Source organism: Myotis daubentonii, chromosome 19, assembly GCF_963259705.1.
Source record: "Myotis daubentonii chromosome 19, mMyoDau2.1, whole genome shotgun sequence".
Classification (NCBI taxonomy): Eukaryota; Metazoa; Chordata; class Mammalia; order Chiroptera; family Vespertilionidae; genus Myotis; species Myotis daubentonii.
This window is the reverse complement of record NC_081858.1, coordinates 15,903,725-16,042,952: the sequence shown is the minus strand read 5'-3', so window position 1 is coordinate 16,042,952 and position 139,228 is coordinate 15,903,725. Positions and strand designations below refer to the sequence as shown.

Below are 139,228 nucleotides of genomic sequence, written 5' to 3'. Positions count from 1 at the left end.
GTTTGAATATTATGTTATGTACCTGGCATTATGTTTTTTTGGGTGCTTTAAAAAAAATTCTAAGTGGGAAAAACCCTGAAGTCTAAAACAATGAAAGTGTGATTAAATCAGAATTCTATTCTATCTGGTTGGTTGAAATCAGAATTCTGTTTTTAATTTGTGCTGAGAATATTGGAATGTTAAATGCACTAGAACAGAGGTCAGACAGCAAGTTATGTGCTAAAGTGGTGAGTGGTGCAGTGGGCTGAGGTGCACTTACCATGCTGTTTCCTAGTCAGAAAAGAGGACAAGAGAAGGATGGGACAGCTTTTATGCAGGGGGGAATTCGGATTGTTGTTTTCCTTGCTAAGGTAAATTTTTATGGGTAAGAAAGGTGACATGCATGTTAAAGCCACAGATCTATGTGAAATGGCAGGGACCTTGCTCAGTTGTGGTAAACTGGCCAAACAAATTGTTCATTTAGTAGGGCAGTGCAAGACATATATACTTATGTATAAATTATAAATATATAAAACATAAATATGTACATTTTATGTAGTTATATATTACATATAAGTGATATATATATAAACTTGCTAGTCAAATAGCATTTATACTAATATCGAATTTCCTTTTTTGACAAAGAATACTTTTAAAAATGACATAGCATTGAGCAGTTTTCCAGTAGTGCAATAGAACTCAGGGCCTCCTCTCATTATCATAATTCTTTAACAAACTGAGCAAGGTTGCCATTCATAAACATAAACCAAGTTAACAAATATTTAGTAAGTGATTGTTATGGTCATAAGTTCTTTCCAACTTGCAAAATCAACACATAGTGTGTTGCAGTTCTGGTCAAGATGACGGATGGGTAAACGTGGTACTTGGAATCTATCCCAACCACATCAAAATTATAGAACAATCATCATTGAGAACCACCTGAAATCTGAAAGCTGAACAGAAACCCTGCAACTAAAGATATAAAGAAGAGGCCACATCAAAACTAGTTGGAGGGTCAGGGACGTGAACGGGCTGGTCCCAAACCCACGTGTGGTGGTTAAAAATGGGAAGGGATACACTGACTGTGGTGGTCCTCCTGCGGGCAGTGGTCCCAGCCCCACACCGGGGCCCCCGCCTAGGGTTCCAGTGTTGGGAAGGGAGGTCCCCCTAACTTCTGGCTTTGAAGACCAGCAGAGATTATGGCTGAGTGAGATAGAGGGCTTCTGGGGTCCCAAGTGTTCCTCTTAAAGAGCCCATGCATGGACTTACTCCGACTCACTTGCTCTGAGCTCCAGCGCTAAAATAGCAGCTCAGAAGGTGCATCAGGGACATATGGGGAAGAACTGAATTATCTGGCTTCTGGTGAGGGCTGAAGGGCTAGCTTCTTCTCCGACAAGTGCTGCCAGAGGCTGTTGTTACTTTGCCGAGCCCTCTCCCCAGAAAGCCGGCAGGCAGGCACCATATCTGAGTCTCTATCAACCTGGCAAACATTTTTCACGCTGCCCTGGTGATTCCTAGAGGCCTGAACCCACCCAACTTTTGGCTTTTCCATACAAACAGCCTGTCTTGGCTCATGGTTTCCTAGAATCTCTCAAAGGTTCAAAAACCGCAGATAAGCAGTGTCTGGCCTTGGTGAGTTTATACAGTGGAATATGACTCAGCCATAGAAAAGAATGAAATCTGCCTCTGCAACAACATGGATGTACACAGGTGGTTTATGCTGAGTGAAATAAGACAGAGAAAGACAAATGCCAGGTGATTTTTACTGATATGTGGAAGCTATGCAACAAAATAAACCAACAAGCAGAACAGAAACAGATTCAGAGATACAGAGAACATTTTGACAGTTGCCAGATGGCAGAGGGCTGGGGGAATAGGTGAAAAGGTGACGGGATTAAGAAGTACAAATTGATAGTTACAGCATAGTCCTGGGGATGTAAAAGTACAGCATAGAGAATATAATCAGTAATGTTGTGATAGCTATGTATGGTGTCAGATGGGTACTAGATTTATCAGGGTGATCACGTAGTAAGTTATATAATATCTAGTTACTATGTTGTAGACCTGAAACGAATACACATCAACTGTTATTGAAAAATTTAAAAAATTAATTAAAAACAGCATGTTATGAGTAACCTAATAGAAAGATAGAGTCAATAAAGGGTATTCCTGTGTGCTAATATTTAGGCAGCAATAATGAGCTGTGAAATTTTAAAGGACAGCTGTAAAACTCAGTAGATCATGTGCTGGGGTTAAAGTTGACTCAGGAATTTTTTTTACTACTTTTCAATAAATAAATAGTTGAGGAAAGATTTGGCAAAAGGAAGAAAACACTCCTCCTTGTCCTCATTCTCTCAGGAAAGTGGCTCCTGTTAACAAGTTATTTGAATGTTTACTTTGCCTTGACTGCTGAGCAGCGGTGTGTCAGTTCTTACCCTTGAACCAAGTGAGAATTCAAATAAACCAAAAATGTTTTCACACAGATGGCCCCTTCTTCCCATGAGTGGTACCAAAATATCCTCTCCCGTTTGTAAAAAGAGGTGGGCAAGAAAAAATTGGAAAGGCAGCCCATGAACTGATAGTCCTTGATTGGGATAAAGTTGAAATTGCTACTTGTAGATTTTAGAGTATCTGGCATAGAGAAGTAGGCATTTTTAGCTTTGCTGAATTGCTGTACCCTCTGTCTATTAGAGGACCCCCACAAAAACAAACCTTCCCTTGACTGCCATTCATCTCCATCAGTTCTCCCTGTTATTCTGCTGCTCGTTTATCGCAAAGCTCTTACGGAGTTTTCTGTGCCTGCTTTCTTCGTTTCCTCTCTTCCCATTCTGTTGTGAACCCACCATCAGTCTTTAGTTCCTTCTTTATTGAAACCACTCTTGTCAGTATCACCAGTATTTCCATGAAGGCTTTCTGGTGGTATCCCACTTACTCTATTTCTCAGAGTAATTGAGAGAGTTAATGACTCTTCTAGAAATAATTATTTTCCCCATTTTTTCCCCTGGATATAATATTCTCCTTGATTTCTCCCAGGCTCACTGGTGACTTCTCTTCAATCCCCATTGCTCCTTTCTTTCCCCTTGTCAGTCTAAGCGGTTGGAATCTCCCAAGGCTCCTACCTCGTCACCTCTTCTCTCATTTTCCTTTGAGAGCTCATGCAGTGCCATGGGTTTTACAGGTCTAACATCTACATTTCCAGCTCTGACTCTCTCCACAGCTCCAGACTCCTACGTGTGATTGTCGATTGACGGTAGGTAGTACTGAGATGCCTAATGGGCTACAACAGCACTGTTGACCGTACCCCTCTTTGTCATCTCCCTCTCTCCGGTCTTCTCCATTTCAGTAAACAGAGAGCTATTATTTATTCTGTTAAACCACAACTAAGTTATTCTTGGCACATCTCTTTATCTCACACTCTATATCCAGGCCTTCAGCAAATTCTGTTGGTTCTGTCTTAGGATATGTTCTGAATCCACGTACTTTTCACCACCTCCACAGCTGACTCACTGTTCTACCCACCATGTTCTTCCCTCTCTCCTGAGTGATTACATTACTCTACTTGGTCGCCCTCTTCCATGTCTGCCCACTTCAGCCTCGTCCCTACCAGCCAGTGATCTTTCTAAAGTTTAAATGAGAGCCCATCATTCCCCTTCTCTAAGTCCTCTAAGGGCTTGCCGTCACATTGGGAATAAATCCCAAAATCATTTTTAAATTCATTTTTTAATTACAGTTGACATGTCATATTATATTAGTTTTAGGTATACAGCATAGTGATTAGACACACACCTACAAACTGATGACCCTATTAAGTCTAGTACCCATCTGACAGCATAGAGTTATTTATACTATATTTATTACTGTATTTTCCTATAATATATGTAATGTATATTGCTGTTCATTACATCCTCAGAACTTTTTAGAACGAGCAGTTTATTCTTCTCACTCCCTTTCTCCTTTTGCACTCAATTCCAAAATCCATCCCATGGCTTTCAAAGCTGGATGGGATCTAGACCAGCTTCGCCCTGTGCTCTTCACCTGGCTCATCCACTCTCACCACAGTGGTCTTGGGATGTTCTGCACATTTGCTAAGTAAACTGCGTCCCCAAGGCCTGCACTTGGTGTTCAATTTGAACAATCCATGAGCCCGAGTCCCCTTGTGAAAGAAGGGAAGAAACCACTGGTTCCAATCTCATAGGGTGGTTGTGAAGATGAAGTTAATGTAGCAAAAAGCACTGAAATGGTGTCTGACACATACTAAGCACTATATCAATGTTTGCTATTATTTTGTTGGTTGTTATTTCTGCTTTTAAGGACAGTAGAGGAGGCATGCGTTTTGATTGTGTTGAGTTGTAGATGTGTGTGAGACATAAAACAAACTCACTACAGGCGGTGAATGTGTTCATTTGGAATGATGGATTCTGCATAATAAGAGGTATTCCCAATACTTTGGAAGAATGAGCAAACCTTCTAACTGTAATCTAGAACCCAGGGATTAGCTTGTCAGTTGTGAAGATATGAATCATGCTCACAACTCTATTGACGACTCGGATCAATGAGGCCAACTCTTTTTGTGGTTTAGATTTTCTTTTCTTTGAATGTGTTTCAGTGAGCCAAGGCCTGGATTTTGCTCTGGAAACCTGTCCTGCCGTGTCCATAACCTGGCGCTATGCATCCGGATCCTGGACCCCTACAGACACTGCTGTATGTCACTCTTTCCTTTCTGTGCTCCTCTGTGAGTTCAGGTAAGAATAGAAGAACCGTAGTGTTTTAACCGAAGCGTCTCCTCTTCTTAATCTTAAAACAACAACCTTGACTTCAGTATTTTGCTGGTGGTGATGGATTCTAAAGACATTTATAAAATTTGTTTGACCAAATTTTAAAACTTTGATTAACTTTGCAATTTAAGAATCTTTTAGTAGTGCTTCTTGGGCATTAGCAGGCCTTCCCATCATTGTCCTTGTAATTTATGCCTTTTATTGCCTTAAAAATAAATATTTTGCAATTGTGCCTTTTTCAGTAAAAAGATATGTTTCAAATTTCTGAATTTGGAAATTATAACAGGAATAAAATGCTGACTACATACCACCAAAAAGAAATTTTAGCATCAGCATGTAATAGTATTCAATTTGGAGTAAGAGAATTTGGTTAAAAACCCAGCTCTCATGACCTTGTCTAATTTGTTACCTAACTCTGTGTGTTACTGAAAAGCTTAAATGTGTTTGTTATTAAGTGTGTATAGTAAGCCTAAGCCTAACAATGGCCCACAGGCATTTCTTTTTACTTTAGATTTGTGTAAAGATGTATTATGATATACATTGATGTTTACTCATTAAATAATATTTCTTTTCCTCTGTTAAATACACTGTACAACTATATTAGATTTAGTAAGGGAAAATTGAATTAATGATTTTATTACCTTTTTTTTTTTTTTTTTTTTTTTGCTAAACAACAACTTCAGATTTAGCAGAGAGCCACTTAATCTTCATTTCTGATAAAATATCCTGTAAAAATAGATTCAATAATATATTGCTGTGGGTTTTTTTTAAAGTATTTTATTCTGCCAGAGTAATAGCATTCCTGCCCTCTGCCCTCTTTTTTTTTGGGGGGGGGGGAGGATAGAAGAGAGAGCTCTGTTTTGATACTTAAGTGTGTGAACACCTTCTCTCCCCCCAAGTTCTGGGAGAATAGACATAACAAGTGAAACTATTCCAAAACCAAATAAAAATAGTAAGGTTGATGCCCTATTGAGCCTTCTATCCAAAAAAAAAAAAAAAAAAAAGGATAGACTTTGTAGTCCATTGTGGTTTCCTAACTTTCTACTTGCGCTTCCTTAAAAGTTGAACATTATTTTATATTGAAGGGAAGTGGTAAGCAGTACTGTAGCCTTAGTTATAAAATAACTTGCTCTTAAAAGTCGAACCCTGTTGGTCACATGGTAGAGATTTCTTTTTAGTTTGAAAGTCATCGCCACTTTTTCAGACAGTCAACTTTCATTTCTTAAAAGCTACTTCCTTAAATGAGCAACTTGCCATTTCTCATTTATAGCTTAAGGATTCTTATCTATTGTACCCTGATTGTTAAGTTGTAGGTTAACATGTTGCCTTTACTTCTTCCAAAAATGGGCTGTTAAGACTTCCTGAAACGTTTACAAGCATTAAGAACCATAACATATATAGATAAAGCAAGGTGGACTGAGAGGAAACGTCTTTAATGTACTTTCTTTCCCATTCTCCCCTTCCTTTGCACACGGGGAATGTTCTTTTATAGACCTGGCACCTTATTTTATTTCTGAGCCACTGTCTGCTGTCCAGAAACCTGGTGGACCTGTAGTTCTACATTGCTCTGCTAAACCTGTGACCGCTCGTATCACGTGGTTGCATAATGGAAAAAGATTGGACAGAAACTTGGAGCAGATCAAGATTCATCAGGGCACTTTGACTATTCTCTCTCTCAACCCCTCCCTTTCGGGTTACTACCAATGCATTGCCAACAATAGCGTCGGTGCAGTTGTGAGCGGCCCTGCAACAGTATCCATTGCAGGTGAGTTTGATTTTGTCCCTGTTTTACATGGGTTTTGGAGGAGGACACACACGAGTTCTCATTCCTGTCTTGACGCTTGCTGTGTTTAACGTGGGGGAAATGCATTTGAACTTCTGTGAGCCTAGCCTAGTTGTCTTCATCTGTAACAAGGGTATGGAAGTGGATTTGTACATAGATAGGACAGTTTTCTAAAGTGGATTCTGAATTTCTTGATATTTAAAAGTCCTTAATCTGAGCAACAACAAAAAACCTATTGTCTACTTTGATACTCGGTTATTTTATGCAGTTCTTTATCATTCTTTCACATCTAATTGTTTTATTTTTGCCTGATCACTGAGTGATTTTAATTTATTTAATTGAAACCAGGCTAAAGAAACAGGAAAATAATAACTGACTGTAAAGAAAGGAATGTTGAGTGTTGAACTTAGGGAAAATCTGGACTTCGCAGTTTTCTTAGTAAGTTTGAGCCATCTGCCTTTCAAACGGCGATGGCTTCCAGCAAGGGAAACCATCTCTGCAAGGGCACCCCTATTTACAGAGCAAATGTGGATTCCCCAGGAGTAGTGAGTTTGTCATAACTGAGAAGAGCAAATGTTTGTGTAGAGCTGTGACCCGTGGATCGCTCCAGGACGCACAACTGAGAGCAGGCGAGTGGCAGGCTGCCGACTGCGCTCAGCACTGGAGGTGACAGGCTTCCCTGCAGGCTGGGTCAGTGGTAACTTACAAGGAGAGGGCCTGAGACCCAGCCGGCATATGCAGATAATCCACATGACATGCAGCGTTGTTTTTCCACGTCCTAGGTTCCTCATAAACCATTTCATTGAGTATGAGTAGCTGCAAACAGAATAGTGATGCATAGGGAAAGTCAGTTTTGTTTTCTTTTTAATATATTTTTATTGATTTCAGAGAGAAAGGGAAAGGGAGAGAGAGAGAGAGAGAAAACAAAACACATCAGTGATGAGGGAGAATCATTGATGGGCTGCCTCCTGCACGCCCCCTACTGGGGATCAAGCCCTCAACCCGGGTATGTGTCCTGACCAGGGATCGATACTCAATCAGTGAGCTACGCTGGCTGGGCAGGGGGCAGTCAGTTTTTGATGAGGGACTGGATTGAGAAGGGTCTACCTTGACAAAATGGGAACAGTTATGCTTTATAATCCTCCCTGATGTTTTAAGAGCGGTTTGCTTTTCTCGATGTCTTTGGAAAGGGTGCCATGGCTTAGCTCCCGCCTCAACCATGCACCTCTACCCCAACTGCTCTGTGGGGTAAAAAGAGCTTGCTACCCTGTGACCTGGGGTTCGCTGCCACCATCAGCCATGCTGCAGATGCTGTTTTTAGTTTTTAAGTTTCCTTTGGGAAAGAGAGTTCACATTTACATTTATTTATTCTGTGTATTTATTTATTTTAGTTCTTGGTGATTTTGACTCATCCACAAAGCATGTAATTACAGCAGAAGAAAAAAGTGCTGGTCTCATTGGCTGCAAGGTACCAGATAGCAACCCCAAAGCCGAGGTGCGCTATAAAATCCGCGGGAAGTGGCTGAGGCACTCTACAGGTGAGAGTTTTCATGAAAAGCCAGTGGCACCCAGAGGTCAAATGTTCATTAAAGAACCTGCTATTAAGCTCTGCGTGCTGGGGATCGTGGGCACAAAAAATGCATTGCATACGTGTTCTCAGAAGTCAAGGGAGGAAACTAGAAGAAATGGTTACCTGACAGAAATGATGACAGTCTGCTCTCCCTGTGCTCACCCTCTCCACTCCTTCAGGTCTCTGCCCAGACAGACCGCCCCTGGGCCCTTTCTCAAGTTGTACGCCCTGCTGCTCTGTCCTCTCTATTCAGCTTCATTTCCCCCAGAGCCTTGTGTCCTCCATGTTTTTGTTTGCTGGTTGGTTATCTGCCGCCTCCACTCAGCACTGGACTGTCAGCTGCATGAGTTTGGACCTTTGTCCTCTTTCTTCGTTGCTCTGTCACTTGTGCCTGGGCCATCGTTGGCAGGAAATAGGCACTCAATACCTGTTCGTTGAGAAAAACAAGGACTGAATAGCCATGACTGAACACCGGTGATCAGTGCTACAGGGGCAGGTTTGCCCAGGGTGGCGGTGTAGCTGGTCACTGAGTCTTTGTCTAACTGCTTCTCCTGCCTGTGTTCCCAACCAGTGATCTGTTGTCCAGTGTTTCCAATGGGCTTGATTCTGTTACCCTAGTACTCCTGACCTTTTCTTTTCTGCCTTTACTTTCCGTTCCTTCATTCATGAATTCTCCTCAGTTGTGTATTTGCTGTAGTCTTCTGTCTAAATTTAAAGCAGAACTATCAAAATTGATTCGTTTTCACTGGTATCCTTTGTAAAGAGAGAGGCCTAACTGCATTCCTTTCCTTCCTCAGAGAATTACTTAATCCTTCCATCAGGAAATCTTCAGATTTTGAACATATCCGTAGAGGACAAGGGATCATATAAATGTGCAGCTTTTAATCCTGTCACACATGAATTAAAAGTCGAACCCATTGGCCAAAAGCTCCTTGTGAGTCGTAAGTATTTGGGAGAATATCGGTAATGAGGAAGAGTCCTCGGGAGCATTCCTCATTGGGAAATGAGAGTTCATTTTTCTTTCAGATCGTGTTTGTTTACCATAAGGAAATCTTATAAAAAGTTAAATACATAAATGTATAATAGAATAGTATTGAACATGTTTTAATGATTATTAGAGGAGAATTTTGATTAAGATGACAGAGTGCAATACATGTAGAGAACTTTGCCCTTTGCTCAAATAAAAATGAATTATAGAGAAAATATAACTTGATATTAGTGGTGATCAAGTTTGTGGCTGTGAATTATGAAAAATAGGTATATGTCCTTTTTCCTGCCTGATTTTTAGCTTTCATGCCTAATTTTTACAATAAGGTGTTTCAGTTGAGGTAGCACCAATAGCCAAAGCTTAGTGAAGTAGTGGTTCCTGTCCTTCGTTTCTAAACTGATAATTCAGAAGTAGCCCGAGAGGATCACAAACTCTCTTCATTTTAATTCTCAACTACAAATGATTTAGCTACCAGATAGGACCTTGTGGTGTAAAGAAGAATAAATGGGAAGGTGGGAAAGCTCACAGAACTGCTAAGGAAGAGACGGACGTGATAATTTTTTGTTTTCTCTTTTTTCCAGGCTCTTCTTCAGATGATTTTCACATTCTTCACCCCCGCCTTTCACAGGCATTATCTGTGCTTTCTCATAGTCCTATAACCCTGGAGTGTGTGGTGAGTGGGGTCCCAACTCCTCAAGTGCACTGGCTGAAGGACGGTCAGGACGCGGTGGCGGGAAGCAATTGGAGGAGGTTGTATTCTCATCTTGCCACAGATAGCATTGACCCAGTGGATGCTGGAAACTATTCCTGTATGGTGGGAAGCAAGTCTGGAGACGTCAAGCACGTGACTTACATGGTTAATGTACTTGGTAAGACGCTACTTAGTGCACTTTTTTCAAGTCAAGCTATTTTCCTGATCTAACTGATGTTTGAATGGAAGATCTATTCATGAACTATAAATGAAACGAGGCCTATCAGGAAACAGCTACACCAGTAGACAGAACAAGCTTCATTTTCCTAATGGACTCCTGAATTAGGGAGTATTTCTGGGTGTCGCAGGACATTTCACCTGGACGTTCTTAGGAACCTCATCCCAGCCCGGTTACATAGCACAGAGCTTGTTTTTCTTAATGACATGGAGGAACGAGACTGGAATTCAGCAGGATGGAATATTCTGGGCTACTATCAGGTGTACTGTCCCGTAATAGTAAGTAAGGCAGAGAACTGACTGGAAAATATCATCTCAAAAAGGAATCTATTTCATTCATTTTCCCTTTTGCAATGCTTTCACTGTATCTGGCTCATAGAATTAGCATTAGTTTCATCTACATTTCTATATCTACTCTTTATCTCAAAGCTGTTCCTTTCTCTCAGCTACCTGTCTCTCTGTCATGTGTAGTAGCAGAAAGGTTTTCCTTTATAAAAGCAGGTTTTCATGAAAACCAGAAAAAATAGATGGTAAATGGTTTCATACTTAATACAGGTTTTGTAAATCTGTGCGAGTGTAATTGCAACAGTGGCCTGATGTAGGTTACACTGGAATTAATGTAAGTGTAGGCGAATGGGCTTTAAGATTTAATGATCGTTAGGACTAGATTAATATGCCTAATCATTTAATTTGGGCATATATTACAAATGTCAGCGCATGATTTACTTTGTTTAGGTAAAAACTCACTTGATGGATATTAAAGGAAGTTTTTTGGCCAGTATACACCTAAGAATTGGCTATAAAAATAATTTAACTTCTGAATAAGAGTTTTTCTGTTTTGGCTCTTGTTTGAAATCTAGGGAAACTATTACTTTATTTCAAACAAATCACCTGAAACTAATGCTAAGAGAAGCCCCAAATTAGAAACTTTATGTGTATATGTGTGTGTGTTGAGGGAGTTAAGTGGGTGGAGAGAGCTATAAAAAGAGATTATAACATATTAGTAACATATGGTTTACCCTATGAAAGGAAAGTTAAAATACATTTCTAATTTTTTTCTTGACCACAGCAGATGGGAGAATGTGAATAAACAATCCAGTTTGGTTTTAACTAGTTATTGGTAGGGAAGATTTTATCTGACTCGTGTGATAATTTATGTTTTGTTTTCAGAACATGCTTCCATTTCTAAAGGACTGCAGGATCAGACTGTGTCTCTGGGCGCCACAGTGCAATTTACCTGTGAGGTTCGTGGGAACCCATCCCCCAACCGTACCTGGTTTCATAATGCACAGCCCATTCCTCCTTCCCCACGACATCTAACTGCAGAAAATGGATTGAAAATCAGTGGTGTTACCATGGAAGACTCTGGCCTGTATCAGTGTGTCGCGGATAATGGGATTGGATTTATGCAGTCTACTGGGAGACTTGACATTCAAAAAGGTAGTGTTTAGTCATGTGATTAATTATAGGAAATTCTATTTTTCAGACGAGCTTTTATTATGGTTGAAATTTAACTAAAAGGAATGATCCCGTCACCATCACAGAGCTGCTCCATGTTCCCTGGTCCTTCCTAGTTGCAGATAGGCATGTCCATGAAGCAGCCTTATTTAATCAGCTCATTAACAATTTTTTAAAAAAATATTTTTCAACAGATCTTTCCAAGGTCTTTCGGTAGATTCTTGCGATTTCAATTAAAATTCTAACAGAATATTTTGAGGGCTTTGACAAGCTGATCCTAAAATTTATATGGATGATCAAAGGCCCAAGAATAGATAAGGCATTCTTAAAAAAGAAAAAAATGTGGGGTCCTTGCCTCACCAGATTTTAGAACATATTCCAAAATCTGGAGCAATTAAGACAGTTGTATTGATGCAGGAACAGAAAAATAGACTCTTGGAACGAGGCAGAGATCTTCAAAAAGACACTTGCACTAAGGACTTGACTTAGGTGGCTTTGCAGAGCACCCGGGGGCGGGGAGGACCTCCAGGTCAAGTTTTGATGTGAAATAATTGGCTGTCCAAGTGGAGAAAAAGAAGGAAGTAAATCTCTAACTCATCTTGTATCCAAAGAAATTCCCAGTGGGTTAAAGATCTATACACTAGTAGAAAGGCAAAATGGCAAAGTTTTTGAAGAAATCGTAGAAGAATATCTATATGATCTCAGTAAAACTTTTTAACAAGATATTTTAGGCTCATTTTAAAAAAGATTGATGACTATTGAAATTAAAATGTCCTAGTCATTAAAAGATACCATGAAAAATGAAAAGAAGCTGGGAGAAGATACTAGTAACATAGTAACTAACAAAAGAACAGTATGTGGTATATGCAGAGAAATCTGAACCATTGCAAAAAAGATAAATGATCCAGTAGAAGAATGGACAAAAGACATTTCACTAAGGAAAAATATGTGACACATAAACATGTGAAAAGATATTCAGCGTCATTAGTGCTCAGGAAAATGCAGGTTATGACTAGTGAGATGTAGCATTTAACACATACGAGATTCAGAGATCTGATAGTACCAGAGTCAGAGATCTGACAGTGGCAAATGTTGATTGGCTTCTCAGATGCAGGGAGTTGGACTAGAGAAAGAGAAAGATATGCTGGAGAAAATGTCATTTGTCACCAGTATTCCATTGTAGGCGTACTTAAAAATAGTCCCAAGGCCCTAACTGATTTGGCTCAGTGGATAGAGTGTTGGCCTGCGGACTGAAGGGTCCGGGTTCAATTCTGATCAAGGGCACATGCCCGGGTTGCTGGCTCGATCCCTAGTGGGGTTGTGCAGGAGGCAGCTGATCAATGATTCTCTCTCATCATTGATGTTTCTATCTCTCTCTCCCTTCCTCTCTGAAATCAATAAAAATATATTTTAAAAAAGAAAAAAAAATAGTCCTGAGAATACTGGGGACCAAAAGCAAAGAGTTGGTGCCACTTTTAGAAACAAAAATGTTCATGATATGGTAGAAAGTATGTTTATCAACTTGTATTCAGAACAGCGTTTTCTCCCAAGCTTTTGTTTTTAAAATCCTCATCCCAGGATATGTTTTCATTGATTTTTTTTTTTTTAGAGAGAAGAAGGGAGAGAGTAAAAGATAAAGGGAAAGATTGATGTGAGAAAGAAACATTAAGCAGTTGCCTCCCACACTTCCCTGACCAGGGATAGAACCTGCAACCTTTTGGTGTATAGGAGGATGCTCTAACCAACTGAGCCACCTGGTCAGGGTTCACAGGCTTTTTATAATCAGACTAGAAGCCCGACACAGGAAATTTGTGTAAGAGTAGTCCTGCCTTCCTCCGGCTGCCAGCACCGGCTTCCCTCTGGTACCCGGGACCCGGGCTTCCCTCACAGCCCTGGCTTTGTCCTGAAGGTTGTCTGGAAGGATGTCCAGTCTAATTAGCATATCACGCTTTTATTATTATAGATTGCTTAATCCTATCTCCCACCACCAGAAATTGACTATTTTCATGAAGGAATGGTGTGGTTTTTTTTTGTGTTTTTTTTTTTTACCACTTTACACCTTTTTCATGTTAAAGTCTGAGGTTTTGGCTTCACACAGTCTATATTTTTAGTGGTCACATGTGTACAGGATACCTATTGGAAAGCTCTCTGCAGATTATATACATTCCTTTCTTTCTGAAGGACAGGAAATCTGTGTAGGAAATGTGTGGGACCCGACAACTATGAAAAATCCTACTTTTTATTGATGCTTTATTTGGTGCAGGTTGAGAAGAGAACTAACCAGGGAATTGTCTTTGTTCCAATCATTACTATCCTGACTGTATCACTGCTTGTGTATGACATTGCAAACACTATTTCAGTGAATGATCGTGTTCTTCACACTGTTCTGCATATAAAACACTGTTTAGAAACATGTATAAAAAAGATGTTTCTGACTGCCATTTGCTCACGACATTGGGAACTTTTACACAATAGGATGGAATTATTTTGCACTGTGATACTATAATGTTCTTAATTTTTTGTATGTGAATGACTTTCTTAACAGACAGTGGACTCAAGCCAGTAATAATTACAGCCCCAGCAAGTACAAAGGTGGCAGCTGGAGACTTTGTGACTTTGTCCTGTAATGCCACCGGAGTGCCAGTTCCAGTCATGCGCTGGTATGACAGGCATGGATTGATAACCAGCCACCCGTCTCAAGTCCTTAGATCGAAATCCCGAAAGTCGCACTTGCTAAGACCTGGGGGCTTTGACGCAGAGCCTGTCTACTTCGTCATGTCCCGAGGTGGCTCCAGCTCACTGTACATCCAGGCCGTCGCTCAGGAGCATGCTGGGAAGTACACCTGCGAAGCCACGAATGAACATGGCTCCACGCAGTCGGAAGCTGTCCTCACAGTGGGTGAGTTGCCATTAGTGTTTTCTTTTCCAGGTGAATAGTTTTCTTTGATAATAGGAGATAACGTACTTTAAAGTGGTAGTTTAATGAATCCAGCAATCTCTAAAGATAGATTTTTCCCTGATGACAGTGATATGTAGAATGGTAGTTTTTGATATTTGGCCTTAACATGAACTGGCTGAACTTTGGTCTCCATCTCTGATGTGTTTGCTAAGCTTGTAGTTGTCATATGGAAGCTCCAGATATGACCTGTGGGGGAGGAACAAACTTCTCTCTATCCTCAAGGCTGGTCTAATCATCAAATAGATAGGAGACAGATTAGCAAGAGAAAAGAATCAAATTTAATACATACATGTGTATGGGAACCCCACATACATGAGAGAGCCAGAGACCCCGCATGCAGGAGAGGTTCCGAGATAGAAAGGGAACATAGGTACATAGGACATGGCAGGTGATAAGAAGAGCAGACCTTTAATAAGCAGAAGATTGTCCTGCCCTGTAGGTAGTCAGAAGAGGTTGTCTCTGCTCATCCCTCCTGGGCAAGGCCTCTGATAAAATTCTTCCAGGCAGTGAGGCAGGGGCAAGGTTTCTCGAGAGCCTGCAGCTACCGTTGCCTTTAGCTCAAAACAGTCTGCATGCCACTGAGGCACATTGTGGGGACTCATTCTAGACCCCACAGCCCTCTTTTCGTGATGAATGCGTCTGGTTTTCTAAGCTACGGAAAGTGCCGTTGCAGACATTCTCAAGGTGAGCCCTTGATCAGAGCAGCACCCACCGTCTGAAGGGTTGGCTTTCATAAAGCAAGTGCAGTCCTGGTACTCTCAAACGATGCCTGCCTGTGTGTTCCCCCATCTTACTCGTTCTTTTTCTAATGGGGTGTATAATATTAATTCTGTATATTTTACTGATTTTTGTTTTTTGGTGGTGACTTAACATCCAGTTTTTGAAGTACTGGTAATAGAATATCAATATTATTAAAATAAATTCAAATTTGACTAAATTCAAATTCAAACCTTACATCAGTAGGTATTTAAATTTTTAAAATTTCATTTATTGATTTGAGAGAGAGAGAGAGAGGAAGGGGGAGAGTGAGTGAGCGTTCATTGGTTGCTTGTATGTGGCTCTGAGGTTGATCCCACAACCTTGGTGTATTGGGACAACACTCTAACCAACTGAGCTACCCAGCCAGGGTCCTCAGTATATATTTAGAGCAGCACTCCCAGCAGGTAGTCAGTTGAGTGGAGATTGTCACCATATTTGTCATGTGAGAGTAAGACGATCACAGAGCAGTGCTGCCCTGACTCTTGGACCGGAGGTTCCTGCCCTGGGCCTCTGCTTTAGTGGTCTTTCTTCTGCCTGGGTCCTCGGGTCCTCAGGCCCCACAGGTCAGAGGCCATGGGGTCAAGGGGCTGCTTACCCAGAAATTGGTGCCCTGTTTCTCCTTCTGTACAACAGGCCTGGGCTTCAGAATTTCCTGCTTTAATTAGTGAACAGTCTGATTCCACGCAGGTCTTTCCCCTGGTCCATCCACCGGAGTGTAGGCCACACCACCAGTGTGCCGGTCCCGTACACCAGGGGAATGGCCCGGGGTGTGAGGTCCCTTGCACCAGGGGAATGGCCAGGGATGTGCAGGTCCTTGCACCAGGGGAGTGGCCTGGGGTGTGAGGTCCCTTACACCAGGGGAATGGCCAGGGATGTGCAGGCTCCTTGCACTAGGGGAGTGGCCAGGGGCTGGTCGTCTGCATAGGAGTGATAGTGAGGTAGATAGAGGGTGGATGCGCCCTGTCTTTCCATTTGCATGTACACAAGGTCCCTAGCTCTGGGTGAGGCTGGAGGTGGAAAGAGAGGGGAAGGCCAGGGACTCCATTGCCACTCTGTGCGCCTCAGTGCATGCATGCAGAGGCGGGGATGGTGTGAGTGTAAGCTCGCAGGCTGTGTGAGCCTGGCTCTGCCACACAGGAGCTTTGTACCTGGGGCAAGTTACTGAACTCGTCTCTGCTTGTTTCCTCGCCTGCGGAACAGGTATAGTGACATGCCCCATTCTTAGGGTCCATGTGAGCATTCAGGGAGTTAATAGGTGTAAAGTGCAAAGAATTGTGTCTAGCAACAGAAATCCTCCAATAGATACTGAGTGTTAGGGTATGGCTATTACCATCTACTTTTTACTAAATTATAATCACCCATGTGGTGATTAAGGAAGGAAGGAATAGTCACTGATTTTAGTACCTTTACAAATCCTCAAGTAAAGAAGGTATTGAGTGCTGTCTAAGTGTATAAATATATATAATATGCATATGTGTGTGTTTATGTATCGATTCTGCTAAGCAAAAGTAAGAGTGTCTCTTCACAGAATTGTTAGCTGTAAGACAGGTGTAATGCAGGTGCTGCTTGGGGAGCATTTAGCGGAAGTGGTGGCTTTATGTAAATGTAGGGTAGAGGGAGCTGTAGAGGTCATAGCCATAGCTGTGAAACTAGATATTTCCTCTAAATGCCTCACTTTACATATGACCTGAAGCCCTTAAAAGATACATAAGCTGCCTTGTTTAGACTAGATCTTCTTAGACCTTTAAGATGGCCCTCTGCACGATTTTAACGTCTTGATAAATACCATTTTTATGTATAGTAACGCCATCACCTACATCCTGCCTAAGTGGTCCTGCATTGCCTCTTTTACACGCTCTCTAGTAATTATTGAGATGCAGCTGAGTTCATTAATGCTCAGAACAGCACAGTCCGCCTCTTTCCACAGGAATCTGAGCCTTATTAAATTTCAGTGTTCTGACAGGCAAATTTACATTGTTTACTGTGAACAGGGGAGTAGGCCAGGTCAAAGAGAGAGAGGACGGTCTCCCCCACCCCCCTCCCCACACACACATCCCTGGTTTTTTTCTTTCCAGAGACCTTGAGTTTTGGGGTAGTGGATGTGCAGATATTTGTAGTGAGTTGTAGCTCTTCAAGACCCCTATGAGAGTTGGCCTGAGTTTCCTAGAGTGTTGGGTAGGGTTGCTGCTCTGAGTGGTCACAGTAGGAACAACTTTGACAGATATGGTTATAGTCCCTGTTTGATTAGTTTCAACTCAGTCATTAAATTCATTGCCATAGTTACAGTATTTAGAAAACCACAGTTTTATCCATCTGTTTTCCAGTGCAGAAAACCATTCCACCTTACAAAGTACTAGATATCTACTCTGGCATTTCACAGAGTTGCTCTGAAGATAAGTTGAAATAACATATATGAAAAAAATTTTGAAAGTACTGTTAAGGCCTTATAAATTGTATCTAGCATCTGGTGAGGGCTCAAGTTATATGACTGGGATTGTAAGTGAAGATTGGTTGAATCCTCTGGATAGAAGGGTATGGACAGTCGCATTGCATCCTGAGGAACAGAGTAGAACTTTGAGACACAGGCCGGATGGAGCACGCACTTTTTCTCACGCCTCTGTATAAACTGAGGCATGCGCTACTGAAACTCTCCTACAGCCCAACACCACTTCCCAGTGGTAACCTGCCCAGAGGATCCGTGAAACTGCTATTGCTAAGAAGGTTTCTCCATACCGTGAGCCACAGCTAATCACCCCACTTGCTTGCGTCTGAATCTGCACTAGCAGGCACCAGATCCCACCCTTCCCATCAGCCCACGTTCTGACTCACTAGGTAAACATGGCCGTTCCAGGAGCAATATTTTGCAGTCTCAGTGAGCTTAATTAGTTTTCTCCTCTATTATTTTCTCATTAGCTTCTTGTGTTCTTTGATGGAGGATGCTCCTGGGACACCTTTTCTCTCTTTTAAACAAACAGAGAACTGACCTTACACTGTTAGTCCTGTTTTTTTGTTGCTTCTCTACTAAACTGCAGGAGTTCTCCTAAAAACACACCCTCCTTTTACCAGAAATCTGACTTCACTGTGGAAAAGAAACTCCAGCGTTGTTTCCTGTGCTCCCTTCCTCCACAAAAGTAGTAAAGAAAAAAAAAAAAGGAGACTTTTTTGGATCAATATTAATAGCACTTTAGAGCAGCGGTCAGCAACCTGTGGTCCGCCGATCACTGGTGGTCTGTGAGGTCCGAAAGGTTGGCAACCACTGCTTTAGAGAATCTGGGCTGTCAGTCCTTAAGTTGTCTCGTGCTGGCAATATATTTGTTTTAATATATTGCCCTGTCGCTTCTTCCTAGCAGCTCTACTAACATTTGTCTGCCAGCTGTTGTCACTTAATCCCTCAGAACCCTGATTTCTTCATCTGTAAAGTGGGAGTATTACTTTCTAAGAATGTTGTTTTGAGAATTAAATAAGATTATGTTTATTAATATCTGGCACCATGCTTGGTGCATAAGATGTGCTCAGCATCCTCTAAACCACTGACCTACTGCACCATATCATTGATTTTTCAAACAATTAATTTGCTCCTTCACGAATAAGTGGTAGCTACTGGAGGTCAGAGGTTTCCATGAATTCTGCATTGCATGTTACCGGCTCTACCTTTTAGGGCTCACGTTGTATCAGTGTGGGCAGGCAGCGAAGCCACTGTGTAGAAGACTCTGAATCATGCATTTCTTCAAGCCGTCTCCCCTCTTCCTCCCTCTCTCCCTGCCCCCTTTCTCTGCAGTTCCTTTGGAAACAAATACAAAAGCAGGAGTCGTCACATCTGATGCCGCTCAGAGTGAGAAGAGAGAGGGTTCAGAAACTGGACTCGCGAGCTCGCTTCCAGTGAGGGAACATCTCAGCGCAGTGGAGTCACCGGCAGAGAAAAGTGCGAGCGGCACCTCAGTGCCCGAGGCCCCCATCATTCTGAGCCCCCCGCAGACCCCCACTGCAGACACATACAACCTGCTCTGGAGGGCGGGGAAGGACGGCGGGCTGCCCATCAATGCCTACTTTGTGAAGTATCGGAAGGTACTGTCTCCTCGGGTATCACCGTTTCTCACACCCGCACACTGTGTGTAGCATGTGCTATGACCTTTTCCTTTGGGGGAGCGGCAGGAAAGATGCTCCAGGAGACACATCCCAGCTGCACTTACCAGCTGATAAAGGAGTGAGAACGAAGTATGAACAGTTTCCCCAAAAATGGGTATTCTCAGGACCCCGTGACTTCTCAGCAGTTTTTATCAAACATTTTAACCTCTTGGGGATAAAGCGCTATAAACCACTTTTAGAAGTCATTCCCCCTTGTCTAACATAGTAGTATACAGTTTATTTATCAAATAAAGCATTTTCTTATTGAAAACAACTTTTTGAACAAAGTCCTCGGGCATAATCTCTGATGAGCATTTGCATCTCAAGTTGTCTTCTTCATTGTATTGGAATCTCGTGTTGTTTGGTTATTTATCACAGTAAACTGTTGATTTTCTAGATGTTTTCCCTCTAGAGGCTTATATTAAAGCAAAATTAAAAAGTCTCTTCTGTTTAGAGAGACTAGCAGATGAATGAAATGGGAAGAGAGACCCTCATACTTAAAAATCATTTTCTTTGTTCAAGATATTTGGTATCCATCTTTTAATAGTAATATTTTTAATATCTGGAAAAATTAGCATCATGAGATTTGAACATTTCTTTACTTTCCTAACTGGATGATTCTAGATGCAGGAAGTATCCTTAGCCACATGGAAACTCCCATATGAGATTGTCTCTTGTTTCCATTAATGAAGACATAATGGATTGGATCTCTTACGTTTATTTCATCCAGCACACATTGAACAGTGTCAAGAATGAAGCAAGAATGCTAGAAATATATGACCCATAATTATATAATCCATATATATACACAAGCATACATATTCTACTTTATCATATTTATTATGTATAGTGTATGTTATCATTAATACACATTATTAGATACTTACTTTATTCTCCCATTAGCGCAGTAAGAAACGAGTATTGTTTCCATTACAAGTAAAAGGAACCGACTTTGGGAGGTAAATCACTTGCTTGAGGCTGTCGTTGGTGGGAGGTAGCAGAGCCAGGAGTCTTTATAGTGAGAATTCCTGGGTTCTTGCTGCAGGCCTCCTTATAGTCCTAATATTTCTTAATATGAAGACATATTGTGTCTCTTTTATTTAACGTGGTACACCACTTCCCAAAATTCACCTGGAACTGAATAACTTGTAGTTTTTATCAAATTTGAATGGAAACTTTGTCTACCCTTTATCTCCTGTTCCTAATGGCCCATTTTCTCTTGAGTAGCTGGACGATGGCGTTGGCGTGGTGGGCAGCTGGCACACAGTGCGAGTCCCAGGCAGTGAAAATGAGCTCCGTTTAACGGAACTGGAGCCATCCAGTCTCTATGAAGTTCTGATGGTAGCAAGAAGCGCAGCAGGCGAAGGACAGCCTGCCATGCTGACCTTCCGAACCAGCAAAGGTGAGCAAGTCTGCTGTAAGAGGAATGGCCGGCTGTCTTGTGTCGCTTTATTAGTAAGCATCCTTTTGGCTAGTAGAGAGTCTTATGTATAAATTCATTAAATACGCCTATTATGGTACCTCTTTTTGGCCACATTGGATGGCTATATTATTCCATTCCACCCAATGTTCCACAGATATTTTTGAGAGCTTATGATAGGTAAGGCCGTAGCGTAGGTAACACAGGGAGAACAGAGGTGATCAAGACAACACCCATCCTGTTGGAGCTTCCACTTTGCTAAGAAAGGTGAGACAGAAGCATAAATACCAACTACAAGGTAACAGCTCAGGACAGCTAATAGTTACTGAATGCTTCTGTGTGCCCGGCAATAAACAAAATAGACAAAACTCCTGTTCTCATGGAGCTTGCATTCTAGTTGGGAGAGATTTATACCTAGGTCACAAGTATATTAGAAGCGGTGACTGTTAGCAAGAAAAATAAATTAGGGTATGGATGTGGGAAGTGTATGGAGTAGCAGTTATCACAGTTTTGGGAGGTGGCCAGAGAAGTCTTCAGTCAATAGCAGAGCAGAATGTTAAGGAGGTGAAGTGGAAAGCCATGTGACTATCTGGGGAAAGAACATCCCAGCAGTGAGAATAGCAAGTGCAAAGGTCCTGGGGTGAGGTGTGCTTGGTGTATCCTTGGAACACTGAGGGAGCCTCTGATGGGAACAGAGTAAATGAGGAGAACACTCAGGGAGGTGACCGAGTGGCCACATCACACAGCACCTTGTCGACACTGACTTTGAGTGAGTTGGGAGCTTTGTAGGGATCTGAGCAGAGTTGTGACACAACCTGATGTATGTTTCAACGGACAGTTCTAGCTGTAGGATCAGGAGGAAGGCAAGGGTGTCGGCAGAGACCAGACTTGGTAAGTGCTAAGAAAGTCTGGCAGAGAAAATGCCAGGATGTGCAGAGAAAGAGTATTCTTTCTGCGGGGAGCTTGTGAGGAGAGGCTTGATGGAAAAGATGCTGTCATAGCTCAGCCACAGATGATCACGAAGAAGACTTCAAGGAGCGGAGATGGGGTTTGGGTGGGACAGAGTTTATTGGGGCACAATAAGGAAAGGAGGTATGATGATTGAGAAGAAATTATCAATTGGCTTTTGAAAAAGACCTTTTCATCTAACTACTGAGATGGCCAGAAAAATAATGAGTGTTTCTTACTTGAAATGTATTTTGAGTTAGTTTTTATACTTAGTCCTCAGTTGTTTACAGAGTCTGACCTATAAATATTGAATAAGCATGTTTTTCAGTTTTAAAATAATCACCCCGTTTCACCTTTTGCCTCTTGAAATTTTAAAACTTAGTACAACAGTTATTCTGTGAAGAAACTTAACAGAATCTCTTTAATAATGAATTTTATGTTTTAGAGTTAAGAAATATGTATAGTAAAAAGAAAAACGGACAGTTTGAAAACCTTTACCCTAGTCATTTGACGTTTTTGTGTGTGTTTTTTTTCTGTGTGTAAATTAAAGTTAGCTTGTACAGAAAGACTCATTTTAGTTTTCCCTTTAAGGTACTAGAAAAAATAATTTTAAAAGTCAGTGCCTCTGAGAGGTAGGTATTTACAATGTAGGGCTTAAATTTAGACCTGTGACAGGTTAGTCCATATGTTTGCATCTGTGTGCCAGTTGAATGTCATGGTATCTTTTCTTACTTTGCTTATATAAGCTCATGTTACAGCATGTTTTCTAATATTTCTAGAGAAAACACCCTCATCGAAAAATGCCCAGGCCCCCTCCCCTCCAGCGGGCATTCCGAAGCGCCCTGTGGTTTCGGAGGCTGCAGACCACTTTGGAGTGGTCCTGACAGACTCCTCCAGGCACAGCGGAGGTAAGGAGACCAATATTCATACTCTGTTCGTTTATAAATGTAGCTGACCTGTTTCAGATTGTTGGGGAGCAGAATGGGACAGGGTATTTGTTTATTATTCAGGTTATAGCCACCATGTACTCTTCTAGGTCCTATTTCAACCATCGTCTTAAATTCCCTGTAGCACTCAAGTCTTGGAACCTAGTGCCATGATTGGTGCTTAAGGTAATACACTCAGAGTCAGAACATCTGGTAGTAAGATTATATAACTCACAAAAAGGATTTTTCTGTCTCCTTTCTGGCAGGGAAACCACATTTATATTTTGAACTCTAAAAGTCTTACTTATTTTTGAGGAGTTATCAAAATATATGGTGGTACCTGTAGTAAGATTTAGATCTTTTTTGAATTGAATGATTACAAGTTGCACTCAGGTTCATTGCTATATCTTGTCAATCTTATGGTGTTTAGATAATTTATTTAATCATCACAGGAACCTGATGAAGAAGGTAGCATATCTGTTGTACAAAATAGGAAACTGAGATTCAGGCAGCTATGCAGCTTGCTTGAGATCATCTAAAAACCAGAAGAATTGCTATTCAAATTCAGGTTTTTTACCTCCAAGTGCAGCGTTCTTTCCTTTATCCTTTAATTGTCACATGCTGTTTCTTTTAGATATTGAAGATATTCTTCTCTGTGGAGATTTTTTCCCCTAATAGCTTTCTTTTTCTATTCAAACTGTGGTGTTCTTTGATAAACCTTTAATAACTCTATATCTACCGGTAACTATGATGAGTTTTAACCCCAAATGAATCGACAGAAGGAAATTGTTTGGTTATGTAGTATTTAAAGAGATTAACTAACAGTTCTGTTCATTCTGTTTCCATTGCTTTCTTACTTGAAAGGAATGCAGTAAGTATCCCTCAAAGTTGCCTGCTTTGAGTAGATTCCTTTTTACCCATGCATCAATTTGTTTTATAAAATGCCATGCTTTCTCCATACAAGTACCGTATGCTGCAGTGTTTTGTCCTCCTGTACCTGTGTCTGGGTTGAGGGGTGTTGAGACCGAGGGTGTTGCTTGAGCGGTGTGCCACTAGACAGAGGCCGACTCCCTTGGTGACTTCACCTGAGCAATGTCACCCTGGCCGGAGGGGGTCCTCCTTGTTCCGCTCAGAACTAGCTCACTTTCCAGAACTCACAGTGGAATGGCAGTGGGCTAATTGGTGAGGTAGCTGTCATACCTACCAGGCTGTTTCTAGCAGCATTCTTTCCTTGTAGGAGCGAAGTGGGGAGCCATTAGGGTTACACAATGGCTTGGTCAGTAAGAAGAGTTAGGTACACAGTTTCAATGGCTGATGTCTCCATAGACTCTAGACTGTCTCACCTGTGAGTTAGGTCATCCCCTCCCCTTCCTACTTTCATCCTAAGCAAATTCTCTCTTTCCGTTTTTATCAGTATTGATTTTATTAGTCAAATTTTATCTCTATTCATGCCTAGCAGTCCGTGTTTTGGAGTAGCAGTCCTATAGCCTTGAGGTGTGTAAGATAGGATAGTAACACCTAATTTAATAATCTGTAGATTGTTTGCTGAATGTGTTTTATGTAGCTTGGATGGATAAAGAAAACATCTAAATTCAGTAACACATAATTTTATTGTAAATTTACTATCTTACCTAATAATAGACAAACATGTACATTGACCCTCCCTCCGCTATGCTTACCAGCCAATCAGGAGAGTATGCAAATTAACCCAACAAAGATGGCAGTTAATTTGCATACGTAGGTGTGAGGCAGCTGAGCGAAGACTGAAGGCTCCAGCCGGAGCAGCAAAGGCCTGGGTCCCAGGTGCTGGAGGAAAACTGGTGCCGGCAGCCAGGGGAAGGGAAGGCCTATTGCACGAATCTCTTCGTACAACGGGCTTCTAGTAAATTATAGGCACAATCAGACTTGAAGCAGCCAATGATAAAATTGCTCATACACTGTTTTAGCCATGAATCCAAATGAGCCTGGTCACAATGATCACACTAACGTTCAGTTTTTCAGAGACAGTTGTCAAGTTAGTAGGTTAATTTTGCTTCCTTCTTTTATTTCCTGTATTTGGCTATTTCATTGCCTTTTAACAGGAAGATATATTATTAACTCTGGCAAAGTTGGAAGAACCTTTCATTAAATATTTGGCAGTTATCCCTTTTAGTTGGTTTGAGTTATTCTTGTCTCTAACACTGAGGGTTACTGAAGCGAATGTTTCCGTTTTCAGTTCCAGAGGCCCCCGATCGGCCCACCATCTCCACTGCATCAGAGACATCCGTCTACGTCACTTGGATTCCTCGGGCCAATGGGGGTTCTCCAATCACTGCCTTCAAGGTCGAATATAAACGGATGAGGAGTAGTGATTGGCTGGTGGCAGCTGAAGATATCCCTCCTTCCAGACTCTCGGTGGAAGTTCGTAGTTTAGAGCCAGGTATTCATATTCCAACATTTCCTTTTTATGCCATCCATGCTGACCAACCATAGGTGCATAGTTTCATTAACCATATAGTTTTAATTAGAGTATTGCAAGCTTATTGCATGAAAATGTGAAAATAAAGAAGAGGCTACGACTGCAGTGAGAGAGCTGCCATGCAGGGGCCTTTCCCCGTGGAGCAGAGCGGACTTCAGAGGGGCTCCAGCGAGCGCCGAGTGAGCCCTCTGAGTGTATCGCTCCTGGAAGTGGTGGAGTGGTGCTCCGGCATGGTCTGCAGCTGGCCATCAGGTGCGTCGGCTCGGAGGCTTCCTGAGAGGTGCAGGCCAAGGTTAGCCACTGCCTGTGCCCTGTCTGGGCCACCTGGCATGAGCTGCAGGGTGATGGGCTTAGAGGTGCCCAGGAGAGGTCAAGCTGTGTACTGAGTCCAGCTGCCTCCGGCGCCAGGCCTGGGGCCACTTAGCAAGCGGTACAGGGCGCACCAAGGCCAGATGCTGTTTGTTTGGGTTTGTGAACCTTTGAGGGATTTTAGGAAAGTTCGCTGCATGAGCCAAGACGGGCCTTTGGATGGAAAAGTCACTGAAAGCGGCTTGGGAGGGCCTACAAGTTGGCTGGGTGGGGTCTTGAGGGATCACCATGGTAGCCGGGTTGATGGAGACTCAGATATGGTGCCTGTGCCTGCAAGGGGAGGGCTCAGCAAAGGAAAGTGGCTTCTGCCAGCACTTCCGTTCGAAAGAAAGCTGCCCCTCTAGCCTTCTCCCCAGAGCCAGACAATGGAGCTCCTCCTCCTATGTCCCTGGTTCCTTTCATGCTGGAGCTAAGAGTGAGTGAGTCTGAGTAATCTGTGCACCGGCCCTTTAAGAGGAACTCCTGGGACTACAGCAGCCCTTTGTGTCAGTCAGCCACCATTCACCATTCCTGCTAGTTTTTACAGCCAGGAGCTCTGGGGACTTCTCTTCCCTGCACTGGAAACCTGGGCTGGGGGCCTGGGAGGGGACCCCTCCCTCCTCCCTCCTCAGGGGGACCTCAGCAGCTGAGATAGCCATCCTGATTTTTAACTGCCACACCCATTCTGTGCCTGCCCCTCCTATGGGTCTCAGTGTGGCTTCTGCGCATCCTTCATTGTGTTCAGCTAGATTTCAGTCGGCTCTCAGGGATTGTTTTTCTGTCATTTCGATGTGGTCGTGGGAGGATACCAGGACCACACTTACCCACTCCGCCATTTGACTGGAAGCCCACTGAGAAGGCGGCAGTTGTAAATGTGTGTAAAGCTCCGTGACATTTTTCAGATGGAAAACACTGTCTGCGGAAGCCCCCGGGCACTTTTGAGCTAGTAGGAACCTTGCTTTAGGGGTCTAATTTATTCTTTAGATTGCAGATTTTCAGAAACTCACACCCTTCGTGTTGTTGTTTTTTAAGTTCTTAAATCTAATACAAATGACTATCTTCCGTTGTAGTCTAAATCTGCTCCCTCTTACCCCGTTACAGGTGGAATCAGAGTGACATAACCCACAGCGCCTCTTCATAAATGCATTCACCATACTAACTCTTCAGTTGTTCTTTCCAAGGGAGAAGAACCTGGTCTTGAGCACAGACCCCCCCCCCCCCCACACACACACACACACACTAATACTGTCTGTGATGGGTGTGACTTTGGAACTGGATGGTGCAAGGAGCACATGTGCTCTTCCCTTTCTCTGTCCGCCCCCTTCGGGGACAGATCATTCCTCTCTCGGGGTGTTTACATCTTGGGATTGTGAACACACTGCACTGAGCAGCTACTACCAGTTGCTAGAAATTGTCACGTGGGCAGAAATCTATTTACCACACAGGCTTCAGAGTATGTTCTTGTTATAGCACAGTTGTCATAGTTTGAGTATTGTACCTTCAGTTGTCGTATTACAGCTTTTTAAAAATTCTGGTTTTGTTTTTATTCTCTCCTCAAAAGGTTCAACATACAAATTTAGGGTCATTGCTATCAACCATCATGGTGAGAGTTTTCGGAGTTCAGCGTCTCGTCCTTATCAGGTGGCTGGGTTCCCCAATCGTTATTCTAACCGTCCAGTAGCCGGGCCTCACATTGTGTACACAGAAGCCGTCAGTGATACACAGATCATGCTAAAGTGGACGGTAAGTAACACGTCTTCTCTAATGAGAGGTTGTCTGGTTTGGCCATGTTAATAGTTTAATGTCCTCATGACGTAATACAGTGAATAGCAAATGTTTGAACTTTTTAAAAAAATATGTTTTTATTGATTTCAGAGAGGAAGGGAGAGGGAGAGAGAGATAGAAACATCAATGGTGAGAGAGAATCATTGATTGGCTGCCTCCTGCACGCCCGACACTGGGATCAAGCCTGCAACCCAAGCCCTTCCTTGCCTCAGGACCATGGTACATCCCAGTTCCTGTGCCCTAACCGGGAATCGAACCTTTTCTTAGGTCAATGCTCAACCACTGAGCCATGCCAGCCAGGCAGATTTCTGAACTTTTAAGTGAGGAAATTGAAGGGCACAGATATTTCTAAAAGCACATATTATAAGTGGGGTAGGGTTAAAAATAAAATTATTGTTGCCTCAGCTCTAATCCAAGTGTTGACTTAATTGCCATTTCGTGATTTATTCATTTTGAACCAAATGTACTTTTATGCCTTTGAACCTTGTGAAATACATTGCTTTAATTTTGGTTAGCCCTGCAGTAAGCTAAGCGCTCTTAATACCTTTGAATACCTTTGAATTAAACTTAAAATGGTCGTCAAGGATGTTTGCAAAATGAATCCAGAGAAATACTGCTATGCAGATAAATAAATATTAATGGATTTGGAAGTTAAATTTACTTTTGTTTTTGACAAGTTTTCTGCTTCTGTTTTTTAGTACATCCCGTCAATTAACAATAATACTCCCATTCAAGGATTTTATATCTATTACCGGCCAACTGACAGTGACAATGACAGCGATTACAAGAGGGACATCGTAGAAGGTAAGATCCGTTGGCAAGCGGGGGTCCCAGTAAAGAGTTTTGGAAGGAATGTTATAAAAAACATAATCCCAGGTTAAGAGAGTGTAAAAAATTGAAATGGTATATGTGCTATTACTCTGAATTTTTCCCAGAGAAGGATAATTTTTTTAACTTAATATATATAGTAGCTTACATTTTGGTTGTAAAAACTGTCAGTTACAAAAGTATGGGGGAGGTCTGATTTATCAGTAGTTCATCTGAAAATAATTTTTGTTTCCTGTTTTGTTTAAATGAATAGTAACCTGTGTATAAAAAACTGCAACTTCTAGCTATATTTAAAAAAATAATGTCTCAGTCAGCAGCTGCATTGACGTTTGCACTAGAGAGATCACATCTTGAGCATGTTATCCACTTTTATTTATTTTTTTATTGCTTAAAGTATTACAAAGGGTATTACATATGTGTCCTTTTTTCCCCCCCGCATGTTATCCACTTTTAGAGATGCTGAAAAATTGGAATATACGTAGAGAGAAACAACAACAACAAATAGCCAAGATGGTGAAGGGTGCCCTAACCGGTTTGGCTCAGTGGATAGAGCGTAGGCCTGCGGACTGAAAGGTCCCAGGTTCGATTTTGGCCAAGGGCGCATGCCTAGGTTGCAGGCTCCATCCCCGATAGGGGGCGTGCAGGAGACAGCCAATCAATGATTATCTCTCATCATTGATGTTTCTATCTCTCTCCCTCTCCCCTCCTCTCTGAAATCAATAATATATATATTTATGGTAAAGGGTGTTGAAACTGCCTTTCTCCTGCATTTATAATACAACTCAGAACTTTGCATCTGGTCTGGAGGCACCACAGGATCAGCCGGCCCTGCCTGCACCTGCAGCCATGTCTCAGGCACCTCTTGCTGTCTCACTGTGTCCTCTGTCGCACCCGGGCCTTCCTTCAGCTTCCTTGTGTGCAGCAAGACCTTCCTTGCCTCAGGACCTTGGCACGGCCCAGTTCCTGCCGAATTGTGTGCGCCCTCCCAAAGGCTTTGTCTAGGTGCTCTTCTCTGTTGTGGGCTTAAGTATGTCTTCCTCAGATAAACTCCTCCCACTTAATTTCTAATCACACCCTTTATGTATATTTCATAGAAATTCATCATAGGTGTATGTGTGTGTGCACATACATGAAATTATTTGCTTTAAGTTTGTCCCCTCGCTAAATGTTAACCTGTGGAGAAGGGACCTTTTTCCAGTACGGTTTCCCCAATCCATCCATCCAATGGTGAAGTGTCTAGTATTTACTTATTCAGTGAATGAAGTCCAGAAAGAATAGTAGACTGTCTAGGGTGGTCACAGAATTGTCTCACAACTAACAGGAGGAAAAGATGCCTGGCAAGCAACGTGATAGTTGTCTTCAGATAGTAAAGACGGTTGTGTGGAAGAGAGCGCAGTCATTTGGGGGAGGGGCAGCTAAAAGGAAGTAGCATAAAGGAAGCATTCTCTACCATGGCATTCCTAACACAGGTGCTGTCAGCACTATCATAGCATTCCTAACAGGTGCTCTCAGCACTATCATAGCATTTCTAACATAGGTGCTGTCAGCACTATCATAGCATTTCTAGCATAGGTGCTCTCAGCACTATCGTAGCATTTCTAACATAGGTGTTGTCAGCACTATCATAGCATTCCTAACATAGGTGCTCTCAGCACTATCGTAGCATTCCTAACACAGGTGCTTTCAGCACTATCGTAGCATTTCTAACATAGGTGCTCTCAGCACTATCGTAGCATTTCTAACATAGGTGCTCTCAGTAATATCTTGTAAGGGATTCTTGCTTTGAGAGCAAGGCTTCTTTCGGGTCTTTTTTCACTCCAAGATTCTGACTCTTTGAAATATTAATGTCCTAACGGACCATGTCAGAAAATTGCCCTATGCCAAGGTTATTTTCATATGACTTCTTGACATCTAATACTGCGTATAGTTTTTGTTATATGTAGTCTCACAATAAAATACTTTAAATATGCTATGAAATCACATTTCTTTAAATATTGTAACATTTCTCTTAATGGTTGTCCAATGGAATTACTTTTATAATATAATGAAAAATTTATCATCTGAGTTTTAAAACCTGGCACATAGTAGATACTCAGTAAATATTTGTTGAATGAAATTGTTTCTCTTTTCTTAATCCGGAAAGAAATTAGTTCCTAAAATTTGCTTTAAGCATAGAGAATTGGGGAAATGTCGAAAAATAATTGTTAGTAGCGAAACAGTTCTGTGAAGTCCAGGTAGTAGCAGCTTTGAGGGAGAAATGACTGGGAAAAGCAAGAGGAGGGCCTTCGCATGTCAGTAATATTCTCTCTTGACCTTGTTCAGGGTGTGAACATAGTGAGCTGCACAGTTATGGGCACTTTTCCTTACACATTAAAAGACTACTAAAAAAGAAATGGAAAGAATTATTAGTGCCTGTTCTACATTTCAGTCCTAGCTAGGTTTTCATTTTACGTTAGCTGGGTTAGGAGAGTGGGGCTGTCAGATATTTATTTTTAAAATCTTTTGACAGAGGTTAAACATTTGTTATAAAGTAGTTTTAAACAAGGCAAATGTAAATAAAATGAACATCCCACCCTGTCTGTCTCTTTGTCTCTGCCCCTCTTCTCTCTCTCTCTGTCTCCCCCACCCTTCCTAGTTCTCCTCTCTAGAAATATCCACTGGAAAACAGTTTTAAACTATATTCTGTAGTTACATCTTTGAACTCTTACCAGTTTGTGTGATGTGAATATTGAGTGTGGAACTGGGAAATCGCTTTAAAGGAGCTTTCGTATCCAGTAGTAGAGTCTGTGAGTGTGCGTTTTGCCTCACGGTTCACAGAGAGTGTGTTTATAAACGTGGTAGACGAAGCAGCTAGATGTTTAAGTGGGCTGCACTGTGCTGTGTAATTTGCTTATTTCTTATTTTCAAGTTTATGCATTTGAAATTCCTTTTGTGGCAGTTAACTAGTGGCCAGCTCTGCCAAGCCGAGGAGCACAAGTGTTTACCCGCTGTGCGTAAAGCGGTCTTTAAAGTGAAGTTTTAGGTTACTTATGCATAGCGACTCAGGTCATTCCGGCTTTTGGGGGAAAAATGGAAACTCGCATTGTTAAAGAGTACAGTACGAGGACAGTTATATTAAGTGATCCTATTTCTGAATTAGTTCCACGTTTAGATAAACCATGAACGTTTCTAGCATACCACTGCCTTTTTGCTGGATATTTTTATCTTACCAGGTTAAGTTGCATTCCAAGTAAATCAGAGTAATTGGTCATTTGATCTTTAAGTCTGTGCTTTTGGTTTCTCATCTTTTGTAAAATATCTTTTCAGGGGGAAAAAAAAATTGCACGTTGACTTTAAACCTAATAATGCACTTGGTTGTCTTACTCATCAGCGATCAGTAAAAGCTCATTCTCTCTGCTGATGTTTCCTGTAATTTTAGCCATTGGGATAATTACCGTAACAATGGGATATGAATCCGTTATTTTAATGGTTTTCTCTTATTAGTAACATATCAGGAGCTTAATTTAATTCCATTTTTGCTACTGCTTTGAAAGGAAAACTTCAGATCTAGTGTAGTAAACAGTCATGAGAATGTGTATAGTGAGGTGAGTGCAGGGCTGGGCTAGGAAAGGCCTAAGGGTAGAGAGAAAAAATAGACATTTTTTTAGAAAGATTTTGGAATTTTACCCTGGCTGGTGTGATTGGAGCATCTTCCCATGCACTGAAAGGTTGTGGGTTTGATTCCTGGTCAGGGCCCTTGTCTGGGTTTCGGGTTCGATCCCAGATTGGGGTGTATGGGAGGCAACTGATCTCGCATTGATGTTTCTCTCTCCCTCTCCCTCGCCTTTTCCCTCTCCATGTCGTCGTCATCCCCCCCCCTCCCCCCCGTCCTTCTCCTCTCTCTAAAATCATTAAAACATATCCTTGGGCGAGGATTTTAAAACGAGAAAGATTTTGGAAATTAGAAATAGGTCTGAACTAATCTCAACCAGATTTTGAGTTTGGTTTCTTTTAAGGTTCTCTTTACATTTATAATCAGGTCACAGATTTCCTCACTTATTGAGCCCTTCAGGGTCCCTTGATCCTAGAACAAACAGGTTCTTCATCTTATAAAACAGGGGTCTTTATAAATGAGGGGTTTTGTATTAGTGTCCTGGGGGAGGGGTTGTGCTTTCAGATTGAAATATTTTTGCCTGTGTTGAATTAGAGAGGAACCTGGCGCTATCGGTCTGTCAGCCAAATCGCTCTGACTTGTACGGGTTGTTTGGTTTTTTCCTCCACCTTCGATTAAGTCTTAAATCAGTTGGTGGTATAGTTGAGTTTCTCAGAAACAGTGGCACCAGTTTGAAGAGGGATTAAAGGTGCTTGAAGAGTTAATTAACTTTGGTAGAAGTGTCCTGTTCATTAAAGTTTGTCACAGGTCCATGGAAGTAAAAATGGAGAGTGATTTACGCTGGAATGTTCAGTTCAGGAGTGTTCCTGAGGGAAGTGCTGGCTGTGTGCCTCAGGTAACAGAAGCAGTCTATTAGAGATACTTATGTGGTTTGGAGACCCTGCCCCAAAAGAGGAGAAACAGTGGAGCAGTAGGCAAGGGTTTCCCGTGGTGGGTTTGCTTTCGGGTTATCCTCAGCCTTTTATTCAGGCGTTTGTTTATATGTCAGTGTATGTTGAGTTCCTTGCAGTGGAGTTGAGAGCTTTGCTAACTAAGCCTGTCTTGTAAATGGTCACTTGTTCTGGGAAAGGCACCACTTGTGATCTCACATGCAGTGTTGCTCCCTGACGGGTGGGCAGAGTGGATTGACTTGCTGGGCTGAACAGGTGGATCAAAGGGCTGAGGGTGTTTTCCACCTGTGTGTGAAATTCACATGTATTTTACAAAGACTCTCCAGTAATTATTTGTGATGAAACGAAGTATTGCCACCAACACACAGGTATAGCTTTAATTCAGTTTATCTCTTTATCATTTTTCTCCATGCATGGAATAGAAATACAATTTATTTGTGGTATATTACCAAAATACTTATATCATGTACACTTTTATCGTACAGACTGACTATATGGTAATGGATGCTGCTCCCACCTCATTTTGAAATTATTAAGTAATTATGTTGACAGTATCACTGAGGTTGTATGACATGTAAAGCTTATCTCTTATCTTTCTTTCTAGGTTCAAAGCAATGGCACACGATTGGGCATCTGCAGCCAGAAACCTCCTATGATATTAAAATGCAGTGCTTCAACGAAGGAGGAGAAAGCGAGTTTAGCAATGTGATGATCTGTGAGACTAAAGGTAAGGGAGGGGTGAGGATTTGTGCTTTTTCCAAACTCTGGATTATTCCTTCTGACTATTGGTATGTTTACCGAAGGAAGCTTCTGCTTTGGGCCTTTTTCTCGGTGCATTCTGTTAGACTGTCCAAACAGAAGGTATACTATGTTGGCTAGAGCACTTGTCTAAAAAACAATTCACGTAAGTATCCATCACATTTATTAATTTCTCTGTCACTCTAAGCCACTTCTTTTCTCTTCTCCATCAAGAGAACAGAAATATTTGCTGACTATTACTGACTGCTGTGAGAACTAGAATACTAAACAGAACGTATAAGAATTTAAAGGTTAAGTGCAACATATGTTTAAAGTAGTTTCTGGAATGACAGATGTTCATAACAGTACTTGTTTAATTAAGTATAGTAGTTAAGTTCAGAATTAGCAGTCACTAATTCTAAATTGAAATCCTCAATATGCCTACATATCTAGATTAACTGAAATATTACCATCTTTTAAAAAGGAAGATATAATAGAAACAGTTAATGTGGATATTTATAGGTCAAAAACACTTGTGTTCAGTCTCAATCTGACAGAAAAAGAAACATGTTTCCTTGTATATTTTTTTTTCCAATCCTCACCCAAGGATATTTTCCATTGATTTTAGAAAGAGAGGAAAGGGCGGGGGGGAGGGGGGGAGAGAAACATCAATGGGTTGCCTCCCAGACATGCCCCAACTGAATATCAAACCCACAACCTAGGTATGGGCCCTGACCAGAATCAAACCCGAGACCTTTTTGGTGTGCCAGATGACGCTCAACCAACTGAACAGGCATCTTTGTGCAATTTTTATTTTTTTAAATATATTTTTATTGATTTCAGTGAGTTAGGGAGAGAGAGATAGAAACATCAATGAGAGAGAATCACTGATCAGTTGCCTCCTGCACGCCCCCTACTGGGGATTGAGCCCAAAACCTGGGCATGTGCCCTTGATCAGAATCGAACCCAGGACCCTTTAGTCTGCAGGCCAACACTCTATCCACTGAGCCAAACCAGCTAGGACTTTGTGCTATTTTTAAGAACCAGGGGAAACTTCCCAGAATCCTCTAGTTCAGTGGTTCTCAACCTTGGCTGCACATTAGAATCACCTGGGAATCTTTTTAAAATCCTGATTTCTGGGCCTCATCCTCCGGAAATTCTGTTTCTTGGTTATGGGGTGGGGCCACAACATTAGTAACAAAGAAACAGAATTTCCGGAGGATGAGGCCCAGAAATCAGGATTTTAAAAAGATTCCCAGGTGATTCTAATGTGCAGCCAAGGTTGAGAACCACTGAACTAGTTGATTCTTCCCCCTCACGTCTCATTGGCCAGAACTCAGTCACATGCCCCTATCATTCCTGGGGTGGTTGATGGATCAGGACCTACTCCAGAGTTCCGGGGTGTTCAGCAGACACCTAGACAGAGCTGGGGGCCTGCCGGCATGGGAGAAGGAGGCTAGGCAGCCTTTAGCATCTGTACAGGTGATGTTATTACCCCAGTTTAAACGAAGATAATAAAAGGGGTCAAAAAGACTGACTCAGTTCCATCTTTTAATTCTAAATCACATCTTCCTGCTGCAAAACGCATATATTGAATCAACGTTTAAACATATATATATGCATAGGCCTTTAGATTTACCTTGAATTTTATTTGGTGAGCACAGATTTAAGTGCCTTCTTGTATGAGGCACTCTGATATGTTATTGGGCACTTCTTATCCCCCTCTAAAATGCTGTAATGCTCAGAGGGAAGTTACCTAAAAATGAAATTTATCATTTCAGTCCCCCAGACATTTAGGAATCTAGCCACACAAAACATAATACATAGCCAGCAATGTAATAACTGTTGTTTAAATAGGATGATAGTATAGCTGTGTCTGCAATAGCATCTCGCAGTCATTGACTTCACTGGGGAGTAAAAGGTCCTCCCTGCAGACTTTCAGATCAGTGCAAAATGAAAGAATTCTTTTTTAAGGGAAGTTGCTGTTTTTTAATCCTCACCTAAGGACATGCTGAGACAGAGAGAGAGAGAGAGAGAGAGAGAGAGAGAGAGAGAGAGAGAGAGAGAGAGAGAGACATTGGTTGCCTTCTGCATACGCCTTGACTGGGAATCAAACCCGCAACCCATTTATGTGCCCTGACTGGACAGCCTTTTGGTGCACAGGATGACACTTTAACCAACCGAGTCACTCTGGCTGGGCTGAAAAAACATCTTTAAAATGTTAACTGTTCGTGTTGAATGACTTTCTACAATGTATTGCAGTTCCTAGCCTGTTTAAATAGAACATGTTCTATACAAATGCACCTTTTAAAGAAATGACTCAAAGTTCTGAACACTGATCATCTTATCCTCAGTAATTCAGGAAGGTTTTCAGGAATGACAGGTGCTTGAAGGCCCCCCTTCCCCACCCTCAGAGATCATCGGCTGGCAGGATTCGTCCATGGTTCTTTGCTTCTCTCTGTTTTTGGTGTGTGACTGTGTCCCAGGATCTTCATGTGTTTCATGCCACCTTTCTTATTTCACATTCTGAGCTGCCTCTTAGTGATGTCCATGGGTCTGTCTGACTCACCCTCTGCCGCCAAAGTTTTTAACTTTAACAAGAGGTTGGCAACCAGATCATCAAGCTTGGTAGAATTATGAATAAATTAAGGGCAAATAAAGAGTGAATAAACCGGAAGGACTTCCCTATGAGTAATCCTCATCTTTATTGTAGAGTCTGTAACATCCATTCTGCCTCAGAAACTTGTTTGTTTTCTTTAGAATCGGCAGGGACCTGAGAATTGTTTGATCCAACATACCATTTTCCTTTCAAGTCTCTGCCAATCATTCAGCTAGCTCTCGATGGAGAGCTCTCCCCTTCGCAAGGTGGCCTCTCCTTTACCATCCCCCGCTCTGTTCTGTCTGTTAATGTTGCTAGAATATTGAACTCCGATATAAGGTGGAAGTTAATTTTTTAAAAGACCACTCTGCTCATATGGGCCATTAGGTGGCATAACATGACATGTGGTGTCGTAGGTAATACTCATACGGAAGTGAGCACCATGTGCCACCTGGACGGCTCTGTGCTAAGTGCTTTACGTGGGCTGACGCGCTCACTCTCCATTACAGCCTGTGATGGAGCTGCTCTTCGTACCCCCTTTCCCACGTGCAGGTTAAAGCCAGACAGCTGAGGGCAAGTGGTGGGCGGGATCTAGACCTAGCCAGTCGACTGCCAGCCCCTCAACCCCCTGCCTTTCCACGACCTTTAAGGCATTAAGAGCATGTTGTTTGAGGACAGAAAAATGGGGTTTGAGTCCCACCTGTGGTTAGCTTTCGTTCTCACGGTTATACCAGTGAACTAGGTAAAGGTACTGTACTGACGTGGACTCCAAACGGTTTTGGTGTGGAATGCGTTATATTTATGTGTGAGGTTGTTGGGATTGTATGTAATTGTTCTTATAGTCCAAAGTCATATCTTCTAATATTCATCACATGGCAGAGGCATAAAATATGTAATTCAGCCCAAAGTATACCTAATAGAAAGGAGTTTTTATCCCATCCATAGTTGAAATACTTTTATTTCAACTCTTCGGGAGTCTTCTGAAAGTGTAAATTGGGCAGATAACCAGGAGTTTGGGTTAGACCAAGCGCTTATGTGTTTCTGATGTCTGTTTTCTCTAGAATGTGTGGACTAAATCTTTGGCACACCAGATTTTTGTAACTTTTAAGTCCTCTTTATAACTCATTGGTGGTCAGATCATCTCAGTAACAAGTATAAACAGACTGGCTAAGTTCCTAGCCAGACCTCCTGCAGAGAGTAAACCGTCATAGTCTGTATTCGCCCTGACATCATGTTTTCCTTCTATCTCACCCAGTGAAACGCATTCCCGGAGCTTCGGAGGATCCTGGCAGAGACCTGAGCACCCCTCCCAGCTCCTTAGGAGGCGGAGGCAACGTGGGGCCTGCAGCCAGCCCCGCCAGGAGCAGCGACATGCTGTACCTGGTGGTGGGCTGTGTGCTGGGCGTCATGGTCCTCATCCTCATGGTCTTCATCGCCATGTGCCTGTGGAAGAACCGCCAGCAGAACACCACGCAGAGTAAGGCATCCCAGTAGTTTCTTCTCTTTGTTTGAAGAAGATGGGGGGCGGGGGGGGAATACAGTCAGAATGAATACTGACTTCTCACAGTTCTGTGTAGTAGTGTCGTGGCCTAAAATCCACTAGCTCCTCTTCAGTCAGAGGTGACTTTAAAACTGTTAGTTGTCAGCATCAGATTAAATGGCCTGGTAGGTACAACAGCAAAGCCAAAGCTAAGCTGGGCTCTGAGCAAAGAGCTGACTCCGCGCTGGGAGACACTGGCTTTGTCAGACCAGCAGAGGGGACGAGCGCTTGAAGCAGGAGCTCTGTGGTGGCTGCAGGAGCGCCTCCAGGCTGTACACACCTGTCAACAGGGAAGGGAGGAGACATGATGCGAAGGAAGGGAGTGAAGACTTCTCTAAGTTACTGTCCCTGAATGACACAGTTTAAGATAACATGGTCCTGTTTTGGTACCTGTTGTACCAAAACTACTCAAGTGCATCCCTCCCCTAAATGCATCTAATAAGAGGAGGGCTTAAGCTAGGTCAGGGATGGCACTGTATTTAAACACATAATCCAGAACTCTTTTCCCTTTTCTTCCCCCAGTTCTCTTCCTATCTGTCCTGTTCCCCCAGCTGTTCAAGGTCATCAGAGACTTCATCTTTGGTGGGAGGAAGTTTTTTGGTTTCCCCTTTGGCCCAAGAGTAAGAGAATGACAGAAAAGCAAAGGAGGACACCAGCGTGACAGGCACTTCTGGCTTCTGTCAGCCACCTCCCACATACTGTCCCTTTGTCGTTGACAGCTCAGGGGGAAAAGGGATTTAATTGGCGTGGTGCCTTCCAGGAGATAGGCAGGGAGGGAGGTGGTGGTGATGATGGAACCAGACTGAAAGGCTTGGAGAGCGTTTCATTGGGTCTTTTTCTAAATGGTTTTAATGTCATTGACCTTAATTGCTGAGGTTGTGCTGAATTATTAAATGGAAAGTTGTGATTGGGTTGCCTGGACAAGACTAATCTGGTTAAAGTCATTTTTGTGTGACTTGATAATGTTTAAAGATGGACATTTAAAGTAGTAATGTTGATGCAGTCATTCATTCAAAAGGTCGTCATGGACTGTCTTCTGTGCACCTGGCACTGGTAGACATGGTGATAGAGGTAAATTGCTGAAGCGTGGTCTCTGCCCCCTCAGCTTAGCGTTTCCTGGGGAAGAGAAGCAGGCAGACTCTCACCACACACCTCTTCGAGCTCAGCGAGATGAGGGGGGACCTCACCCAGCCGGCACTCTCACAGGGCTGCAGCATTAGCAGAACTCAGACAGCAAACCTGTGCAGTTTTGGTGCTGTGCTTTCCAAGGGATATTGTACTTTTTCTAAAGGAACCTGGCAGGTGTGCCTCTGGAAATCAGAATTGTGAGGCCGTTGTTACATGGTTTTAATATAAGAAAATGGGATACTTAGCCTTTTGCCTTTAATGCCCCACAATTTCCAAAGTGCTAACATAACCAAGGAACTGTGTGGATAGTTAGTAAATACATACACAACTCCATACTTCTTCTTAAAAATGTTATTTATTGCTATGTGAAATATCCTGCCTATAGTTAACCTTCTGTTGTTTTATACACTTTCTGTACTTTGAAGTATAAGGCACTTGAAACACTTCCCGTTGCCATTACTGGGATAGTTTCAGCCCGCTCAGTTCAGAAATTGTCTTTTTTGTCTTTTCCTTCCCTTCCTTCCTCCCTGCCTCCCTGCCTCCCTCCCTCCTCCCTCCCTTCCTTCCTTCTTTCCTTCCTTATTTTATTCTTTTGTGTAACTGCTCCCTGGTTAATTCCTCTTCTCATTAACAGAGTCATAATTAACTCAGTTCCTAGATACTTGCACAGGTAAAGGGGCCGGCAGCAGTGACTTCACTGGAGCACAGCTCACAAGCAGGCTCTCGCTGAGCACTTGCAGAGTGTCTGCTTTTCGTGTGTTTGCAGTTTCTTAATGGTTTTGTTAATACACCTTCCTAAGCAAGAAGGTCATCCTTTTCAGTATCTTTCTTCTTTTTTGTTCTTTCTTGACAGAATACGACCCACCAGGATATCTGTACCAAGGCTCGGACATCAATGGGCAGATGGTGGAATACGCCCCCCTGCCCAGCACCACCCGGATAAATGGAAATGTGCACGGGAGCTTCCTGAGCAGCGGGGGTCTCAGCAACGGCTGCTCCCACCTTCACCACAAGGTCCCTAACGGGGTCCGTGGGCTCGTGAACGGGAGCTTAAACGGAGGGCATTACCCTGGGCACACGAGCTCTCTAGCCAGGACACGTGTGGACTTTGAACATCCTCGTCATCTAGTGAATGTAAGAGACCCAATTAGAAACAACTCTGTCCCTGTCCCCGCCACCCTGGTGCCCAGGTACAAGAGCAGGTGGGCATGCTGGCTCTTTTCACTGTGGGAACCTCACTGGTTCCCTGGAATGGAACTAGTATGTATCCAGGCAACCCCTCGATCCAGCGTAATTGTTGTAAGATTTCTATTATCAGGTCATAGATATATTCGCCAATTTGGTTTATATTTTTAAATGATTTCACACTGAAAGTGGAACATGTAGCAAATAAATGGAAGTTATTCTTGAGATGAAATGGAAAATCATTGGGTGAAGGCTGGTCCAGACCCTTTAAATTTGACTCAAAGCAAAGCCTGAGAACTCCTATCCCTGGAGGAGTCTGGCCGATCATGACACTGAGTGAAGCACGTTCAGGGCGGGGCAGGCATTGGGGGCACCAGCAAAGGCACAGCACACGCGCTGTCTTAGAGGCACGGCAGCTCCCCTCCTGTTGTTGGCGTGCAGGACCCAGTGTGGCCAGATTTCCTGCTTTTGCAAAGCACCTGTACGTACAGGTGAAATTGCCAGGTGTTTTTTAAATGTTTTTATTGATTTCTGAGAGAGGAGGGAAGAGGGAGAGAGAGACAGAAACATCGGTGACTAAAGAGAATCATTGATCAGTGCCTCCTGCACGCCCCTTATAGGGGATTGAGCTGCAACCCTGATGGGGAAGCGAACTGCGAACTCTTGGTTCATGAGTTGATGCTCAGCCACTGAGCCACGTCAGTTGGGCATAATTGCCAGACTTTTTACATGTTGGAAATTCATTCCAGTTTTTAAAGTCATTGCATGGCCACGCGGAACATGTCTAAGGGCCACCAGACCGACTGCTAACACATTGCGATTCCTTAGTTTCTTTTGCCCAATGTGTGGTCGTCTTGATGCCTGCATTTCACAGTGTTAATATTCTGAGCCACAAGAGGGGATAAAGCTTTAAAACCACTGTAATTCAGGAATAGCTAGCTGATACAGTTCACCTTTTGAAATGGGAACAGAATGAGTAGAATACCTTAGATGTATTTTGGTTACAGAGGGCCTCTGCACCAGGGCGGTTGACTTACTACATGGTGTGGATACGCATCCATGTTATTTTTCAACCAAATAGATAATTTTAGTTTATCAGATTTAAGCTTTTGTCACTGTTCTGATTACAGATAAGTTTGCCATGACCCACAATGTGCTAAAATTTGAAGAATTTTTTTTATCATCGACTTTTATAAAGATTTATTAAATATTTGGAGGATAAAGCAATGACATATATTTTTATCTGAAAGCTAGAAATCTCATGGCTGTCATGTGACCTAGCTTTAGTATGTTGTAGAAAAAATACTTTATTTGCTTTACTGCATCTCATTACCAAAAGAGAACAATGATCTCATTATTTCGTGTGGAAAGACATGGCCTATATTCAGACTCCCTAAACTTTTTTTGTCACCATTCCTAATCCAAACTATGAACATTGTCCAAGAAACCGAAGGAGAGAACATTGAAGTCTGAACAGCACATGCTATTTCCATAGGAGGAAAAAATAAGTCTGATGTTTTCTTAGTATTTGAACATAGTCCTTTGGTTTTTTGAACAATGAATTGCTATTTAAATAATAGTCACCCCACTAGGTGTAAAATTGTAGAGGTTATCACTGGTGATTTTAACTCATTTGTTTTCTTGTTCTGCTCTTCTGGGTGGGAGGCAGTCTGGAAATTTAAAAAATGATGGTCATCATAAAATCATTAATTCACTTTAATATGGTTAGTGATTCAACTAAGTACCTTCCCCTGTAGATTGCTGACTTGATTGTCTGAAGCTTTTAAGTTTAAGCCCAGGGGCTGAATATGGCCTTGGAATATTCTTTCTCTCAATGTTTTCTTAAAAGTTCCTGTTGCTAGTTGGATCAAGAATATTGAGAGAAATTTTCAGTGTTTTTGGTTTGCTCAGATTCTGGCTGTTGGTATGAGCTGAGTGGAAATGGAAAGTATTCTGGGAAAAACAATTGCCTGAACTTTTCCTAACCTTGAAGGCCTGCTCCGAGCCCTGGTGCCGCAACAGCCTCGCCCACCCTTATCAAGTTCCCTCCTGCTGTTGCTCCTCTGCGAGCAGAATTATGACTCTGACCATGAGGCTGCTTCAGTTCTTAACTCAGTGTTTAGGAACTCTTGCCATTGTACATGTCAAGTGAACATTTGACAATGAGGTATGTGTTAATCTGGGCATTTTTCTTAATTGCTGGGCAGTTTTGGCCAAAAGCAACATCAAAATATTAATAGTCCCCTCCAAGTCATTGCTGGCTGAGAATCTGCTCCATCTGGAAAAACATAACATGTTCTAAGCCGTAGTGTAGTCAAGTGAACAGACCCACTCAGAATAATTACAGGAAAATGAGGATGGGTTATCTTATGACATCACCCAGGCGTTTCCCCTGTTTCTCCAGCTCGCGTCACGTGCAGCTCTTCCGCGGCTGCTGGAGGTGAAAATGACTCGAAGGTTAGAATGTACAGTGCATTGTGGGCTCATTAGGTTTGAAACACTGAGGGGAAGTGACTAACCTCCATTTATTTGCCTCCTTCCAGTACAAAAATACATGGGAAACATGGCAGCTAAGTTTTTGGAGTGGCTTTAATATTGTGCAGAACTCCTTTGTGAATATAGGCGAGCAGTGGTAAGCGTAGCATTGCTTAGGGAGTCGGTTAAAATAGGCCCTGCATCCATGGACTGCTGGCCTGGCTTTGCATTTGTGAGTGCTGAGGTCATGGTTGATGGCCCCTTCAGCCCTGTTTCTTCTTTTCTTTTCCCTGTACTTGGTCCTGACCAGGGTGGTGGAATGTACACAGCAGTTCCTCAGACTGAGCCGGTGGAGTGCGTCACCTGTCGAAATTGCTGGAATAACAATAGGTATGTTGATATGTATTTGCACAGGATGTTGTGAGTGGGCGTATGACTCCTTTTATTTTTTCCCTTTAGCAAACAAGTTCTTCAAATTTTACCTAAGATATAAAACTCTGCATAAGGGAGGCTGTTACAATTTTTTTTACCCCTGTTTTACAGTTTTTATCTTTCTGTGCTTTGGTTTCTTTAGCAATACTGACAATATTAAAGACTTTGTTTCTAAGGTATTAAAAGGTTTGAGGTTTTTGAAATCTTTAAATTAGAGTCATTCTCTTTGTACAGACTTTATCTTTTCTCACCTGTTATTTTCAACTCTGTGTTATGGGGTGTTTCTATTCTGTGTTATGATGAGAGTATGCTTGATTATTAGGGAAAACCGCTTGTGTATAGTAATGCTTTTTCATAGTTATATTACTGAAATTGATGTTTCTCTTTATCTCTCTCCCTCCTTGTCTCTAAAAAAAAAAAATCAATAAAAAAGCATATCCCTGGGTGAGGATTAGAAAAAACTAGGACATGAGTAATTGGTTGATGAGGCAGTCTGAGAAGGAGGTGTCAGGGATGGTGTCCAGGTGGCGGTGCCGTCACTGAGCTGGGAATCGCTATAGGAGATGGAGAGAGACTGCTTGCCCCTCGGCATAACTTGGGAATCATCCTGTCAGACGCCTGTCAGGCCTCATCACACTCATGTTAGCCGGGCAGCTCTCTTAAGACCTGGAGGGGTCTCGCTGCGGGCCTTTTCCATGCGGAGTCTTTCCTGTTCTGTACCGGCCCCTCTATGCTCTCATCTCTGCCTTCTTAGGGTGACACTTAAATGCATTCTTGGAGCGGACTTGTAAGAAAAAGTCATTGTCACCCACAGACCCTTGATCATCCCTCTGTTTGAATAATAAACTTAGGAAATGTTGCCCATACTGTCTAAACTGTAGTGTTGACTTGAAATTTCCAGAACAGGTAGGAGGGGGTGTGCGGAGCCATCTGTGGAGTTTAATTTGATTCTAGGGCTTGGGGCACATTGTGAATGACTACCTCACTGTGTCCAGTTCATTTGAACCCTTTTCAGTGTTCAGAGTCATATATAATAAGCAGTTTACTATGTTACCTAATAGCATACCCAATAAGCTTTTCCAGGCTCCAGTCCCCTACACTAAAGACTTAGTTTGAAACCCTGTGCAAAATGGGCATTTCAAGAGTTAAACAGATTTCAGTCAAATAAGAACTTTCTACCCTTCTTCTCTCCTCTCCTCTCCTCAGTTCAAATGGCATCAGTGCAGTTCTGGATATGTAATCAAATGGGGTTTGTCAGCTGCTTGGCGAGTTTAATGGGAAGGAATTGGCATTAAATCTGGTCTGTTTATCATCAGTCTTGAAAATTGGTAGAGAGAGGACACTGATGAAATTCACAGATGAATGAACTGAGAGGTCCCATCAGGAAGGAACAAGAAATTAAGGGTCCTAGAGAGATTAGAAATGGACAGGAAGTAGCCAAGTAAAGATCAGCTTGGAAAAATGTATATATCCCATCTGGGAAAAAAGTACAAGCTCTACATGGCCAAGTCTTCATTATCTTATGTCAACAGAAACAGACCCTGAGGTAACTCAGATGTCACAGTAAGCAGACAGTGACTTTAAAGCAGCTATCAAAAATGCATCCAAGGATTTAAAGGAAGATGTACACACATGAATTCACATATGGGGAATTTTTGTCTGTGAAATAGAAACTGTAAAAAAGAAGGCCAAATGGAAATTCCAAAGCAGAAAACTACAATAACTGGAATGGGCTTGTCATCAGATTAGAAACAACAGAAGAAAGAGTCATGAACTAGAAGATCAATAGAAACTAGGCGGTCTGAAGAATGGAAAGAAAAACAAAACATGTGTCTTAGATGAAGACCAGAAATAAAAGTGTGGCAGAATTGAAGTGAATTCTGCAAATAAAAAAAATTGAAAAAGAAACAAAATCTAGATTTTGAATATCTAATCCTTATAGGCTTTGATTCAGTAGTGTTTCTTCCAAGGGTGAGAGGGAACCTGTTATCAGACTTTAAAGAAGTATATTTTCCTTGGTTTGCATAAGGTCATTTCTCTTATGGGGACATCAGTTGCTTAGTTTAAGTCCCCTCCCCCCATTCTTCCAGTGGCTCCTGGCCTTTTCCTGCTGTGCCCTGTGTTCAGGAGCCAGTTATGAATTAGGAAACAACTTCTGACAGTGGACCGAGGCCAAGGAGGCATCAGATGAGGTTCCATTCCTAAGTGGTTTCTCTGCCTCTTGATTTATTCTCCTGTTGTATTCCACTTTCACTGTTATTTCTGAGTTTTTGATGTATCAGATCATAGTAAAGACTTTAGTTATTTTTAAGCACCATCCTCTTAAGAATCTGGGATACACATGATATTTCAAAATCCATGTATTTTAATTGTCGATTCCTCCAGACAAAATTTTTCCTTTTGGTTTATACCTTGTAGGTGTTTCACCAAAACGAACGGCACTTTCAGCAGCAGCCCCCTTTCTGTGGTCCCAGTGGCAGCGCCTTGTGCTCAGGACGGTTTGGAAATGAAGCCCCTCGGTCACACGAAGATGCCTGCCTGTCAGGCTTCCACACCCCCCGACGGCCCGTTACCTGGAGGGAGCATCGGGGACGAGGTGGCAGCAAGACCAGCTCCACAGACGTGCTGTCTGGACAGCAGCAGCGAGGTCGCCTCTGAGTCCACGGAGGAGGCAGCGGGATGCCACAGAGGTACAGGGAGGCATCATACAGCCTAAGCTTCTGATGGTCTTCATGTAGCTATGGATACGGGAAGGTGACGCAGATGTGTTCTCTCTGTGATCCCTCACATCTTCCTTAAAAGACTGGGTGGGGGTGTTGGGTACTTCCAGAAAAGCTGACTAGGTAGATTTGAAGTTTTGTTATTATTCACCTCCTTCAGCTCAGGCTGTCAGTCCCATTACATCTTGGAAAAGGAACCCAAATAGGCTTTGCTCCCGTTTGCACCTGGACCAAAGGATGCCTTTTGTGGCCATGCACCTCTGGTTCATTTGAGTTGATCCTGGAGTTGTAGCTTTTATGAACGGTGGTTATTTTGGGGCTTTTAAGGGTTTTTGCTTTAACCCTGAGGTGAGCTGTATGACTGCTCGTCAGAGCTCAACTTAATTTTGAACCTTTTATACCTTTTGTCTCCCTCACATTCAAACTAAACATACCTGGGCTCTGCTTTTGCTCATTATTCTTTCTTTATTGCTCAAAGTAACATGTTGAGACTGCTTTGTGAAAACCAGCCTTTATGATTTCACGGTGCTCCCAAATCTTTGTGTTTTTCAGGAGACAGCTGTGTCCATTCAGAAACAGAGAACACAATTTTAAGTTGGAATCCTCTTATCTTGCCACCTGCTTCAAAGGACTGTACTGAAAAGACAACATGGTCTCCTCCTGGCATTCCTTTAGACAGCCCCGCTGGGGTCCTTCAGCAGCCCCAGGAGACCTGAGGATGTGCCCGGGACGCGTCCGGCTCCCACTCCAGCCAGTCACTGCACAGAACGGGCCTGGGAATGGACTGTGTGAAGGACATTAATTCAAATCAGAGAAAAAGCATTATTTATTTTTGTAGCAGTAATGTCATATGAATGTATCTTAAAATGTGTGCCCTTTTATATTATTTATGCCTGAAAATTTTCCCTCCCCCCTCAGTAGGAAACAACCCAGTTTTGCATAGTGTTCGATCATCTCAGCATTCCATGTTTTCCAAGCACCTCAGTGCCCGTCAGAGCGCCTCCTGCAAGGCCCAGCCTATGGGCTGCCTCAGCTGAGAGGGCGTTGCAGGCCGCCTGAAGCTTTCAGGTGGGAAGCTGTCCTTCGATATTGTCTACTCAGACATTCGGAGAACATTCTGAAGCAACCACAGCTGTAACCTGCTGTTTACAATAGCACATCTCATGATCGCCATGAGTGCCTTCCACGAAGTGACAGCTGAGCCGTTGACTCTCTGCATGTGGGCACAGTTACGTCCGTCTTCCGGGCACTGACATGCAGTGTCGTGGGGAGGACTGAGGCGTGGCTGGGCTGTCGCAGGGCTGTCGCCCACAGAAGGCAGCCAGGGCAGAGAAGGCCTCCGAGCCCTACGGCTTTAAACTTGCATGTGTCTATAAAACGGTCACGGGGCCTCTTGTTGAGTGTTCTAAGAGTAGGAACCAAATGAGACTTTAATGGATGACTTTAGGAGAAAGATTTACATTTTAAGGAGAAAGGGGCGGGTTTCAGGGAGCCTTCTTGGCAGCAGCTCCCATTAGTGTAGGATTGTGCTCACGGTGCCGCTCCACCCGAAATCGTCCTCACTCCCAGCATGGGCGACACCTGGGCAGGGTGGCTGTTAGAAAAGGCTTCACATGGAGGTGAGGAGGGTATGGTTTGAAATCCCCTGACTTTTTTCAGAATCGTGTCAGAGTAAACTGGCACCTAAGCTTTGGGTAGCAGAGCTGCCCATCAGTTATGCTGCCCGAGTGGCAGGGCGTCCTCAGCTGCCGGTGGAGGCTTTCCTTCTCCACCCCTGAAAACACACACAGAGCCCAGCTTTAATGGGCCATCGCTCCTTTTGGGAATGTGCGTCCCTTTGGAGAAAGAAACAGAATAATTCTCTTTCGAGTCCAGCAGTGTCAGCATTCAGTGAAAAAAGGTAGTTTCCCAGAAATTACGGTGACACAGACTAGAATACTATGTTAAGCTACTGTCTATACGAGTGCATCATAGTCCCTCACACGTTTATATGTTTTATAAATAGAACTTTGGTGAAATTCCTCGAGGAAGTGTAAGGCACGGCACTTCGCGGCCCGGTGTCGGGGGCGCCCCAGCAGCGAGCTCCCTGCCCCGGAGTCCACGGCCGCGCCGTCCAGGGTTCCTTCACGTTGCACAGATGCAGTTAGCTTTGGAGGGAGGCCTGCGTCCGACGTCTGTGGACCACATCACGGGACACGATGAAGCCTGCGCCGTGGCTGCCAGTCCAGCTGCAGCAGCGAGTGGAGGAGACCGGGGCACAGCTCTTAGAAGGTGGTCGTTTCACGCCAGGAAGCAGGTGTTGGCCCAGGCCCAGGTCCTGAACGGCTTTGAGAGATGGAGTTTGGACATGGGACCTGCCCGCCAGGAAGGAAGACAACTTTACCTTCAGGGCAGCCTCATTGCGGACGCCTTATTTATATGATTAGTGACGCTGTTTTAAGTGTTATCCCTTTATTGTATTTTATTTATAAAAATGCCTTTATATATGGAGATATATAAATATAAATATAACTATATATATAACTGCCTGTATGTTTAGGAGTTCTGAGTCCTCCCTGACCAGGAGCTGTTCTGAACCGCCGTGCCCCGCGCAGTCCCCAAAGCTGGTTCTGCCTGGTGTCACTTCTCCAGGAAGCCCTGGGACACGGCCCACAGCGGGAGGTGGCATCCCCATCTGCGGGCACTGGGCACCGGGCTGGAGCTCATTACCGCTGTCTCGCCACCCTCACAGCAAACCCACAAAGTAGGTGCTGAAGCCCACAGGCCTCGCAGCGAACCGCAGCGCCCACACGTGAGCCCGGTGAGGTGGCGCCGTAACCCGAGCCCCTTCCACTTTTCCACGCCGCGTTCCAAAGCACTGTGGTTCCCTCATCAATGGAACCCGTCCAATCCACGTGCGCCCGTCCGCCTGCTGCGGCTCTCACAGCCAGGGAAGCTGCCTCTGCCCACGTGGGACGTGGGGCCCAGCTCCCAGAGTCCACTCTCTCACTCTGGTCCCCCCACCCCCCACCTCCCCTGTCCCCACCTCCCCTGTCCCCACCTCCCCTGTCCCCACCTCCCCTGTCCCCCACCTCCCCTGTCCCCACCTCCCCTGTCCCCACCTCCCCTGTCCCCCACCTCCCCTGCCCCCCACCTCCCCTGTCCCCACCTCCCCTGTCCCCACCTCCCCTGTCCCCACCTCCCCTGTCCCCACCTCCCCTGTCCCCCACCTCCCCTGCCCCCCACCTCCCCTGTCCCCACCTCCCCTGTCCCCACCTCCCCTGTCCCCCACCTCCCCTGCCCCCCACCTCCCCTGTCCCCACCTCCCCTGTCCCCACCTCCCCTGTCCCCCACCAGAATCTGATCTTCGCTTGGCTTAGTGACACTAGTGGCTCAGACTTCTTCCTGTTCCTTCGCCTTAGAATTCTCTGTGATTCTTCGTTTTAGCATTAAACGTCCCCATTTCTGTCACATCATTTCACTCTCTCCCCCCCTTTTCTCGATCAGGCACTGGTAGTCTGGTGTCAGGTGACAGGCTGGTGGTGTACGGGGTATAAGTTAAACTGCAAGGTTTTGAACCTTGTGACGTGGTCTTTTCAAACATTTCTCCCCGCCTATTGTTTCTGCTGAACGAGTCTGGAGGCCGGAGCGTCTGGGACAGCGAGCGGACCGTGTCTGTGCCGGACCTCCTTCCAGCTGCGGAGCAGCTAAGAGGCTCCCGTTCTGGTGGGACCCCCCTGCGTTGCTGTCCGCTAGAGCATTGACTTGGAGGTGCCTGTGTTTGTATCCTGTTGGAAAGTATGTTGTTTCCCGGAAAAGCTGTAACAGCCTGTCTGAGATTGTACATATTTTTTGGACAGGTTCTATTGGTGGATATGATTTTATATTAAAAGAGAATGCTGCTTCCATGGAGACCGCGGTGCAGGGGCCTCAGCTGCTCCCTGTGCGTATAAAGCTGCTGTAGCTCTGATGGGGGCGGGGAGGGCTCTTACTCTGAAATTCTTTGCAACCTCCACCCTGCCCTCCCTGGAACCACCACCCACCCCCTGCACATGTCCAAGAGCCCAGTGAGTTCATCCCTTCTGTTCTGAAGGAACAGGATCTAGGACAAATGGGGCGGGGGAAGCTGGGAAAATACCTGAGCCTCGCAGCTGTGTGGAGGCCGGCAGGCCCCCTTAGGGGAGGCAGTGTTCCTTCCCAAGGCAGGGTGGAGAGTGGGAGGGGAGCATGAGGAGGGGGAGGCAGGGCAGAGAGTGGGAGGGGAGCATGAGGAGGGGGAGGCAGGGTGGAGAGTGGGAGGGGAGCATAAGGAGGGGGAGGCAGGGCGGAGAGTGGGAGAGGAGCATGAGGAGGGGGAGGCAGGGCGGAGAGTGGGAGGGGAGCATGAGGAGGGGGAGGCAGGGCAGAAGGTGGGAGAGGAGCATGAGGAGGGGGAGGCAGGGTGGAGAGTGGGAGGGGAGCATGAGGAGGGGGAGGCAGGGTGGAGAGTGGGAGAGGAGCATGAGGAGGGGGAGGCAGGGTGGAGAGTGGGAGGGGAGCATGAGGAGGGGGAGGCAGGGTGGAGAGTGGGAGGGGAGCATGAGGAGGGGGAGGCAGGGCGGAGAGTGGGAGGGGAGCATGAGGAGGGGGAGGCAGGGCAGAAGGTGGGAGAGGAGCATGAGGAGGGGGAGGCAGGGTGGAGAGTGGGAGGGGAGCATGAGGAGGGGGAGGCAGGGCAGAAGGTGGGAGAGGAGCATGAGGAGGGGGAGGCAGGGTGGAGAGTGGGAGAGGAGCATGAGGAGGGGGAGGCAGGGTGGAGAGTGGGAGGGGAGCATGAGGAGGGGGAGGCAGGGCGGAGAGTGGGAGGGGAGCATGAGGAGGGGGAGGCAGGGCGGAGAGTGGGAGGGGAGCATGAGGAGGGGGAGGCAGGGCGGAGAGTGGGAGGGGAGCATGAGGAGGGGGAGGCAGGGCAGAAGGTGGGAGAGGAGCATGAGGAGGGGGAGGCAGGGTGGAGAGTGGGAGGGGAGCATGAGGAGGGGGAGGCAGGGCAGAAGGTGGGAGAGGAGCATGAGGAGGGGGAGGCAGGGTGGAGAGTGGGAGGGGAGCATGAGGAGGGGGAGGCAGGGTGGAGAGTGGGAGGGGAGCATGAGGAGGGGGAGGCAGGGCAGAAGGTGGGAGAGGAGCATGAGGAGGGGGAGGCAGGGTGGAGAGTGGGAGGGGAGCATAAGGAGGGGGAGGCAGGGTGGAGAGTGGGAGGGGAGCATGAGGAGGGGGAGGCAGGGCAGAAGGTGGGAGAGGAGCATGAGGAGGGGGAGGCAGGGTGGAGAGTGGGAGGGGAGCATGAGGAGGGGGAGGCAGGGCAGAAGGTGGGAGAGGAGCATGAGGAGGGGGAGGCAGGGTGGAGAGTGGGAGGGGAGCATGAGGAGGGGGAGGCAGGGTGGAGAGTGGGAGGGGAGCATGAGGAGGGGGAGGCAGGGCAGAGAGTGGGAGGGGAGCATGAGAAGGGGAAGGTAGGGTGGAGAGTGGGAGGGGAGCATGAGGAGGGGAAGGTAGGGTGGAGAGTGGGAGAGGAGCATGAGGAGGGGGAGGCAGGGTGGAGAGTGGCAGGGGAGCATGAGGAGGGGGAGGCAGGGTGGAGAGTGGGAGAGGAGCATGAGGAGGGGGAGGCAGGGTGGAGAGTGGGAGGGGAGCATGAGGAGGGGGAGGCAGGGTGGAGAGTGGGAGAGGAGCATGAGGAGGGGGAGGCAGGGTGGAGAGTGGGAGGGGAGCATGAGTAGGGGGAGGCAGGGTGGAGAGTGGGAGGGGAGCATGAGGAGGGGGAGGCAGGGCGGAGAGTGGGAGGGGAGCATGAGGAGGGGGAGGCAGGGCGGAGAGTGGGAGGGGAGCATGAGGAGGGGGAGGCAGGGCAGAAGGTGGGAGAGGAGCATGAGGAGGGGGAGGCAGGGTGGAGAGTGGGAGGGGAGCATGAGGAGGGGGAGGCAGGGCAGAAGGTGGGAGAGGAGCATGAGGAGGAGGAGGCAGGGTGGAGAGTGGGAGGGGAGCATGAGGAGGGGGAGGCAGGGCAGAAGGTGGAAGAGGAGCATGAGGAGGGGGAGGCAGGGTGGAGAGTGGGAGGGGAGCATGAGGAGGGGGAGGCAGGGTGGAGAGTGGGAGGGGAGCATGAGGAGGGGGAGGCAGGGTGGAGAGTGGGAGGGGAGCATGAGGAGGGGGAGGCAGGGTGGAGAGTGGGAGGGGAGCATGAGGAGGGGGAGGCAGGGCGGAGAGTGGGAGGGAAGCATGAGGAAGGGAGGCAGGGCAGAGAGTGGGAGGGGAGCATGAGAAGGGGAAGGTAGGGTGGAGAGTGGGAGGGGAGCATGAGGAGGGGGAGGCAGGGTGGAGAGTGGCAGGGGAGCATGAGGAGGGGGAGGTAGGGTGGAGGGTGGGAGAGGGGCATGAAGAGGGGGGTGGATGGTCCCTCCTCATGGTGCTGTGAGCTCTGGGCTAGAAGCAGCTGGTTCCTGCCCTACAAAATCAGGGTCTGTGCTGCTGACCCAAAAGCCAACAGGGTCCTTTGCATGGAGTGGGTCCCTGTCCTATCTATTCCTTGTGGTGAGCCGGCAGGGCCATGGCATACTCAGCCCCACATTGGGCGCCTTATGTGCCGAGTCAGCGCAGCCAGGTTCGGTGAGCCCGAGTGGGGGCGGTGAAGGACTGAGAAAAGACAGACAAGAGAATGAGCCAGGTCTGGGTGGGACGCTGTCCTCTCTGATGGAGAGAGACAGCTCCACAGACTACAAGCCGTGTCTTTCTTTTATAGCCAAATTCCACGAGGCAAAGTAAGGGCGTGGTCAAGATGTTTACCACATTCTCCTGGGTTTCGATCCTACTCAACTACATGCACCTGAACTCTGTCAAGCCCACATCACTCAGGCATGTGGGGCCACGTGTTCAGACCACAGGCTCAAGCTCACAACTCTAGCTGTTGGCTATCATTGTGCTGGGAGGGCCCTGCCCTCCAAGCTGGGACTTGCACGTGGCCATGAGAGGACTGTGCCCTCTCATTAGTCCGTGGCTTGAACCTGTCCAAACACTGTACCCGCTCTCCCCAATCCCCCACATTTAAATAAGGCTTCCCTAAACCGGAGCCCCGTCTTGAGGGCTCGGAGGGGACCTGACACCCCTTTTCTAATAAAGCCTGAATCTGTGAGAACCCCCGAGGCAGCTTCAGTTCCTGTCCCTTTCCCACTCCTCTGGGCGCCACTTGCCCTCCTCCTGGCAGCCAGCTCGGCCCTGGCTGCTCCTCCGCGTCCCCTGCAGGGCCAGCCCCGAACAAGCATCGGTTTGTGTTTCTCAGTGTTTCGGACACACACACACTTGGAGCCAGTGAGTCACGCTGGCGGCTGGCGGAGAGGGACTTTGGAACAGCCTGGGTCCCCTCTCAGCCAGCGCCCCGCCTGGGGCAGGAGTGGCCTCTGCTCCCCTTGTGGGCACAGACCCGGGGGCCTGGCACCTGCATCCTGTCCCTCTTCACCACCTGCAGGCCTGGGGCCACTCCTCCCCCACAGGGAGGAGACGGCGCCCTGGCCCTGCTGGCCCTGCTCCGCCACCAGCGCTGACGGCTGGTCCTGTAACCGGGTGTGTCCTCGGGGAGGGATTTGAGGTGTGGAGAGTAAAGAGCCAGAAGACCGTGTCGCTGCAGGTGAATGAAGGGGACTCATGCCTCCACATCCTGCACCCCATCTCCCAGCCTCCTCCCGGCGGGAGAACCGGGGCCCACCTGAGCCTGGGGCGGCCTTTCCCTGTGGGAGTTGCAGTGGAACAACCCCCGCTGGTGAGAGTGTCAGCAGGTTTATGAGGGATTGCTCGGCGCCCGGCCTGCTCAGGGCACCGGCTGTGCCTCCAGCACCGCATCTCGCTGCCCACGGGCACCCGCTGACCCATGTCCCGTCTGTCTCACCGCGGGGCCAGGACTTCCCTTCTAGCCGAGTCCTTGGCGGCCATGGGCTGGCCTCGCACGGGGTGTAAGGCTGGGCGTGAAGCGGGGAGGGGGCGTTGGTGTCACCTTGCTTTTAGGACCAAGTGTGACAGTGGGGACCCCCCTCCCTGTCCCCCCACTTCCCCCTGGGCCTCAAGGTGTTGCGGTCACTGTGATGGTGACGTTCACTGGCGCATCCATGGACTCCTGCGCCGGATCCGAAGCCGGGGTGGCAGGTGGCGTTTCAGTGCCTGAGGAGCAGAATGAACAGGCAGAGAGGTGCCTGGGGGGGTGAGGGGTGGGGGGAAGAAGTCCCAGGTGGTCCTTAGAGGACAAGAGACATCGTGCATCACTCACGAGACCCGGGACCAGCCCCCTTTACATGAGTCACCGTTGGGATAAGATGCCGCGTACCTGCCTGCACCTCGGGGCCCTCCGCCGAGCCCCTGTGTGGGTGGCTCTGCTCCCTGAGGGCGAAGTGGGACAGCGAGGTTAGTGACAGCCACACCATCCCAGCCTCGTCCCAGCCTCGCTTCCTCCCGAGCCCCGAATGGGGTCCGCACTCAGCTGCCCGAGGCCTGCAGACAAGGGGGAGGGGCGCCTTAGTGAGCAACAGCCCAGGTCCCAGGAGAGCCCTCCTCCCCAGAGGCTCCCGCAGAGACCAGGAGCCCGAGGGGGTGCCCGAGGCCGGGGTTGGCCCCAGGAGCATCTCACATTGTCCTACGCCTGGGATGGGGGGCATGGGGGGTGGGGGGGACGGTCCTGCATCTCCCTGGGGTCATGGAGACCTGGCTGCCTTCTGGGGTCAAGCACCCACCCCCTTCAGTTTCCCACTCACAGGGGAGGGCCTCCGGGTGCCGGGCCGCGTACTGGAACACCAGCAGAGAGGCCACCGTCGCCACCACCATGCCTGTGCCCGCGGCGCCCAGCACAGCTGGGTAGGCGCTGAAGGGCGGGTCCGCTGGGAGGGAGAGCAGTGGATGCACAGGGTAGGTTAGAGCCGAGGCTGAACCTGGCAGCAGTGGCTCAGAGGGTGCCAGCTCCCCCTGCACCCCCGGTGGGTGATCAGGGGCGAGGCTGGACCCAGAGCGCCTGTGTGCCCCGTGCTCTTGAGTTGGATCCCCAGCCGAGTCCCTGTGCTTGGCACCGGGGGCAGCGGGCCAGTTATCTTGGCAGCTGCCGTGTCATGAGGAGTCCCCAGGACGGGGAGAGCATGGGAAGCCGGGGGCCCACCGTGTGCCCCCGGGATGAGACTGAGGCACAGAGGCGGCCCTCTCCTTCCTCCAGCTCCCCTTCCCTGCTTCTGATTCGATCTGAACTATGGCTCCTACCCCTCGGCTGACACATCGGGTCTCCCCGGGAGGGAAGGCGGGGGAGAGGACAGAGATGGGGCGGGAGGGATCCAGCAGGAGGGAGCAGAGGGATGGAGCCGGGGTGCCTTGTGAGGAGGAAGATGGGCAGGGCTCAGCTTTGGGGGGCAAGGCGAGCCTCGCAGGGCGCTAGCCCAGCACCTGGTATCTTCCCCTCAGAGGGATGTCCCGCTGTGCGGTGGTTCAGAGCCAGGATGCGGAAGGCGTAGAGCACCCCGGGGTCCAAGCCCCCCAGCCGCCGGGCTCTGCTCTCTGGCTCGATGTCGCCGGCCGCTGTCTCCCAGGCCGCAGCTCCTGGGCCCGGAGCGCCCGCCCTGCGCTGCACCAGGAAGCCGGTCAGGTTGCCGGGACCTGCGACCGCCCACTGCAGCTGCACGTCTCTGCGGTGCCTCCCGTAGGTCAGGCGGCTGATGGTGACGTTGGGGGGAGCTGGGTACCCTGGGGGCGAGGATGGGACACATGCAGGCATGTGCACCACCACGCGTGTGCATGTGTGTGTGCGTGTGTGTGTGTCCATGTGCGCCCAGGTGCGCATATGCTTCTGCGCCCCATTTGCTCCAGTTGCATCGGGAGCTGGCAAAGGTGCAGACGTGCTCAGTTCTGTCGTGGGGCCAGTGTTGCCCTGGCTTCCATTTCTAGGCCCGTTTCCTCGCCTATGAACTGAGGAAAAGGAGATGATTCTGCCCGCCTGGAGCTGTTGGCCTGTGTCCTAGTGTGCGTGTGCCTCGCGGCCAGTAGCCCTGGAGGGTCGTGTTTCTGAGGGGCTGTCTGCCTGCGGGAGCTAACGGCCCACATGCTAAAAGGAATTCCAGTGCCTCCCACCTGCAGGGCCACATGGGGCTGGAGGCTTCCCACCTCCCTGGACACACAAATGCACCCCCTACACACACACACACACACACACACACACACGCATGCACGTGCACACACGCACACACACTCACGGAGGACCTCCAGCAGGATGCTGCCACTGCTGTTGCCCACGGCGTTGCGAGCCACACACTGGTAGGTGCCCCCGTGGCGAGCTGGGTCTGCACCGCGGATGCTAAGGTGGAGCTGGGAGCCCTCGGGGTGCAGCATGAATCCGGAATCGCCCGGTTCCAAGAGCTGCCGCTGGGGTCCCAGCCAGAGGAGGTGGGCAGGTGGTGTGCCCCCCAGGAGGACACACCGCAGCCAGGCTTCTTGCCCCTCCAGCACCGACACCCGGGCTGTAGCCACTGCCAGCTGTGGGGCTTCTGCAGGGACAGAGAGCAAGGCTGGAGCTGTCCCCTGAGCCAGGGGTGTGGAAGGCCCGGGGGAAGGTGCTGGCCAGTGGTGGGGGGAGGGGAGAGAGAGGAGATGGGGGGGGGGCGGGGGGGGGGCGGTCCTGGGCCAGACAGTCTCCTCTGAAATTCTATGCAGGTTCCTATCGCCACCTGCTCCAAAGTTAGGTGATGATAGATAGCGGTGTTCCTCCTGCCAACCCCAGGCTCTGCGCCTGCCTCCCTCACCTGGGCATCCACCTCCTCCCTCTCCACACCTGGCGCAGGGCCTCCTTCCCCCAGGGGCCCGCCAGGGGCTGCCACCTCCCCCCCTGCCCAGGCAGGGCTCGTAGCAGGTGCTTGGTTTTTAGGGGAGGATGCCTACGACCCACAGGTCAGGTGTCAGGGAGCCCAGTCCCGAGACTGAGTAACAAGGGAGGGAAATATTCAGGTTGAGGAATTTCTCAGAGCCCCTGAGGCAGGCTGCTCACCGAGCCTTGGGGACTAAGATGTAACTCATTTTGTGAGAATGATTATCGATAACGGCTCCTCTGCCTGCTTTTCTCGCATTTTTTACTCTAATGTATAGCTTCTTTAAACAGTAAATGGGACTGCCAGGGCCAGGAGACAGAGAAAGGAAGCTGAGTGAGAGGGAGTGAGAGAGGTAAAGGCCTCTGGCACCTGAAACATGAATTCAAGTCGAGAATACAATCAGGCGCCTCTCATGCAAATTGATGCAAATGAGGCAGACAGTCAGAGCCCCTCATTGGCTAGATGGGAGCTGCCCAGCCACACATGACTGCTGCTGTAAATACATACACCAGATTTTGAAGACAGTCCAAAAAACAATGTAAAATACCTCCTTAGTAATTTACACATTGAAATAATCTTATATTGGATATATTGAGTTGAATAACATGTTCCACCTATTTCTTTTTGCTTCTTTTAATGTGGCTACTGGAAAATTCAAAATTCTCTATATGGCCCTGGCTGGTGTTGCTAAATGCTTAGAGCGTCGGCTCATGCACCGAAGGGTTGCAGGTTTGATTCCTGGTCAAGGGCACACACCTGGGTTGCAGGTTTGCTCCCCTCTCCCAGTTGGGGCAGGTGTAAAAGGCAACTAACTGATGTGTCTCTCTCACATCAATGGTTCTCTCTCTCTCTCTCTCTCTCTCTCTCTCTCTCTCTCTCTCACTCTCCCCCTCCCTCTAAAAATCAGTGGAAAAAAATATCCTCAGGTGAGGATGAACAACAAAAATAAATAAATAAAAGTATATATATGGCTCACATTATATTTTTATTGGTCAATACACACATAGACTAAACCCCCTGATTTTATGGATCAAAAATACTTGAGTCCCTGGGAGGTGAGTTGACCAGTCTCTGGACTCACTTTGCGCCCCAGCACAGCTGCCCCCAGCCCCTCGGCCCCATTCCGAAGGGCTGCTCCTCCCACCCCGTCCCAGCACCCAGTCCCTAGCACCCACTCACCCAGCTGGAGCCGGCAGTGGGGACCGGGGACCCTGAGTGGGTGAGTGCCCTGGCAGGTGAACGCCCTGCCAGCCAGGTCGCCCCGGGCCGGCAGGAGGTGGACCGCCAGCGAGGCGCTGCTGCTGCCCAGCGGCTGCTGCTGCCCATCCAGCCAGCTCAGCAGGGCGGGGGGCTCGCCGCCAGCCCACTCGCAGCTCAGCATGATGAACTGCTCCCCCGATGTGGCCATGGTCCAGCACGCAGGGTTCCGGCGGGGTTCCCCTGAGGAGGGAATACAGCTCAGCATGACCCTCCAGGGGGCAGGAGACCCAACAGGCCCCGCCCGTCCCTCCCTCCTTCATTATTGGTTCACTCGCCCCTTCTGCCCTTTCCTCAGTCAACTCATCTATTTTTTCATTTATGATTTGTTGAAGGCTGACCATGTGCCAGAGAAATAGTGGCAGCAAACGCTAGCAAAGAGTTAGAATACAGCCTGATGAATGCTGGGGTGCAGGTGGAGAGACAGCTACCTGCGGCCTCGGGGAGCAGGACTTGGTAAACAAGATGACATTGAACTTGGTCTTTGGTAGATGGACAGGAGTTTCCAAGTTGGAGAGAAAGTTCCAGGCACAGTTCAAGAACAACATGCAGTAGAGCCGTAGAGTTGTATGTGGGGTTTGGGGGGGCAGTCGGGGGGAGGGAGGCAGGAGGTGGGGGGTGAGAGCCTGCTGACCCTGGAGGCTGGGAGACAGTTAGGAGGGGGTCACAGGCTCCCAAGCCTGAGACGAGGAGGACAGGCCTCAGTGCAGGTGGAGACCAGTGGGGTGGAGAGAAGTTGGGAGGTGGGGTCTGGGCTGAGTACTGCCACCTCCCTGTTATGTGGAAAGTCTCAGAGTTTGTGGTCAGAGCCCCACCCAGACCCAGGGCCCCTCCATCCTCCCCCCTGGCCCTCCCCTCTCCTCTGCCTGGGGTGTCAGAGCCCGGCTATCTCTGTGTCCACTCACACAGCGCGGTCCTGCAGGGGGCGGGCAGCGCCAGGGCGGGGTGCTGGCCGGTGCAGGTGAAGACGCTGCCGTTGGGCAGCTGCGTGGCTGCGTGGCTCCAGGTGACATTGCTGAGGGCGGCAGGGCCTGTTCCCTGGGGCCCTTCCCACTGCAGCTGGGCAGCTGGAAGCCCCCCAGGCCAGGCGCAGACCAAAGTCACAGCCCCGGGGGCGGGGAGCACTGCACAGGAGGGCTGCCCCTCGGGGGGATCTGGGGACAAGTGGGCTCCGATGGGGCTGGACCAGGCCACACTGCCCATGCGCCAGCTCCCCTGGGGCCAGAGGCGTCCTGGTGGGTGACATGGGGAGAAGTGGGTGAGCAGGGAAGACCGACCCCTCTGAGGGGCTGGTGAGCAAAAGGCTGAGCTCTCAGGTCAAGGGGCATGGCTTGGGGGCTGGGCAGGAGGTCAGAATCCCTGGGCAACCCTGGGGGCTCCCATGGAAGCCCCAGCAGGAAGTGTTCCCATGCCCCACTGCCATCCTCACCTGGGCACCGAGTCTCACTGTCCTCACTCTGCCCCTCTCTGTGCCGCAGCTCAGTCCGGGGACCGTGGGGACAACCCCTCAGAAGGGCTATCTGCACAGGGCGGGGGGCTGTCCCTCTCCCTGCCCTCCCCAAGGTTTGTTAGCCTCTCCCCCTGCTCTGCAACTCCAGTTGGTCCCCCAGACCTGCCTCCCCCCAATATCTGCCCCATTCCCCAGGGTGTGTGCAGTTTGCAGGAGCACAGGGTGGCGGGGGTGGGGGGTGGGGTTGGCACACACTCACAGTAGATGCTGAGCTGGATGGCAGTCTGCGTGCGGGTGTCCAGGCGGCTGTTGTGGGCCAGGCAGGTGTACAGGCCAGTGTGGGCGCGGCTGGCGCTGGCGATGGTGTAGGTCGGCCCGGTGTGGACCTGCGTGTGGTCCCGGAGCCACACATAGTGACTAGGGGGGTTGGACGCAGCCAGGCAGCTCAGAGTCACTTCTTCCTTCTCGCTGGCCCAGAAACCCTCCTCAGTGAAGCCCGGCGGCTCCATGGTGACCACAGGCTTGTCCGGACCGTCTGGGGGGCAGGGGAGGCCGTCACACCTGTCCAGTCTGCATTCCTGCATCTGCTCATGTGACCACCGCCACACCTACTCACCATCCAGCCACCACATCTTACGCACCAGTGGCGTCAACCACTCTGCCAGGCCCCTGAGGATCCAGAGTCCAGGGGCCACAGGCACAGCGCAGTGTGGGAGACGGGGGTCTGTGGAGTGAGCCCCAGGCTGGGGCTGGGCTGGGCTGGGCTGGACTGAGGTAGGGGACAGGCCAGAGTTGGGTGGGCAGAAGAGGGCGCCCAGCCCTCTCACATTGCCTGGCGTTGAGGAACTGGCCCAGTTGGTCCCTCGAGACGAGAGGGAAGAGAACAGGGTGGGCAGTGCCTGGGCATGATCCCAGCAGCCGGCTCTCTCCAGTTCTTTGGGGTCTCCGCCTTCCCCTCTCTCCTGTGTCCTTTCTCCCTGACTCCTGGCAAGGACGGAATTATCTTCCTGCTTCTATTCTGCCTCTGCATCGTTCCCAGGAACTGTTCGGCTATCTCCTCCACAGTCCTCACCCTACAATTCCCACAAGCCCGTGGTTGGCAAACCACGGCTCGCGAGCCACATGCGGCTCTTTGGCCCCTTCGGTGTGGCTCTTCCACAAAATACCACGTGCGGGCCCGCACGTACAGTGCGATTGAAACTCCGTGGCCCGTGCGCAGAAGTCGGTATTTTGTGGAAGAGCCACACTGAAGGGACCAAAGAGCCGCATGTGGCTCGCGAGCCGCGGTTTGCCCAGCCGCAGTTTGCCGACCACTGCCACAAGCCACCTCAAACAAGACCAACGAGACCCCGTCAGTCCCTGCTCCTTAAAGCCTCCGGGCCGGCACTGGCCAGCAGCCACGTGAGCCACAGATGCTTACATCCCCAGTCGCCAGATCTTCAAAAGGAAAAGCACCCGAACTCAACTACGCAGAAAACATCCGCGGGTGTTAATAACTTTAAGGTTTTTTTTTTAATTTAACCAAATACATGCAGAATATTCTCGTCTTAGTGTATAATCAATATAAAAATTACTGACGAGCTATTTTATATTCTTTCTTTAGACTAGCAACACCATCCTGTGTGCACCTGACACTCCAAGCTCATCTGTTTGGTTCGGCCACGTGTGCGTGCTCAGGGCCACGCGTGGCCACCACGCTGGGCAGCGCTGCTCTGGACCGTCTGGTCCTCATCTTTCACAAAAACTTCCCATCCCTTTCAGAAGCTCATTCCTGTTCTGTGTTCTCCTCGTTCCTGAACCAACTCTCCTGGTCTTTCCTCCACTTTGTATAGCTGGCTACTTCCTCCTCGCTGGCTGCGTTGGAGTTCTTTGTTCTGCAATTAACCCCTCCTTTGCTCTCAGAAGTCCCTGTAGGGACCCACCTGTGCCCTCTTTACCCACAATGCCCCCTGCTTCCTTGGGTCCGGGTGGTCCCTGTGAGTCCTTCAGGCTTAACCCAAAGGCAGGCTTTCGGGGCCACCCCTGAACGGCGGGTAAACTTGTGACTGCGAATCTAGGCGCATTTTCCTGGGAAGAGGGGCCCGTGACCTTGACAAGGTTACAACCCAGTGTCCTGGAGCCGCATTTGGCACCAGTGGGTGCAGCACCCCGAGTCTGGGGCACTCCCGGTGGCCCGGAGTGTGTCAGGAGGCCGAGTGAAGTGGGTAGCTGGGTGCCGGCCCTGCCCACCTGCCCCCACACCCGTCGGACTCACAGATGACGTCCAGGAAGGCCCCGTCGCTGCTCAGCTGGTTGACGGCGTTGTGGGCGCTGCACACGTACCAGCCCAGGTGTGTCCGGTTGACTGGGTCCAGCAGGAGCACTCGCTCCCTGACCCCCAGCGGGGCCTCCCCGTGGCCTCTGGGTGCCTGATGCTTCCAGGCAAAGGTCACGGGCTCCGTGCCCTCCCGCACTGTGCACGTGGCCACCACCGATGTCCCCTCCACGGGGGACGGCTCGCTCAGCTGCACCTGAGGCTTCGACACAGGCACTGCCAGGAAAGAAGAGGCCCTGTGTTGGTCATCGCAGACCCAGGCCGTGCCCGCTGTGCCCGGTGGCCCAGCCCTTGCTGACTGGGGGCTGGCCGGCCCACAGTCTCCCAAACACCCCAGGCTTCCTCCTCCCCGGGCTCGGCCTTGCAGCGCCTGGGCCCCGCCCCACACAGCAGGCAGCGCATGCAAAGGGGCGCACGCAGCCTGCACAGTGCTCAAGCCCAGGCCCCTGCCGTGCCCTCACCCAGCACGGCCAGGCTGAAGTGGGAGTAGGCGGTGTGCAGCCGGCCTCCGGTGGCGTGCAGGGCCTGGCACAGGAAGTGGCCGCGGGCAGCCTCCCGCAGCTCCCCCAGCACCAGGCTGCTGTTCCGCAGGCTCACGGTCCCCAGAGCCGAGGCGCCGGCCTCCACCTTGAACTCGGCTCCGCTGGTGACAGCCACCGGCCGGGGGATCCGCGAGCCCAGGGGGGTGAAGCTCCAGAAGACCACCAGGGGGGCGGGCGGGGAGCCACAGGCCAGCTCCACAGAGCCGCCCCGCACTCCCTGGACGGACGCCACCTCCTCGTCGGGCTGCCCTGGGGACAGTGACACGCGGGACATTTGAGCTGCCGCGCTCTCCTGCCCCCTCCTTGCCCAGAGCCTGCTCTGCAGCCGGGACAGACGGGGCAGGTTGGATCCGACAGCACAAGCCCTTGGGGAGTTGGGGCAGAGACGGTCTCCGGGGGAGCCTGCAGCCTCCTGCCCGGCTGTGCTGGGGACCAGCCAGGTGACGACTCGAGAGTCAGGGGAGCTGTGTGGCCACTGGCCATCCGGGCTCCGGGGACCTCAGGGAAGGGTGCCAAGGGGTTTCAGACCCAGCGGCAAAGGGAAGGCACCGCCTGCCTGCCATTGGCTCATCCAGCATCTATTCACGTGTCAGCTGTTTACACCATCAAGTGCCTGCCTCGTGCCAGGCACCAGCGTGGCAGTGACAAGTGAGCCACCCCACGGGGACTCCCGTGGAGTCCATCAGGGAGTCAGACATCAGCTCATTGTCACGGGGCGAGGCTGCCCAGGCCTGGCACGGACCCCAGCATCCGCCCGGGGAACCAGGGTGTCCTGCCCCTGCGGCCAGGCTGCTCCAACATGCTGACAGCCCCAGCGCGCGGGACTGACATAAGGGCCGCAGGGAAACCGAGCCACAGGAGCAAGTCACGCCAGCTTGCCTTTGCTGAGTGCGAGGCTCTGTCCTGCACGCTCCCCTCGGGACCCGCTGCCCCTAATTGTTACAATAACTACATCCCCCAGACTCTGAAACACGAAATCACGTGTCCAAAGCCACACGGGAGGCGGTGGGGCTGCAGCGGAGCCCCGTCCGACACCCGGGCTGAGACTCTCCGCGGCTGTCGGCTCCTCCAGAGAGAGGAGAAGACAGGCCTGGAGTCGGAGCGGGGGATCGAAGGCAAAATTCTGAGGTTCGATCAACCAAGAAGGACAAGAACCCAGAAATGGATTCTCTCCTGTCCCACCAGCTGTCCGGGCCCTGACGACCACCAGGCTTGGAAGAAAGAATGAAACCAGGTCACTCGCATGTTCACAGCTGGGCAGTGGTCCTCGGGACGGCCCCCCCCTGGCCCCCCGCGCTTCTAGGGTGATGCAGAGCCCTGTTTGGGCCCCGCCTCCCCCACCTGACAGGCAGAAGCCGCTCAGAGCACACTGGCTGATGTCTAGCAGGTCAATGACACGCATGGACTTGATGGCTACGTGAGTGCGAAAGAAGGATCCCGAGGAAGAAAGGGGAGGAAACGCCCGGCCGGTGTGGCTCAGTGGTTGAGCATCGACCTATGAACCAGGAGGTCAATGGTTCGAATCCTAGTCAGGGCACTTGCCTGGGCTTTGGCTCAATTCCCCAGTGTGGGGTGTGCAGGAGGCAGGCAATCAATGATTCTCTCTCATCATTGACATTTCTTTCTCCCTCTCCCTTCCTCTCTGAAATCAATAAACATACATTTTTTTAAAAAAGATACGAAAGAAAGAAAGGGGAGGAAATAATGGGACGCGAGTGGGAATGGGCTCCTGTGGGGGCGGTTTGAGTATCGCTCACCTGAGGCCCCGAGACACAGCAGGCAGAGGGGTGGCAGCAGCAGGAGGCTGGGTGGTGTGCGCAGGGCCCGCCGGCTGTCCACGGCCCCCATCGCCTGCGTGGCCGCCCGTCTGGCGCGGAGCCTGCCCGACTCGCGGGCTCCGTCTCCCCAGGCAAAGCCCGCCGGAAAGATGGGGTCCTGGCTCGGGTTGCCAACCTCAGCCCTCGGCACCTTCACCCCTGCTCTCCTGTTACCTCCCTGCCCCGATTGTGGGTGAATTATTTACCAGGTGATTCACTCCATCCATAATGCAGGAGGCAAGGCCCCCCGTGCAGCGCTCCTGACCGGGGATCCGAGGTTCAGACTCCCCCTTCTGTGGCCTTCCCGCCCTCCGCTCGCCTCACGTCTTGTTAGGAGCACGTGGACCCTGGCGGCAGCTCTGGAGTCCGGTTTGGGGTTGACCGGTGAACTGTGGAACTTCGGGGTAGTTTTGAGCCTCTTCCAGCTTTCGTTTTTTTCACAGAGAAATGGAGGGGAAACTCTTTCTAGTAAAGATGATTGTGAATATTAAATGAAAAAACTTATATTAGCATAAGGGGGCTTCTTGGGTGCTAGTAACGTCCTATTTCTTGGCTTGAGCAGGGGTTACCGTTCATCAAGCTGTACGTTCATTTGTATATACTGTTACATATGCTTGATAAAACGCACACACACACACACACACACACACTCCACTCCACACCACACCACACCACACCACACCACAATACACCACACCACACCACACCACGCCTGAGCAATGCCAGTGTGTAGTTGGTGCACCATCAGGCCTGCTCTATCTGGATTTGACCTACGAAGTCTGGACCCTGAAGCTGGCATCCTCCTAACCAGGGCTCTGAATCCCAGCTCTCTCCTCCTCCTCCTCCTCCTCCTCTTCCTCCTCTTCCTCCTCCTCTTTCTCTCCTTTCTCCTCCTCCTCCTCCTCCTCCTCCTCCTCCTCCTCCTCCTCCTCCTCCTCCTCCTCTTCCTCCTCTTCGTCCTCCTCTTTCTCTTATTTCCCCTCCTCTTCCTCCTCCTCCTCTTGATATCCTGCTGCCTTAGCGCTCTTTGCATGACAACTTGAGATGAGGTCAGAGTTTTCCATCCTCTCGCGGCAGGTAGGGAGGTAGGGAGGTAGGAGGGTGAGAATCCTAGGCCCCACGGAGGCTGGGGATCTGGTGTCAGGTGTCAGGTTCATGGGGCTGAGCAGGGTCAGGACACTTCAGAGCTCAGTGCCAGGCAGGCCCCTCCCGCGCCCAGGGGTGCTCACGAGGGCACTCTGGCCTCTCACTTGCCCTAAGACTGTGGACAGACCTCTGTGCCACTCTCACTCAACCCACGGCCAAGGTCCCTCCATGCCATCCTTGGGGTCTTGAGCCCCCGTTCGGCTTTAAGCAGAAGGGCAGGTGGTCCCTGGGAGTCAGGCTCCGGTGACGTGGGGCTGACACATGTCTGACTGGCTCTGTTGTCCAGGCCGTGTGGCCCCCTTGTTTTGATGCCCCACCCTAAACTGGGACGATCTTCCGATGTTCCTCTGGGAGCAAGGAATGGGGTTTGACTGCCGTCTGCCTCAGGGTGGGTAGCAGCTCTGTCTCCAGATCAAACGTGAGGCTCAGGCTGGTGAATTGGGGGAAGGTTGACCTTTTCGTTCCCTCCGGGCCTTCCACTGATTGGATGCGGCCCACCCACACGGCGTGGGGGCCATCTGCTTGACTCGGTTCCCTGATTCAAACGTTACTCTCATCCGGAAGCACCTTCAAAGACACGCCTGGGATCAGGTTTGACCAAACCTCCGGGCCCTGAGGCCTCGTGAAGTGACACGTAACTTAACCATCATAGAGGCGAGTGAGTGGGTCCCTGATCCTGCAGCCCTGCTCTGCCAGGCTGGGCTGCGGTCCCGTCCGAAAGGAGAGGAAGCGGGACAGGAACGGGGAGAGCAGGCCCACGGCCAGGAGAGCCCAGGGGAGCGCCCTTCATGTATGAGAGGCAAGAGAGGACAGGGGTCAGGACACAACTACACCTCGTTATTGCTGTGTCACCCAGCCTGTTGCTTACCCCCTCTGAGCTTCAGTTTCTTCACTTATATGGCATTTTTCTTAGGAAGAGTGAGTGAGGTTATGCATCTCTGGCACCTGCCTATTAAAATCACTTATACCCCTTGACCTGCGGAATGTAAACCACGAGTTCAGCAATCATTCCTTGAGTGTCTACTAACTGCAAAGCACGGTGCTGTATGCGGTTGGGTGGCCCCCTTTCTCCCCTCCCCTCTTTCCCAAGGAGCATCGTCAGACAAGCTGGGCAACCCAGTACTGCCCTTTGCTCTGGGCATGCTCCGCACTTCTCATCCGCCCTCCTGCCCAGGCCCTGTGAGCGCCTGCATCCACAGCCTGCCTGGGTCCCACGGGCTCCCATCAGCACCTGCACTCATTGCTTTGCGAGAACCTGGGAAGAGGGAGAGGAGATGGTGAGGAATCAGGAGCCGTGGGGGGACTCCCAGGGGAACTCAGGAAAGTGAGGTTATAGGATGGACTTGGGGGCCCAGTTTCTGGAGTAGTTGGAGCTGACATTTGGAGAACCAGGCTGAGGGCTCTGAGTGGGTCCGAGGAACCTCCCTGGCGGCCCAGGAAGGCCCCCCTGCAGCCTGGAGAGATGGCCCTTCACCTTCCCCATGGACCTACGTGGCGGGCGCTGCACCAGCCACACCAGCCGGACAAGCAGCGTCCCTTCTCTATGCCTCACCGCCCTCGTCTTTAATGCCGACCTCGTCACACTATTGGACGGGTAGGATGCAACCACACACATGCAGCACCTCGTAGGCACCTGGCGCGTGGCACACGTTGGATGAATGTGCACTCCTGACCGCTCTGTTTAGGGTGGACTGGGACCTGCTTCCCTAACACGCCCACCCTGGGGTTGCGTGCTTCTCCAGGAGCTTGAGGAAACCATTCGCACCTCCCTTGCGAACGAAGCTCGTCCCATACGTCCCACAGCATAGCCAGCGCTCTCTCTCCACCTAATGGTGACCGACCACTTCCTGCCGGCCTGGGCTCCGAGGGCCAGGTGCTCCCAGTACTCCTCAGACGGGACTGCCCTGCCTCAGCTCAGCTTCTCTGCACGGTCCCCCAGTGACTTGACTACCCGGGCCCCAGGCGCCCCTCCACCCACCCCGTCACTCTCTAGCTGTCCCCGTCCGCCCGAGGCTGCACTCACCGGGCTGGCCAGCGCCTGTGGACTGCTCAGTCCCTTTTTTCTGACAAGAAGGCTCAGAGCCCGGCTGGTTGGCTCGGCGGTTGAGCATCACCCCATGAACCAACAGGTCACCAGTCTGAGTCCCGGTCAGGACACATGCCTGGGTTGTGGGCTTGATTCCCAGTAGGGGGCATGCAGGAGGCAGCCGATCAATGATGTTTCTCTCATCCATGTTTCTCTCTCTCTATCCCTCTCCCTTCCTCTCTCTCTAAAATAAAATTTTAATAAAAAAAAAAAAGGCTCAGAATCTTTCTCAGTTGCGTGCTATGTTAACCAGCTAGTTACATTTCTTTCCTGGCGCCTGGGTGTGGTCACCCTGCCTCCCAGAGGCCGTGAGGAGGCTGGGCCGGAGGCCCAGGCAGGGGTGAGGCTGCCACGGCACCCAGACACCTGGGCACCTTGTGCTTGGCGATGGGCAGCAGCATGTCTGACTGCGTGGAGCTCGGGGCCATGTGACCCTGGTCCCGGCCTCCTCCTGCCTGCACTCCCATCCGCGCCCCCGAGCCAACCCCCAGGACCCTCCCCCCTCCCTCCCCGCTGTGGGGGTCACCCCGCTCTCCTGCCAGCTGTGCCCATTCGAGTCCTGATTCTGGAGCCCGGGCTCTGGAGAAGCAGAACGTGGAAGGGGGGATGGCTGGGCCGGAGCGGAGGAAGCGACGCTCCTGGAAGTAAATGGCTTTTCCATGTGTGTCCACGCTGCCTGTTGGAGGCCAGCCATAGGCCCTCGGGACCCGGTGGGAGAGGAGCCGAGGGCTGGAGAGGAAATGGGAAGGCTCGGCAGTCCAGGCGACAGGGCTCCTGCTGAGAGGAGGAGGGAGGAGTCCGGAGGGCCAGAGGGCCCGCAGGGGTCACTGCTCAGTCACTGCTCCTTGGAGGAAGTGAGGAAATGAACGAGGTCCTAGAAGGAGAGTGAGGGAAGGGAGAATGAAGATCAGGAGGGGAAGGAAGGGGAGGGGAGGCCGGGGAGGAGGAGGCCAAGGTACTATGTGGAGGCTGGAGCCCCTGGGGACCCCGGGGCAGGAGGCCGGCTTCTGCACCAGCTCTGCCTGGTAACTGCCCTCCTTCCATCTGCTTGAACGTCCTGGGAGCCCTTTCACAACCAGTCCTTCCCCGGCCTCCATGGGCAAGACACTCCACTGGGCCTCCAGCTTCCTGATCAGTTCAACATGTGATTGCAATGCCTGCCCGGCCGCTCTCAGAGCTGGAGGGTGGGAGAGTGGGAGAGGACAGTGAAAAGTGCACCACTGCCCAGCGGCTGTGGCTCAGTGGTTGAGTGTTGACCCAGGAACCAAGAGGTCATGGTTCGATTCCCAGTCAGGACACATGCCCGCGTTGTGAAAGAGAGGGAAGGGGCTGGAGGGGGGCGGTGGTGGGAGAGAAACATCGATGTGAGAGAGACACATCCCCTAGGTGCCTCCCACACTTGCCCTGACCAGGACTGGGGATTAAATCTGCAAACCAGGTACATGCCCTTGACTGGGAATCAACCTGTGACCCTTCGGTCCACAGGCCGACGCTCCGACCACTGAGCCAAACCGGCCAGGGCACTGTCATGATTTTTAGGAAGCAGCTGGTGCTGGGGCAGCAGCACAGGTTTGGGGTGAGGAATGCAGCCTCCAGGAGAGGAATGCTCGAGGCGGAGGCGGAGGCCCCTCCCTGCTCCAGCTGGCACTGCGGCCTCCACTGTGTGCGGAGTGGCAGCGCTAGGACCGTTTTCTGTGGTTGAGGGTCTGGGGGAGCTCTCGGCCTTGGCTGGGCCCAATGGGTGCCTGTGCACGGGGCTGAAGGAGCCAGACCGGGCACCTGAGGTCGGTGGAGGAAGCCGGGGCCCAAGGAAACCTCTGGCCTCCCTCTCCATCTTCCCGCCTGGTCAGCTTCCCTCTCCCCGACCCTCTCCCAATGCTTTGCTCCCCCCACCCCCAGCCTGGCTCGATTCTCCAAGTTCCCTGGCTGGGGAGCAGGAAGGAGTAGGGAGTTTCTGGAATGTCTCCGCAGAGCTCCAGGGGGAGGCCTGGCAACTGGAAATTGTCAGCAGTCTCCTTGGCGACTAGCAGCCAAATAGTTCTGGGAACGGAGGCGGGAGGGGAGCTCGGTGCAGGGTGGCCAAGAGAAGCAGCCCAGGGCCCCCAGTTCCTTATCACCTGGGTCAGTCTGGGCCCATCAGGAGACAGAAACCACTCCCGTGATTTGGAAAGAAAGAATTTAATCTAAAGAATCGACAACTAGGTACAAAGTTGTTAATTAGGTGACGGAAGGGGAGCCGCAGCTGCAGGAGCAGCGCCCCTCTTGGGGCTGGGGACAGAGCAAGAGGGTGGACTGACTCAGCCTCGTACAGGACATTCCCAGGAGGGACCCGGAGCCTGGAACCCAGGCCTCGGAGGAGAAGCTCTGAGCAAGAAGGCGGGCAGCTCCTGCATTGAGCGGAATTGAGGGCTTGTTCCCAGGGTCCCGGCCTGCTAGTGCTGGGGTCTCTGGCGGGGGGAGAGGGTGGGGGGGGGGTGATGATGAAGCTGCTGCAATTGTTGGAAAGAGTGCAAACTGGATTTGGACGGGCCTGCTGCTGTGGGGTGCTGCTCGCTTGCAGGGAACACAAGGGACAAAGGACGAAAGTAGGAAAGAGCGTGTCCCCCTCCCTCCTGCCGCAGCCTCCCTCTAGGGCCCCCTATCGGGAGAATCTAATAGAAAGCAGATGGCAACGCAGAAATGGGGGCCACTCCATCACAAAGCTGCGCAGAGAGGACAGGAGCTGAGAAGCAAGAACCTTCAAGGGTTAGTCACTGTCTTCCAGCCCAGCTCTAGTGGAAAGAGCAGTGGCAGGCGCATAGTAGGTGCTCGTCTAATATCGTCGTCTGGCCTCGGCCTTGGTTGGTTCCTGAAAGGGCATATGGGCAGGCCTTCTGGAACTTTCTCTGGCTTTTCTTGAAGAGTGACTGACGTTCCCAAGCTCTGAGAGCAGGAAGGCTTTCGTATCTCAGTCGTAATGAAGACAGCAGTGAAGAAATATGTAGGTAAGCCCTGGCCAGTGTGGGTCAGTGGTTGAGCATTGACCTGTGAACCAAGAGGTCACCGGTTCAATTCCTGGTCAGGGCACATTCTTGGGTTTCGGGTTCCATCCCAAATAGGGGGCATGCAGGAGGCAGCTGATCAATGTTTCTCTCTGTTGATGTTTCCCTCTCTCTCAAATCAATAAAAAACATTTAAAAAAGAGAAATATGTAGGTAAGAGTGGCCTTAGGAAAACCATACATCACTGTGATCGAGTCATATATTAAGGCTCAAGGACTAGATAAAGAGATCTATGGGACAGAATTGGAACCAAGCCCGGGAATCCATCCCAGGACATCAGATTGTAGTATAGCATACATTAAAAGCGGTATTGCAAGCCACCGGGGAATAGGATAGTTTATTTAACAACCTGTATAGGCACGGCTGGCTGTCTGTCTGCAAAACGAAGGTGAAGCTCTCCACCTCACAAGTGATGGAAACTAAATTTCAAATAGATGAAAGATTGAAATGCCTTTACATTTAAATATTTAAAACAATTTAAATATTGTTTTCATATTTAAACAACTTCCTAAGGAAATATTTAAAGCAATTTTAAACAATATGTAAAACAATTTAAATATTTAAAATAATTTAATTTAGAAAAAATTAGGAGAACATTTATACAACCTAGGTCTGAGGAGAGTTTTCTAAACAAAACAGAAAATCCAGAAGCTCTGGAGGAAAGATAGACAGAACATGTTTAAATTTTAAAAGGGTGAAAGATGACATACACAGTCAAAAAGACAAATTGTAGATTGGAGAAAACGTTCCGACGCACAGCACTGATAAAGAGTTAATAGCCCGGCCAGTGTGGCTCAGTGGTGGAGCATCAGCCCATGAACCAGGAGGTCACAATTCGATTTCCAGTCGGGGCGCATGCCTGGATTGTGGGCTCCATCCCCAGTACGGGGAGTGCAGGAGCAGCCAATCAATGATGTTTCTCTCTCATCGATGTTTCTCTCTCTATCCCTCGCCCTTCCTCTCTCTAAAATCAATTAAAAATATAAAAAAAAAAAAAAAGAGTTAACATCTATCATCCATGAAGAGCTGCTCCACACAATCAGCAAAATTACTTAGTAGAAACGGGACAAAATCTCCGAACGGGTGACTCATGGGAGAGAAAATCCAAATGACCAATATATTGACAGAAAGATGCTCAACCTCACTAATGGCCAAGGAAACGCAGGTTTTTAAAAGTGCGACACCACTTTTCATTGGTCAGAGTAGCAGAACTGACAGGGCGTAATGACAACTAGGGCTGGGGAAGATGCTGCATCTATGAATTACCACAGGCTTCTGACAAAGGGATCTGGTAACAGGAAAACGAACAACACGCATCGCAGTGACCCTGCTATGTCATTCGTAGCAATTCATCCTACAGGGGGGAAACGCAGCAAACTTCAGTATGAAAAAATATGCAAAAAAAAAAAAATGTCACGGCATGTTTTGTGGTGCCAAAAATACCAGTAATGGTTGCGTGATACACATATATCCATATTCTGTAATGCTATACCAGTATAACAAAGAATACATTACAAAAAGACAAAGGCTATATTGGTTCCACTTAGGATACCTCTGAAATAGTCAAACACATAGAAACAGAAAGAATACTGGTTGCCAGGGGCCGGGGCAGAGGGAAGGTGGGAGCTGTTGAAATGGGTACAGCCTTGCGGCTTTGCAAGATGAAGAGTGCTCTGGGAGTACAGCTAACACCCCTGACCTGCACTCTTTAAAATGGGTAAGATGGTAAATTTTACTTCATGTATCTTTCACCACAATATTAAAAAAAAATGAATAAATTAGGGGGGCTGTCACGATGTTAAGTGAGAAAGCAACTCGCAGAGAAATCTGTGTGAAACGGTGACAACGCATATGAATGGTGCCTGTTGGTGACCCCGACCCCCTGCGCTGTGACCTGAGTCCGCTCCTCCAGAGCACCCCACCCCCACCCCCCAACCCCAAGCCCGGCGTTTCAGGCAGGAGCCAGCCCTGAGCTGAGCTCTTTGGTTTGTCAGCCTTCGGGTGGCAAAGCGCCTCAGATCCTGCGCTGGAGCCCCCATCGCAACCGCCTGCACCGAACACCACATCCCCAGGGGCTCTGCGCTGGGCAGCCAAGGCCCGCAGCTGCTTCCAATCTCTGCACAGACCTGATGGGAATGAGGAGCCGGGGGGCCGTTCCCCAGGCCCAGCTCCTCCTGAGGAGTCCCCGCGGCCTGGGCTGTCAGCAGGGCCTGCGTGAGCAGCCATCACAGCAGAGCTTGCTCTGGGCTGGGAAGCGAGAGGGACAGGGGCCTGGGGGCTGAGGGGCCCCGGGGAAGTCCCTCGCCAGCCCTGGGGCAGATGGGGATGTTCTCGGGCTGCTGCGGGGAGAAGGGCAGGGCAGGGCCAAGTGAATTCTTCAAGGGCCGCTGGTCTGCCGTCTTCTCGGGCCATATCTTCTCTCTCCCGTCTCCACGCCTCTCCCAAAAGACCCGTCCTCCATGGGGCGTCTCCCTACCCCCCAGCTCCAAATTCGGCTGCAGTTTCTCTTTCCTGTCACCTCTCAGCTGTACCAGGAACCCCTCTGGACACCAGAAAAAAAGGCATCTCTCCACAACGCCACTCTTCCTAGAGCTACAGAATCACCAAAACTCAAACACGGAAAATAACTTCAGTGCCTCTCAACCTGGCCTCTCCCTCAGCAGCACCCTGACCAAGGGGCACGCGGTCGGGCGCATGCAACAGGATGCATGGGTGACCATCTGTCTTCCTAACGTTTATGCTTTAGTCAGTGCGTGTTGCAAAAATATAACCAGCACATCGAACTGGTTCTATTTTTAGTTAAATTGCGTTCAGGATACATGACCATACATGCGTGGTACCAAGGCTCTGGGAGGAAGAAGACAGCCCCAGGTAGGAGAGTGGGGGGTGGGGGGGGGCGTGAGGCCTACCTTGCCAGCTCCCCTCTGCCCCGGGAAGGCACGCAGCCTTTCCCTCTGGGGCAGCTGTCACTTTCCAATCACGCTGCTCAGGTAAGAACCACGCCTCCGGGTGAATCCTGAGACCGAGCCCGTCTGAGCAGCCCGGCCCAGAAAAATCCATGCAGGACAGAATGCATGTTCCTTTTTCCAGAGCAATAGGCCCTGTCTGAATGGGCCTGGTCTTTTTTTTTTTTTTTTTTTTTTAATGTTTTTATCGATTTTTAGAGAGAGAGGAAAGGAGAGGAATAGAGAGACAGAAACATGGACGAGAAGGAAGTATCATGTGTCCGGGCATGTGTCCTGACCGGGAATCTAACCGTGACCTCTTGGTTCCTAGGTCGATGCGTCAACCACTGAGCCACGCTGGCCGGGCCATGGGCCTAGTCTCAATGTAGTGCGGCCGCAGGAAAGACAAAGTCTACCTAACAAGAAAGGAAAACACGCACCCTATGAACCTGAGAACTGTGCATCCCGGAGAGCCCCTCCCAGGAGGCCAGGCCGACCTTGGCAGGGGGAGCGGGGGGTGGGTGCGGGGGGGGGGGCCTTCAGTAAAGTCCTGGAGCCAGGCTTCCAGACCCCATCGCGCCATTCATCCCGCGGCCGGCCCCTGCCCTCCCGTTCCGATGACCTCAGACAGACATAAAACCCGCTGAGCTCAGCACAAGCGACGGAGACATGAGCGCGGCCTCGGGGTCCCCGGGGACCCCAGCTGGTACCGGGCCGCCCTCGGCTCCATTTGACAGGATAAAGTGAACTCATTTATTCGGTTGTTTTAAGTGAGCTCACGCCAGGCAGTGCCAGAGAACAGAGACATAAATCTTTCCCGGCACAGAGTCGTGCCAAACACCTTGGACAGGCCTCGCTGCCTGCCCAGGACAGTTTTCCTGCCTCGGCCCAGGCCCTGGAAATCCAAGGCCGTGGGGGAGGGTGTCAGCAGATTCTGGGAATGACAAACGTGTCAACGCTGCGGCCTCATAAGAATTCTTCCAGTAAGAAAGGCAAACTTTCTACCCCAGAGCTTGCCTTAGCGCCCGCGCTCGATGGGCTCGAGGGCGTCCCGGCCACTTGGCCTGGCTGGGGGTGACCCTGGGCGAGGAACGAGGGTTCTCTCGCTTCTCTAAAGGTGGCATCGGCACCAGGGGTGGGGCCGCTGGTCGCATCTCACCCCCTGGGTCGTGGGTACAGCCTCAGATGTTTCTAGACCAGAGCAAACCCAAGCGGCTGCTGGACACTCTCCGGCCAGAGGGCAACCCTGCCTGAGGCCAAAGAGCCACGCGGAGAAGGGACAGGGTGGTGGCATCGCGGCCGAGGGGCTGCAGGATGGTGAGCAGTGTGTGTGTGTCCCTTCATGGAGACATTTCCTTAAGCGTTTATTGTTTGCAAACTCTGTAAAGCAGCAAATATGGGGAAGAAAGTCGCCCACCGCCTTCCTGTCTCTCTAATGTGTCAGATGGTTTTGTGCCTCCAAGTTTCTTGTCTCTACACATCTGTGTGTTGTTGTTAATCCTCACCCAAGGATAGTTTTCCATTCATTTTCTTAGAGAGAGTGGAAGGGAAGGGGGAGAGACACCGAGAGAAACATTGAAGTGAGAGAGACGCATCGGCTGGTTGACCTCCTGCACATACCCCGATGGGGGCTAGGGATGGAGGCACATGCCCTTGACCAGATTCAAGCCGAGCACCCTTCAGTCCTCAGGCCGACGCCCTATCCACTGAGCCAAACGGGCCAGGGCTATCCACATACGTTTAAAGCATAATTGCGACCAGGACTCTCGTGGCCCCTGTGCCCCCACCTCCCCTTTTCTTCAGCCAAGAATTCTCACCGAGTGTGGCCTGCAGGCGATGAGCCTGTGCTGCCCAGGCCAGTTCCCACGAAGCTGCGGTTTAACTGGACCCCCGCGTTGTGTGCACACTGCAGGCTGAGGTAGGCGCTCTGAGCCACCTCGGCAAGGCACGGCTCTTCCAGAAGCCGGTGCACAATCCCTTCCTTCCCTCTCCCCACGGCAGGGACACCTCTGTGATGCTGGGCAGGGGCTGGGTGCTGGGCCCGGCAGAGAGCAGGACCAGGAAAGGTCTCTGCTCCCACCTCAGGGTCCGTTACAGGTGAGGCAGGAACACACGTCCGTGGCTCCACCAGACGAAGCAGAGATGAGAGGGGTTTGAGGGCTGGGTGGGACCTTGGGAGACGAGGCCATGGCAGGTGGGTTGACCTTGTCCCGGTACAGCCTGGAGGGGCCTGGCACCCGGTCTCTGGGCCCCTCCCGGACACACCACTGCCCTCACTCTGGGAGATGAGGCAGCACGTGGGCCACAGGGCCCGCCCCGGTACCGGGCTGAGACCGCCTCACCATGGAACCTCCCCTCCGCCCGCGGCCTCCAGGCCCCGCGTGCCGACCCCTGTGCCTTTGCTCCCAGGCTGCCTCCTGACTTTTCTGAGTCAGGAAAAAGCCTACCAGGTGATTAAATATTTAAAGCAATCACTGCTCCACAAACTAACGTCTGGACTGAATACATGGTTCCTGCCAAGTGGATGCGAATGAAAATCCAGAGGGTTTGGGAAGTTGGTAACATGGACCTGCAATCAACCTTTGGGAAATAAAAATGGCAATGATATTTTTTAAAAAATAAAGAGAGAATTAAAGTAACCAAGAGGAGGAAGAAGTCCTTAATACGCATCACATAACAAGAATACAGTGGGGCCTTGACTTACGAGTTTAATTCGTTCTGAGACCGAGCTCATTAAGGAGCTTGTTAACTCAAATTACTCTATCAACTCAATGCAAAAAATTGGCCGGGAGACAGTTAGTATCTCAAAAAACTCGTTGGTCGGGACACTCGTAAGTCAAGGCCCCACTGTACTTAGAACTGTGGTACTGGCACAAGGATAAGCTGGAATTACGTGGACACAGAACCCTAGTACATGGGCCTAGGCGTGCGGAAATGTAGTACGATAAAAGGTATCAGGAGGCAACAAAATAAAGTGCTGGAGGGTAGGAGCGAGGCGTGTGACCTAGGAGGACCCGACCCTTCCGCTGGTCGCTCTGGAACACTGACATGTGGCCACCCACTGGGGCCAGGTGCCCTCGGGGTCAGCAGGCACCGGCTGTCTGGACAGCAGCGGGCGGGAGCGACGGAGGTCCTGGATCTCAGAGGGCAGAGTGCCGCCGGGGAGCGGTCCCTGCTCTGGACTGGCACCTCAGCCTCTGTACCAGCGGCTGTGCTATCTCCACTCGGGTCCTCTTTTGGGTCTGGGCCCTCCTTGGATCAAAGCGAAGGAGACTTGCCTGGCCGGCGTGGCTCTGTGGTTGAGCGTCCACCTATGAACCAGGAGGTCACGGTTCGATTCCCTGTCAGGGCACATGCCCAGGTTTTGGGCTTGATCCCCAGTGTAGGGCGTGCAGGAGACAGCTGATCCATGATTCTCTCTCGTCATTGATGTTTCTCTCTCTCTCTCCCTCCCTTCATCTCTGAAATCACTAAAAAAAAAATTATTTTAAAAAAAGGAATTGAGCAAAACCAAGACTGGCCACAATGGGCCTCTCTCCCCAGTGTCTAGAGAGGTGCTGCTCCCTTCACCCCTCCTCCCCCCAATCCTCTGTGGAGCCCATGTGCAGACCGCTCGCAGCTTTCTGGGGCCGAGCTGTGCTGAGGGGGGTCCGCACATTCTCACGACCAGAAGCAATGACGCCTCTTGAGAAGGGCTGTCAGACATCCTACCAGGCCAGGGCCGATGCCTGGCCTTCCCCATGATTCACGGCTGCTGCAGAGCCAGCGCCCCACATGGCACAGGGGCTCCCTCCCAGGTCCCCCTGGGAATCAGCCTGCTCCACGTCACCATGAATGTCAGTGCGCTCACAGTGCTGAACGGGCCAAGACAAACCCGGTGGGTCTGGTTTAGGGCTCGGTGCCAAGGAACACACAGCTGATGAAGCCACACACAGATGCGCTGAGGTCATCGGCTCTTCCGCGTCTCCATGGGCTCCTTCCTGGGGCGGCCTCGATGGAGTGAGAAGACCTGGGCCAGGCCATCGAGGCCGTCGGATGAGCCCTTGCAGTTCCGAGCCAGGAGCTGCCCCCTGCAAGGCGGTCTTCGGGTTGTTGACACACCAAGTGGACAGTTGGTGTGGAGACAGCTGTGGCACCCAGGACATGGGGCTCTGGGGCTCCTGGGCCGTGAGACAAAGGGATGTGAGGAGGGGGCAAAGGGCACGGCGGAGGAATGCCCGCTGTTTGCAGACCCCGTGGGAACGGCCGCCCAGTGGAAATGACCGAAGATGCTGTGAGGGTGACTGGTAGTCTCTCAGATCAGAATGGGAAAGGGAGGGGGACAGTTTCATTTAGGACACTCACCCCCCCCCCCGCGCCCCCCCAACGCCGAGCTGAGCTGAGCGCGATGGAAAAGTCCAACTTCGTTCTCCTAGGCTAAGGCTGCAAAGCGGCCCAACACGCTTCCTAAGTTCATTCATCCTGCACCACGTAACTGGGGTTCAACTCTAGGACGGACAGCCTCCGGGGAGAACGGTGGTGGACGAAGAGATGCCGGAGGAATAGTCACTCAAGAACAACATTCATGCCCGGCTGCGGTGGCTCAGGGGTTGAGTGTCGACCTATGAACCAGGAGATCACAGTTCGATTCCCGGTCAGGGCACATACCCGGGTTGCAGGCTTGATCCCCAGTGTGGGGTGTGCAGGAGGCAGCCGATTCTCTCTCATCATTGATGTTTCTCTCTCCCCCTCTCCCTTCCTCTCTGAAATCAATAAAAATATTTTTTAAAAAAATAAATGTTTATCAAATGTCTATTGTGTGTCTGGGAACTGGAGACACAGTAGAAAAACAAAACAGATCCCTGTCTTCATGGGACTTACATTCTGATGGGAGGAGTCAGGATAATAAACAAAACAGTAAAATCAATAAAAATGTCTATTTCTTAAAAGAACAGCATTCCCTGAGCGCCTGTTGCGTGCCCGGCACTGGGCCGGGGGTGCGTGCTGAGTGGACAAAGGCCGACCATGGCCGAGAGACGCAGTGTCAGGAGAACCCAGGTGGACATTCAGAGGGGCGGCCCGCTGGTTGCAGACTCTGTCATGGGCCTTCTTTGCCTCCGTGTCTCCTCCTCTATTACCTGCTGCTCCGCTTGCGCTTGGGGCTCCATCACAGGCGTGCGTGTCTGGGCTCTGCCCTCCGAGCGTGTGTGTGTGTTTGGGGGGAGGGGGCAGGATTCTGTGCTTCTCCCGAGCTCTCCAGGCAACCCTGGCTGCAAGCCGGATCTGGAGCACCGCCTTGGGGAACCCGTGGTGGGTAACGGGGTGGCACCCGCGTGGTGAGAAGGCGCGATGAGTCGCGGTCTCCTTGTGGAAGGAGATGCAGTGCCCTCTGGAAGCTGCCAGGGGGGGTGGCAGGCGTCCCTCCTCTGCGCCCCACTGCGGCCTGCGCACCGACCCTGGTAGCCCTGGCTCATCCCGTCTCTGCTGCCGGACTCCGAGTTCTGAGATGAGGATAGCATTGCATCTCCCTTTCCCTGGTGTTTGGGAGCAGGCGGGCACACAATCCACAGGGCTGCGGAGGGACTTCCGTGTATTTCCGTGTCCTGCTCGTGGGGATAAAACCTAGGCAGGGAGACGTGCATGTGGAATATATCGAGAGAGAGAGCCGGGAGCACCCTCCGCGTCGGGGTGAGGCTGCCGGGGGCGGTCTGGGACAGAGCGGCCCGGCGCCGGCTGCAAACCCGCTCCGGCTTGCTGGGGGAGCACCCATGTCCCCGTTCTCTCAAGCGTCCAGTTGGCTTTTGAGGAGCAAATGTGAGAAATAAAACGCATCGCGATGGGGCTTGCAGGGAAATGTCCGGGATTCCCAGACACACCCTGTAATACAGTCCTTAAAAGCAAAACCTCGGGCTCCCTGAAACCTTACTTTTTCAATAAGGCTCCTCCCCCTCTCCCCCCAACCCCACCCCACCTGCCTGCTTGTAAGCCATGCCTCTGAGGGGCCACAGTCCAGGGGCCATTAAGTAACCGGGGGTGGATGAAACCTTCTCTACCCTGGAAGGCATTCAGGAGCAAAAATAGGAAAACCTTTTGAATTGTGTATGTCAGCTAAGACACTAGAAAAGCAGAAAGTTCTCGCTTCCACGTTGCTTTACTTTGTAAAGGTTTCAGCGTGTGTGCGTGTGTGTGTGTGTGTGTGTGTGTGTGTGTGTGTGTGTGTGCGTGGCGCCCAGCGTGCTTGCCCAGGGGACTGACCACGTGCGGCCTGTCATGCGCTACCAGCTCCAGTCCCCAGCACAGTCAAACAGAGCTCTGCCGCCTCCTTGTGGTGTAATGTGAGGCTCACAAGAGGGATGATCTGTCTGCTCATGCTCTAAGCCAGCGGTTCTCAACCTGTGGGTCGCGACCCCTTTGGGGGTCGAACGACCCTTTCACAGGGGTCGCCTAAATACATCCTGCATATCAGATATTTACATGACGATTCCTAACAGTAGCAACATTACAGTGATGAGGTAGCAACAAAAACAATTTTATGGTTGGGGGTCACCACAACATGAGGAACTGTACGAAAGGGTCGCAGCATGAGGAAGGTTGAGAACCACTGCAACGAAATCCAGAAACACCCCAGGGGCCCACCCAAGGGCGGCTGCCTTAGGAAGAGATGAGAGAAGGAGATAACTGCTGCCTTTTTATTTAAATAATAAAAAAAAAAATCTCCAGTGTTTCACTGGTTTCAAAAAGACTTTGGGTCTTTAAAAGGAAGGCTGCCCGTTTATTTTGCCGAAGGTAACAAATTCACTTTGAAAAAAGCCTCCACATAAAAAGCTGCCTTTAATAAAGCCCCTGTCACAAACAACCAGGTTCCCCCTTCAGCAGTCGATCTTTTCGATTTCGTCCATGTCTTCCGGGTTGAGCTGCTTAATGCTGCTGTCTGAAAGAACAAGGGGGCACCCCAGCCTGACCCCGGGCCGCACGCCATGTCCCCCCATCCCGCTCCGGGACCACTGCAGCACTGAGGAGGGACGGCACCTCGACTCTGAAGACGGGGACTCCTGGGAAGGTGTACTCCTGCGACACCCTGTGTGGAGAGCCTGGGGGCAGGAGCGCTCTCTAGCTCAGGGGGTGGCATCTAAACAGCCACCGGGACCCCCTGAAGTAGGATCCTAGGCACCAGGCAACAGAGCGCCAGGTCTGGGTACGGGGGGGGGGGGGGGGGCAGAAAAAGGCCGTGCCCATGCGAGGGGCGGGAAGGGGTCTGCTGAGCCCCAGGGTGGCCGCAGGGAGAGGGACTAAGGCTCCTCCGCTGAGTCACTTCCCCAGACCAGATCTGCAGGAGCTCACACAGCAACAGTGGATCTGAATGGTTCTCCCCGCCCCCACCCTAACACAGGGTGCTGAGTCAGCGTCCCTGAAGGGTCCACGGATGTGCTGCGGCCAGTCTGCAAACCCCATATTGTGTGTGTGTGTGTGTGTGTGTGTGTGTGTAATTCCCACTCGGGAATGTTTTCTTCCATTGATCTTTAGAGAAAGAGTAGGAGGGAGGGAGGAGGGGAGAGAGAGTAAAATCAATGTGAGAGAGACACATCGACTGGTTGCCTCCCACATGCACCCCAACCGGGGTCAGGGATCGAACCTGCAATCGAGTACACACCCCTGACTGGAAATCCAGCCCGAAACCCATTGGTCCCTGGGCTGGTGCTCTGACCACTGAGCTGACCGGCCAGGGCCGTCTGCAAACCCTTTACACTTATATTCCAAACTGCACTCGTGTGCCTCTGTGCGTGTCCCCGGGGGGTGCCCACTGCTTCTCACCGAGGGTCAGGGGCGCTGTCCTAAACGGTGAGAGGTTCCTCTTCCCCTGCTCCCCAGCGTCCCCATGGGCTTCGGGGCCTGGGGGTCACTGACAAGGGGCCATCTCAGGGACATCACCCCTGGAGTTTCCTCAGAGGGCACCCTGCCAGCCCAGAGCTGGCCTAGTTGAGACGGGGCCGGGGGAAGGGCCCCCGACCTCAGAACGCAGGGCTGTCCTAGCTGGTAGGTAGGGCGAGAAAAAGGGAAAATGTAAAAGAGGAAGCGGGGACAGACTATGCTCTCCAAGGCGTTGCTACCTGGTTTAGGTTGGTTCTTTCCAGGACATGAAAATCCGCTCCAGATCCCAGAATAGCAATAGCGTCTAAAGACCTGAGCTCACACAGATTTAAAACGTCCTACTTAACGACCACGTGCGGAGTGACTGTCTCACAGCGGGAACTCTGCATCGGAAGCCTCCTGTCCCCTCCAGTCCCCTCCTCGGGACTGGGGTCCATGCCCAGCATCGTCACGGCCGACGGGCGCCGGCCCCCAGCCCCCACCCCCCTTTCTCGAAGGACGCTACTCACTGAAGTGGTCCTGGATCTTCATGAGCAGCGGCAGCTTATCGACCTCGATCATGTTGAAGGCGAGGCCCTTTTTCCCAAAGCGTCCGGTCCGCCCGATGCGGTGGAGGTAGGTCTCATACTCTGGCTCCTCCAACTGGTTCACAGGGAGGTCAAAGTTCACCACAATCGTGACCTGCTTCACATCGATCCCTGGAAGAGGAAAGACAGTGGGCACCACAGAACAGGACATTTCCATCAATACCAACGTTTCTGTTAAGACGACGCTGGCCTAGAGAGTCCAGGGGCCAGGCAGGGACCTCAGCCTTCCTCAGGCTACTCTTCCAAAGCGCCAAGCTCAGCCCTCGGGGCAGGCCCTCCGTTCTGTGTGCTGAACTAAGAATGAATGAGGGAGCAGGGTTTGAGGAGGGGGGTCTGGGCAAGGATACAGGAGGGATGAAGGAAGTCGGAAGTCCCTGCTCTTGAAAACACATAGAGATGAACATCGTTAGTCACTAGGAACACAAGTTAGAAGCACGAGATACCACACAACGTCTCCTGGAAAGGCTAAAATGGAAAAGACAATACCAAGTGCTGACAGGAATGCAGAGCAACTGGAACACTCCTACACTGCTGGCGCAAATGAATAATGGCGCAGCCACTCGGGAACAAAACCTTGCCACGTTCCTGTAAAGCAGCGGTTCTCAACCTGTGGGTCGCGAGCCCTTTGGCAGTCAAACATCCCTTTCACAGGGGTCGCCTAAGGCCATCCTGCATATCAGATATTTACATGACGATTCCTAACAGTAGCAACATTACAGTTATGAAGTAGCAACGAAAATAACTTTATGGTTGGGTCACAACATGAGGAACTGTATTTAAAGGGCCAAAAGGTTGAGAACCACTGCTGTAAAGCTAAACATACACTTCCCACATGACCCAGAAATCCTCGTCCTAGGTGTTTTGCCCAAGGGACAAGGAAACATACGTCTACACAAGACCTACACATGCATGTTTATTACAGCTTTATTCAAAGTAGCCCCAAACTGGTAACCATCCAAATGGCCATGGGTGGATGAATGGATGCACTAACTGTGGTATCCATTCGGTGGAAGACCATTTAGCAAGAACACGGCATGAACCACTGATCCCTGTAACGGCTCTGACAAACTCAAAAGCATTATGGCAAGTGGAAGGAGTGGGCCACAAGGGCTGCCGACTGTAGGATTTAATTTGTATGGTAACTGGAAGAGACAAAAGGGAGACCGAAATCTGACCTATAGGTGCCAGGGGCCAGTAGTGGCAGAGACTGACTTACAAGCAGCTCAGTTTTGAGGGGTAGATGGCCAATGTTCTGTATCTTGACTACAGCAATGGGTACAGGACTCTCTATGTTTGTCAAAACTCATATATTGTAAACTGTACATTGTATTCTATGTATTGGGCCATATACGTAAGAGTGAATTTTATCAGATATAAATTATACCTCTACAAACTTGGCTTTAAATACACACACACACACACACACACACACACACACACACACACACACACACACGTACCTCGGGCACAGACATTGGTGGTTATAAGAACTTTCTCCTTCCCATCCCGAAACCTCTGGATGATGGAAGCCCGCTGATCCACGGTCAGCTCTCCGCTCAACAAAGACACCTGGTGGCCATCCTGCATCATCTCCACAGTCAACCACTTGGCGTTTCGACGAGTCTACATGAGAAAGCAGAGCCCGGCACAGCCCCCCGAGTTAAAGCAGACGGGCTGTGTTCACCATGCCCATCGGTGCGGGCTGGAGCCAGGAAGGGCTGGCCTGGAGGAACGAGCGTGTGGCTCAGAATTCTGCGCTTCTAAGGGTCTCATCCTCTCAGCCTCTCAGCTGTGGCTCCTCAGCCACGAAATGGATGTGAGACATGACCCACACATGCTGGTGCAATGACATGAGATGACGTAGTAATGACTACATCAGACTCTCCAAGTGCTCCATGCATGCTGGGCATGTTTCTAAAATCTTTACCCGTGGCCTAGCCGGCGAGGCTCAGTGGTTGAGTGTTAACCTATGAACCAGGAGGTCATGGTTCAATTCCCAGTCAGGGCACATGCCCGGGTTGTGGGCTCGATCCCCAGTAGGGGGCGTGCAGGAGGCAGCCGATGGCGGATTCTCATCATTGGTGTTTCTCTCTCTCTCCCTCCCTCTCCTTTCCTCTCTGAAATCAATAAAAATATATTTGAAAATAAAATAAAAATTGTACACACAATAATCTAACGAAGTAGTTGTCTAATTTCATTTTTAAAAATTAAAAAAAAAAACAAAACCTTGAAGACTTGAGGACCCTGCCCCAGGTTCATGGTTGGCCCGTGGCAGAGCTGAGTTTTCCTTTATCCTACAAACGTGTGGGCCAGGGCCCGGCGGGCACTCTAGGGCAGGGCTAGGGGAGCAAGACAGATGGGGCCCTGCTGTCGTGGGCTCAGTGTCCACGTGGGAGTGAGCAAGTAAAACGAACACACGCACACCGGGGATGTCAGGGAGCAAAAGATAAAAATGAAGACAGACGGAGCGTGATGTGAGCAGTGAGGAGCTGAGTGGCTGCTTCGCTCACAGCACGCTAGGGAGGGAGGAGAACATTCTTAATCTGGCAAAGAGTGTCTGGGAAAACCCCGCCATCAACACCGGCCCACATGGGGGAGGGGCAGGAGCCACCCCTCTAACACAAGGGTGCCCTCGCTGTAACATGCAGAAGTCCCACCCCATTACTTAGTCTTCCTAAGCTCCACCCACAAAACACAAATCATTTCTACTCAGAGCTGCTCTGGACATTGAACTACACCATGTACAGGAAGCGCCGAGCACGGAGCCTGGCTACACCGCACTGTGGGCGCCGCCGTCCCCGCTCGGCCTGCCGGGAGGAGGCTGGGCCCCGGAAGGCGTCTCGGCAGGCACCTGGCAGAAGATGATGGCCTGGCCGATGGTGATGCCGCCGTAGATGTTGCACAGCGCCTGGTACTTGTCCTTCCGGCTCTCGCACAGCACGTAGTACTGCCGGATGTTGTTCAGGGTCAGCTCCTCTTTCCGCAACTTGATAACATTGGGGTCGGGAATGATCCGCCCCGCAAACTGCCACACGGAGTCCTCAAAGGTGGCCGAGAAGAGGAGCATCTGGCACTCGGAGGATAAAGCCCTGTGAGAGGGACGGGAAGGAGGCTGTGACCTGCCACCCGTGCTACTCACCCGGGGAGGCAGCTCTGAGCGCTTCCTGCCTGCTGCCACCAGCGCCACCCCCCCCCCGCCCCCGACACACCTGCTCAGGGGGTCAGTGTACAGGTGTGCCCACAGCCAGCAGCACCTCCACGCACAGAGCAATGCGTCCTGCTCCCCCTTGCCACCCAGAATTTGGAAAAACCACGTAGACTGAGTGTGAAGCTCAAGAGCAAAATTTTTTTTAATATATTTTTATTGATTTTTTTTTTTTAGAGAGAGAGAGGAAGGGAGAGCGAGACAGAGATAGAAACACCGATGAAAGGGAAACATCGATCGGCTGCCTCCTGCACGCCTCCCCAGCCGGGGATGGTGCCCGCAACCCGGGCATGTGCTTTGACCGGGAAGCAAACCAGAGACCTCTTGGTGCAGGTCAACGCTCTACCACTGAGCCACACTGGCTGGGCTCGAGAGCAAAATTTACACGTGCTTTCTATCCATGCAGGGCCTCCAGCTCTCAGCAGCGAAAGAGCAGCGGCCACGACTAACTGCGTTTGCAGCAGAAAGAGCGCAGACATTACAGGCAAAGTCGGAACTAGACTACTAGGCTCCCGATCCCAGTTATGTCTTCTCTATGCCCTTACCTGCCCACCGAAACCTTCCAGTAGCTCTATCAGATTTCAACAAATTCTCTTTAGGACTTTGCTCCCAATTAAAAAGAAAAAATACTGGCAAATTCTGGAGGAAAACCCTGTCTATAGATTGACCTATAACGTAAGCCCTGGGCGCACAAGGAGAGCAGTCGGGAAGGAAGGTGGGAAATGACAGCGGCCGGAGGGTCCTGAGGAGGCGGGGACTTCGTTTGAAGGTGAAGGAGGTGGGGAACCGAGCAGTAAGCCAAGCAGCAGCAGCAGGCAGAGGCAGTTTCTCCTCCGGACACAGACGCAGGGAGGGAGGGTGGAGGTGAGGATTACCTCTGGATCCGAATGCTCTGGTCTGAGAACCCTTGTGTGGCGATCATCACGTCAGCTTCGTCCAGGACAAACACACGGATCTTGCTCAAGTCAATTAATTTCCGCTTGAAGTACCAGTCCAGGACAGTCCCGGGCGTGCCGATGATAATCTGCTGGGTGATGTCCACGCTCCTGGGAACTGGGCGGGGAGGGTTTGCAGGGGCTCCTTCAGAGGCACAGCCCGCGGCGCAGGGCAAGGCCACACAGGACTCCGACCCCACGTGCATTGCCTGAGCCCTAAGCGCAGTGATGGCGAACCTTTTGAGCTCGGCGTGCCAGCATTTTGAAAAACCCTAACTTAACTCTGGTGCCGTGCCACATATAGACATTTTTTGATCTTTGCAACCAGAGTAAAACAAAGATTTATATTTTTGATATTTATTTTATATATTTCAATGCCATTTAACAAAGAAAAATCAACCAAAAGAATGAGTTTGCGTGTCGCCTCTGACACGCGTGCCATAGGTTCGCCATCACTGGCCTAAGGGCTGTCCGAGCGCGAGCCCTGAGGTCACTGTGCTTTCGAAATGCCCAGAGTTTTTAAGTACGTTCCCGGGTTTTCTGGCAATGATAATACCCTGCATATCTGATTCATTTAAAAAGCCACCCGCAGCACGCCCACCCACCCTGCAGAAATACTGGCACAGCTGTGAAAACCCCACGCACCCTCCCCTCATGGAAAACCACCACCGTGTCTATCAGCAGGTCACGTGTCATATTATGCAGCCTGTCAAAAGCATGAAGTAGGGTGACATGGAAAGATGCCCAAAACATGGAAGTGTGTGACCGTTATGAAAAAAATATCCCGGTTTTTGTAAACACTCTAAAAAAAAGCACAAAACAAAGGTCGATTGCCCGGCTGGCGTAGCTCTGTGGTTGAGCATCAATCTATGAACCAGGAGGTCACGGTTCGATTCCCGGTCAGGGCACAGGCCCAGGTTGCGGCTCGCTCCCCAGTAAAAGGCATACAGGAGGCAGCCGATCAATGATTCTCTCTCATCATTGATGTTTCTCTCTCTCTCTCTCCCTCTCTCAAATCAATAAAAATATATTAAGAAAACCACCCCAAAGGACTGTTAACAGAACCGTAGTTCCCTTTGGAAGCAAGTTTTTGGGGAACAAGGAAGAACAACTTACACTTTTACTGCCTAATCTGTGTCTTAAAGGTCTTTTTCCTGCTTACCCACACGCAATACTCTAACGAAAAAGTTACACAGTAAAAGCTGCCCTGCGCCAGACAAGTGAGCGTCAGAGAAAAGACTAGGCAAACGCGTCCTCCTGCAGGAGGTGGGGACGGCGGACACGGGGGCCCTCGGGCGCCAGGCGTGTGCACAGCGCTTTGTCCATATGCCTGCGCTCCACTCTGACACCAGCCCGGTGGGCAGGTGCCTCTCAGGCCCCACCTTAGAGATACGGAAGCGGAGACGTTATAGAACATGCTGGTTAGCGGTGGACTCGGGGCTGACACCACCGGCCAAGACCGGCTGCAAGGCACGTACTTGGGTTCCCTCGAATGGCGTACATCACTTGAACATCCACACAGAATTTTCCCATCTGTTCAACCACACGGCCAGTCTGCAGAGCCAATTCGTACGTAGGAGCCAGGCAGAGGCACTGTGAGGGAGAGCGAAGGGGGTCCCTGTAAGCCGTCACGCACAATTGAAATGTGTACCGAGAGGGGCACAGAAGTGAAACTGGAGGTTTGTGTCGGATACAAATATTTTGAATCGAATCCAGTTTAGCGACTCATAGATGTGAGGTGAATGCTGAGTGTGGGAGGGGAGAAGGAGCGGAAGGATGGAAAGACAGCTGCCTTGAAGGTCCCCCTCCCTGAAGGGTCATGAAGACACACGGGTTACAGGGTCACACTTTTTTGGTGGGGGGAGAATGGAATGAAAGGAGGCTGGCAATCAAAAAAGAGGGTGACACAACAAATCACAGCTTGCGTGGGGTCCTCATCGCCTCCTGCCAGCTGTGAAAATTCTGCCACTTTCCAGAATGTTCCCTGCTGGATTTGACTACATTCCTGGCAGAATACTCACCTCCTACCAAGCACGGTGCTAAAAATGCAACTATTCATTTAATCTGCATGATGATCCTGTGAGGTGAGTCTTCATCCATTCATTCACTCATTCATTCATCCATTCATTCATTCATTCACTCATTCGTTCATCCATTCATTCACTCATTCGTTCATCCATTCATTCACTCATCCATTCACTCATTCGCTCACTCATTCGGTGTTTAATGAGTGGTTTCTCTGAGCCAGGCGCTGTGCATGGTGTTGGGATTCAGGGTGAACAGAACAACTACGATCCAGGCCTTTCTAGATGTTACCTTCACAGACGAGACAGACTCGGAGAGATGAGCTACCTCGTCTAAGACATTCGGCTGGTAAGGAGAGAGGCTGGGATTGGAAACAAACTACAAAGCCTGTGCTCTCAATCGCTGTCCCAATACTCTGTAATGTTATGAAAGAATGTCTATTCTCAATTATCATCTCGTTGCAGCAATATCGTCTGTTACTGAAATCTCGTTGACAACGAAAGCAATCCCGTCTCTCTCGCAGCCTCTCCTTACCTGTGGGAAGGGTTCCGAGGCGTCGACCCTGCTCAGCATGGCCAAGACAAAGGCAGCTGTCTTTCCTGTTCCAGACTGGCTCTGGGCTATGAGGTTCTGGGGTCTGTAGGAAAGAGGAGAACCACTGGGCACAGACTGACTATCAGAGACTAACAATGACCCAGCGGGAACACGGCACCCGGAAACTCACGGGTGTGCCAGCATCATAGGGAGCGCCATCTCTTGGATTTTGGATGGTCGATTGAACCCCATTGCATAGATCCCTTTTAGCAACTCTTCCTTTCTGTCAAAAAAAAAAAAAAAATCGAACACTTAAGAGTCCAGGATCGGTGAGTAGCCTCAGAAATACAAACTTGAGAGGTGCCCTTCAAAGCAAGCCCCCTGGTAACTGAGCTTCCAACGAAAGATTTAGGAATATATCATTTATACCTCAACCCCCAAACATATACAATCATGCCTGCACAGGTGGACCCCCCCAAAATAGGGAGCTCTGCCATACGCCTAAGATGAGGACAGTCACCGGACCTAACATTGGACTTTCCGTTGAAACAAGTGAAAGAGAAAAAACTGGTCCGACAAAAGTATGTCAATCTGCCAGAAAGAGTTTTCTTTCCCACATAAGCAGAAAACTACGTGACATTTATTATTTAATTCTTCTTAATGAATGACAGGTTTTGATGTTTTAACCGCTATTTTCAGAGAAGACAAATTTATTCAGGTGATTCTTAAAAAAAAAATATATATATATTTTAAATATATATATATATATATTTCAGAGAGGAAGGGAGAGGGAGATAGAAACATCGATGATGAGAGAGAATCATTGATTGGCTGCCTCCTGCACGTCCCCCAGGGGGGATCTAGCCCGCAACCCGGGCATGTGCCCTGGTGGGGAATCGAACGGTGACCTCCTGGCCCATAAGTCAATGCTCAATCACTGAGCCACGCTGGCCAGCTATTTAGGTGGTTCTTTTGTCAATTCTGGCTCAGAGCAGAAGACACTATCACCTCATCCTTCTGAGCCAGTATTTTTAAGTGCTTTTTCCCTGGAGTTTCATGACAGATGTTAGAGAGAGGAAAAGCGGAGTGGGCTGGAACACGTCCATCTTCCATAGCACACACGGTTTGATGTGCTTAACTGGCAGGTTAGTCGGTAGATTACTTTTTTCCTTTTGGGTGCCCTGATTGGGAATCGAACCGGCAACCTTATGAGGCACGGGACGATGCTCAGCCAACTGAGTCACATCAGCCAGGGCTGGCAGCCAGCTTTTAATCATAGGTAGGCTTCTCCTCTCGTTTAGAAAATGTCTGGACACTGGGATTTTGGAGTTTTCCTCTTTACGTAAGTCCATATCGGTAAACTACATTTCCTTAATGCCAACTGACAAATCCCTAAGAAATGCAAACCCATTTGGGAAAGATATTCATTTTAATGCCATTTGAAACTAAATATAATTAGAAAGAGAAAAGCTTATAATTCATCTAAAGGGGTGGGGGAGTGTATCTGGGTCATCAGTGTTTCCCTATCTGTATTCTGCTATGGAGAAGCAGTAATATGGCTTAGCTGTCTCCCTTAGCACAGCAAGATGAAAATGTTTTACCATCAGAAATGTTCTCATCCAGCCAGTGTTGCTCAGTGGTTGAATGCAGACCCATGAAGCAGGAGATCAGGGTTTGATTCCCGGCCAGGGCACATGCCTAGGTTGAGGGCTTGATCCCCAATAGGGGGCGTGCAGGAGGCAGCCAGTCAATGGTCCTCTCTCATCATTGATATTTCTACCTCTCCCTCTCCCTTCCTCTCTGAAGTCAATAAAAATATATTTTTTAAAAAACAAACGTTCTCCATTTGTTGAACAATGCAGGTATTCCCCTCTGAGCTATATTTTAGTTGCACTCAAAATGTATGCGTCTCATTTTAATATTTGATTAAACACAAAGGAGATCCTGGCGGTTTTATTAGTAGCAGGTGAGTTTGTTCTGTGCTATGCTTCCCAGCATCTCCCCACCCAGAGTGAAAGTACTCACAGGCGTAGCTCTTCAAATGTCTTCACTGAGTAGAGTGGAGAGCTGGGATCCTTTTGTAAGACTTCGACTCGATGACTGGATTCTACTAAGGACTGTCGGATTAACTTGTTTAAGAGTGAACTGGAAGCCAAATCCACTACAAAAGCAAGAATAAAAAAGGGGATACTGCAGGGGGGGACTCAGGCTTCCTAAATGACAGCTAATAATTGCTCCCTCCATTCAGTGTATATCAAGCAACTGCTCCTACTCTTTCTTCTAAAAAGAAAAAAAAAAAATGACACAGCACTGAGAATTCCTTTTTTTCACGAGGACCCAATTTCTTATGCTCGGCTGCTATACCAACCTCTAACTTCAAGCAAGTCTACATCCCTCAACACCAGACCTAATTTTTCCTTGCCAGCTGCAAAGTCTTAGCGGCTAACTGCGCATAGTCGGCAAACTGGCTCGCGAGCCACATGCGGCTCTTTGGACCCTTGAGTGTGGCTCTTCCTAAGCCTTAGGAGTCCCCTAATTAAGTTAATAACAATATACCTACCTACAGTGGGGCCTTGACTTACGAGTTTAATTCGTTCCGAGACCGAGCTCGTTAACTCAAATTACTCTATCAACTCAATGCAAAAAATCGACAGGGAGACAGCTGGTATCTCAAAAAACTCGTTAGTCGGGACACTCGTAAGTCAAGACCCCACTGTATATAGTTTAAGTTTAAAAAATTTGGCCCTCAAAAGAAATTTCAATCGTTGTCCTGTTGATATTTGGCTCTGTTGACTGATGAGTTTGCCGACCGCTAAGGCTTAGCCCATTCCTACATTTTCCATCGCAGCTTCCTCTAGAAATAGACCCCGCTCCTAATCTAGTATTTCTCCTTTTATTCACTCCTTATAAAGACAGAGAAGTAACGACAGTTCTCCAATACATTGTTCACATTATGACAGCCATGCGTGGCTGAAGCAGAATGCTAGTGGATACAGGCCGATGAATTTATCTCCTACCTACATCTACTTCATCTTCTTCTGTGTTATTCATAGAATCATCTGAAAAGGATGGAAGAGAAACAACAGGTGTAAAGGTTTGGCTCAGTGGATAGAGCGTCAGCCTACGGACTGAATTGTCCCAGTTTCGATTCCGGTCAAGGGTACATGCCCGGGGTTGCAGGCTGGATCCCCAGTAGGGGGCATGCAGGAGGCAGCCGATCAATGATTCTCTCTCATCATTGATGTATCTCTCTCTCTCTCTCTCCCTTCCACTCTGAAATCGGTAAAAAAAAAATTACATAAAAAGAAAGACTGGAGGGCTGGACCACTCTGAAATCAGTAAAAAAAAATTACATAAAAAGAAAGACTGGAGGGCTGGAATGCTAAATTAAGGGAGCCAAATGTATATCAGTTGCCAGGGACACGAGGAACGCATCTGTCTTTCACTGAGAACAGTCTGCTTTACCCTACAGCACTTACCTAGGTTTGGGACTGTAGTATTCTTAACTCCCCGAAGGTTCTTCCGGGGGTGGATGAGGTTTGAAAACTAGCGAAAGACACGGATTTCAACCGCTGTTAGCAAGCAGGCGTCAAGAAGCCCCATGCTACTACCCCTAACAGGAGCTGGAAGGGACGCAGGAAAGACCCCCCAATACTGTTTCCTGTGCAATGGCGGGTGCAGATTCCTTTCAGGAACAGTGCTGCATGAGTTGCCCTAAAACTGGGGGAGACTGTCTGCGGCCCCTCCACTCTAAATGGGGTCCCTTGGGGGATCGCACCCGACCCAAGGATGGTGGCAGGAAAGCGCGCTGGTGGATGGATGGAAGGAAGCTGGCGAGGCTTAAGGATCCAAGCGGGAGAGGAGAAAATTCGGGGTCGGGTTGGGACTACCACCTGCTTGCCCTCCCGGGGCTGCCAGGTGTCTTCATTTTGCCCTTTCAATCCAAAGGTCTTGTCTCTCTCTGGGTCTCCTTTTCCGGGGTCTTCTTCCAAGTCCTTGCCACTCCACCTCTCCCCTCCACCACTGGACACTCCACGGCTCCCCCAAGTCCCGCCGCCCCCCGCCCCCCGCCCCGCAGATCTCCCCTGGGAGTGCAGCCCCGGCCCCCGCCCCTCTGCCCTCCGGGTCAGTGGCGGTTACGTGGCTGTTCAGGTGCTCGCTCTCTGCCGCCCCCTGTTCGCCTCCCCAAAGTGACGACGCCATGGCTGCGATCGCCGCTCCGACCCCAGCACGTGCGTCCAGCGCGGGAGGCAGGGCGGACCGCGCCCAGCGGCCAATGGGCTTCCTCCGGGGCCGGCTCACGTGCCGCGACCACCGCCGGCGCAGGCGCCTGGGCTCCCGGGAGTAGCCGGGGGGCGGTGTCCCGGGAGGAGCGGGGTTGTTGGGGGGTCCGGGGAGGTCGCGGGAGGAGGGGCCGCGGGAGAACAGTGCCAGCCGGGTTGCCGATTGGCCAGCCCCGCACCGCGCCGGGTGCTGAAGCCGGGGAGGGGCGCCGTCGCAGGGGACACGCGCCCGCTGCTGAGCTCGGATAAGGTCACCGCGGCTTGAGGTTCTGAGCAGCAACAATCTTCGTACTGATGGGGGGGGGGGTCCTACGTCCCTCACCCCACCACTCACTCCCCAGGTCATTTCCTAGGTGGTCAGGCTGGACCCCCGCCCCGCATCAAGCTCCCAACCCCGCTCCCTGACTCCCCCCCTCCCCAATTTCCGCTTCTAGGTGACAAGAAGTCGGAAAGGCTGCGAACTGCTGGGAAAATGGATAGTCAAAAAGGGTACGTTTCATCTGACAACTGAAGTCCAGCGCGGTGGATGCAGAGGGGGAAGGAAAGCCCTTCAGGTCCTAACTTCCGCCTCTGCTCCTAGATGCCTGTGATGCCTGCACAGACCGGCTTATGTTCATTGTAATTCTAACTCTGATGTGAGCCCTAGCTAAAGCGATCCTGGGAAACCTGTCCCTCGTGGTACAGCCACCACCTCCTCCTGGCACCGCATAATCTGGGATATAACCCTTCTACTGACTGCTGGACTTTGACAAAAGAACCAGTTTTTTTGTGTTGTTTTTTTTTTTCTAACTGGAATCTTGAGATTTGGACCAGTCTCTGGAAAAACCTACAAAACTCTAGTTATACTCTCTCCGTGGTGCTGAAGCCAGATTCCCAGCTGTTAAATCCTGTTCAGCTCTTACACTGGGTTCTAGTAGTAAACTTTTTTTGGTTTTTTTCCCTCTTGTTTTGTCTCGCAGTGGTAACTTTCTACGAATTTAAATAGGTATATAATTGAGCCAGAGCCAGGTTCTTTTAGTTTTCGTATAAAGGTGGCAGACCTTTGGTTACTGATCTAATATTTTAGCGCACTACCATTTGTCTCTTTGTTCTTGTACTATGCCAGGCCTGAGGTGGAGAAACGGTGGTCAGGCTGGGAAACACTAGGCTGGTTTCCACGTCAAGCTTGCACCCCAGCTCTTAGAACTACATTTCCCACAAAGCTGGACTACAACTCCCATGAGCCCCCGAGCGCGCCCGGGAAACGCAAATTGACAGCTTCCTGTTTCGCGAAAAGCCTCTTGGCCCACGATCGAAATGTAAACGTGGGGTGTTGGGGGGTGGGTTTTTTTCTGGGTCCTACAGAAGAGGAACGGACGAATGGACAGGTAGTTGGACGTTTCTCTCTTCCCCGCTCCCTTTTCATACCTCGATCTTTCCAGGAAGGTGCCGGTTTACGGCAGTGGGACCTGTGTGTGTGCTTAGTGCTTGGAGCTCCTCGCGGAAACTCGCCACAGGAGCTGTTACCTGAATTCGATTCTTAGAGGGCCCCTGGACTGTGGAGGGAAGCCTCTGCTGCCTCGGTGAGAGTTGTTTGCTCATAAAACAAACTGCTGGTACTGGGCGGGATCCCGGCAGGTTGTGGGGTGGGAGGAAGGCATGGCGACATTTTTCGGGTCTTTTGGGGGATTGCTCTCCGATATTAGTGATCAGAGGTTCCGGTTTCCTGGTCCTGTGGGTATTACCCCTCCTTCCCTCGTTGGTTTAGAGTTAAATTTATCATGGGAATGCCCTTTCTGCTACTCCACTAGTTACTAATATTTTCGAGATTAAAATCTTTTTAACTTTAAAAAGTTCAACACAATGACTGCTTTACTGCTTACTGGCAATGCGTGGCGCACGCACGAATACCTGTGTGGTCATTTGGAGCCCCCTTCCCGGTGTTAGGTGTCCGCTCGGGAACTGCACTTCACCCAGAGAAGGGTATGTTGTCCTGGCCAAAGCGCTGTACTCACTCGGGAGACTGGGGCTCTCCTCCTCCTCTAGCCACAAATCTCCTTACTCCGCGCTTACACCCTTTGGACTGGTTCTTTGGTTAAATAAAGGGTTGAACTAGATAATCACTTCGAAAACTTTCTGATTTGGGCTTTGATATAAAGGTAAGTCATTTGAGCATTTTGCTGCAATTTGCATATAAAAATACGTGGTTTTTAACTCTTAGAAATATATAAAGAAAATAAAAACTACCTTTAATCTCACTACCCAGTGTTAGGTTTTGATTTTTCCTTGTGCTGTGTGTCTGTTGGGTGTGTGTGGGGGGGGGGGGGGGCAGGGGCGGGGGACAGGAGGGAGAGTGTAAGACTGAGATTCTACTGCATAATTTGCAATCTATTCACTTAATTTGCATTTCCCATTATTCTCAATGACTAATGTTCTACTCAATAACCTCACCATTGTGGCTAGTAGTTTTTACTTATTTGCAGTAGGTCTTTGAGTTACTGATTATTTTGCTGATAAATGCCCTAGAGGTGGAACTGAGTGAATGAATGGTGTAGCTTAAACATTATGGAGAAAATGTATTTTAGCAGATAGGTCGAGGTTATTCATTTTTGTCACATAGCTGTTTTTCTTGGAATGAGCAAACTATTTCTGCTATCACTACTCTTGTCTTATGTTAAAATGGACAATCTTCAGTTTGTAGATGTTCCTCATTGGATTAGAGTAAGAACAAGAAGATCCAATTTAAGCGAGCAGAATTAGTGTTTTGGTTTGTACCCAAATAGGTCAGATTCACTTTGTCTGCATCTAGTTCCAGATGTTAGCAGTTTGAAGTTCTGTTGCAGAGTGGGAATAGCCTTCAAGTGACAGGCATATTTCTAAGACAACCTCAGTGGCAACTTATAAAAGTTTGGGCAAAACATTTCAATAATTTTGAAATAAAGCTTGCGCTAGAATCCTGTATGTCAAATAGTGCGGCTGTTGAACACCTATTAAGAAGATATTTAACAACAGTTCTCTGGATTTACTAATAGAGGATAGCTGTGCTGTTCCTTTCTTCTTCCCTTTAGGTTTGTATGTGAAGGGCAGGTTTTGTTCCTTCCCTCTGGCTCGCATTGTTTAGGCGATGAGAGTATGATGGGGAGTACAACTGGAAGCAAACTCGTAACTCAGGTTTGAGATCGTCTTACTTTGGCAAGTATTTAAGTAAAAATGAGGTCAAGTCCACAAATTTCCAAAATTCTTTAATGGATAAGCTTAATGCCCAGCAACGTTAAAAACACACTATTAAAAACAGCAACTCGCGCTGGTCAAAGGTAAAGAGAATACAGAGCAGAAACAGTGTTAGCTGACTTTGCTTACTAAACTGGCAGTAGAGAGACCAGGTGTTTTCTTCCTCTGGTGTGACTTCTCTTGCATTGCTGGGCTTGAGAGTGGTAATTTGGTTTGGCAGTTAAGTGGCACCTGACATCAGTGTGATATGTTCCTAGGAAAAACCAATGATGGGTGAAGTCCTTACTCTATCATGTACCATGGTCTTTCTAGTTGTTTCTATTTAAATAAAAGATATAAAATGCCATGTTATCCCAAACAATCCTGTGAGAGGTTTAAAAAAAAAAAAAAAGACTTAAGACGGAGAAAGAGGGAAGGGAAGCTTCCTGGGCATGACACCATTTGCAAGGTCACAACGAATACCCCAACAAAGGGCAGATCTTTTCTTTTCAGTTGGTACTAGATAATTGTTCGGAACATATATGTGCTGAGGCTTGGACTGGGGTTCTGCTCGACAAAGCATCTGCTCTCGGACACCCCAGCGTAATTCCTTCCTGTGATCTTCACCAGGTAATCGCATTGAGTCCCAGTCTCGTTTGTACTCAAAATAGCGGGCTACCCGGTCTATCTTGCCCCGGTTTCGGCTTAACTGGTCCAGCCTTGGGAGAATAAAGGACTTTGGTCGGCTGGCAACTATCAGGTCTTGTTCATAAGCTGGAGGGCCCATTCCTTCTCTTTGTAGATAGCCATTGAGCTGATCTTGGTATTCATGTGGTAGATGAAGTTTTTCTGAAGTATCAACAGGGGACTCACTGTCTTTCGGGAACTGAAGGTTAATCAGCCTTTGTCTTAAAGCCCAGAGATCCATATCAATTTCTGTACCAGACTCTGATTCACTGATAATGGACTCATCTGTCACTAATACTTCCCCATCGGGCCTCCTACGCAGCACCTTTCTCTTCATCACTGGCTTGCGGAGTCTCTGGGAGGCCTCTGAGACTGTTTCTGAGGTGACGTTACTTTTCGCATGTGGGTACTGCAGTTGCATGGGAAGAGCATGTTGCTTTCCTGGGGTTATTGAAGCTTTGCTGTAGGGATCGTATTGGGTTCCTGAAGCTTTGCTGTAAGGATCATATTGGGTAGGCCAGGCTTCTCTCCTGACATCTCCCTCACCCTGCCCTGCACAGATCTGGGTGAAAGCTGTAGCAGCCGCTAACATTTGTTCTTCTGGATCCATATTGGCCCAGTTTTGTCCACTAGGTCCCATGAGTTCCTCCATTGCTTCCCTCACATTGGAGGGCTTTCTGCAAGAGAAAACACTGATCAGTTTTCTAGTAATAAATTTCTATCTCACAAACTGTTCACTCCCTTTTTGTCAGTGAAATGAAAAATAGCTAAGGCAATCATAACTATAATAGTTAAATAATAAATTACAGATTAGTACAAGATAGTATGGGAACAGTTTGCAGGAGCATTAACTGAGTTCTGGAGAATCCTGCTTTATTTTTTAAACATTCAAGTATTGGTCTCTTGTGTGTTTTTTTAAATACATTTTTATTGATTTCAGAGAGGAAGGGAAAGACAGAAACATCAATGATGAGAGATGTTCGGTCGACTGCCTCCTACAGGCCCCCTACTGGGGATCAGATCAAGCCCACAACCCCAGTTTGTGCCTGACCGGGAATCAAACCCTAACCTCCTGGTTCATAGGATGACGCTCAACCACTGAGCAACACCAGCTGGGCTGGAGAATCCTGCTTTCATTTCCACCCTCTTCTTATTCACTCCTATTTTCTACTGCCTGCTAGCTCTTGTCACCTTTAGTAGCTCACAGGACAGTTTTAGCATAAGAAAAGCTTAAGATTACATGATAATGGGCATTGGGCTTAATGACCATTATGTAACTTGTACTGAGAAGGACACTTCATGTATCCAACACTGTTCTGTATGCTTTATACTAGTATTCATTCATGCAATCCTCATAACTGGGTAGGTACTCTGATTAACTTTTCACAAAGTCAGAGAGATGAAATAACTTAGCCCAAGATTACACAGCTAGTACGTTGCATAGAATTCCAATGTATGGATGTACTGTAATTTTTCAGCTAGTCCATGATTGATTTATTGTAGGCTTAGTCTTTTGTTGTTAAAAAATGAATGTTACAATGTGTATCTTACAAATTTTTACATACTTGTGCAAGCATAAATGCCCTTTCCCACTCTTCAGATTTTTAACAAAGTTATTTCATGTTTTCTTCTAGCACTTTTATAGTTACATGTTTTAAATGTAAACTTTTAATCTATCATAGATATAGAAACTCAAAGGATAAAAAACAAAAGAGCTACCCAGACTTAAATTACATAGGCAGCCTTAGTACAGGTATGTAGATGATCTTCTACTACCTAAAATAGCCATCAGTCATAGATTATCTAGTACCATTTTTAAGCATGTAGTACAGTTGTCCTCAGATAATTTTTTTTCAGAACATGCATTAAATTTGACTTTAAAAAAGGATCACGATGCTTAATTACCTTCTTTCTGCCATCAAAATGGTTTAAAGTGGGAAAATCTTGACTCCAGGTTCTACTTTCAATATAAATATAATCATTGACAATTTTCTTCAATCAGGCTAGCTTCTACTGTACCACCTTTAAGACAGAAATTCATATTAGATGACAGGACATGTAAGCTACTAGTTTTATCTGATACTGGAAAGCGATAGACACTCACAGTAGACATATATTCCATATCAAAAGATCTCTCTTTTTAAAAACTTTTAAAGAGAGGAAGGGCGAGAAAGAGAACATTGATCGGTTACTTTCCACATGTGCCATGACCAGAGATCGAACCCACAACCTGGATATGTGCCCTGACCAGGAATCAAACCTGCCACATTTTTGGTGTGCAGAATGATATTCCAACCAACTGAGCCATAGCACCAGGGCCATATCAACAGATTTTGATGGGAAAGATTCAACACATGTAATGAGAAGTCAAAAGGAAATGTTTTAGGGGGAAAATATCAGTAACAACAGTCCCTAATCATCTCAGCTACAGAATAGAGATATGAAATTTACAGTCATTTTCCCTAAATTCTGACGATTGAAACCTTAACAATGCTAGCCAAACATTTATAATACTACTTTCCTTTTCCCCTTTAAATTGGCTACACAGATGAAAAAGAATATCATCTGTGGATGGTCAACCCTAATAATTCAGGTAATCTTGTATCCCTGGGCAAAGCAAAAGTCTACTTAAGGCATTAAATTAACTCTTAGATTCTATTTGAACATAACTGAAAGCTACTGACATGATCAAAGGAACCAACACTAAAACTGTATCCTTTTTACTCTTTTTTTCAGGTAGTGCGGACCCTTATGATTCATTTATTCCTGGAGTTGTCTTATCATGGCTGAAAATGACAGAGACAGAACCCAGACTGACAAACTCCTAAAAAGAGTACAAGAACTAGAGCAGGAGATAGAAAGACTTAAAAAAGAACAGGCCAACACAAAGATCTCAAATGCTAGAGAAAATTCTTCAGGAGCTAGAAAAGCTAAGCGTGCATTTGACTTCAGCGCTCACGGTCAAAGACATGTAGCCCTGAAGATAGCCTATCTGGGCTGGGGATACCAGGGCTTTGCCAGTCAGGAAAACACAAACAACACTATTGAGGAGAAACTGTTTGAGGCTCTAACGAAGACTCGACTAGTAGAAAGCAGACAGACATCCAAGTATCACCGGTGTGGGCGAACAGACAAAGGAGTTAGTGCCTTTGGACAGGTAAGGACCACTCAACTGTTTCTCAAAGCAAGCAATACCAATATATTCTAGGTGTACATACTGAGGACTCATTATTTGTATCTCTAACAAATTATCTTTCTCCAATCCCACAGGTGATTTCTCTTGACCTTCGTTCTCACTTTCCGAAGGGCAGGGATTCAGAGGATTTTAATTTAAAAGATGAAGTCAACGATGATGCCAAAGAGATCCGTTATACTCACATTCTCAATCGGGTGCTCCCTCCAGACATCCGTGTATTGGCCTGGGCCCCTGTAGAGCCCAGCTTCAGTGCTAGGTTCAGTTGTCTTGAGCGGACTTACCGCTACTTTTTCCCTCGTGCTGATTTAGACATTGTAACCATGAACTGTGCAGCTCAGAAGTATGTCGGCACACATGATTTTAGGAACTTATGTAAAATGGACGTAGCCAATGGAGTTATTAATTTTCAGAGGACTATTCTGTCTGCTCAAGTACAGCTAGTGGGCCAGAGTCTGGCCGAGGACAGATGGCAAGAACCTTTTCAGTTATGTCAGTTTGAAGTGACTGGCCAGGCGTTCCTTTATCATCAAGTCCGCTGTATGATGGCTATCCTTTTTCTGATTGGCCAAGGAATGGAGAAGCCAGAGATTATCGATGAGCTGCTAAACATAGAGAAAAATCCCCAGAAACCTCAATACAGGTAAATTTAAGTATAAATATATATTTAAAAACAGCCATTGCTTTTAGATTATTTTGAAATATATTCTAATGTATCTTTCTATTCCCACAATTGTCTGAATAACTAAGTCACTGAGTCTTTCTTCATGAAGTTTTTAGTCTAACTTGTAAAATGTTATGAACATTTAAGAGGGAGGGGTATCTTTGAATTTTCTCCTGTTACACTCCTATCCCAGGAATAAGAAATAGGTGTTTGGACCAGGCCTCTTAAATAAAAGCACATTCATTTCTATATCCTCCCACCCCCATTGAATTTATGTTAAGAAGTATTGTTAGGTTCTGCTAAAGTTAAACAGTAAGCATTCAAACTATTCCTATTTAAATCTTGCTTGTTTTGTATTATGGAGTAATCATACTACTACTTTGGAATTTTTCCTAATTTGCAGTTTCTGAAATGGTAGGAAAAGTAGGAAAAACAGCTAACTTTCCTTTTGAGAACAGGCTGAGGTCAGACAGACCAATAACTCATTCCTAAGCAGTGACATGTTTAAGTTTCTTCCTACTATGCAGAATTGACTAGTTTGGAAAAATACCACCAGCTGTTTTAAATTTTATAGCCTATGGTGGAGCCAAGGGAACTCACCTGTAGGTGACTTGTTACCATGGAAATGCACCCCAGTACTGACCAAGCAGTTGCCCCATGGTTTGCTGTTTGTTTGTTTTTAGTTATAATGTTGTGAAAGGTTAGGGATAGTGCTGTATTTTCTTAACGATTAGATACTGAATATTGACAAAGTTTTCCCCCTCCTTGTAACCCAACTAACCTTGTTTTTCAAGAACTGTTGGATGGCTGCTATGTATTCTCATGCTGTTTTGTCTCCTCTCTAGTATGGCTGTAGAATTTCCTCTAGTCTTATATGACTGTAAGTTTGAAAATATCAAGTGGCTCTATGACCAGGAGGTTCAGGAGTTCAATATAACCTACCTACAACAACAGTGGGCTAATCAAGCTGTTAAGACTCACGTGTTGTATAGTATGCTGCAAGGACTCGAGTCTGTTGCTGTGCCCTGTGAGACAGGTATGATAGGGAAATCCACGGGTAAAATGATCAGTACCAAGATTATACATGGTTATGGGGAGGTAGATTTATATAAAGTTTGGAGGTGATTCTATTGTGGTAAAGTATTCATGTAATGACTGACTGTACATATTATAGGAACAGAGACGGATGAAGTAATAGAATGGAGAAATGTTAAGCCCTCTGTCATAAAGCAGACCAGTGCCTTTGTAGAAGGAGTGAAAATGCGCACATATAAGCCCCTAATGGATCGTCCTAAATGCCAAGGACTGGAATCCCGGATCCAGCACTGCGTACGTAGGGGACGCATTGAATACCCACGTTTATTCAATGAGACAGAAACAAACGCCAAAAGGGAGTGTAATGACACACTAGAAGAAGAAAATACTATTTCAGAGAAACCAACAAAGAGAGTCTGTGTCGATACAGAAATTAAAAGCATCCTTTAACCACAGAAAACTCTCCAGGACCTAGGAGGCAACAACTAGCTAATGGTAGGTGGGTAAAAAGGAAATACAATATTTACTGCAGTAAGTCCTAGAATTCTGATGATCAGCTCTTAAAAGAACAAAACCAAAAAGATCATCCGCTCTATTTAAGGATGTTCAAGCTTCAACTGGAAATCAAACATTCATTCCTGTACAAAAGGATTAAGAGATGGAAAATAAAGATGTATTTACATACACCTGGAAACCTGTGCCTCATGTTCAAGTTTATTAAACCTGATCCTGCAAGTGTCTATCCTTTTTAAAAGCAAATGAGATATTTACTACCCATCGGAATTAGCATGAAGAGCATGCCCGGGTGTCTTGTTTTCTAGGACAAATTAAAAAAAAAAAAATTTAGTCAAATATTTGATAAATTGGTGCAGAATGCACTGCCAGGCACAATACTACCTGACAGTGACCTAACTGAATGAGGCACCGCATCTCTTACAAAGCTTATCAGTTTAATGCTGTCTGAGCCACAAATGGTCTTTGTTGTATGTATTTTTTTTTTAATATTTTACACACATAAAAAAACATTGTTAGCCCACAGGCCATAAAGAAAACAGGCCATGCAGTTTACCAACCCCTGGCCTAGAGATTTAAGGAAAGCTCTGATAGAGATCTCCAAGCTGAATCGTGTAGAACAGATGGGAGCAGAGTTAAGATGACAACATTTGCATAGTTTAGAAAGGTAAGCAAGGGTCCTATCCACAAAGCCTTGCAGGCCTTCCTAAAAATGCTTAGATTTTTATCTTGAGGAACCACTGGGGTGGGGTGGGGGTGGGGAGGAATTAAAAAGCCAAAATTGTGCAGCACAAATATTGCTCTGTGTATACGGTGGACTGGAAGAGGGCAAGACAGTAGGACCAATTAGGAGGCTGTTGGAGTAACCAAGGAAATTGATGGCCTAGATTAGATTTGTAGTAAGGGGTACAGAGAGAAGAACATTAGTTTGAGATTAAGAAAAGAGAAGCAGAAGGACTTTGGGTGAATGACTGTGAGGTTCACAAGTAGGGAGGCTGCCAGAACTCCCAGCGTTCATATGTAAAGCACAGCTAAGGCACGCTGGGACATGAAATGAGGCAGGGTTTTGCTTGTTCTCTAAGTTGATAATTAACCCTCAAAATATTTCTTATAAACAATATTTATTCAAAAGTGTTTCTTTCCCCCCACCCCCCCTCTCTAAAAATCAATGGAAAAAATATTCTCTGGTGAGGATTAACAACAACAAAAATAAGGAGTTGAGCTGGGCTGGTGTGGCTCAGTGGTTGAGCATCGATCCATGAACCAGGTAGTTACGGGTTCGATTCCGGTCAGGGCACATGCCTGGGTTGCAAACTTGATCCCCAAAAGGCAGCGATTGATGATGTTTCTCTTTCATTGATGTTTCTATCTCTCTCTCTCTTCCTCCTCCTTGCTCAGTGGTTAGACCAGCGATGGCAAATCGGTGACACGCGAACTCATTTTTTTGGTTGATTTTTCTTTGTTAAATGGCATTTAAATATATAAAATAAATATCAAAAATATAAGTCTTTGTTTTACTATGGTTGCAAATATCAAAAAATGTCTATATATGACATGGCATCAGAGTTAAGTTAGGGTGTTTCAAAATGCTGACATGCCGAGCTCAAAAGGTTCGCCATCACTGGGTTAGACCATCAGCCCACAAACCAGAGTGATGGGGCACATACCTGGTTTTTTCCTGCCACCCCCCTCCAATGTCTCTTTCACATCAGTGTTCCCCTCCAATGTCTCTTTCACATCAGTGTTCTCTCTCTCTCTCTCTCTCTCTCTCTCTCTCTCTCTCTCTCTCTCTCTCTCTCTCTCTCCCCTCTGAAAAGCAATGGGAAAAAATATCCTCAGAGAATTAACAAAATGATAATAAACATCAAGTAAATGAACTCAGACCTTCTGCCTCAGTATAAAAAGTTTCATCATTGCAGAGTGTATTACTTATCCACAATTATGATTATACTATATGAGATCCAACGTTTTATTTACCAACCAACAAACAGCATGTTCCTACCTATGTTGAGAGCTCCAGGTATAAAAAATATGCTCTATATCCTTAAGCTGGTAGCTAAAACATAACTAACATATGGGACAATTAGAAACAATACTAACATAAATAGTAAACATGCTGTGTAAGTGCACAAACTTAGTAGTGGGTAGGCTACAGACATATTAGACTTCGCTGAAAGAGTCCCGGGTTTAGAATTTAAATAGTATAAGAAAGTGAAGTATATGTCAACTTGTATTGTTGATGGGATTGCAAATTGTTATAGTTACTATGGAAAACTGTGGATGTTCTTTAAAAAGTTAAAAATAGAACTACTTCATAACCCAGTATTTCCACTTCTGGGAATATATCCAAAGAAATCCAAAACACTAATTGGAAAAGATATATGCAGAGTTTCTCACAATAGCCAAAATTCGGAAGCCACGCAAGTACCCATCCATAGTGGATTAAAAAAACTATATATACAATGGAATATTACTTGGCCATAAAAAAGAATGAAATCTTACCACCTGCAAGTGAAATAAGTTAAACAGAGAGACAAATACCATATGATGTCACTTTTATGCAGAATCTAAGAACACAACATAACAGAAAACAGATTCATAGATGCAGAGAACAAACTAAGGGTTGCCAGATGGGAAGGGGGTGGGAGAACGGGGTGAAAAAGGTGAAGGGGCTAAGAAGCTACAAAACAGTTGTGGGGATGACAGGGAACATGGTCCTAACATTGTAATAACTATGGTTGGTACCAGGAGGGCACTAGAATTATCAGGGGGATCACGTTGTAAGTTATAATTGCCTAACCAATATGCTATACACCTGAAACAAATGTAAAATAATATTGAACATCAATTGCAATTGGAAAGAAAGAACCCTGGCCGATAGCTCAGTTGGTTAGAGTGTTGTCCCAATACGCCAAGGTTGCAGGTTTGATCTCCTGTCAGGGCACATACAAGAATCAACCAAAGAATGCATAAGTGGAACAACAAATCAATGCTTCTCTCTCCCCACCCCCTTACACTCTCTCTCAAAATCAATGGGAAAAAATATCCTCAGGTGAAGATTAACAAAAAATAAAAAGAAAAATTAAAATAAATTACTCCTTATTTTTAAAAATCAACTCTAAAGAAATTATACATGGGACAGAAAGCAGTAAATAAAACGTCATGTTTGGGAGAGTCTATAGAAGCAAAGAGTAGGGGATCAAGGTCTTAGGTCTTAAGTGAATCATTACCAGAAGGTGATACTATATCAAATCTAGAATAAGCTTTTAGTGACATTATTTTAGGTGGTTACCACAGGGAAAAAACTCAGGACAATCATCATAGGCGCAAGAGAGAAATCCCAAACTGTAACTTTACAGAATTACTTCAGTTATATGAGGAAATGTTTGCATAAATTCAAAGCCTCTGACCCATGGTAGGGAAATAAATGTTAGAAGTCAAATAGCGCTTAGGTTTTAACTTTCTTCACTACAAAATGGAAGGAATTATTTCAACAGGTTTTGAACTTTAAATGAGATTTTATATGTCAATAAATACATAAACAAAATGGAGCTTTGTGAGAAGTACACCATTTCAATGTTTATGCAATACAAACCTACCTACTAAAAAGATAAGCGAGAATAAAGCAGGGACAGAAATGGAATAGGAATCTGGGTGAGGAGGAGTTCCAACACTAAAGCCAAAGAGATTGTTGGGGTTTTTTAAAAAATATATTTTATTGATTTTTTTTTTACAGAGAGGAATGGAGAGGGATAGAGAGTCAGAAACACTGAATAGAGAGAAACATCCATCAGCTGTCTCCTGCACACCTCCTCCTGGGGACGTGCCCGAAACCAAGATACATGCCCTTGGCCGGAATCGAACCTGGGACCCTTCAGTCGGAAGGCCAATACTCTATCCACTGAGCCAAACCGGTCAAGACCGAAGAGATTGTTTTGTGCGCTATACTATACAGCAGTGATTTTCAACCTTTTTCATCTCCTGGCACACATTAACTACTAAAATTCTGCGGCACACCAAAAAATATATTTTTTGCTGATCAGACAAAAATAGGTATAATTTTTATTTATTCGCACTGGACTGCTATTGTGTTAGCTGTTATCATTTTTTATTTTTTACAATCTAAGAGAAAAGAGGTCAGTGTCCTTGAGGAAACAAGTATTGCATGTTTTAAAAATTCTTGTGGCACACCAGTGTGCTGTGGCACAGCAGTTGAAAATCACTGCTAACTAACATGTGACTAACATGTTATCTTATTTGCATTTAAATTATACCACACTCCCATTCCTTTTGAACATATGAGGGTAGTTATTTGCAAATAATAAAATCAAACTTTAGTAGGGCCCACAGGTAACTGTCAGTTCTTTATATCAAAGAGAAACGCTTTGTAATATAAAGACCTGATCATCTTTTTTCTTATAAAGAAACTTATATAGAGGCCAGAACACCTTATATTTTGAAAAATTACAGACTATATATCTTTTTCTTCATCTGAAATTGTCCTCTCGTGCCTTTAAGGGCAGCCCTATACTCAGGACCGCCCTCCTAAACTGAGAGGAGGTTGCTGTGTGTCCTGCCAGACTCCCCTGTTACAGCTGAGCACAGGCGAGCAGAGAAAGCATAGGCCAGGACAAGAATTACAGACAGTATTAACCAGAATACCCCAAGATATCGTCTCTTCAAAAATCTTAATCAATTTGGTGTCCCAGGTTTAGCTAATGTCAAGAAAAAGGATTCCAAGGGTGGATGGGGTACATTGGGTCAGTATTCTAACTATTACAGGGAGGCTACTGCAGAGTTAAATCAAATTCCTCTACCTTTGGGGAGGGTAAGCATGCAGCTTTATGTACCACAAAATTAGAACAAAACAAAACAAAACAAAAAAATATCCTAGAAAAGAACTGTAATTGAAAGAGACAACTGGGGAAAATATTTGTACCAGGTTCAAAACTGCTCATTTAAATTCCTCTAGAAAGCTAACAAATAAAAAGGTATATACACCAGCAAAATAAGATAAATGATTTACCAAAAAAATAATAAACATAGAAAAAGATGTTTAATCTATATATATAAAAGCCAAGCGGCCAGAAGACAGAACGACTGGAACAACCAGTCGCTATAACGCGCACTGTGGCAGCCAACTGGCCCAATCCGGGCCCTGATCGGCCCCACCAACCTCCCTGGCCCCTCCCCGACACTGGCCCAGCCCCAGATGGGCCCCCCCACCCCAATCAGGGGCAAGGCCAGCCGCCAACCTACCATGCTCCCCCTCTCCACCCAGCCCAGCTGGATGGGCCCCACTGTGCACGAATTTGAGCACTGGGCCTCTAGTCTCATTAATAATGCAATTAAAAGACATCCTTCTAGAAAATTTTTCAGTATCCAGTGCTGGTCAGTGTACAGAGAAAAAAGCAACCTCTCCCTCTGTATGTGTGTGGGTGGGGTGGGGAGGGGTATATCAATGTATCTAGAGGGCAAATGTGACATTATGAATCCGAACTTAAATTGCACCATAATTTCTAAGCCATCATCCACTCCCGGGAATTATTGTAAGGCCACAAACGGGATAAGGATGCAAACAAGTATACGTACGAATAATCATGCTATCCTATGACGATGAAGAAACTGAAAAAGCACATGTCCATCATTTCAGGACTGGTTATTTAGTATTCGGTTACATAATGCACGCAAGAGTTACCACGCATGCATCAAAGGGGATAATGCATGTCTACATTTGACGGACATGTGTTCCTAAAACATTAATAAGGCGCAATCTGCTTTTTAAGTGAATATGCTTTACTATATTCAAAATATGCAGTTACATAAAAATACTTGTATAAGTATAGCCACATAAATATATATTCATAATGAATACATCTGCAATAAACCCAAAGGTGAGGGTTTTTGTTTTTGGCTGATGGAATTTCGAGTATCTTCTTCTACTCTTCTTTATACGAACCTAATATTGCTTGATTTACTTATGAAAACAATGAGATTGTGAAATTTGTATCATCGGGAGCGGAGGGAAGGTTTATTTTCATGCTAGGGTAGGGCTGTAGGGTTGGATTTCAGATCCTAATACGTCTGGGCAAGAGCTTCTCGCAGGGCGACACCTATTGGTTCAAAAAAGGGGTGAAGAGGGGGTGAGCAGCCTTTTACACTCAAGTTTACAGAGACCGAGTCGCCACCACCTGGCCCACACTGGGTGTCGTTTGTTTGTGACGCTTCGGGGGAGGCCGGCTCCCTCGCTGCGCCCGGCCCCGACCCCTGGCCCGTCCACGTCGCTGAACCCCGGCCACCGTGACATCGGGGGGCTCCGGCTGCCGAGGGTCCATTGCGTCGCCGCAACGAGCATCTGAGAAAGCTGCGAACTCGGGCAGGCGGTATCCGGGCTCCGGACTGCGCGCCAGGGCATCGGTACCCGGGCCGGGAAGTCAACTCCGCGTACTCAGCCCCGACCTCTCCCCAGCAGCCCGGCAGCCCTCCGGGCCCCACTCCACCTCTCCCACCCGGTCCCGCTTACCCGCCCCGCCGAGGTCCGCTCGCCACCTGGGGCCTCAGCTCCGCGGGTGTCAGTTGGAGTCCCGCAGCCTGCGCAGGCGCACTTCCTGCTCACGCACGGCGCACGCCCCAACCGCCGGACGCCGAGGTTTAAATCACTAGAACCAACCGGCGCCCTCGGCCCCGCCCTCCAGCGCTCCTATTGGTCCGGAGGGTAAACGCCTTTCACTTCTACATTCTGATTGGTTGATGGTTTTTTGTCCCTCCCCTCGGGCGGGAAGAAGTTCGGGATTCGGCGCGTGATGGGGGCGCGTCCGAGTCCCGCGGCGTTTGAGCGCGAGCGATGAACCGTTGCTTCGTTGCCAGGCCGACAGGACGCGGAGGGAGGAAGCTCAAGCCTCTCTACGGCGGTCTTAGCGCCCCGTCCACCGCACGGAATCAGTTTTCCCCCCTCCCGGCCGTGCGTGGTCGGCGGCAGCAGGTGGGTTCTCGATGCGGAGTCGTGACCCCGATCCCGCCTCCGCGCTCAGCCCGTCCACCGAGTCTGCCACGCGGGCTCCGTGTGAAGGCTCGGACGCGCGTGGAGGCCTTTCCGCGGCCCTGTTTCCTCTTACTCTCCCTTCGTCCCAGGGCACATCCCATATATGGGAATAATTTTTATAACATTATTTTAAATAGTAGCAAAGTGTTCCAATATGCAAAGATCTTAGTTGTTGTTGTCGTTGTTTATCCTCACCAGAGGATATTTTTTCCCATTGCTTTTGAGAGGGAGAGAGAGAGAGAGAATATATCACTGGTTGCCTCCTGCACACATCCCGACCCGGAGTGGGGAGCGAACCCACACCCCAGATGCAGGCCCTGGACCAGGAATCGAACCCGCGCCCCTTCAGGGCATACGCCGGCGCTCTAACCACTGAACACACCGCTCCGGGCAGGATCTTAGTTTATTAGTTTCCTGTTTCTGGACATTTGGTAATTTTCTATTATTTTGCTACTATAAACAAGCTAAGTTAATGTTATTAGTTCATTCTCTGGAACCATTCACCATTACTTTTCTACTATACATTCCCTGAAGTATGATTCCTGGTATAATGAGTTTGCTCCTTTTAAGGATTTTGATATTTGTGGCCAGATTGCTTTCAAGAATGATTGTATGAAACTTACCAGCAGTGTGGGACAGGGTCCAAGTCCCTTCTCTATAAGCATCAAATGCCGCGTCAGGTCAGTCATACTTCTGCACTATCCCATAGGACATCTCCTGGAATATTTTGCAGGTACATCCAATGCCTTTTCTCTCTGCTTTCCTAACTCATACATTGATGCCCAACTTTGAAATCTCACAGTTATTCTCCAATTATCTCTTACATCTCATTAAAAAAAAAGATATCAGTCATTTAGAATGTCTTCTGCTCTTTCCATCTCACGGTCACGTGTACACTTCTTTTTCCTCAGCTGTCTTCCATCCCTTCAGCACCCTGATCCTTAAGTTTTTCCTTTCTACTGCTCCCGGAGGTTGTTTTTTTTTTTTCCCTAAAACAACCTGTTCATTCACTCCCCTGATTAAAAGTCTTCAGTGGTTTTCAATGAATAAAAAATAAAAGTGCAGTTTTCTGTGTCAACAAGCGTCTTTGGCAATGATAGACCACAGAGAGGAACGTTTAACATGCATACTCGATTGAAATGGAATTTTAATATTTTCTTTAAAAAAGTTAACTGAATTCTTCAAACCACACCTTTACCATGTTAGCTTGTGGCTAACAAGGAAATAAGGGAAAACAATTTTATTTGAAAATAAGAGATTTCATTTCACCAAACCTGAATGATCACTATTTTTTAATTACTATCTAGTGTTTGTTTTGTGTAAGCAAAAAGATGTTATAAACCCTTAAAGCCCATTTGATAATTTTTTGTTATAGTCATTTTTCACCCCATTTCACCTTCCCATCGCAAGAAAATAGCGGATAGAAAGTTAGGAGGGCTTCTATTTCCAGATGTTTGGAAGCATTATCAGCAATAAAATCAGGAAAGATATGTTATTCTTGGAACAGTATTCCTCCATTTCACTAGCATAACAATTCAGGAGGGCATCTGAAGAGAAGCTGAGACATCCATGGCTTTTTAAAAATATATATACTTTTATTGATTTCAGAGAGGAAGGGAGAGGGAACAGAGAAATAGAAACAGCGATGAGAGAGAATCATTGATCGGTGACTCCTGCACAACCCCTACTGGGGATCGAGCCCAAAACCTAGGCATGTGCCCTGACTGGGAATTGAACCGTGACCTCCTGGTTCATAGGTCAACACTCAACTACTGAGCCACACTGGCCAGGCTCCATTACTTTTTATTGCTCCTATAGTACACTTGCAGTGTGTACTTATTGATATGCTTGAAGGCCCTGGGGTTCTCACGGTGCCAGATCACAAAGGTTTCCATTTGTAGCCTGCAACATTGCCCCCAAGCAAGAATGTTATCCTGTCCTTAAAAGCCTTGAAACCTGGCATTGACGTGGCCTCCATGTGGATGAAAGTCCTTCCAGGCAATTCATTTCTAGAATAGGGAGGTTTCATCCATACTAAATATTTTCGCTGGCAAGTAATTTCCTTCTATAATCAAGCTTGCCCAGAGTTTCCAAAAATTCTTCAGCTGCCTTAACAGCGCAACTGCAGACTCCTCACTCACATTATGTGATGAGTAATGATTCTTTGATCATTTAAACCACCAAGAGCTGGTAGCAAATTCAACGTTGTAGTTGGGTCCAGCCTTTTCTTTCAACATCACAAACTTTTCGCTTTGACTCTGATCAGTCACGGTGCGGAGAGGGATAGGCCTCCGTGTCAGATCTTCAAACTGGCCCTTAACAGTTTCTCCATGTCTGAAATGGGCCGGGTTTTGCATCTCAAATGGCCTCTGTGATCTAGGGCAGGATGTGTTTGTCTGTAATAATAGGTCTTTTCCTTCGGCTGCGAGGTAAGCAGAGGGGACACTGTCTTTAACCTCACCCTGGCTGCACCTTGGTTTCAGTGGGGAAGAGGCATAGTATTAATTAGACGGAAAGGTCAAGAAACTACAGGCGGGAAGACAACACAGAGGTCACGGTAGCACCACCAGGTGAGACCCAGGAGGGATGCCTGGTGCACCGGGCACCATTTCAAACGCCGGAATCACAGCACTTAAGAGCTGAGTCCCTTTGTTAACAGTGCTGTGACTTAGATGCTCTCTCTCACTCACTCACTGTGGAAAGACTTGAAGAATTGACTTTTTGTTTTTCCCAAGATAGGAAGATATGCGAGAACTCCAGGTCAGGCCTTGGGGAAAGCAAAGTACAGCGTAAGGTGGCAGGGTGGGGTGGGCTGAGGTGGGGGTTGGCGGTGGGGTGGTAGAAGTGACTCGGCCTTCAGGCTTGGTCTAGGAACAGCGTCTTTTCTAATAATTCGGAACCAGCCCTTTAGGCCTTCTCCTAGAAAACTACTTGGGCCTAGGAGCTGGGCAGCTAGAGAGTCACTCAGATTTCCAGAAAATCCCGAAGACAGGGGACCTTTACATTGTGGTGACATTTTCATGCAATCTTGTTTCTTCTACACAAAGTAAAGACATTGGGTTATGTTGCCTCTGTGCCCAGCTCCTCCTGTATTTTACGCGTTTGGTAAAATGGAGATGGAGGAAGAGCTATAGCAGCGGTTCTCAACCTGTGGGTCGTGACCCCTTTGGCGGTCGAACAACCCTTTCGCAGGGGTCGCCTAAGACCATCCTGCATATCAGATATTTACATGACGATTCATAACAGTAGCAACATGACAGTTATGAAGTAGCAACGAAAATAATTTTATGGTTGGGTCACAACACGAGGAACTGTATTTAAAGGGCCAGAGGGTTGAGAACCACTGCCCTAACAGTTCAGTCGAGTTGCTTTTGGGGTTATATACTAGTGCAATCCCTTGACTATTGCCTCCGTCTGTGGTTGCTCTGGTTTACAGAGCAACAGCTCTAACGCTCTCTCAGTGAATCAGAGCTCACGTAACTCGCTTGCTGCTCACTCATCTGAGAAACCAATCTGTTCTGAACCTGAGCCTCCATCTTCAAACGTCACTGTGGAAGACACTGTTCTTGACCTTCCTGCCCACTCCCACACACGCCCAATCCAAGCCCTGCCAGCCGTTAACCATTATCAGGGCACTCCTACGTCCACCCCCACTGCCAAGTTCTTCCTCATCCCAGGCCCACTGTCCTCCCTGGCCCTGTGTGTGACCTTCTCAGAGAGTGGCTCCTGATGGCTGAAGTTTCCAACATTTATTCTCGCTTTCATGGAAAACAAGAAAAATGAAGCGTTTCCTGTCCTCAGCTCAGCCCCACCGCACAGCTTTTTAATTGGGTAGCCCTGGTGAGCACCCACCAAGCTCCGTCTTGGCTGGGGAAAGAGACACAGTGGATCCCACAGTGTCATGTTCGCTGGTGCCAGCCTGCATTCTTCCCGCTGCACTTTCAAAGCAAATTTGTGTAAACTGGAGGCCAGTGTTAAAACCTCATGGGCGTTGTTTCTGGGTTTTCTTGGGTGGGCGAGAGCAGGCAGAGGCCGCAGCTAGGGAGCAGTGTAACCTCCAGGGCCTCTTCTCCAGCATGACTAGCCCGTGTCCCAGCAGCCCGCAGTAGGAAGGGCATGTGAAGAGCATCCACTTGACCGCAGTCACGGATACTGGTTGAGAACTGCTGCCTGGGGGTGCCTTGCAGGAGCCTCCCACCCTGTACTCATCACTTCTAAGTGCGGCGGGTTAGGATTAGAGCTCTGGGCTGTAAGGAAGAGCCGGTGATGGCACAGGGCGTGAGGAAATGGCTCCCGAGCCCTGTCCCCCTTAGGCTGAGACTCGGTCTGGGAAAAGCCTCGGGAGATGGCGTCCTGAAGGAAAGCTTTGGAGGAATCCTTGTGAAGAAGTTAGTTGTCAGTCCCGGCCTTCCCACAATGGAGCCCCTTTCTCCCATGTGAAACGAGTTAAGCTCCTACAGCCGGCAGGTGGTAGGAGGCGAACTAATGAGAAGTGGCGACTCAGAACCCACGTCCGACCCCAAGTGCTCATCCCGTACTTCTCCCACCTGCGGACATGGTCTCCCTGACCTGGTAACTGAGACCCGATTAGAATCTCCCTACCTCCTTTCAGTGTGGTGACATTTTGATTCGGTCTGGCTTCTCATACACAAAGTGGAGACGTTGGGCTACGATGCTTCCATGCCCAACTCCTGTATCTTAACACATTTGGTAAAATGGTGCCTTCAGGGCCATCCGAGGCTAGAAGGTTTGGGGTGCAGTTCAAGGAGGGTGAACAGGGCTAGGTCAGGAGGCTGAAGTGGGCTGGACATGGAGGAGGAGAGGGTGGGTCAGGGTTTCTGGGGTGAGACTCAGGCACCCAGGGGCAGTGTTCTGGGTGTGATCCAGGCTGCTGGAGGGAGCTTGGGTCTAGGTGTCAGAACTTGTTGGCTAGCCCCGTTTCTCCTGCAGGTGTGGGTGTGAGGCAGATTAGATGCCGTGGAGAAGAAACATGACCGTCCTCACACCACACACTTCCTTTCTCCTGGGGGATGGGGCTCTCAGAGAGCCCAGTCCTAGAGGGAGCCTCCGTCTTCTCAGTGACCCAGCTGGACCAGATGGTTCCCCTCTCAGGCCCCCTCCCCGCACCGCCGGGCCAGGGGCTGTGCTCATGCTTTGCAGAAGTGGTTGAAGAGGATACCTTTGAATGCAGGAAACTCGTTGGGAACATTTTTGTTTTCATTTTACCGTTCCCTGTATCTCATGCCCTTACACTGTCCGCCTTCAGGTGAAACAGAAACCCAACTTTCGACTGACTACAAAGGAGCCTCATTTGGCCTCAAATCCATTGCCCTCCTTCTGTAGCAAGAAGGGGTGGGTTACAGGTTTGTGCCTCTGGGCGGGACGGGATGTACTCCGGCCCCCATCTAGGAAAGAGCAGCAGGGCCTTGGGATGGAGCCAGGGCTGGAGGGGAGGAGATGCAGACTCTGGCCCCAGGAGAGGCCTCAGGGGAGGAGGCCTGGGAACCTACTTCCGGGGGCTCAGGTACAGAGGTGGGAGGAAAGAGCAGGTGGCCAGCACATGTTCCTGTACCGTGGGAGACAGAGATGGCCCCAGGTGCCCGAGGCCTGTCTGTGGCCCACACTAAGATCCTGGGGTAACAGGTGTTGGAAAACTAAGAAGCCAGCTGAGGCTTCTGGCTGAATCTGGAAGGTAGGTTCAGGTAGCGACCATTGTAAAGGGGTGACTTGGGGACCAGCTCCTGAACCTCCTCTCAATTCTGGGCTTCACATTCTAGGAGGGATAAGGAGGGACAGTGATCAGGGCGAAAATTCCACAGTAAAAAATCAGAATAGCACATATACAGGGATGGGCAAAAGTAGGCTTCCAGTGGTGAGTACGCAAAACAGAGTTTATTCTTGGATTATTATTAATTACTGTATTACCTTCCATATGAACATCTGTAAACCTACTTTTGCCCCAGCCTGTATGATGTCAACTGTGGTAGCGTTTGTTAACATGAACGTCTGACATGTGTATGGAAATAACCCTGTACAGAGATAGGGAAAAATGTTCACATTGTTTCCCTCCGATTTGAGGGCATAAAGGGGATTTTATTTATTTCTTAATCAATTTGATTTAGTTCCAAAATTTCTGTTACTTTCATTCAGAGAATAAAGTTGGTCAAAGCTACCAGGGCAAACACAGGAGAGAGACCTGGCTTGTATGGAGATTGAGTTCCAGGCCCAGATTTTCATGATCAGTTGCCCCGGTCACGGTCAGGTCACCGTGCAGCAGCATCCGCCCAGACCCAAGGGTCCTTTGCCTGGAGGCATCAGCTGATGCTCTGAGCGCAAACCCTCTGGGACTGACATCCAAGGCTGCTGCCCCCGTCTCACACATTCCACAGGGAAGCCTCCCAGAGGTGGTCCCCCTGGGAATTCCCTCCCGGCAGTGGCACGTCCGCCAGGCCGTGAGGCCCCCTGGTTTCCCTGGGAGCTTTGTTCGTGAACGTGGCCCCTGCCAGGCAGAGGGAGGCTTTTTCTTTCCATGGAGATGACCTTTGGCTTTTCCTTCCTCTCTTCCTATTATCAGCTGACGATTCAGGGTGGAGCTGCTCTAGAGTGCCAGCCCTGGGAACCCTTCTCCAGATTGGGAGTGAGACGTAGGGCAAAGATGGTGGCCACTGAATCAGACAGCTGTAAGCCTTGTTCCCTGGGGGGAAATACTTTCACTCTAAGCACCCCTGGCCTTCAACTGTAAGACAAGGTCAGTTATTTCTACCTGTGAGGTTGTTCAGAGAATTCAGAGAGAACAGGGGACATAACGTGCCCAAAGATGTTTGATGTCAAGTGCCAGAAGCCGGTCCATCCTTGCTGCTTGACACAGTCGCTGCAGGGAAGAATCATTCTTCGCCGACTCCGTCCACACCTTTGGGAACCCCTGGACCTGCTGGGGCAGGACCCCAACAGTCAACTAGGGTCTTAATGTTTGCCGTGGCCCGTGTGTGAGTTTTTGAAGTCCCAACGACCATATCAGATAGACCTCTGAGAGTCCTTGTGTGTACCTAGAGGAACTTGTTTGCCGTCACAGCAGGGAGGTAGCCCCCAGTGTACAGTGAAGATTACGTGAGGAATCGCACGTGTGTGTGGCATGTCTCTGAGTGAACCCACTCAGATAACTGGCTCTAAACTCACTCTCTCCCCAAGACAGGGAAATCTGCCATCACCGCTGCCTGTCTTCCCCCACAGTGACGACTAACCTCCAGGCGGAGGCCAGGAATGTCATCCTGCAAACTTAGAATTAGGGGCTGTCAGTATAGAGGCACCATTCCCTTGTGTCTCTCAGGTTGACCATACTAACCAAGCCACTCATTTTTTCACCCAATACTTTTGATTATCCCATCTGTGCAAGGCAGTACTCTAGTGCTGACGAGAGAGCAGTGAACACAACATGTGAAACTCTTGGCATTCGTATAGCTTTCCTTCTTATGGGGGGGAGAGAGACACTATAAACATCAATAAGGAAAAGCTATAGAATGAAAACTGGGTTAAGTACTCTGGAGAAAAAGCAAGCATGGAAAGTGTATATATATGAGGAAAGCTTCCCTGGTGAGTCAACACTCACTCGATGAAAGGTGGATGGCACAAATGTATTGCACCACCCGGAGGAAGTAAGGTAAAGGCGGGAGACTGATGAACAGCTCATTTCCAGCCCTGCTTCCTTTCCCTCTGTACCCCCTTTCTAGTGACGAATCTAAATACTTACTTCTCTTTCTTCCCATAACGCTCAGTGAAAGTCTCTCCCGCTGTAATTATTTATGGTCTTTGTCTCCCTTGGAAAAAAGTAATGAACAGACCTAAAGTTGAGATCATCCCTTCCCACCACCCGATTTTTCCTGGGCTGTCTCATCCATCCTCAGAGATGGTGCTACACTGGGAGGTCAGACCATAACTTGGGCTCTGATGTGGTGACCTACTTTGTGAGGGGTGTGTAGTACTGCTGGAGGCTATGGTACCCGAAAGGGACTGAGCAACCCACTGATGCACGGCGACCCCAGCTTTGTTATCTCTGAAAGGACATGACATAGATGTGAAGTGAGACATGGTCCACCAGCCAGACATACCACTGGACTGAAGAGGTACACGGGAGAGAGATTCTACACGAGCGTTAATTACTGTCTTACGATGGATCTAATAAAATGAAAGGCGGTGTCTGGGTGGGGGAATGCAAACACAGACAGTGTGTACCCTCTCCTGGGAACATTAGAGAGGATTCAGGTGGTTTGATCTGAAATTTATGATTCTGTGACTCTAGTGGGATGCCTAAGGGCAGGTGATGGGAATAAATAAAGCTGCAACCTCCCACTGGGACCTTCTCAGGAATGGGTTCCAGGGTTTCCCAAGTGCTTCTGCTGGGAATATTCGTAGTGCTCTTCATGGATGAGGGTGAGTCCTGGTGAGGGAGGCAATGAGGGGTGGGAGAGAATGTGCGGGAAAGAAGGAAGGGGTCTCTAAACTTGACTCTTGGGGATGCTGTAGAATGGTTCATGGAGAACTTTTCTTCTTCTCTTCACAGGAGACAGAGTCCTGACCACAAAATGTATGGTTTGCCATCCTTGGATAAATAATGTTGCAGCAAGAGGGGACCTACTTGAGTTCTTGACACACTGTCTCTCTGCCCTCCCTGACTCCTCTAGTGACTAATCTAAATACCTACTTCTCTTTTCTTCCCATAACGCTCAATGAAAGTCTCTCCCGCTCACTCACTGCTCTTGTGTCTTCTTTCTGCCCCAGCCTTGGGTAGGGGTGATATCCTTGACTCCATGAAGAGTCATAACTGTTCCCTACTCAAAAGAGTAAGGACCCTTGGCAGATGTTGGGAAGGCTTTCAACTTATTTTTGTGAGGTTTGCACACCTCAATAAAAATGTGTACGGGTCGGAGAGATTCTGAAGTAGAAACACTTTCCCTGGCACTCTGCTTTAAAGCTTTACTATCTTTCTTTAGGGGTTCGATTTTGCAATGAATGTAATTATTTTGACGGCCAGAAATGCATCCAAGAAATGAAAAATTGCTGGAAGCTTAATATAATGTTTCAAAACAGGAGTTGTCGCACAGATCACTTTTACTTCTATGATCGCCTTACAGGTAAGTGAGGGTTGGAGAGGGACACAAAATATTACCAGTGGTGCCCACAATTCTTGGAGTCAAGGTCTGGATGGAGACTGGGAGAGAATGGGGAGGGTGGGATTCTCCATACACAGACTTGGGGTGAAGACTGTGTGGGAGGCAGATGTCTTTGGCTGATTCTGTTTAAAGAGACATAGATGAGATGCAGACATAGCCCTGGATTCATTCCAGACTACCTACAGAAAACTGACAAGGTTCTGGAGAGAAGTCATTGCTAGGAAGATAGCGAGAGGAAGCAAGGTGATCGTGTTGGCTTTTCTTCTCTTTAGGGAGATACCTGTATCGTTATACATCACTATCATGTGAAACTTGTGAAGAGGGAATGTTCCAGGTATTCCATGATCTCCTGAGAGAAACATACTGCTGTATAGATAATGACAGGTGCAATGACCCTAATGATATACCAGACATTACAAGGGAATATGTGTCTTATGACACAGACAGAATTGTTAAAAAATAAAATAATTAAGTTTTAAACCACATCTCTGAGTAAACTTTGCCCTTCCCCTATCCGATGGCAACATTATCTTACATTTTCTCAAACCCCAGACCCCCACTCTTTCCTCTTAAGCCAGTAGATCTACCTATGGAACCACTATCTTTCCTGTGTCAGTGCTTCCAGTAACAGGAACCCCATCTCTACTTTCTGGTTGGATTCTACTGTCTTCACCACCTGATCGCTCCTGGCAATCTTTACTTGCCCTTCAGTTCTAAAGCAGGGGTCCCCAAACTACGGCCCACGGGCCACATGCAAATACAAATATTGTATTTGTTCTCGTTTTGTTTTTTTACTTCAAAATAAGATGTGTGCAGTGTGCATAGGAATTTGTTCATAGTATTTTTTTTAAACTATAGTCCGGCCCTCCAGCGGTCTGAGGGACAGTGAACTGGCCCCCTGTTTTAAAAATTTGAGGACCCCTGTTCTAAAGTCAGAGTTCTAACATTTCTGGCAAAGGAAACAAACTATTTTTCTGGTAGAGCTCCTGAAGGAAGATCGGGGAAAAGCGACTGGATAGAAATTGGGACAAGAAATCACAGGAGGTTTTAGAAATATCTGGGAGGACAGTAAAAGAGGTATTTGGTGAGGACTGGGAAGGGTTTCTATTAAGCAGGGGCTTGAAAAAGTCAATGTGAAATTAGAAAATTCTGTCTTCTGTGAAAGCAATAGTCAAGTGTACCAAATATGAGAGGCTTCGTGTCTGCCACTATTTGGGGAAACTATGCCAATCACACCTACTTGTGTTCACATACACTTTGATTGCCATGTTTCTGGTCATCTTATCTTGCTCTCATGGCCAAAGCCAAGTATATCAGGATGGGCACTTGGCAGAGGATCGGCCAATTACTCTGCCTCTGGGCTTGTGGGGCATACTCTAGCACTTGTAAAAATCAATTTAAAAATCTTTAACAAAATATCAGCCAATAGCAGATTAAAGGATGATATATAATTGATCAATAATCTTTGTGGAGTAAAAAATCATTGCAAAACTCAGTGGCTTAAAATAATAAGCAATGAGCCCTAGCCGGTTTGGCTCAATGGATAGAGTGTCGTCAGCCTGCAGACTGAAGGGTCCCAGGTTCGCTTCTGGTCAAGGGCACGTGCCCGGGTTGTGGGCCCGATCCCTAGCTGGGGGTGATGATTCTCTCTCATCATTGATGTTTCTCTCTCTCCCTCTCCCTTCCTTTCTGAAATCAATAAAAATATATTTAAAAAATAATAATAATAAGCAATTATTTTCTGTGTCTGGAGAATTCAAATGTTTTATGTAGAGAGTGACTATAGGGTTAAGCCTCCGACTGACCTGTTGACAAAGCCACAAACAAGTCCCAGCTTATAGGGCACAGCCTTCTTAGCATAATTAAGCTTGACCTTATAACACTCCCTAGATCCTATGTGGGTAGTTAATGGACTGTAGGAGGTGCAACAAGTGCTGCCAAAACAAGTGAAGCTCACAAGAACATTGTAACTATGGTGACCACTACCTTGTTTACCTCCAAATATAAAATAAAGCATCAGCTTGCAGTCTGGGTCTCTCTCTCTCTCTCTCTCTCTCTCCCTCTCTCCCTCTCTCCCTCTCTCTCTCTCTCTCTCTCTCTAGCCTCAGCCAGGCACAGGAGATCCACCTAGTAGACCCATCTTATTCTCTTTGTCTTTTCTTTAATCCTTCGCCGCCCCTCCTCAGGCTCACCGAACCCTTGGCTCTGCTGGCCTGGCACAGTTTTACAAGTGCTCACCTGGGCAGTTCTGCTAAACTCAGCCAGAGCAGACTCATTCATACATCTAGTGGATAGCTAGAGTTTGGTTGGTTTAGGCTGGCCTTGAGTAGAGTGACTCAGCTCTGCTCTGCAAGCTTATCTTCTCCTTGGACCAGTGGACTAGCTTAGATATATGTTACTCATGGAACTGGCAGAAGCAAAGAGAGCAAGATCCAAGCTCATTGTACACCAAACTCTGCTTACATTAAGTTTTCTAACACCACAGTGGTCAAAGCAAGTTATATGGTCAATGCTAGAGGTAGCAGACTGGACAGGTCACCCCACCTATAATGTCAATACATTGAAAAATTATAGGTCAAAGGATGTAGACAAAAGGAAAGGTGAAGAATTGGGGCCAGATGATGCAATATACCATACATCATTGCCAAGTGAGTCTTATTTTAGGGATACAAGATTGGGTCAGTGTAAAAAACATATAATAACTTAGAAAAGTCAGATGATTATTTCCATAGAAAACAAGGAGTCATTTGACAAGATTTAACATCCAGTCATATAAAAAACAAAAGTGGAATTGATAAATGTGTATTTAACATAATAAAATGATCTATAGTTTAGTCTCAAAAGCCAGTATTTACTTAATGGGGAAATACTAGGTTTCATGCTAAAATAAGGGATAAGATAATGATGTTCAGTATCTCTACAGCTAATTAATATATTAGCAGACTAACATGTCCATACTACCCAAAGCAATCTATAGATTCAATGCAATTCCTATCAAGATACCCATGGTGTATTTTACAGAACTAGGACAAATATTCCAAAAAAAGGATATGGAACCACAAAAGACCCTGAGTAGGCACAGAAGTCTTGAGAAAGAAAAACAAAGTTGGAGGAATCCTGATACCTGATATCAAGTTATACTACAAGGCCGTATTAATAAAAACAGCATGGTACTGGCATGAAAACAGAAATGTAGATCAATGGAACAAAACAGAACGCCCAGAAGTAAACCCATGCTTTTATGGTCAATTAATATTTGACAAAGGAGGCAAGAAGATACAATGGGGTAAAAATGGTAAATTCATTAAGTGGTATTGGGGAAATTGGACAGATACATAAAAAAAAGAAGAAACTAGACCACCTTTTTATACCATGTACAAGAATAAACTCAAAATGAATTAAAGACTTAAATATAACACTTGAAAACATAAAAATCCTAGAACATTGGCAGTAAAATCTCAAACATTTCTCCTAACAAGGATATATTTACTTCACCAAGAGAAACAAAAGAAAAAAATAAACTACATCAAACTAAAAAGTTTTTGCACAGCAAAGGAAACCATCAACACAATGAAAAGACAACCCACCGTATAGGATAACATATTTCCCAATGATACCTTCTATGAGATATTAATATATAAAAGTTATAAAGACCTCAACACCAAAATACCAAAAAAAATAATTTAAAAAATGGGCAGAACCCGGCTGGCGTGGCTCAGTGGTTGAGCATCAACTTATGAACCAGGAGATCACAGTTCGATTCCCGGACAGGGCACATGCCCGGGGTTGCAGGCTTGATGCCCAGCGTGGGGCCTGCAGGAAGCAGCTGATAAATGATTCTCTCTCATCATTGGTGTTTCTATCTCTCTCTCTCCCTAGATCCTATCTGGGTAGTTAATGGACTGTGGGAGGTGCAGCAAGTGCTGCCAAAACAAGTGAAGCTCACAAGAACATTGTAACTATGGTGACCACTACCTTGTTTACCTCTGAATATAAAATAGACACTTCTCCAAAGAGGATATACAGACGGTCAATAGACATATGAAAAGATCCTCAATGTCACTAATCACCGGAGAAATGAAAATTGAAACCACAAAGAGATATCACCTCACACCTGTCAGAATGGCTATCATCAATAAATCAACAAACAACAATCTTTAGCGAGGATGTGGAGAAAAGCCCAGATTTGGAAGCAGCCCAAGTGGATAAGTGGATAAAACAGGTGTGGTACAGCCCTGGCCAGTGTGGCTCAGTTGTTTGAAGCATCCTCCTTTACACTGAAAGGTTGTGGGTTCGATTCCTAGTCAGGGAACATACCTGGGTTGTGGGTTTGATCCCCAGTCGGGACATGTATGAGAGGCAACCAGTCAACGTTTCTCTTTCACATGAATGTTTTTCTCTCTCCCTCCCTCTCTCTCTAAAATCAATAAACATATCTTCGGGAGAGATTAAAATAAACAGCTGTGGTACCGTTACACAGTAGGATACTACTCAGCTGTAAAAAAGAAGGAAATCTTACCCTTTATGACAGCATGGATGGACCTGGATAATATTATGCTAAGTGAAATAAGCCAAGTACCATATGATTTCACTTATATGTGGAATCTAATGAACAAAATAAACAAAATAGAAACAGACTCATAGATACAGAGAACAAACTGACAGCTGTCAGAGGGTAGGGAGGTTGGAAGACGAAGGTAAAAACAGTGAAAGGATTAAGCAAAAAAAAAAAAACACAAATTCATAGGCACAGACAACAGTATGATTATCAGAGAGGAGGGGGGTTAGAAGAGGGTAAAGGTTGATAAATGATGATGAATGAAGACTTGACTTTGGGTGGTAAGCACACAATCCTATGTAATAAAAGGGTAATATGCAAATCGACCAAACAGGGGAACATCCAGTCGCTATGATGCACACTGACCACCGGGGGAAAACGTTCAATGCAGGAGCTGCGCCCTGGTCATCAGTGGGCTCCCACAGGAGGACTGCCTCTCAGCCACAAGCTGGGCTGATGGCTGGCAAGCGCAGAAGCGGTGACAGGAGAGGCTCTGCTCGCTAAAGCTGTCAGTCGGACATCCCCTGAGGGCTCCCTGCCTAATAAAGGGCGCAGGCCAGGCTGAGGGGACTCCCCCCCGCCCCTGACTGCCCCCAAGTGTACAAATGTCGTGCACTGGGCCTCTAGTATGATATATAGATCACGTATTATAGAATTGTACTCTTGAAACCTATATAATTTTATTAACCAACGTCACCCCAATAAAGTCAATAATTTTTTTTAAAAGATTAGCCAATGCAGTTAGACAAAATAAAGCAATTAAAGGACTTAACACTTGAAAGGGAGAGTCAAAACTATGTTATTTTGCAAATTAAAGGGTATGTACCTGATGAAACCAAATGAATCAATAGAAAAACTAATATTAGGAGTAAGAGGATTTATTAAAGTAATGGGACATAAAATTAATATTCAGTTACCAATTGCCTTTGCAGATACAATAACCCCTTAGTCTGTAAAATGGAATGTCTCATAGATAGCAGGGGAAAAAATCCATAAAAGCTGGAGACACTGGGAAGAATGGCATGAATTAACAAGAGCTGGGCTACTTCCAGGTTGGACCAAGCAGGAAACATGGATAGGCAAAGTATGAAGAGGGAGAAACATCAATAACACTCTATAGCGAGGCCTCAGGATGGCAAATGTCTTAGCGATTCATGTTACAATAATCAGACTTGCAGCAGTGATGAATGTAAGTCAGATTGTTGTGATTAAACATCAAGTCTCTGCAGAATTTCTGACACACCATATATGATAACTGGAGCTCATATTCTGCAATAAAGAAGGAACATAGAAAATGAGCCAGTGATCTAAGCTCTCAGAAGACAAGTCAAGCCTGGCACTAGCCCCGTCTGTGAAAACGTAATTGGGCATCAGGGTCTGGTTAGGGATGGCTTCCCAGCACACACTTCCCCAGAGGCCCTGGGCAGGTGGTGTAGAAGTCACTGGCCCTTGATGGGGTTGTTGCTTGAGCTCCCTGACGACTCTCAGCTCTTTGTCAAGCTGCCTCATTCCTCTTTCCCTAAAAGATTAGCAACTAGTGCTTCAGTGTGTTCAGAGTTGGAGTGAGTTTGGTCAGTTTTATTGGGAATATAGAATCTCCATCTTCTTCCTCCTGCCTCATTGTCCCAAACCATCATCTCTGTGTGCACTGGGACCCCAGCTAGGTGCGTCTGCACTTTGGTTCTCTCTTAGCTTGGCCTTAGTTTGAGATATACAGCTGCTGAAATATTCTCCTAAGAATGTTCTAAGAATCTCACAGCACCCCCCCCCACCACCACCACCACCCCGGCCCTCCAACTTACTCTTGTAGATATTTAAGAGCATGCATGTTTCACTCTTCTGAGCAAGACAAACACCAAAGCCTCTTCTACAACGATCTGATTCCATGTGAAGGTGGCACGTTATGCACTTCAGCGATGTCACTACTGGAGAGTACAGAGCTGGTGTGAGGCCAAGGGGAGGCATGGACTTAGGAGGAGCTAGATATCTATAGGTCTGGGGGAGCAGGCAGGGGTTGCACAGGCTAGGGGAGGTGGATGAAGAGCGGGTGGTACCAGGTATTAAACAGCTCTCAACTCCACATCGCCGAGCAAATGCTGTTAGGAGAATAAAAGGATTCTGGCCCCAACGTAAGCAATCTAACCTGGGTAACTGAGCAAAGATGAGCCTTCCTGGCATTGCCTTTTCCAGCTTAAAAATGGTTTTCCCTGGCCAGTTTTCCTCAGTGGTTAGAGGATTGACCCGAGGACCAAAGATGCCTCAGGTTCCACCCGCAGTCGAAGGCATGCTCCTCGGTGGCAGGTTCAATCCCCGACCATGGTGGGGGCGCGAGTGGGAGGCAACCAGTCGATGTGTCTCTCTCATGATGTTTCTCTCTACCCTCCCCCACTTCCTTTCCACTCTCTCTAAAAACCAATGGAAAAAATATCCTCATTCGTCCCGTGAGGATTTAAAAAAAAAAAAAAAAAGGTTTGATTCCTGCTGGCCTGGCCTGTTTCACAGCACTGCCGACAGACAGAAGGGCACTCACGCGGCTGAGCACTTTAACACAGTTCCCCCCAGCTAGTGCTCCTGTGCTGGGATTTCTGACATCCGCTGCTTAGGTATGGTTAGGTGAGATACTCTGTTATTTTGAAATTCAAACTGAATCTTTGGGAAGGTTTCATGAATTACGGCATAGTCAGTGACACTTTACGGCAGTGGTCCTCAACTTTCCTAATGCCACGACCCTTTAATACAGTTCCTCATGTTGTGGTGACCCCCAACCATAAAATTGTTTTCGTTGCTACTTCATAACTGTAATTTTGCTACTGTTATGAATCGCCATGTAAATATCTGATATGCAGGATGTATTTTCATCATTACAAATTGAACAGAATTAAAGCATAGTGGTAAATCACAAAACAATATGTAATTATATGTGTTTTCTGATAGTCTTAGGCGACCCCTGTGAAAGGGTCGTTCGACCCCCAAAGGGGTCGCGACCCACAGGTTGAGAACTGCTGCTCTAGGGGATACTTTGTGGGGTGAGCTAACCAAATACAGGTTTAACTTTTTAAAACACCTCTCCCTGGGACACCTCCATGAGAAAAGAAAGTAGTATTTATTGAGCATCTCATTTGGCCCATGTTCTCTCAACTTGTATCTGATTTAATTCTCACAAAAGCCTGGTGAGTGCGTATTTCCCCCATTTCTCAGATGAGCCATCAAAAGTACAAAGAATTTAAGACGGTGACTGAACCATATGTTTTCATCTGGCTGATACCAGAGCACCCAGCATTTGCTCTCCTAATAAGGGATGCCCTTGTAAATGGCAAGGATGTCCCAAGGAAACTCTTGTTAGGATTTTGGATTATGGGGAACAGTAGGGAAAGCGAGAGGAAGCCGTGTGAAGGGGCAGCCATTGAGTTTTGAGTCCCTGATGGAGAATGGCAGAACGTTGAAAAGCTCAGAAAGTTATGCCCAGCCGGCATGGCTCAGGGGTTGAGCGTCGACCTATGAAGAGGAGGTCACGGTTTGATTCCTGATCAGGGCACATGCCCGGGGTTGCAGACTCAATCCCCAGCGGGGGATGTGCAGGAGGCAGCTGATCAATGATTCCCTCTCATCATTGATATTTCTACCTCTCTCTCTCTGACTCTCTCTCTCTCTCTCTCTCTCTCTCTCTCTCTCTCTCTTTCTCTCTCTCTCTGAAATCAGTTAAAACTCTGTTTTTAAAAAAGAAATGCTCAGAAACTTGGAAGCAAAGGGAGTTTTGAAGGCTAAGCTCCTCTCCTCCATAAATAAGCTCAAGGCTCAGCCCTGTGTGGATATCTGTTACAGAGGTGGGGTGGCTTCCGAAGTCCCATCTCTGGAGCCCACCCCTCAGGTGTGTGACTCACCCGCAATGCAGCAGAAGAGGGAGAAGACCAACAGGAAGTGTTTGTCCATCCTGACGCGGAGGAAAGAAGCCAGGGGCTGCCAGGCCAGGTCCCCAGGCTACGGGGAGGAAACTGCCTTCATCTCAGGGCAGGGATCATTCATGCAGAAGGGAACCAATCACACAAGGTTTCCATGGGGAGCTCAACTTCATGTTTCTCCACCCCACAGCAAAGAATAATGATCATTGATAAGTGCTGGGGTTTCCACTAAACCAACTTTGTTTTTTCATATAACCATCATAGTCATTATTATTAGCATTATAGTTACAATGTTATAATTTTTGTTCTGATTTCCCACAGGAGGAAACTGAGCCAAGGTTAGTATCTGACCCAAGGCCACATGTCTAGTGACTGATAGTGCCAGTCCTCAAAGCAAGACTTTCTAGTTTAGAGACCATATCTGGTCTCTCGATTCCCTGCCTCTTGGAGATTTATTCACACATTCAACACACATTTTCTGAGCGCTTTATGTGCCAGACACACTTCCATGTATGCGAGCAGAGGACATGAATAACTCAGACGAGCTCACCTAGCTCCTTACCTTGCGGGTGAAAAACAGGAACATCAGATGAAAAGATGTATCATCTATGACCAGATTGGGTCTTCAACCTAGAACTTGTGATTCTCAGCCCAGAATTCCTTCACCTTCCCAGAAATCCATGCTCCCTGGCCAGGGACTGTGAAATTTGTAGGGCTGTGAAATCCCCCCCTAGAATGATACAACTTGAACTTAAACAAATGTATATTGTGAACCTGGCCAGTTTTGTCCATGATGTAGGTATCTATCTTTATGAAAGTTAACTCAGTTGCTCTAACCAGTTTGGCTCAGTGGATAGAGCATCGGCCTGCAGACTGAAAGGTCCCAGGTTCTATTCCGGTCAAGGGCATGTACCTGGGTTGCGGGCACATCCCCAGTAGGAGGTGTGCAGGAGGCAGCTGATTGATGTTTCTCTCTCATTGATGTTTCTAACTCTCTACCCTCTCCCTTCCTCTCTGAAAAAAAAAAATCAATAAAATATGTTTAAAAAAAGAAAGAAGGTTAACTCAGTTAAGGTTAACCAGGGTTCAGGCAGTGGAAAACGATGAGTCAGCCCTGGCATTCTAAAGCTAAGCCTGTCAGTCTGTGAGCTGATGGGACTTTGGCTAGAGATACCTAGAATCTTCCATACTGAACTAATTCAATGACATGCTCTTTAGTTGTAGGAACAATATGTTCAATAAAACGTATCGAGTCTGACATTTTGAGACATCAGGCATAGATTGCATGAAATAAGGTCTGATCTCAAATGCCCCCAAATTTACAATCATCCTTGCTTGGAACGAGAGCCACATAGGCTTTCGATATGAGGGAATTGTGTCTGGGGGAAAAAATGGATTCTAGAATGGAGAGAAAGATTGTGAAGTCTTTTCTCCACTCTGCCATATTTCTGGTGAGGATGTTACAAACTGGATGGAATGTTTCAGGACTTTCCAAAGGATTAGCAAGAAGGCAAACCCTTGAGCCTTTGGTGCTTGGGTCTATAAGGTTATCAGGGCATTTCTTTTGTTACTTGTTTTCTCTGCTTTGTCTGTTTAAAGACAATGACTCTAGAACAGTGGTTCTCAACCTTCCTAATGCCTCGACCCTTTAATACAGTTCCTCATGTTGTGGTGACCCTCAATTTCATTGTTACAAATTGAACATAATTGAAGCATAGTGGTTAATCACAAAAACAATATGTAATTATATGTGTGTTTTCCGATGGTCTTAGGCGACCCCTGTGAAAGGGTCGCTCGACCCCCAAAGGGGTCGCGACCCACAGGTTGAGAACCGCTGGACTAGAACCATAGCCAAGGAAGTGTTTACACAGTTTCTATTCTTCTTCCTTCAAGGCTCCCTATGGCAGATGCTTTCTGAAAGGCTCGTTGAGTTTTGAATCTCTTTTCTGCTGGATTATTTCCAGGGGGGATTATGGAATTTTGCAACTCCACCCAGGCACCAGGATCCTTTGACCCGCTCTGCATTCTCCCACAGTAACTCATCCATCAAAGTTCCTCTTAAAAACAATGTTGTTCTCCAGTTAGCATGGAGTAGGGGAGAATAGGTATTAGGACCTATTAGGAGAGGCAATGTGGTATAATAGAAATAGCATTTTCCTCTGAGTCTGGAGACCTGTGGCTGACGGCAATGCAACTCCTAGTGTCTCTACCAAGCCACTTATCTGTGAGGTGGGATTTCGAGCGTTTTCAGGATCATTTACAGCTTTAACATTCTCTGGCTCTATGACGTACGTCATGAGGATGGGTACCAATGCTGTTGTTTTGACCTAGCACCCTGCTTCGCACACGGCAACGAGCTGAACATATGGTGACTGAGTGCGGAAGTGAATGGGTGAAGGTGTCCATCTCACCTGATTCCAGTCTCCATAACTGATAGAGTCAGTGGGGCACAGCCCCAGATGAATGCGTTCCCATGAGAAGAAGCTGCCACTCAGCGTAGATGCCGTTCGCCCTGCTCTGGGGAGATGAAAGCCGAACATCGTGTCCTTGTGTTCATGGTCCCTCTTGGCATCAGGATGGGGGCTGAGATCTTGGTGATACCACAGATGAGCAACCTCCTAATCTGAGTTTCTAAAGAGAAAGCTCGGTTTGAAAACGTTGGCACATTTCTTTTTTTTCTTCTTTTTTAATATGCTTTTATTGATTTCAGAGAGGAAGGGAGTGGGAGAGAGAGATAGAAACATCAATGATGAGAGAGAATCATTGATCAGCTGCCTCCGGCTTGGGGATCCCCTACTGGGGATCGAGCCCACAACCTAGGCATGTGCCCTGACCGGGAATTGAACCTTGACTTCCTGGTACATAGGTCGACGCTCAACCACTGAGCCACACCAGCTGGGCTGTCATGTCTCTCCAGCTTCCTTTAAACTGGAATATTTCTACAGCCTGTCCTTGTCTTTCGTGATGTGATATATATTAAACAGTCCTCCCTCTTTTAAAATGCAGCATTCATCATTCATTTGGGGGGGTGTTTGATAATTCCTCACGGTTAGATTTAGATGATCCATTCTGGGCTGAAGTACTGCATGGGTGCTATTGTGTTCTTCTTTGTATCATATTTAGAGGCACACAATGTCTATCTGTTCTTCACTGAGGATGTAAAAATACATTACATTTTATTTTTAAATTTTTATCATAGCTTTATTGAGTTATAATTGACCTCCAAACACTGCACTAATTTAGACTGTATGGTATAATAATATTTGGCATGTTCCTAATTGTGACACCATACCAAAACCAAGGTGGCCAAAAGGCCCAGGACAGTCCAACTGGTTTTCATGATTGCCTTTGTAAACTTCCTAAGCAGCACAACGCTTCACTTTGAAGTGTCAAAATGCATGCCGCCTACTCTCTCAGGACTCTAGCTGGAAGGTAGAAAGAGCTTCGTTTTTACATCCTTATTTTAGTTCCCCCCAAATCAATCTGATAACCTGGTTGCTACGTGAAAAATGGGCTGGAAGGATGCATGAGAGGATGTGGAACAATCATTATTCACTTGTTCCACAAATACAGTATTTATGGGGTGTCTCCTCTGTGGGGAGCTTCCGGGTGCTGGGAGTGCCGTGGTAAACAAAACCAAGCCCTGGCTTTGTTCTAGTAGAGGAGTCAAGCAAGTCACCAAATAGATGCGTACAGTCAGGTAGTGAGAAATTCCATCCTACACGATCGGGACACAGTAAACCCAGCAGCAAGACCAGTGCATGGGCCCCCCTTTTTTTTTTTTTACCACATGCCATCACCTCCAACAACGTGCACCTTTGTGCCCTGGTTTCCTGCTTACCCATATCACTGCAACCCATCACAGTGTGTCAGGTCTTTTGCCAGCTCCGTACTTGGACATATGCTGTTCTTTTGGGTGCCTGTCCCTACTCAGTTCTTAAAAAAAAAAAAAAAAAAGTTTTGATTGATTTTAGTGAGAGAGAGAGAGAGAGAGAGAGAGAGAGAGAGAGAGAGAGAGAGACATCAGTGTGAGAGAGAAACATCCATTGGCTGCCTCCTGTATGCCCCTTACAGGGGATTGAGCCCACAGCCCAGGCATGTGCCCTGTCTGGAATCGATCTGGAGACCTTTTGGTGCATGGGACCACACCCAACCAACTGAGCCACATCAGCCAGGGCCCTACTCACCTATTTTAGCTAGCACATTGATAGCCCGAAAAGTCCTGTCCAACCACTTCTGTTTCAGGGAAACCTTCCCTGGTTAGACGGTCATATTGGAGTGTCCCTCATCTCAGCCCTCATATGTACCTGTGGTCCCTAAAACAAGGCTTTCATGTCTGTGAGACCACTAACTTGTGTCCTAGTTCGCTGATCTTCTCTTCCTGTGATATTGTCATTTGGTCTGTATTTTGTAATTATTTAATTACAAAATCAATCGCCTGAAAGTAAACCAGACAAATTTCACCTCGGCTTACCTTTTCCCTGATGTCTCCCTTCCCTACACCACAGAAGGGGCACCCCAATGCTCCCCCGCATTCAGACTACACCTGGAATCCTGAGCTTATGAGGTGAGACAAAAAAAGTTCTGCGATTATTCTAAAGAGAGCAACTAGGTTAGTGAAAATAGCTAAAAGGAACTAAGATGTCCAAATCCTGTCTTGATATATTTGAAAGGTTAGAATGTGAAAGAGAAATTTGACTTTATTGCATAGCTCAATGTATACTAGAGGCCTGATGCACGAAATTCGTCCCAGCTTCGTCCGGAAAGTCGTTCAGCTATCCGGTCTAATTAGCATATTATGCTTTTATTATTATAGATGTTGGCTCATTGTTGAAGAGAATTTTAAACTAGATGCCTTAGGGGTAGTGAGACTCCAGTGGGTAGTTTTGTTCTGGGAACATCGAGGTACTGTCTGTCCCGGAATTTTTATGATTCTATGATTTAGAAGAAGTGCCCAAGGACAGATCACTGGAGGAGATTAACCAGCACGTTCCTCAGGAAAGTGCACACGACCCAAGCCCAAGGATGTTCGCTCTGTTTTTGCTGGGCCTGGTCTCTCTGATCTGCACCAATAATGGTAAGTCCTGGAGACAGAGGGGCGGCTGGTTGTTGCTTAGGAGATGGGCAAACACTGGGGGAGGAGAAATTTCCAGAATTGGCTTTGGGACTTGGGCAGATTTATGTGAAATTATTTCAAGGAATACTTTTCTTCTTTTCACAGGTGCTCTTCAGAGGTATCTCGTAGGTACGACCATGCCTAGTCTGAAGTCCTTGGTAAACGGGTCTTTTGTGACTTGTTTAGAAGTAAACCTCCCCTCCATCTGCAGAGAGGGCTAGAAAACATTCTTATGACAGAGTCCTAGGATTTTTCTCTTCTCCCAGACCAATTTAGTCTATTCCTTTCCGTAAGGAGACTAAAATCCCCTTTGTTACTCCCTTTTCCTCCTTACTGGACAAAAGCCATCTAGATTTTTGACTTGACCAGGGGCTAAATCTTTGGGGTGGGTGCATAGATAAATGTTCTAGGGACTCTGACCTTTTGAAATCACACGCAACATTTGATGTATGTCTGTACATGTTAGCTTCCACGGAGATTATTGAAGGATTCGATGGCCTGAGGAAGAGTAGGAGCCATGAGGCAACAGTACATTCCTGTAGAGAAGCCCCCCAGCGTGGAGAACCCTCTGCTGAGTACATGCTGTTTAAACACCTCTTTCTGTGTCTGGCAGCGCCTTCTGTACTATGTTATAAATGTAAGAAATTTCATCTTGGGTTATGCTATGACACCATGGACTCCTGCCACCTGAAGTTCCAGCAGTCCTGTGCCATCGAGAACGTTTACATCCTCACAAAAAAAGGTAGTGTGGGGTGCAGTGTGACTGAGAAAGACCCACCTCCCCCCTCCCCCCCCCCCCCGCCTTGGACACTCGCTGTTCTTTTGCCCTCACTCAGAGGGTGTGAGAGAATGGGCTGGGGAAGGAAGGAGTGGTCCTCTAGAGGGGATGACAAGTGCCCCTGGGGCACCTAGACACATCCATTATTGGTTTTCCCGAAGACAGCAGTGAGCAAGGAAGCAGCTGATGTGCCTTCTTGGTTAGGGAATGAAATCCATGATCTGGGTCAGTAGTTAGTAGGCTCAGCTTCGTGGCTCACCTGGGCTCAGGGAAAAATTAGTGAGGCTCTGAAGAGAGGTGGTTCTTAGGAATACGGTGGGGGGGAAACATAGTCATTACAGTGGCATTCCCTCTCTTTCACCTCCTCAGGGCAGAGTATATACTATTATTCAATACTGTCGTGCATGACCAACTGTGAGGACGTCAACTTCTTGGGTTTTGAGAAGAGGACAGAGCTCATCTGTTGCAACCATAGTAACTATTGCAACCTTCCCGAGGGATCCTAGCTCTGCGTCTCTCCTGGGTTTGGGGTCATTCTTCAACTCCCCATTCCCTTTATTCCCTCCCCACAGACCTTATTTTGCTGTCCTCTTCTAACTATGGCAGAGAGTGAGAAAGCCAGCTGATAGTGAAAGGAGTAGCAGTCATAAGAAGAAACAGAGGAGGGTAGCTGAGTCTCGTTCATTATGAAGTGTCTCCTGGGGATAAAAGAGGACTAACCCTAGCTTCCCAATATGCTGGCACCGTGAGCCACATCTTTCTCCGGTAGAGAGCTCTTTGGTGGTGGGGGTGAGGTGGTGGGGGGCGGAAGGTGGGGGGAGCAGGAATCAAGCTAGAACACCTGGGCAGGCATAGGGATAAAGCATCAAGGAAAATTTTTAAGGGCATTTCAGTTTGTGGACACTAAGATTTGAGAGACAATGTGGTGTGAGTGCAGTTATGATGGCCCTACCTAGCCAGGGAATCAGGTAGCCATGTAGGGATTGAATTGAGAATGGAGACCTTGCCCTAGCTCAGGGGTGGGCAAACTTTTTGACTCGAGGGCCACAATGGGTTCTTAAACTGGACCGGAGGGCCGGAACAAAAGCATGGATGGAGTGTTTGTGTGAACTAATATAAATTCAAAGTAAACATCATTACATCAAAGGGTACGGTCTTTTTTTTTTTTTTTTTTTTTTTAGTTTTGTTCATTTCAAACGGGCCGGATCCGGCCCGCGGGCTGTAGTTTGCCCACGGCTGCCCTAGCCGGTTTGGCTCAGTGGATAGAGTGCCTGTGGACTGGAAGGGTCCCAGGTTTGATTCCAGTCAAGGGCACATGCCCAGGTTGTGGGCTCGATCCCCAGTAGGGGGTGCGTACAGGAGGCAGCCACTCAATGATTCTCTCTCATCATTGATGTTTCTATCTCTCTCTCTCTCCTCCCTTCCTCTCCAAAATCAATAAAAATACATATTTTTAATTTAAAAAGGGAGAGGGCTTTTTCTTACCCACGAAGAAGACAGAGCCGTGTGTCTGCAACCTGAAACGTGTTTACTTAGGAAAGGGTTCTGAAGGGGCCGTGGCAACAATGTCACCGAGAGGTGGAACCACCGACGGGCCAGCTAGTTTAGATGAGCTCATTACAAAAGTCAAAGCTCCTGCAGCACCGGAACTCGACCAGGTAGGTGCTCCATCTGATGTTGTTCACGTTCGCGCAGTTCTTCAGGCAGCCCATGAAGGTCAACCACGGAGTGCCGTCACCTGCAGGGGGGAGGCGAAACATCAGCAAGGAGGCGCCTACCCAGAAACTTCTGTCCGGACCACCCCAGCCGAGGAAAGCGACCTCGGGGTCGTAGGGTACGGCTGTGCTATTCAAATGGGGAGAATTGGAAGGCGCTGCTGGATGGAGGCTTCCCAGACGAAAGGCCATGGTAGAGGAGTTGGGAGAAAGGGTTGGGGGTGGAGAAACAATGCCAGCAGCAATCCTGGGGCTGCCAAAGCGGACGCTTCCGTCGAGAATCGGCACTGGTTTAAGTAAGAGCTATAAATGCCAAGGGATCACTTAGCACGAAGGGTAGGCGGTCGGTGAAGTCATGATGCTTAGTCGTACCCATTGAGGGCTATTTAAGCTCGCAGCTCCTCGGTCTCCACAGCTGAAAACCACCCAGGAGGGCTTGCAGGCAGAGACAAAGACACGGAGCTGCCCTCCCTGCCCCACGCCCAGTTGCTCTCCAGCCAGTTGCTTCTCCCCTGCTCTCTTCGGGCTTCTGGAAATACTGGCTCTCTAGCTACAGACCCACCCCTTCCTTCATGGTCACCCTCATCTAGTTTCATTCTGCCATATGATGGGGGTGGAGGTACCAGCCACTCAGAGCTGAGATCACCAGGAGTGAAAGGAGCCCCGCCTCTTTCCTCTGGCTGACACCTCCCTGTCTGCTTCCTTCGCCCCTCTTTCCTTCCCCCTACCCACAACTTACTTTTAGCAATCCTCCCAACTGTGCAAGCCTCCTCCGGTGTGGCATGACATATGCCCCTGCCTCTGGAGCATCTCTGCCCTGGAAACCTGATGTGGCACATCTTGCACTGGACAGTGTCTGTAATTTGGACCAGAGAGGAGGGAAGTGGAAGGGAGAGCAGCTCTCGCAGGCCCTGGGAGGACCCACCTCCCCCTTTCAGGCTGGGATTCGGCAGAGGTTAAGCCAAGACAGGCTGTGGGGTCGATGGTCTCAAGAGCCTTAGTCTGACAAATACGGGAGGGGAAAGACACAAAAAGAGGAGCAAAGCGAAGGCTGAGACCACCAGCTCAGGTCCCCCTCATACTCACCAAAAAGTTTGCTTTTATCAATATAGAGGTGCTGCTGGTAGAGTGCCTGCGCTGGCAAAGAGAAATGGAAGGTGACGCAAACCTGCCCTTTTCATCCTTGCCGTGCCCGGGGTCCATCCTCTCTCTAACCTGGAGCCACCTTAGGCCACGTCCGTCCCTCCGGAGCCTGACCACCTATCTCAGGACCCCGTCGCGCTCCTTCCCCACTTGACTGCTCTTCACCTGTACGGGGCCTCTCAGACTCCCCTCCCCGTTCTTCCAGGACGCAGCGCAGACCAGGGGGAGACAGGGAAAGACACTTCTTTTTTTTTTTTAAACCTCACTCTCTTCTTTTTAACCCACCCTATGTGGCTTTTACCCACGTGTTGTCTGGAAGCTGACGATAGGAAAGTCAACGGAGCTCATCGGTTGCAACCATGGTAACTATTGCAACCTCCCTGAGGGATCCTAGCTCTGCATCTCTCCTGGGTTTGGGGTCATTCTTCAACTCCCCATTGAAGAATGGCTATAAAGTATCTGATAGCCATTACGTAGTTACACTTTGGATCTGGCCCGCTAGTGCCTGGAACGTCTCCCTTGCCACTTTCCCTTGTTCGTGTCCTTGATTAACTCCCCCTAAGCCTTGCCAGCTGCTGTTCATGTTAGGAGGTCAAACCTAAAACCAGCTCCCACCCCAGCCCCCTCCTGCGGGAATAGGTTGCTGGGTGTTCAAAGTCTGGGTCTACCTCTGGTTCCTTTCCATCCCCAAGGCCTGCCCTGCCCCTCTCATCTCCTCCCTCCTCTAACCTTCCCCCTCCCCCACTACTGATCCATTCCCACTCACCTGCATGTTCTCTGTTCATAAATGACCCAGATAGAACTGTTGGGGGAAGAGAGATACATTCTCTGCAGACCTTGTTTTAACAAGTCCCACCTCCCAGCTTCTGTGAAAATTCTCTCAATTCCTTATAACCCATCAATTTTTTCCTGGGGGGTGAGTGGGGGAGGCACGGACAGAAGCTATGGCTTTGGTGAGATCCCAGGGACATGATGCCCTGAGGTGGAAGGCATGGCATTGGAATGGCAGTTTCTGGTGCCCCAGGGCTCCCCTAAGAGGACCTCTGTGGTGGGAACCCTGACCTATTCCAGGACCCTCCACACGTCTCTCCAACCGTCACCCCTGGGGCTCACCTCTGAAGCAGCAGAGCAGCACAGGGAGTCCCCACAGGAGGGGCCTGTCCATTGTGGAGGGAGAGAGGAGTAGCTGAGGGCAGGAGCTGAGGTGCCTATTTATACACCTGCCAGGTGGGGCTTCCCCCGGAAGGGCTGGGGCGGGGACACTGTGGAAGTCCTTCCGAGACTCTCCTGCTTCTAGGGACCAGTCATTGCCCTTTCGGCACATTTCGGGAGAGGGACTGGCCTGGCCCTGATTTATTTCAGTCCTGCCAGTCAGGATGTCCCATGTCATGTTCTACAACCTTTTCTTTATTCCACACGGTGGAGAGTGCAAGGTGGATCAGGGCTGGGCAGGTAGGACTCAGACATCCTCACCAAGGTGCTCATTAAAGCAAGGAGAGCGTGAGTGCAGATAACTGGAAGGCAGAACGGCCGATGCCTCTGGGGCAGTGGTTCTCAACCTTCTGGCCCTTTAAATACAGTTCCTCCTGTTGTGACCCAACCATAACATTATTTGCGTTGCTACTTCATAACTGTCATGTTGCTACTGTTATGAACCGTCATGTAAATATCTGATATGCAGGATGGTCTTAGGCGACCCCTGTGAAAGGGTCGGTCGTTCGACCGCCAAAGGGGTCGCGACCCACAGGTGGAGAACCGCTGCTCTAGGGAATGGGGAAGTGAAGGGGAAGGTGAGGCTCAGAGGCCCTGACAGAGGATTCTCCCGAGGGGAGTGGTCCCCCACTCTCAGTCATCCCGGAATGAAGCAAACCCTAGGGTAGGAGATGAGAGTCAAGGAGGAAACTGCTTCCCAGTCTGGGAGCTGAGACTTAGATTTTTTTGTATGTTAATCCTCACCCAAGGGGATTTTTCCCATTAATTTTTAGAAAGACCGGAAAGGATGGCGGAAGAAGAAGAGAGAGATAGAGACAGAGATGCGAGAGAGACACATCCTAATTGGTTGCCTCCTGCTCCTGCCCCAACCAGGGTCGGTGGTCAAACCTGAAACCCAGGTACATGCCCTTGACCAGGAATCGAACCCGTGACTCTTCAGTGTATGGGCAAACGCTCTAACCACTGACCCACACCAACCAGGGTGAGACGTAGACTTTTGTTAGCAGAGAGAAGTTTGGGATTCCTTCTCCTGGAGGGAGGTCAGCTGGCCCTTCCCCCTGGCTGTCAGGCCGGGCATTAGAGGGTTTTCCCTGAACTCGAGAGGGACTATGCGTCCAGGTAGGTAGGTGGCTGAATGTAGAGGTCCCGTGGAGGGACCGAGCCAGCGGATTCCAAGAACAGCCATAGCCAGGATCTTATTCTGTGTTTTCTGTTAGCTTCCCTCAGTTATTCCCATGCCGTCAACAAACTATAATGGAAATCTCAGCTTAGTCCCTGATGTTATTTGCAAGGAATTGAGGGTAGGGTCTGTGTCCATGCTTTGGGCAAAGCCATATAGGGGGAGAAACAGCACCTGGAAGGAAGCAGATTGCACTAGGACAGTGGTTGGCAAACTCATTAGTCAACAGAGCCAAATGTCAACAGTACAACAATTGAAATTTCTTTTGAGAGCCAAATTTTTTTAACTTAAGCTATATAGGTAGGTACATTCAACTTTAAATTAATTCATGGTTTTTGTCTTCCGTTTTTCTTTGCTTCTTCTTTGTAGCCATCTCAAACAGGGCACCTAAAAAAATGTTTCATTTTATAATAATAAAGCCACGAATACAAAAGAATTACAATTCTTAAATTGATGACAAAAATACCTGTAGGATTTGCAGCTGGTTGGAAAAACACAGGTAACTTTATGCTTCGAGTAGGTACTTCTGTCACCCGGGGGCGATTTGCGGACTTGACTAGCACTAACCACTGCACCATAAGACAGCTGACTGACTGGCTCACTCAACTCCTGCATGAATCTCACGCGCCTCTCCCGCTGTGTATCCCGCGGCCCGCCTGCGCCGCGTCTCCCGTCGCCTGAACCCCCACTTCTTCTAACGCCACTTCTTCAAAATAGACTCGCCCAGGCCGAAAACCGACTTCTGCGCATGGGCCACGAAGTTTCAATCGCACTGTACGTGCGCGCCCACACGTGGTATTTTGTGGAAGAGCCACACTCAAGGGGCCAAAGAGCCGCATGTGGCTCGGGAGCCGCGCTTTGCCGACCACTGCCCTAGGGCACAATGTAGGTCTACAGCAAAGGGGGCTGTGGTCTCAGCCAGATGTGGGCTGATGAGGCAGGGGACAAGAGTGATGCATCGAGGAGATTTTCGCCATGATGGTATGCATTTTACCACTGCATACCAAAGAGCACACTAGCTCTTCCATCAAGGGAAGAAGGAGGAAGAGAGGTAAACCCATGAACTAGAACCCGAGTGAAGCTGTGAAATAGCACCATTAAGTATCTGTGCATCACACACCCACACACACACACAGATGGCATGACTGATTTTTGTCTTGTGCACAGTCATTAGCTCGTCTTATCGCCCTGACATTTCATGTCTTCTCTGCTTCTCTATATTCCTCTCTTCCACAATTTGAGATCTTCCCTCTTTCCTCCCATCTTTATTTCTTTCGCCAATGGCAGCCACCAGAAAGGCGGGCAGGCTCTCCTTCTGCACCTGCCAGGACCGTCCCCTCACTAATTACACTCCTCTGATGCGATTTTGCCACTTCTCCTAAAGAACAGACTTCTCTCTCCTGCTTTCCTGACCCACCTGGATTCTTTGCTTAATGAACCCATTCCATTGGCTTACTTTTCTCCTTAAATCTCCTCACATACTCCCAGCCTTAATATCTCAAAATAACCGATTTTCCTTTTTTAAAATGTATTTTTATTATTGATTTCTGAGTGGAAGGGAAAGGGAGAGAGAGGTAGAAACATCAATGGTGAGAGAGAATCATTGATCAGCCGCCTCCTGCGTGCCCCATACTGGGGATCGAGACCGCAACTCGGGCATGTGCCCCAACCCGACCGGGAATTGAACCTGGTTCATAGGTTGATGCTCAACCACTGAGCCACGAGGGCCAATACTCCTGACTTTCTTACTGGGCCCACTCTGTTCCTTCTCTCAGTGTCTCTAATCCTTTTTCTTATCCTCTTAGCTCACCCCATAATAATTATTTTTATGTCAGAAATTTCAGACCCATGACTTAAAAGTGTTCAGGATTGCTTTAGACCTTACCTAAGT

The 139,228-nt window shown here is 48.1% G+C and overlaps 8 protein-coding genes, 1 long non-coding RNA gene and 1 other non-coding gene across 20 annotated transcripts in view; 4 read left to right on the top strand and 6 right to left on the bottom strand.

Annotated features, from left to right (window-relative positions):
- CDON (cell adhesion associated, oncogene regulated) overlaps positions 1-47,928 on the top strand; it is a 75,396-nt gene extending 27,468 nt beyond the window's left edge. For all 5 annotated transcript variants that reach the window (XM_059676690.1, XM_059676686.1, XM_059676689.1 and 2 more), the window contains 19 exons: positions 4,586-4,721; positions 6,247-6,519; positions 7,929-8,075; positions 8,905-9,048; positions 9,677-9,964; positions 11,194-11,463; positions 14,027-14,380; positions 18,978-19,264; positions 20,552-20,726; positions 22,472-22,600; positions 24,834-25,037; positions 26,986-27,167; positions 27,908-28,013; positions 33,184-33,306; positions 37,172-37,393; positions 39,438-39,718; positions 42,555-42,634; positions 45,095-45,366; positions 45,949-47,928. In XM_059676690.1, the coding sequence (XP_059532673.1) occupies positions 4,646-4,721; positions 6,247-6,519; positions 7,929-8,075; positions 8,905-9,048; positions 9,677-9,964; positions 11,194-11,463; positions 14,027-14,380; positions 18,978-19,264; positions 20,552-20,726; positions 22,472-22,600; positions 24,834-25,037; positions 26,986-27,167; positions 27,908-28,013; positions 33,184-33,306; positions 37,172-37,393; positions 39,438-39,718; positions 42,555-42,634; positions 45,095-45,366; positions 45,949-46,112 (3,777 nt within the window). In that variant the 5' untranslated portion in view covers positions 4,586-4,645 and the 3' untranslated portion in view covers positions 46,113-47,928. The remainder of the gene's footprint in view (positions 1-4,585; positions 4,722-6,246; positions 6,520-7,928; positions 8,076-8,904; positions 9,049-9,676; positions 9,965-11,193; positions 11,464-14,026; positions 14,381-18,977; positions 19,265-20,551; positions 20,727-22,471; positions 22,601-24,833; positions 25,038-26,985; positions 27,168-27,907; positions 28,014-33,183; positions 33,307-37,171; positions 37,394-39,437; positions 39,719-42,554; positions 42,635-45,094; positions 45,367-45,948) is intronic.
- Positions 47,929-52,180: 4,252 nt separating this feature from the next.
- On the bottom strand, positions 52,181-62,216 carry VSIG10L2 (V-set and immunoglobulin domain containing 10 like 2). Its single transcript, XM_059677116.1, has 10 exons — positions 61,714-62,216; positions 61,193-61,468; positions 59,198-59,473; positions 58,394-58,642; positions 57,411-57,671; positions 55,623-55,913; positions 54,820-55,116; positions 54,143-54,269; positions 53,723-53,886; positions 52,181-53,559 (listed from the first exon to the last, which is right to left on the bottom strand). The coding sequence occupies exons 1-10, from the start codon at positions 62,066-62,068 to the stop codon at positions 53,462-53,464; spliced, it is 2,394 nt and encodes a 797-aa protein (XP_059533099.1). The 5' UTR covers positions 62,069-62,216; the 3' UTR covers positions 52,181-53,461.
- A 17,326-nt stretch (positions 62,217-79,542) lies between these two features.
- Positions 79,543-92,603, bottom strand: DDX25 (DEAD-box helicase 25). 2 transcript variants are annotated; one of them, XM_059677087.1, is made up of 12 exons: positions 92,104-92,603; positions 91,443-91,509; positions 90,981-91,022; positions 89,989-90,124; positions 88,154-88,246; positions 87,964-88,066; positions 86,883-86,997; positions 85,345-85,522; positions 84,116-84,353; positions 82,725-82,887; positions 81,187-81,375; positions 79,543-79,739 (listed from the first exon to the last, which is right to left on the bottom strand). In XM_059677087.1, the coding sequence occupies exons 1-12, from the start codon at positions 92,590-92,592 to the stop codon at positions 79,678-79,680; spliced, it is 1,875 nt and encodes a 624-aa protein (XP_059533070.1). In that variant the 5' UTR covers positions 92,593-92,603; the 3' UTR covers positions 79,543-79,677. The 2 variants fall into 2 exon arrangements, with proteins under 2 accessions (XP_059533070.1, XP_059533069.1); XM_059677086.1 differs by lacking the exon at positions 92,104-92,603 and adding an exon at positions 91,857-91,970.
- An 899-nt stretch (positions 92,604-93,502) lies between these two features.
- On the top strand, positions 93,503-103,004 carry PUS3 (pseudouridine synthase 3). Of its 6 annotated transcripts, none has more exons than XM_059676945.1 (6): positions 93,519-93,808; positions 95,294-95,396; positions 98,859-99,279; positions 99,393-99,958; positions 100,825-101,015; positions 101,154-103,004. In XM_059676945.1, the coding sequence occupies exons 3-6, from the start codon at positions 98,905-98,907 to the stop codon at positions 101,462-101,464; spliced, it is 1,443 nt and encodes a 480-aa protein (XP_059532928.1). In that variant the 5' UTR covers positions 93,519-93,808; positions 95,294-95,396; positions 98,859-98,904; the 3' UTR covers positions 101,465-103,004. The 6 variants fall into 6 exon arrangements, with proteins under 6 accessions (XP_059532932.1, XP_059532928.1, XP_059532929.1 ...); XM_059676946.1 differs by having other exon boundaries at positions 95,294-95,421; positions 98,863-99,279; XM_059676949.1 differs by lacking the exon at positions 95,294-95,396 and having other exon boundaries at positions 93,503-93,613.
- HYLS1 (HYLS1 centriolar and ciliogenesis associated) lies at positions 95,451-108,177 on the bottom strand. Its single transcript, XM_059676951.1, has 3 exons — positions 108,051-108,177; positions 98,028-98,144; positions 95,451-96,799 (listed from the first exon to the last, which is right to left on the bottom strand). Exons 2-3 carry the CDS (start codon positions 98,039-98,041, stop codon positions 95,851-95,853), a joined length of 963 nt encoding a protein of 320 aa, XP_059532934.1. The 5' UTR covers positions 98,042-98,144; positions 108,051-108,177; the 3' UTR covers positions 95,451-95,850.
- LOC132222347 (small Cajal body-specific RNA 11) lies at positions 106,024-106,161 on the bottom strand. The gene has a single exon (XR_009450208.1). It is a non-coding gene; the product is annotated as a small Cajal body-specific RNA 11 (non-coding RNA).
- Positions 108,178-108,203: 26 nt separating the features above from the next.
- Positions 108,204-119,256, top strand: LOC132222093 (uncharacterized). The gene is made up of 3 exons (XR_009450152.1): positions 108,204-108,509; positions 117,557-117,697; positions 118,009-119,256. It is a non-coding gene; the product is annotated as an uncharacterized LOC132222093 (long non-coding RNA).
- Positions 119,257-123,438: 4,182 nt separating this feature from the next.
- On the bottom strand, positions 123,439-126,224 carry PATE3 (prostate and testis expressed 3). Its single transcript, XM_059677115.1, has 3 exons — positions 126,176-126,224; positions 124,097-124,219; positions 123,439-123,563 (listed from the first exon to the last, which is right to left on the bottom strand). The coding sequence occupies exons 1-3, from the start codon at positions 126,222-126,224 to the stop codon at positions 123,439-123,441; spliced, it is 297 nt and encodes a 98-aa protein (XP_059533098.1).
- A 4,921-nt stretch (positions 126,225-131,145) lies between these two features.
- Positions 131,146-132,701, top strand: PATE2 (prostate and testis expressed 2). Its single transcript, XM_059675847.1, has 4 exons — positions 131,146-131,270; positions 131,415-131,438; positions 131,923-132,051; positions 132,457-132,701. Exons 1-4 carry the CDS (start codon positions 131,219-131,221, stop codon positions 132,591-132,593), a joined length of 342 nt encoding a protein of 113 aa, XP_059531830.1. The 5' UTR covers positions 131,146-131,218; the 3' UTR covers positions 132,594-132,701.
- An 891-nt stretch (positions 132,702-133,592) lies between these two features.
- On the bottom strand, positions 133,593-136,139 carry PATE1 (prostate and testis expressed 1). Its single transcript, XM_059676751.1, has 5 exons — positions 136,059-136,139; positions 135,712-135,747; positions 134,889-134,939; positions 134,542-134,658; positions 133,593-133,825 (listed from the first exon to the last, which is right to left on the bottom strand). The coding sequence occupies exons 1-5, from the start codon at positions 136,108-136,110 to the stop codon at positions 133,692-133,694; spliced, it is 390 nt and encodes a 129-aa protein (XP_059532734.1). The 5' UTR covers positions 136,111-136,139; the 3' UTR covers positions 133,593-133,691.
- Between the last annotated feature and the right edge of the window lie 3,089 nt (positions 136,140-139,228).

Bases quoted from the DNA above. Each gene is read 5' to 3' on its own strand.
- VSIG10L2 (XM_059677116.1), bottom strand. From the start codon at position 62,068: ATGTCCCGCGTGTCACTGTCCCCAGGGCAGCCCGACGAGGAGGTGGCG. The intron at 58,643-59,197 runs GTGAGTGTGTGC...ACTTGTCCCCAG, and splicing joins CATCCAGCTCAGCATCTACT to ATCCCCCCGAGGGGCAGCCC. The intron at 54,270-54,819 runs GTGCTGGGCTAG...TCTCCCTCCCAG, and splicing joins CTCTGAGGGGAAGATACCAG to CGGACCCGCCCTTCAGCGCC.
- DDX25 (XM_059677087.1), bottom strand. From the start codon at position 92,592: ATGACCTGGGGAGTGAGTGGTGGGGTGAGGGACGTAGGACCCCCCCCC. The intron at 90,125-90,980 runs GTAGGAGATAAA...TTGCTTTTGTAG, and splicing joins AGAAGATGAAGTAGATGTAG to TGGATTTGGCTTCCAGTTCA. The intron at 88,247-89,988 runs GTGAGTACTTTC...TTTTTTTGACAG, and splicing joins ACATTTGAAGAGCTACGCCT to AAAGGAAGAGTTGCTAAAAG.
- PUS3 (XM_059676949.1), top strand. From the start codon at position 98,905: ATGGCTGAAAATGACAGAGACAGAACCCAGACTGACAAACTCCTAAAA. The intron at 99,959-100,824 runs GTAAATTTAAGT...TCTCCTCTCTAG, and splicing joins CCCCAGAAACCTCAATACAG to TATGGCTGTAGAATTTCCTC. The intron at 101,016-101,153 runs GTATGATAGGGA...TACATATTATAG, and splicing joins TGCTGTGCCCTGTGAGACAG to GAACAGAGACGGATGAAGTA.
- PATE3 (XM_059677115.1), bottom strand. From the start codon at position 126,224: ATGGACAAACACTTCCTGTTGGTCTTCTCCCTCTTCTGCTGCATTGCG. The intron at 124,220-126,175 runs GTGAGTCACACA...TGTACTCTCCAG, and splicing joins CCTCTTCTGCTGCATTGCGG to TAGTGACATCGCTGAAGTGC. The intron at 123,564-124,096 runs GTAAGTTGGAGG...TCTTTATTGCAG, and splicing joins GCTCTTAAATATCTACAAGA to AATATGAGCTCCAGTTATCA.
- PATE2 (XM_059675847.1), top strand. From the start codon at position 131,219: ATGTTCGCTCTGTTTTTGCTGGGCCTGGTCTCTCTGATCTGCACCAAT. The intron at 131,439-131,922 runs GTACGACCATGC...TGTGTCTGGCAG, and splicing joins TCTTCAGAGGTATCTCGTAG to CGCCTTCTGTACTATGTTAT. The intron at 132,052-132,456 runs GTAGTGTGGGGT...TCACCTCCTCAG, and splicing joins TTACATCCTCACAAAAAAAG to GGCAGAGTATATACTATTAT.
- PATE1 (XM_059676751.1), bottom strand. From the start codon at position 136,110: ATGGACAGGCCCCTCCTGTGGGGACTCCCTGTGCTGCTCTGCTGCTTC. The intron at 134,940-135,711 runs GTGAGTGGGAAT...TCTCTTTGCCAG, and splicing joins TATGAACAGAGAACATGCAG to CGCAGGCACTCTACCAGCAG. The intron at 134,659-134,888 runs GTGAGTATGAGG...TCCAAATTACAG, and splicing joins TGATAAAAGCAAACTTTTTG to ACACTGTCCAGTGCAAGATG.